Genomic DNA, 143,158 nt, shown 5'->3' on the forward strand with positions numbered 1-143,158 from the left:
ATGTGGTCAATATTTGTCTTTAAAGTATCATTATTATTTAGATGGTAAATTGAAATTGGCAGTTATGAAATCATTGGAGAAATATATGGTACTTGATGGTAATTACTTGTTGCATTGAAGAATCATCTATTGGCAAGGATACCTCTTGTATAGAAAACGTTGCAAGTTATTTTTAATCGTTAATTTTATTGCTTTATTTCTATTAAAATAAATGTAATGCTAATCAGCCATTTATTTGTTTTCTTTAGAGTAATATTAGCTGTCTTTTAATTTATTAGGGTCCTTTGAATTTATTAGACCAAGAGCTCTATAAATTGTACTCATTTCATAAAATAAAGGATAAGTTGAATTTTATAGAATTTTACACATATGTGTGTTGAGAGCTTTGTCTATTGCGGTTCTCGATTGAATCATCCTTGATTTTATCAAAAAAGCCTTTTCTTGTGGCGATCCTCATCCATCAGCTTATCGTTCTTTCTTGGATTAGAAAGAGTGTGACGCCCCTGTCTATCCATTCCATTTCTTCATTGTTTGAGTCTTTTCACTTTTTCCACCAACAGCATTCCTAATTTGCTTACGACGGTTCCGCAACACTCATCAAATAACTTTTGTGATCTATATGAAGTGTAACCGCATCATACCATGCAAGAGACAATATGGGGATACATAGGTTCCTACACAAGGCCCACATGATTTTTATTCACAAAATAATGTGCTTTTTTTTTCCTCTGCACATGACCCCTAGAATATGAAAACGCACATAAGGATCGAAATCTGTTTTAAATTTGTGTCCTCCTATTAGAATATAATTATATTATGTTCATTTTTTTTCTCTCTTTCATATGCTTACTTCAGAAGCACTCAAAACACGCTACTTCAAAAACAGATACTTATAGAAACACTCATCTCTATAGGCACCCATTTCTCTAATGACACAATGAGGGTGAAGACCCTCTCCCCCCGTAATTGATGGTCTTAGAGAACAGTGTTGAAAAACCCTAGAAGGAAATGAAGTTAGTCAAACCACTCATACTTGTTCTCTCACCCCATGTCTCTCAAACTCTAAAAGATACACCGGTTTTGATCATCGCCAAATATAAATATATGCTAGCTATAATTGTATATCTATGATTTGGCTAATTTGTTAAAAATTCATCAATTGATATCAAAGGCTGATAGATACGTCCTCGTGAGCTTAGCTCAGTTGGTATGGACAATGCATAAAATATGCAAGGTCTGGGGTTCAATCCCAGGCCACCACCAAAAAAAAGGCTGATAGATACATGTTATAGCTATTGTTTTGATAAATAAACGCTATATGAGAGACTGTATAATATTTTGATCGTGTTGTTTGCCATTTGGAGTGATTGAACATAAATCACAATTTTTTTCATGTAAGGACGAAAATGATCCCCGGCCACCACAAAAAAAAAGGCTGATAGATACATGTTATAGCTATTGTTTTGATAAATAAACGCTATATGAGAGACTGTATAATATTTTGATCGTGTTGTTTGCCATTTGGAGTGATTGAACATAAATCACAAATTTTTTTCATGTACGGACGAAAATGAGATTTGGCTAAGGCTTATGTATCGTACAAAGTTTGATTTATTATTATTTTGTATAAGAAATAAGAATTGAACCAACATTATTCCATTCCTCTCGTATCCTTTGTTAACCTAAGTTAAAAAAAATGGGTCAAAAACAAAACCTAAGATAAAAAATCTCATTTTTCTAGTATGATATATATTCCTATAATCATTCTTCAGAAAAAAAAAAATATTCCTATAATCAATTGATAGCTATTGTTCTATATATACATGCAGACATGCAGTCAAAATGCTAGAACTTCTGGCTTTGATTTCTCGTCGTTACGAACATTTTAATATCAATAATAAATCTTTAAAATACTTTTGAAAAGTTTACTGAAAAGATTCCAAAATCAGGATATACCATAACCAGAGATAGTTTGAAGTGTAAAGACAAAAATTACTACAGCATTTGCATGTACAAGACCCGACAATTTTCACTTCTTACCCTTTTTTCCTCCCTTATTTTTTCTTGGACTTGTTTTTCTTCCCCTTGTTATTTTCCTTGGCCTTTCCATGTCCTGAATTAACTGCACCTTGAGAATTATTGGACATGTTACCTATTGATTCCTTCAAAATATCTTCCTCGGGGTCATCATCGCTTAGTGTTGTGCTGGCTTGTGATGAATCGGACTCAACATCGGTATTCCTTTGAACCAAATTCAGTTGATGCAAGATGTGCGCTAATTTTGATTGTCTTGAAAGAATTCTCTTTGAAAGCACAATTACAGATTCCACGGTGTCCTCCTTGATCATCGAATTGCTGGATAAGAGAACAAAAAGATAACGAGTAAGTAAAGCAACAACAGAAAACCATATTGAAAATGTCTTAAAAGTGCTGATTAGTATTGGACAGCAACCTAAAAACTTGTATACTTATATAATAACACAATGCTTTTGGTAACTGCTACGCTGATGAGGCTCTTGAACTTTGAAATTTGAAAGGGATTCTAGCATATGAACAATGTTATCCTTCCAACATGTCCAACAATTAAACAACATCTCCACGGGAAATTGATTCTTCATAATCATGCCTTCCACAGAAACATCAAACAAGCTGTCTTGCCAGACATACTTAAGAGTTAGAGGAGTTTAGCCGAAAATGAGAATCTAGCAGTTTCCACAAACATAATATTTCCCTTCTGATACTTCTATAAATGCTAGAAGATTTCAATTGATTCATTATTTCAAAAATGTTATCATGCTTATTTGATAGTATTTCAACGTCTGTGGATGCAAGCTCATAAAAGCTGCTTGACACTTCCTTTGCAAATGTCAACGCTCTTCCTGTGTAAACTGCTTGAAGGGCCATGCTTTGCTTCCTCCAGACCAAAGAGATTTTGCAAGTACATAGAAAAACATTAGTACATAGAAGCTCATATGCTTTGCTCTTCCTTCGCGAAGAATATCACCCATCAGCTTAGCAATGTTCAAAGCCTCCATAAAGTTGCCTGATTCCTCTTCCAATTCAAGAAGCTCATCAAGTAAGCTTAATGATAGTAAGAACCCACGCTTTGAATCCATCGAGTGAAAAGCTCGAACAAATTTCATCATGGATTTGATATCTTTTATCTCAATAATTGTGGGCACAATTTTCCATAAATTTTTGTTCAATTGCGTTCAGATCATGGCTATTAGCCCAACCAGGGTCAGCAATCTCATTTTGTTTCCAGCACTCAATGTAATGTAATCCAATGTCAAACAATCCACCTTTTGCATAAACATTCAAACAATCTGAGAAGAAACTTCCTCTAGCATACACTTGAGCAGCCATTTCGTGACAACGTGCTAAGTAAAAGCAATCCCCTGCCCTTTTCAAATCAGGCTCTTCACATTTTTCCAAGTAAAGTTTCCGTTAGCAGAAAACGATTAATTTTGAAGAGTAAAAGTTCACAATGCAAAAAATAGCCTAAACATAAAATCAATTTAAATGTGCAAGCTTAGGTGATCTCATTAGAGGATTAAAAATGATGTTTACCAAATTAAATTTGCTTCTACAACAAAATGAGTCAAATGCTTAACTCAAATCAAACGGATTCATCAACAACAAATAAACTACCAACACTCACATAATATGAAGTCAATTAAATATTATCAGTAACTACAATGAAAGTTAGGTATAGACGAAAGTTCTGAATAGTCATATAAAATCTTTGTCCGAGTGAAATATGCAAGTCTTTATAAAAAAGCTAAATTTAGATGAAAGGTGTAATTTTTATACGAATCTGCATAAACCTTTTATATCTTGCAGTACTTATAAAAGCAGTTTTAGTCCAGAATATATTTTTGGTTGATTGAATTTCATTTGCAAACATAAAAGGAAAATTAATTTTAATCAAAGCAAGCGATATATAATTCCTTTTTGTAAATGATTTTATGGATAACTATGACAACTCAAATATCCAAGTAAGTTGGCTTCTGTACTTTCTTGTTATTGTAATTGAAATATTACTGCTTTATGGTAATATTTATGAAGTGAACAACACTAAAAACTATAAACATAGATGCCAAAGCTAAAGATTTTACCAGCTCTTTCATAATCCCCCAAATCAGAAAAACACTGGGCAGCAGACTCAACTATGCCAAGGCCTTCAAAAATTTCAGCAGCTTCCCTAAGGATTGCATTTGCATCCTCGGGATTCAAGTCATGTAAACGGATTGCAGTAGCCCTAAGACTAGCAGCCTTAGACTTTTTTTCAAAACAAACTGTTGCCATCTCATAGTTATTTTGATAATATAACCGCAAAGGAACAGTCAAAATAATATATCATTTAGAGCAAAAAGAATACTAGACAAAAGAGGAACATCTAAAAGCATTGCTCTATACATTACACAGTAATAAAAGTATAAAACTACCCGTGATATAGCATAATATCACCGTGAGGTAGTTAGGTATAGGGATAATTCAATAAAATAAAAAATAAGACATTAATAAAATCTAATATTATGAAATTAAAATCCCAATGAATATAACAGTCAGCTACAAAAACAACCATTTTACCACGTGAGTTCCATTCTTCGGGACTGCTTGCAACTTTCATTGTCTGAGCAAGTGAATCATCCAGTTCTTTGAATTGTAATCAAACATAGGTATACAATACTCCTCTGTATTCTCTCATATCCACAATCTTTGTCTTGTACGAGTTATAGCCACATATAGCTGTTTTAGCTCAGAACACAAAATGTTGTGTTTGGAATCATTGAAACTTGGAAAAGAGTTTGATTCTGTAAGTTCCACAATATCTTGTTTATTCATATACTCATAAATCACTCTCCATCGATTTTTCAAAGGTGAAGTGCCAAAAAAGTTGTAATACAATACATCCTACAATAGAACACAAATGATAATTAAAATTAATAAACATAACATTCCAAACACAAATGAATCATATAAGATAACTTTTAAACAGTCGTCGTGAGCTTAGCTCAGCTGGTATGGACAATGCATAAAATATGCAAGGTCCGGGGTTCAAACCCCGACCACCACCAAAAAAGATAACTTTTAAACAACCTGAAACTCGAGCCCTTTGCACTCCAAAATAGTTAAAACAAGAGCTTGTTTCCCAACAGTCTAAAATTTCCTTCCGAGCGTCATCATCACGTACCAAAATAACTTGCTCTGCTCCAAAACCAACATTTTTCTGCTTCTACATTCAAGAACAACCGGAGCTTCCCCGTATAACAAACTAGTCTCAGGCTTCAAAACATCAATAGAATGAGGGAAAAAATGGAAAAGAAGCTCAATGATGCTCTGAGACAATTTCAACACTCCAGCATGAGTCCGAAAGTTCTGATTCAACAAAAAAATTACTGAAACTTTCATTTTATCCTTTCCTTGGTTATAGGCACTTCTCTTTGATTCTAGCACAAACTTCTTGTAAAAGAGAGATTTGATATCCTGGAACTTAAAATCAATTCCCCTTGCGATGGTCTGTGCAGTATCCCCGCAAAAAACGAAACCCTCTTCTACATTTTGACACACATACTTAAATAAAGTAATTTGACTCATGGTTAGATCCTGCACTTCGTCAATATATACAAAGTGCATTTCATTACCCTCATATTTATGAATTCTGAATCGGCAGTGAAGGTCAGCAACAATATCAGCCAAATCAAAATCCCCCTTATCCATTTTCATTTTTTCATAACTTTGATAAATATCATATATGATCTCCCTTTTCTGCTTGCTTAAACTTGACGCCCGGTTTTCAGACAAGAAAAGATAATCTTGACGGCTTAACTTCCCTTCACTATTTCTTCTTCAGTCGAACAACTTTTGGAGGAAATATCAGCACCACATATAAACCTGTATGCAGAACATAAATAATATTAGATCCCAATTAAATACCGCATAGAAAACTCTTAAATAAATGAAATTTAACTGAACTCAACGAACAAAAACGAGGACCAAATTATTTCAAAAGACTTGCCCATGTGATGCTGATGACATGCTGTCATTACGTAATTTTTAGGACTAAATTTGACATTTTGATAGAGTTCTAAGCAATATAAAGTATCCAGGAGGTGTTAAAACAAGAAAATTGGAACAACTGCAAGCTGCCAATCGTATTGCGATTTTCACCATCGCAATACGATTTCTTGAAGTCAGAACGCATGTTTTTGAAGGAGCTTCATCGCAGTACGATCCAACCAATCGTGATACGATTGCAAGAAGGGCTTGGAAGGTAATTAGGGTTTAATGAAGCAATCGTGGTACGATTTATGTCATCGTGGTACGATTTTGGGCGAGCAGAATTGCCTATTTAAGCTGAAGTCAGTCTCAAACAAAGAGGGTTACGATTTTGGAGAGCTAAAGTGCGATTTTAACACCCAGAAGGCAGCAGAGGAGAGGATTTCATCATCTCTAACCCAGTTTATGTATGTTTTAATTCTTCCATTGATTATGGTATTTGTAAACTCAATTATGAGTAGCTAAATCTCTCAGAGATTAGGTCAGAGATGAATCTATGTAACCCTAATTGATATATGTTGCTGTGAAACTCTATTAGGTATTAATGATATTCTAGTGTTTATTCAATTCAATTGTTCTTAATGCTTTTTATATCCTGATCAAATATAAAAATGATTTAGTGAGAACGAATGACTACTGACCATAGCTTTCGACTTAGACCTAATTGAATTGTTCTAATAAACATGGTTAGTCTAGGAATGGATAATCGTTTGTTAGTGATATTAGGTTAACGTTCATAAAACCTTCAAAGATTATTAGATCACCTAAGGAATTAGGGGTTGTAGTTTATGAAGAGGGTCTTAACTCAAGGGATTGATTAGGGCTAATTTGTTAACTATCGTGAAACTAGAGAATCATTAGTAATAATAGGTACAGTAACCAATTAGGGGAACCATAGAGGATTCGACAGATCTGATCTCATCTCTCTCCATATTTTCTTAATCAAACTTTACTTTCTGTTACTTGATTTCATAAAATCAAACCAAATCTACTGCCTAGTGGCAAAACAAAATAACCTTTACACATCCTATTTCTATGACGCGATTGAATTATTGAAGTTAAAAACAGTCCTCGTGGGATCGATATTTTTTACTACTTCGATAGTATTTGGTGCACTTGCCAATCGTCTATCAAGTTTTTGGCGCCGTTACCGGGGACTGTTGAGTCATTTTAATTTGGCAATTTTGTTTTTTTTATTTAGGATTTCTGTCATTTATATTTTTGTTTATATATTGAAAAAAAAACTTTAAAAAAAAATTATGCTCTTTATTTTCTTCTCATTTTACTGTGCTACTAAAAAGTTTATCCAAGTTGTGCAACTATGATAGACAGGTTAGCAGACAGGTTACGCCTCTATGACACTAAAGAGATTGTTACGTTGCAGTATGAAAAATATATGCTATCTTTGAAGATAAAATATTTGGACAATATAATCTCGCTATTAAATGAGAGATGTGGTCGTTATGAGGCAAATCAACCAGGTAGTAATTGTGAAGGGAAGAAAGAGGTGATCAACATCGATTACAATACTAAACTTTAAAATATTTTAGACGATATCTTGGTGTCAAATCAAGTTTCATTTGAGAAGTTTGATCTTCAGTGTGGTGATCTTGTTGAGAAATCACATGAGTCTCAGAGGAAGTTGGTTCAGATGGAGAGTGAGTGTCACGAGGTTGTGGTGGAAGAAAATCCCAAAGTGAGGAGTGTTGATATTTTCCCGAAGTCTGGACCAACTGGGGTTAAGGAAATCACTCGTGTGCAGATGGGTGCATGTCTTTCTCTAAGGTGGGAGAGTTCAAATTCCAAAGGATTAACAGTGAGTGCATGGGAGTATCTGATTCGTTATGCCAAGTTCATGGAATTCCTGCCAAACAAGAGGAAGAAGAAGGATGATATATTTTTTCTATCATTTTTGCCACCGTAACAGTGGTTGAAGCGTCAAGCTCAATGACGTAAAAGAAAGCGCTTGGTGGGAGGCAACCCATCCTTTTTTTTTTAATGTTTTTTATTTTGCAGGTATTTCTATTCAGTAAAAAAAACAAAAACAAACAAAAAAATGAAGAAAAAAATGTGAAAAGATGGACAAGAAAAAAAAAGAGAAAAAAGAATCAAAGTCCACATCAATTTCTTTTTCAATAACTTGTCAGATGTCAGTTTGATTCCCTTTTTCAAGAACTTTAATTGTTTGCTTGTTTATTATTAATGAATTTTCTTGTTTATTGACTTTTTCCAGTTTAGTAACAATTGTCTGATCAAAGTGATATTCCAAAAGTTCAAAAGGAGGAGTGACTTGGTATTTCAAAGGCGAAGTGTACGGCAGTTCAAGATAGGTAGTTACAACTCCCATAAATCTCAGCCATAAGGTTCATTGCCAAATTTTGTTTTTCAATTTACTTATATTAGAATATTCCATGCATTTACATTTCTAGAACTTGCAATTTTTCTCTACTGTTGATTGGTCATTGTCATTAGCACACTGAGGCAAAAGTGCTTGGTCCTTTGAGCCTTTTGAAGCCTACCCTGATTTTAATTGTTATATTTTATCCTTTTCTTAACCAATTTGAGCCGGTAGGATTATAACTTTTTGTTCGGTGACAAACCACATTACAAGCTTAGAGACTTTTAGGTTTTATCCCTTATTGTCTTTCTGAGTTAGGCATTGTAGTATGTTGCTAAAGATTAAGTTTGGGGTTGCTATTGGAATTTGCAACCAATTAAGTTTGGGGTGGGGGTACTAGAGAATAAGAATAAGAGAACAAATGAAAGAAAAAAAAAAGAAAAGAAATTGTCATGCAAAATATACACAAAAATGGTGTATGAAAAAAAAATGACGAAAATGAATGATGAAAAAGGGACAAAACATTGAAAATCCGAGTAACTTCAAACTCGATTGTCGCTGATGTTATAAATATTCTCTAGTACCTTTACATTAATTGTTGTTCCACAAGGTGAATGAATGATGGATTAAATGTTGTGCTTTAACTTCCGTAGGAATGCCTAACTCAAATTTTGTGTAGCCTACTTATCCAAATATTATCCCACCTTCACCTAAGCCCCGTTATAACCCTTAAAGACATCAAAGTGTGCATTGACATTGATTTTGATTGACGTTTAGAAACTTTTCAAGCGTATGGTAATATGTAAATTGCATGTCAACTGTGAACCCTATTCAAATTGTTGCGTGGAGTTGTGAATTGGTGGATGCGAACAAGTCAAACTAGCTCATCTTTAGCTAGTAAGGTGTTGAACTTTTTGGTGGTATCACTTGATCAGGTATTTGTTATTTTACTGTCGACTGTCAATGTTGCAAATGAATTCCTTGAGGACAAGGAATGGTTTAAGTTTGGGGTTGTGATGACATGCTATCATTACATAATTTTTAGGACTAAATTTGACATTTTGATAGAGTTCTAAGCAATATAAAGTATCCAGGAGGTGTTAAAAGCAAGAAAATTGGAACAACTGCAAGCTGCCAATCGTATTGCGATTTTCACCATCGCAATACGATTTCTTGAAGTCAGAACGCATGTTTTTGAAGGAGCTTCATCGCAGTACGATCCAACCAATCGTGATACGATTGCAAGAAGGGCTTGGAAGGTAATTAGGGTTTAATGAAGCAATCGTGGTACGATTTATGTCATCGTGGTACGATTTTGGGCGAGCAGAATTGCCTATTTAAGCTGAAGTCAGTCTCAAACAAAGGGGGTTACGATTTTGGAGAGCTAAGTGCGATTTTAACACCCAGAAGGCTGCAGAGGAGAGGATTTCATCATCTCTAACCCAGTTTATGTATGTTTTAATTCTTCCATTAATTATGGTATTTGTAAACTCAATTATGAGTAGCTAAATCTCTCAGAGATTAGGTCAGAGATGAATCTATGTAACCCTAATTGATATATGTTGCTGTGAAACTCTATTAGTTATTAATGATATTCTAGTGTTTATTCAATTCAATTGTTCTTAATGCTTTTTATATCCTGATCAAATATAAACATGATTTAGTGAGAACAAATGACTACTGACCATAGCTTTCGACTTAGACCTAATTGAATTGTTCTAATAAACATGGTTAGTCTAGGAATGGATAATCGTTTGTTAGTGATATTAGGTTAACGTTCATAAAACCTTCAAAGATTATTAGATCACCTAAGGAATTAGGGGTTGTAGTTTAAGAAGAGGGTCCTAACTCAAGGGATTGATTAGGGCTAATTTGTTAACTATCGTGAAACTAGAGAATCATTAGTAATAATAGGTGCAGTAACCAATTAGGGGAACCATATAGGATTCGACAGATCTGATCTCATCTCTCTCCATATTTTCTTAATCAAACTTTACTTTCTGTTACTTGATTTCATAAAATCAAACCAAATCTACTGCCTAGTGGCAAAACAAAATAACATTTACACATCCTATTTCTATGGCGCGATTGAATTATTGAAGTTAAAAACAGTCCTCGTGGGATCGATATTTTTTACTACTTCGATAGTATTTGGTGCACTTGCCAATCGTCTATCAGATGCTACAATGGTTACTAAAATATAGGAGTTAAAAAGTGTTTCTTTAACCCCATTACCTAATTTCTTAAGTAGAAAGCAAAGTTAAAAATTGTAATCTCAGAAGAAATTTACTATATACACGATCGCAGACCAAAAACTTACTATTACGGGGGACAATTAACAATAAGAGAAGGAAGGCTAATAGTCGAAAGATGCCAAACTAAAGATTGACCATATAAAAGACATTAAGGTGGCGGTGAAATAGTACAAAGTTCAGGGGACCTCCATTTGCATGTGTACACATACACCTTATCATGCAGTTCAGTGGACATGATGCTGTTTCACTGAAGTAAAAATTCCATACCTTTTCATTCTAACAACCTGTTTTTTCACTACTTGACAAAGTTTAGGACTCACTGTTACAAATAATTCGGGTAGGGTAGGCCTATTATTCAAGGTAGAACTGTCTTTATACTCTTTCTCGTAACTCAAACAAGGAACTTCAACGCTCTTAATTCCATATGCGTGTTCAAGAGCCACATGGTGCAATTCCTCCTTTTTAAATAGCTTCATGGCCAAAACAGTGGTTTTCCCGGTACCAGAGCGACCCAATACAAATGTACTTCTAGAAAAGAGTATAATGTCATGTTTTTCATCTGATACTTCAAATGGAAGTTCCAGTTCATTACTATTACGATCAGAAAGCAAGTGGCTAACCACAACAGATGATAAAGAATAGAATTTCATCAATAAAAAACTCTCCTCAACCTTTGAGTTCTCAATATAAATCCTTTGATCGCGGCAACTTGATTCTGCTTCATTTCCAGTATTAACAAGATTCTGAATTTTCATGATTTCTGTTGATTTTTCCCAACTCATTGGAACCTCCATCTTCCTAGAAAAGAAGCAAAACACAGTTATCAGTTAGCTAAAGTAACTTAGGTGTAATAAAATATAAATCAAAACGTTGCTCACTGCAGCGACTTATAAAATCATCAGTATAGCTTTCAAAAATACTATCTAGATGCTTCAGTACTTAAGGAATATCCTCCGGAGGCAGTATATCCCATATCCTTAAAACTTGAGTGAAAATCACTTCTTTTACAATGTCCTTCGAACAAACAACAAAGAGACCTTCAACTTTATATTGCTTTAACATCTGGGATGAATTTCCACAAAGCAAATCCACTTTTATCCTTTTTGGTCTCCATCCACTGGAAAGTTTAAGAGGCTAATGACCCACTTTTTTATCCGCTTTGTTGGAAGATTTTTAAATGACTTAAGGAAGTTATCACTAAAAAGAACCTGCACAATCGTTGGAGGAATATATGAACTAAAGGTCAAGCACATGATCACAATAAAGTAATATTAGAATGTCGGAAATCCAAATATCTTCCACCTAGAGTTTCTAAAAATGACACTATCTGAGTTAAGAAAATCGTCAAGTTGATCCAGCTCTTTCTTGGCATCCCAGATACCTTTCGCTAAGTCCTCGTCCTCATCCGCATTAAAGAAGCATTGACGTTTTTTAGCATCAAGCGCCAATACTTTCCATACATTATCCTGACTCACTAGGGTTCTTTCATTTCCCAATATCCATAGACAATGCCTGTTGAATATAAAATCAATAGCATTCATGTGTTATACCCTAATTTTGGACCTAAAAATACTAACTCAATTCTTCTTCTCTTGCATTTCAAGTTATGTGAACTATCTCTGATCAATTGCATCTTTCTCTGCATGTTGTTTCAATGTTATTTGCAAAATTCACATACAAGGGTATTTTAGTCATTTTCTATGTCAAACTTCTCTCAGTCTTTCAAAATTTTGTTTGAGTCCTTCCAAATAGTTTGAATAAGTCTTTGTTTCATTCTATGTCAAAACCCATGTCAAAAATTGCATTTGAAGTCATTTTGAGTCAATTTTGCCCCTAAGGGCATTTTAGTCATTTCAAGTGTCAAGACTCTGTTCAAATATTAAAAATTGTCTCTGAGTCTTTTAATTTTGCTTGTATGAGTCTTTGCTTCAATTTCTTGTAAAAAATCCATTTTCAAAAGTTTGCATCTGAGTCATTTTCAGTCGTTTTAGCCTCAGGGGCATTTTGGTCATTTCACACGAAATTTTGGCAGAGAGAGGTTACTTTAAAGTACCTCATTTAGGCCATTGGTTCGTTTTAGTCCGTTTTGTCAAATTTTAGACGTTTCACTTTACGTTTAGTCAAATTACCATTTTTATTCCAATTTTATTTTTAGTTTTTTTTCTAAGTCCTGAAGTTCCTAAAATTGCACTTTGGTCCTTCATGTTATTTTTATCTTATTTTAAGACTCTTTTTTATTTTAGGTCAAATTTCGTTTAAGTCTTTTTTGGTCAAATTGCACTTTAGTCCCAAAGTTCCAAATATTGCAAGATAGTCCTTTTTTTGTCCAGGTCATCTCTTTTTAAGTTTTTATTTTGCAGGTCAGTCCTTTTAATTCTCAAAATTGCAAGATGGTCCTTTGTCAAAAATCCAGCCAAGGCCGAGCCATTTCAAGCCCAAATCCAGGTGTCACAAGGCTACTGGTCCAGAATATTACACTTGGCCTATAAATAGAGGCCACATCACCAATTACAGGGGGGGATCAATCATTCAACGCCAACTCATCAAAGTCATAGAAACAGAATTACATTTTCTCTCTCTAAACCGTTACGATCAAAACACAAACAATTCTCCAGAAAAGTTCATCCCCAATCTCAAACCCTAGAATACCAGCATCACAAATTCAGCACAATTACAACAAATTTATTGCAATTCTCAGAGATTCGAGTTCGAATCTTCATCATCGAATTGAAAAAGCTGCAATTCAAGCACAAATCTGAAGAAATTGTGCGATCACAGCATTAAGAGTAAGAAGAAGAGAGGATCAAAGCGAGTTTGGAACCAGTGAAGCAGAAAGAGAAAGAATAACTGATTTATTTTCAGTTCAAGACTTACCAGAAGCTTCACAGGATCTAATTGTTCGAATCTCCAAACAAAATCAGGTAAACATACAAATCCTTCTCGTTTTTTGCTTCAAATCATCATCGAAGGTTTAAAAGTGAAAGTAAACGGTGAATCGAAGTGAAAACTTCGAAAAGATTCAAAAAAATTGAAACCAAACCCTAATTTCAAAAATCATGAAGATTCACCGTTTATTCTTCGAAATAAAGCATAGATTCATCATCAGCATGTAAAATAGGTCAAGATAGGGCTTAGTTCCGAAAAGATTGAAGAGAATTTTTCGAAACCCTAAAACGTAGAGACAAGTGTAGATCTGTTCGAATCCGTGCCTTATTTTGAAAAACGAGTGCAAGAATCGTAAAGAGGAGACTCAAATGAACACGATGGTGCAAAAAGTTTCAAAAAAAATGTCCAGGTGTGGTGGCGCCGCCGGCGAACCACCACACCTCCGCCGTCATGTTCATCGGAGAAGATGAAGAGAGATTGCAGAGCATCTCTCTCTAGAACTTTGTAGTGAGAGAAGGGGAAGGAAGAAATGAATTGGACCGGTTTCATTGTGCTTATATAGGCACGTGAACCGGTCTGGTTCAATTCGGTTCATTTCATCTCCCAATCTCCTTCGTTAGATCCATGGTTCTCCACGTGTACGATCCTGATGTCTTGTTTCTGTGCGTCTGCATGTTATTACGGTGTGCTGCGTGTTTACGAGCGTTGGATCTAGGGTTTGGGGATCCTGGATCAATCTAACGTCCCTGGCACGTTTGGATAGTCCAGGATCCATATTCCCTTGGGCCTGGGCTTGTTTGTAGCGCAGATTGTCCTCTGGTTTGCTTTTTCTTGCTATTTCACACGTGGATTCTGCTTCTTGTACCCCTTTCAACTCAAAATCTTTTGTAAAAACATCTAAAAATTTCTTGAGTGATTTGATGTGTTTCTTGATACTTTTATGAGTGTTTTACATATTAAAATTGGTAAAAATTTATATGTGATGTATCTTGTAGATAGTTTGTACTCTTGTTAAATCCTTGCAAGTTTTTTACTATGTTTTGGTGTGATTTCTTTGTCCAATTAGTGCATAGGCTTATTGTGTGATCTTAGGATGTGTTGGTAACCAATTTGCATCTTTTCATTTACTGTTTGTGAATAGAAATTGTCAATTTCTTGTCTTGCAAGTAATGTTAGCGTAAAATAGGTCTAAGTTCACCTTGAAGTGTGAGGCTCACTATGACTCTTAGATTCTCATTTCTTTTAAGTCTTGAATTTCACATCTAAAAATGTGATGAAACATGGGAATTATAGGTCATGGTTAAGCCTTGCCTTGATGAGGAATTTTAGGTCTATTTTACACTACTTTTTGCTTATTTTATATTCCTCCATTTGGTTATAATAGCTTTACTTGCTTATGTCTCTTCCTTTTATGCCTCATATTACTAACCAGTTCCTCCATTGTGTTTCATACATCATGAGTATCTCTCTCCCCATCTCACTTCTTCATTCTTTTATTTTTTTTTTCTACCCTTTATAATTCATGCCAAGTTTAGAATGTTAATACTTAGGAGTTTTTGTATTGTACTTTTATGCAATTTCAATTTCTTGGCAAAGAGGCCATAGAATGTATCTAGGGTATGATGTAATAAGGACAATGGACTCTAATGATGTACACCGACACAAGCACCGACACATACACACACATCACTATAGTATATAGTTAGAATATGCATGTTTAGATGTATGTTTAGGATTGTATGTTTAGATGAATGTTTAGGCTTTATACTTAGAAAAAATCAATTTTCCAAAAAATGTGAACAACATCACTCAAAATCATTTTCATAATAAACCTTGGGGTCAAAACCTCATTGAATTTTCCTTTTATTTTCTTAATCAAATTTCAACAAATTTTAATCATGCTTTGACTTGTTTTTGCAAATGACTAATTCAACCTCACAATTTCCCAATCTCATGCCCTTGAGGCCTCTTTCTATTCTTCAAAATCCTATTTTCAAACTTAAAATCAACCAACAAAAACAAAAACATTTTTGAGAGAGAACTACGGTGGATTTGATCCCTTAATCGGGTACGTAGGCAAGGAACAAAATTCCTTCAATTCAACTAAAATAAAAATCCAAAAACATTCTTCTCCCTCCAATTCTTCATTTAGCAAATTTTAGGTGTAAATAACATTTCAAAATAGCATTTAAAAATAAAGCGCGCGCGTAGAAATTAAAGACGGTTCCTATAGGATACTATAGTCGTTATGGGTGCCTAACACCTTCCCGTAGCGAAAACAACTCCCGGACCTCGATTCTCAAGGGTTTTGCTTACTTTTTTCCCTTCCCAAGAAAAAAATAAGATATCACCGGTTTAAAAGGTTCAAACGTAATCAATGTTTGACACCCGAAAACCAAGATAAAACAGCTGGCGACTTCACTGGGGAGATTCGAGAGTTACGCCTAGTCTTTATTTCCACGCTTGCGCTTGTATTTTTACTTGCTTCTTTTACTTGCTTTCCTATGTGAATAAATGTTTAAATTCTTGCAAACGTGTGGGGTGAGAATATCAAAAGTCCTGCACCCGGGCTGAGTGAACTTAGGATTTAGGAGGGATATAATCGACAATTCATTCCGGGGGTTGCCTCGTGTTTTGGATTATGCGATCAATCCCACATAGCTGAGGCATTTTGGGGGTGATGTTGTCGGCGCGTGTTGTCGCGTTTAGGCACTTTACTTCTAATTGTTCTATGACGCTATGAACCGTAGATAACCGAACCCATCCATGGCCATTTTCTAGGATGTAGTGCGGAGGCTAAACCGAGTGTTGTCTCGAGTTTTAGTCGTCACGCGATACTACACTCAAGTTAGACCTTCCACGTATAATCATGGAGCGAGTGTTGTCTCGTGGCACCATGAGATACGTCGGAGAGGTTGCAACTTGGGAACCTTTTTAGAACCCGGTTACTTTTTCCTAAAGCCCTAGTTTCACCGGACGCCGTGTCCACCCATGACTCCTCGACTTTGAACTTCAACCCACCATGTTTTCTCCGAATTTGAACATAATCATGCATTCATGCATACACGCATACATGCATAAACTTTTTCCCATGCATTTATCGGAGGACTTAGACAAGTCATCTTTTGAACATCACGGATGTGAACACCAAGTGATACCATTTCAACTAAACTTTTAGTTTTGCTCAAGATTTTCAAATAAAACCGTGTTTCTCCGTGATGTTCACAACCACTTTGACAAAGTCCTCTGACAAAAAAGAGTCTTTTCGCATTTGCATATCATGCATCATATGCATCATTCATCGGTCACAAATGGCTTCCCGTGCTCATTGTCTCCTGGTTCTTCTGCCGCAGTCTGAAAAGTGGCTCGTGCTCACAAGATTCACCAACCAGATAGAGTTTATCAGACAAGATTGTACAAGAGAAGAAACATGGCTAGCCTTGAGGAAGAGAATGCCAGCCCCTCAGGCCAGCCCATTAAAGAGTCTAATCTAGACGAGATTCTGAGGCTTATCAAAAAGAGCGATTATAAGATCGTGGACCAGCTGCTGCAAACCCCGTCAAAGATATCCATCCTGTCTCTGCTCATGAGCTCAGAGGCTCACAGGAAGGTGTTGATGAAGATACTGGAGCAAGCCTATGTTGACCACGAAGTCTCTGTGGATCAGTTTGATGGGATAGTGAGTAATATTACTGCCTGCAACAACTTGGGGTTTGGTGACGATGAACTCCCCGAAGCAGGGAAACACCACAACTTGGCTCTGCATATCTCAGTACATTGTGGATCTGACATGATATCCAATGTGTTGGTGGACACTGGATCGTCTCTGAATGTAATGCCTGAACCCACACTAAGGCAATTGAGCCATCATGGAATTTCTCTGAGGGGTAGTAGCTATCTGGTTAAGGCTTTCGATGGATCTCGCAAGGATGTTCTTGGGGAAGTAGACTTGCCAATAACCATTGGTCCTGAGACATTCCAAATCACTTTCCAAGTCATGGACATCAATGCTTCGTACAGCTGTCTCCTCGGAAGACCGTGGATTCATGACGCTGGGGCGGTAACTTCTACTTTGCATCAAAAGCTCAAGTTCATGAGGAACGGTAAGATTGTCACTGTACATGGTGAAGAAGCATATCTGGTTAGCCAAGTGTCATCTTTCTCTTGTGTTGAAGCAGGGTCCGCTGAAGGGACGTCGTTTCAAGGCTTGACCGTTGAGGGTGCAGAACCCCGAAGGGCTGGTACTAGCATGGCTTCATTGAAAGATGCCCAGAAGGCTGTTCGGGAAGGGCAAGCTGCCGGCTGGGGCAAAGTAATTCAGATTCTGGAAAACAAGCGTAAAGAGGGCCTTGGATTCTCTCCAACTTCTGGTGTTTCAAAGGGAACCTTCTACAGTGCTGGGTTCATCAATGCTATTGCTGAAGATGCTGCTGAAAGAGGTCATGTGCCTACATTTGTTGTACCAGGAGGCACTGTGAGAAATTGGGAGGCCATTGATGTTCCCTTAGTCATGCATGCTTCCATGTAATGTGTCTTGTTGCTCATGTTTTCTTGTTTTCAAAATAACAATCCTTTCGCTCTGCCCAAGGCGAAAGTGATATCATTGTAAGGGCATGTTTGTTTCGGCATTGCCGTTATCAATAAAAGTTGTCGTTTTTCTCACGACTCTTTGTTTTTTACTTTTTAGTGCCTTTTTCTTGGAAATAATGGTAATGCCAGAAAAAACCAAAACATCTGTATTTTTCTTATTAATTTCAAAAATCTGCATGAAAAACTTTTTCTAAAATCATCCCAATCATATTATGCAGATTGAACCATAATAAACCCGTTGAACACAGTGACCCTATGGTTCCTCCAAATTTTGAATTCTCGGTATATGAAGCTGAAGATGAGGATGATGATGATGAAGAGATACCATATGAGATCACTCGACTACTTGAACAAGAAAGAAGAGCCATTCAGCCTCACCAGGAAGAGATTGAACTCATCAACCTGGGTACTGAAGAGAACAAGCGAGAGATCAAGATTGGTGCTGCACTTGAGCCAGAGGTGAAAAGGAAGATTATTCAGCTTCTCCATGATTATCCAGATGTCTTTGCATGGTCCTATGAAGATATGCCAGGTCTAGATCCCAAGATTGTGGAACATCGGATTCCGACAAGACCTGAATGTCCTCCTGTCAAACAGAAATTGAGAAGGTCTCGTCTAGACATGGCTCTTAAGATCAAGGCTGAAGTGCAGAAGCAGATTGATGCGGGTTTCCTCATGACAGCTGAATACCCTGAGTGGATTGCCAATATCGTACCAGTACCAAAGAAAGATGGGAAAGTTCGAATGTGTGTTGATTACAGAGATCTGAATAAAGCCAGTCCAAAAGATAACTTCCCATTACCTCATATTGATGTTCTTGTTGACAGTACTGCTCAATCCAAAGTGTTCTCCTTTATGGATGGTTTCTCTGGTTATAATCAAATACGAATGTCTCCTGAAGATAGAGAAAAGACGTCCTTCATCACTCCGTGGGGAACGTTCTGTTACAAAGTGATGCCGTTCGGCTTGATAAACGCTGGTGCTACCTATCAAAGAGGTATGACAACTCTGTTTCATGATATGATTCACAAAGAGATTGAAGTATATGTTGATGACATGATTGTGAAGTCAAGTGATGAAGAGCAGCATGTTGTATATTTGAAAAAGATGTTTGAAAGACTGAGAAAGTACAAGCTGCGTTTGAATCCTAACAAGTGCACATTTGGTGTAAGATCTGGAAAGTTGCTAGGCTTCATTGTCAGCCAGAGAGGCATTGAAGTTGATCCCGACAAAGTCCGAGCCATCAGAGAGATGCCGGCCCCTCAAACTGAAAAGCAAGTCAGAGGTTTCCTCGGACGTCTGAATTACATTTCAAGATTCATATCTCACATGACTACTACTTGTGGTCCAATTTTCAAATTGCTCAGAAAGAATCAGCCTGTTGTATGGAATGATGAATGCCAGGAAGCTTTTGATAGCATTAAAGAATACCTGTTAGAGCCACCTATCCTTGTCCCACCAGTGGAAGGAAGGCCTTTGATTATGTATCTGTCAGTGTTAGATGATTCAGTGGGCTGTGTTCTCGGTCAGCAAGATGAGACTGGTAAGAAAGAGCATGCCATCTACTATCTGAGCAAGAAGTTCACCGACTGTGAGACTCGGTATACAATGCTTGAAAAGACTTGTTGTGCTTTAGCTTGGGCTGCCAAACGCCTGCGTCATTATATGGTGAATCATACAACTTGGTTGATATCCCGAATGGATCCAATCAAGTACATCTTTGAAAAGCCTGCTGTTACTGGAAAGATTGCGCGTTGGCAGATGTTATTGTCTGAATATGATATTGTGTACAAAGCTCAGAAAGCAATCAAAGGAAGTGTCCTTGCTGAACATCTTGCTTGTCAACCTCTTGATGATTACCAGCCAAGTAAATTCGATTTCCCCGATGAAGAGATTATGTATCTGAAAGCAAAAGACTGTGAAGAACCATTGATCAATGAAGGGCCGGACCCCAATAGCAAATGGGGATTGGTGTTTGATGGTGCTGTTAATGCTTATGGTAAAGGAATTGGAGCCATCATTGTAACTCCACAGGGGCACCACATTCCTTTCACTGCTCAAATAACTTTTGAATGCACAAACAACATAGCTGAATATGAAGCATGCATCTTGGGCATCGAAGAAGCCCTTGACCTGAGAATTAAGCACCTTGACATCTATGGAGATTCTGCACTTGTTATTAACCAGATAAAGGGTGAATGGGAGACTCATCATGAGAAGCTGATCCCATACCGTGACTATGCAAGACGTCTGTTGACATACTTTACAAAGGTTGAACTGCACCACATCCCTCGGGATGAAAACCAGATGGCTGATGCTCTCGCTACTTTGTCTTCCATGTTTCGTGTGAATCACTGGAATGATGTGCCTGTGATCAAGGTGCAGCGTCTTGATAGACCCGCTCATGTGTTTACTATTGAAAATATGCCAGATCAAGCTGATAGGGTTGTGAATGATAAAAAGCCTTGGTATTACAACATCAAACAATTCTTGCAGAATCGTGAATATCCACCTGGTGCTTCCAACAGGGATAAAAAGACCTTGAGACGGTGGGCTAGCAAATTCCTTCTGGACGGAGAAATCCTATACAAGAGGAACTATGACCTGGTTTTATTGAGATGTGTTGATAAACAAGAAGCTGAGAAATTGATGCACGATGTACATGATGGCACTTTTGGGACCCATGCTTTGAGCCACGCTATGTCGAGGAAATTGTTAAGAGCCGGCTATTACTGGATAACTATGGAGCGTGATTGCCACAAACATGCTAAGAGATGTCACAAATGTCAAATTTATGCTGACAAGATTCATGTGCCTCCACACGCTCTCAATGTTATATCTTCCCCGTGGCCTTTCTCTATGTGGGGCATTGACATGATCGGAAGAATTGAACCAAAAGCTTCCAACGGACATCGTTTCATTCTAGTGGCAATTGACTACTTCACCAAGTGGGTTTAAGCTGCCTCCTATGCCAATGTGACCAAACAAGTGGTTGTCAAGTTTATCAAGAATAACATCATCTGTCGATATGGTGTTCCCAACAAAATCATCACTGACAATGGTTCCAATCTGAACAATAGTATGATGCAAGCTTTATGTGAAGAATTCAAAATTGAACATCACAACTCTTCTCCTTATAGACCTCAGATGAATGGTGCAGTTGAGGCCGCTAACAAGAACATCAAGAAAATTGTTCAGAAGATGGTCACCACTTACAAAGACTGGCATGAAATGCTACCGTTTGCCTTGCATGGTTACCATACTACAGTGCGTAGTTCAACCGGGGCAACTCCTTTCTCTTTGGTATATGGTATGGAAGCAGTTCTCCCTCTGGAAGTGGAGATTCCATCTCTTCGAGTAATCATGGAAGCAAAACTAACTGAGGCTGAATGGTGTCAAAGTCGGTATGACCAATTGAATTTGATTGAAGAGAAACGTATGGATGCTATGGCTCATGGACAGTTGTACCAAGTGCGAATGAAGAATGCTTTTGACAAGAAAGTCCGACCTCGAGAATTCAAGGAAGGCGAACTTGTTTTGAAAAGAAGGATAAGTCAGCAACCCGACCCAAGGGGCAAGTGGACACCTAACTATGAAGGACCTTATGTTGTCAAGAAGGCTTTCTCTGGTGGTGCTTTGATTCTTACACACATGGATGGTGTTGAACTCCCAAATCCTGTTAATGCCGATATAGTCAAGAAATACTTTGTCTAGAAAGAAAAGAACAGCGTGGTAGGTCGAAAACCCGAAAGGGCGGCCTAGGCAAAAATGCGCTTCCCGGTGGATCGAAAACCCGAAAGGGCGATCCAGGCAAAAGTTAGGGACAAAAAAAAATGAATATGAAAGAGCTCGCTGAGATTGTACGCAACTCAGGCAAAAATGAGCGCCTCGATGAGCCGAAAACCCGAAAGGGCGGTTCATGCAAAAATGAGGTTGACAATAAAGACAAGTAACTATATCTGGCAAATCACTATCACCCCTTGGGGCATCTGCAACTGTCAATGATCGTCTTCATCAGAAGCTTCTGTACTTGTGAATTCAAAATTTCTATGAAATGTAGCGGTCATCGTGTTCAATGTATCACCAACCAATAAAATTACCATTTTCCAAGCTTTGTAAATCCGTGGAGTCATGCCTTTGGCTGACTCTCACTCTTCTACATCAATTTGAGCCTTTCTATTGTTTGAAACTCTATGTTTTTCTTTCTATTTTCAATGCTATATACAAAACATTTTCTTTCTATTTTGACAATGTTAATGTCTGAAACAAACATTTTTGAAAATTAAAAATCTTTTTCTGTCTATTTTTGAAAGCAAACCTGAGCAACAGGGTACATTTCAATGAAACATGCATGAATGAATGAATGTCAATGTCTATTTCGATACATGTTACAAGCAGGTTACTCCCCAGGATGATCTGTGGTCAATGGCAAGAATGAAAAACAGAATGAAAATGAAAAAAATGAAAAATGAAAATAAAAAGCTCGCTAAGTTGAAAACCCGAAAGGGCGGCTTAGGCAAAAATGAGCACCCCGCTGATTGACAACCTATGAAGGCAATTCAGGCAAAAATGGGGCAATGAAAAGAACTTTACTCCCCGGTGAATCGAAAACCCGAAAGGGCGGTTCAGGCAAAAGTGGGATTTGAAAATGAAAAATGAAAAGAATATTGAAAAGCATTGACCACAGATGCGAACATCCAATGTTTACCCAGCACTGACACGCCTAGCAACGGCGACCTGTATCCAAGAACTTTCCAAGGGTCCTCCTCTACAAGTTTACTGCCCGCAGCCATGGTTTCGATACGTCTCGCAACGACGGTCTCCCCAAAGAGGTTCTCCCCTGTGAATATGTCGCAGCACGAGCCACTACGTGCCCAATCTTCCAATGTTTTGTCTATCTCTGTGAAACTTCCTTGTCAAACTGCCAACCAATCATGCATTTCGAGCATTCATACATGCATAATCATGCATTTTATGTGCTCATACATCCAATAATCTTGCTATACCATACATGCATGTTGCATATCCAACTCTCAACTGTCAAAATTCAATCCAAATTTCAACTGTCAAACTCAATTTCAATTCCAACTGTCAATTCCAAATGTCAAACTCAATTTCAATTTCAAATTCCAATTGTCAATTTCAATTTCAATTTCAACTGTCAAATTCGATGCAATCTCAACTCTCAATTTCAAATCATGTCAAAACTCAAATTCGAAGCAATTTCCAATCTCCAATTTCAATGACAATCTCCAATTTCAATGACAATCTCCAATGTCAATGTCAATGTCAAAGTCAATTTCAATTCCAATTTCAATGACAATCTCCAATGTCAATGTCAATGTCAATATCCAATGTCAACGTCAATGTCAATGTCAATTCCAATTCCAATGACAATATCCAATGTCAATGTCAATTTTCAATTCAATTTCAATCCAATCTCAATGTCAATTGCAACTCTCAATCCAATGTCTATGTCTATGTCTCTGCTCAGTCTCAATTTTCTATCTCTCTTTCAATGTCAATTTTCAACTCAAATCAACGTCAATTTACCCTCAATTTGCTTTTGGGCCAACAAAAATGGTCATGTCTATTTTCAAATCAAGTCAATGACAATTTACCCTCAATTGGTATCTTGTTAAACCAGACTTTCAATTTGTACCTCGTTACTGGTCAAGTGCCAGGTTCGATCCAAAAGGAACCACTTGTACCTGCTTATATGCCTATGCTTCCGGACAAACGACAAGTTCGATTTAAAAAGAACAGTTTGTACCCAGCTCATGCTTTGTTATCAGTCAGATGGCAAGTTCAATCTGAAGAACAGTTTGTACCCAGCTTATGCTTTGTTATCGGTCAAACGACAAGTTCGATCTAAGAGAACAGTCTGCACTCTCCCACGTGATGTGGTGATAATCCAACAAGCAAGTTCGATCCAAAGAAACAGCTTGTATCAACCCTTTTGTCTATGTCTCCAGCCAAACGGCCAGTTCAATCCAAAGAACAGTTTGTGTCTGCCTATCTGTTTGTATTTTCAATCAAGTGTCAAGTTCGATCCAAAGAACAGCTCGTATCTGCCTATATGTCTATGTTTCCGGTCAAGTACCAAGTTCGATCCCAAGAACACTTTGTACCTATCTCTTGTTTTGTATTCATTGGTCAAGTGGCTAGTTCGACCCAAAGAACAACTTGCACCTTATTTTCTGCTCCCTGGTTTGTCTACCCTGTCAATGTCCACCTGAATCCCCAGTGACATGACAGGTTCCGTAGACTCCAGTTGTTTGTCTTGCATTCATAATCAACATATTGCATAACATTCATGTTTTTCAACTCTGAAAACGTATTTTTATGTCCAAAAGTAGTGCAAATGTTAACATTTAAGTATCTTCGTCCCGTCAACTCTAAGACTTCGTCTCTTGACTCTCCGGACAAAGAAACTTAAATAGGGGCAGCTGTTATACCCTAATTTTGGACCTAAAAATACTAACTCAATTCTTCTTCTCTTGCATTTCAAGTTATGTGAACTATCTCTGATCAATTGCATCTTTCTCTGCATGTTGTTTCAATGTTATTTGCAAAATTCACATACAAGGGTATTTTAGTCATTTTCTATGTCAAACTTCTCTCAGTCTTTCAAAATTTTGTTTGAGTCCTTCCAAATAGTTTGAATAAGTCTTTGTTTCATTCTATGTCAAAACCCATGTCAAAAATTGCATTTGAAGTCATTTTGAGTCAATTTTGCCCCTAAGGGCATTTTAGTCATTTCAAGTGTCAAGACTCTGTTCAAATATTAAAAATTGTCTCTGAGTCTTTTAATTTTGCTTGTATGAGTCTTTGCTTCAATTTCTTGTAAAAAATCCATTTTCAAAAGTTTGCATCTGAGTCATTTTCAGTCGTTTTAGCCTCAGGGGCATTTTGGTCATTTCACACGAAATTTTGGCAGAGAGAGGTTACTTTAAAGTACCTCATTTAGGCCATTGGTTCGTTTTAGTCCGTTTTGTCAAATTTTAGACGTTTCACTTTACGTTTAGTCAAATTACCATTTTTATTCCAATTTTATTTTTAGTTTTTTTTCTAAGTCCTGAAGTTCCTAAAATTGCACTTTGGTCCTTCATGTTATTTTTATCTTATTTTAAGACTCTTTTTTATTTTAGGTCAAATTTCGTTTAAGTCTTTTTTGGTCAAATTGCACTTTAGTCCCAAAGTTCCAAATATTGCAAGATAGTCCTTTTTTTGTCCAGGTCATCTCTTTTTAAGTTTTTATTTTGCAGGTCAGTCCTTTTAATTCTCAAAATTGCAAGATGGTCCTTTGTCAAAAATCCAGCCAAGGCCGAGCCATTTCAAGCCCAAATCCAGGTGTCACAAGGCTACTGGTCCAGAATATTACACTTGGCCTATAAATAGAGGCCACATCACCAATTACAGGGGGGAATCAATCATTCAACGCCAACTCATCAAAGTCATAGAAACAGAATTACATTTTCTCTCTCTAAACGGTTACGATCAAAACACAAACAATTCTCCAGAAAAGTTCATCCCCAATCTCAAACCCTAGAATACCAGCATCACAAATTCAGCACAATTACAACAAATTTATTGCAATTCTCAGAGATTCGAGTTCGAATCTTCATCATCGAATTGAAAAAGCTGCAATTCAAGCACAAATCTGAAGAAATTGTGCGATCACAGCATTAAGAGTAAGAAGAAGAGAGGATCAAAGCGAGTTTGGAACCAGTGAAGCAGAAAGAGAAAGAATAACTGATTTATTTTCAGTTCAAGACTTACCAGAAGCTTCGCAGGATCTAATTGTTCGAATCTCCAAACAAAATCAGGTAAACATACAAATCCTTCTCGTTTTTTGCTTCAAATCATCATCGAAGGTTTAAAAGTGAAAGTAAACGGTGAATCGAAGTGAAAACTTCGAAAAGATTCAAAAAAATTGAAACCAAACCCTAATTTCAAAAATCATGAAGATTCACCGTTTATTCTTCGAAATAAAGCATAGATTCATCATCAGCATGTAAAATAGGTCAAGATAGGGCTTAGTTCCGAAAAGATTGAAGAGAATTTTTCGAAACCCTAAAACGTAGAAACAAGTGTAGATCTGTTCGAATCCGTGCCTTATTTTGAAAAACGAGTGCAAGAATCGTAAAGAGGAGACTCAAATGAACACGATGGTGCAAAAAGTTTCAAAAAAAATGTCCAGGTGTGGTGGCGCCGCCGGCGAACCACCACACCTCCGCCGTCATGTTCATCGGAGAAGATGAAGAGAGATTGCAGAGCATCTCTCTCTAGAACTTTGTAGTGAGAGAAGGGGAAGGAAGAAATGAATTGGACCGGTTTCATTGTGCTTATATAGGCACGTGAACCGGTCTGGTTCAATTCGGTTCATTTCATCTCCCAATCTCCTTCGTTAGATCCATGGTTCTCCACGTGTACGATCCTGATGTCTTGTTTCTGTGCGTCTGCATGTTATTACGGTGTGCTGCGTGTTTACGAGCGTTGGATCTAGGGTTTGGGGATCCTGGATCAATCTAACGTCCCTGGCACGTTTGGATAGTCCAGGATCCATATTCCCTTGGGCCTGGGCTTGTTTGTAGCGCAGATTGTCCTCTGGTTTGCTTTTTCTTGCTATTTCACACGTGGATTCTGCTTCTTGTACCCCTTTCAACTCAAAATCTTTTGTAAAAACATCTAAAAATTTCTTGAGTGATTTGATGTGTTTCTTGATACTTTTATGAGTGTTTTACATATTAAAATTGGTAAAAATTTATATGTGATGTATCTTGTAGATAGTTTGTACTCTTGTTAAATCCTTGCAAGTTTTTTACTATGTTTTGGTGTGATTTCTTTGTCCAATTAGTGCATAGGCTTATTGTGTGATCTTAGGATGTGTTGGTAACCAATTTGCATCTTTTCATTTACTGTTTGTGAATAGAAATTGTCAATTTCTTGTCTTGCAAGTAATGTTAGCGTAAAATAGGTCTAAGTTCACCTTGAAGTGTGAGGCTCACTATGACTCTTAGATTCTCATTTCTTTTAAGTCTTGAATTTCACATCTAAAAATGTGATGAAACATGGGAATTATAGGTCATGGTTAAGCCTTGCCTTGATGAGGAATTTTAGGTCTATTTTACACTACTTTTTGCTTATTTTATATTCCTCCTTTTGGTTATAATAGCTTTACTTGCTTATGTCTCTTCCTTTTATGCCTCATATTACTAACCAGTTCCTCCATTGTGTTTCATACATCATGAGTATCTCTCTCCCCATCTCACTTCTTCATTCTTTTATTTTTTTTTTCTACCCTTTATAATTCATGCCAAGTTTAGAATGTAAATACTTAGGAGTTTTTGTATTGTACTTTTATGCAATTTCAATTTCTTGGCAAAGAGGCCATAGAATGTATCTAGGGTATGATGTAATAAGGACAATGGACTCTAATGATGTACACCGACACAAGCACCGACACATACACACACATCACTATAGTATATAGTTAGAATATGCATGTTTAGATGTATGTTTAGGATTGTATGTTTAGATGAATGTTTAGGCTTTATACTTAGAAAAAATCAATTTTCCAAAAAATGTGAACAACATCACTCAAAATCATTTTCATAATAAACCTTGGGGTCAAAACCTCATTGAATTTTCCTTTTATTTTCTTAATCAAATTTCAACAAATTTTAATCATGCTTTGACTTGTTTTTGCAAATGACTAATTCAACCTCACAATTTCCCAATCTCATGCCCTTGAGGCCTCTTTCTATTCTTCAAAATCCTATTTTCAAACTTAAAATCAACCAACAAAAACAAAAACATTTTTGAGAGAGAACTACGGTGGATTTGATCCCTTAATCGGGTACGTAGGCAAGGAACAAAATTCCTTCAATTCAACTAAAATAAAAATCCAAAAACATTCTTCTCCCTCCAATTCTTCATTTAGCAAATTTTAGGTGTAAATAACATTTCAAAATAGCATTTAAAAATAAAGCGCGCGCGTAGAAATTAAAGACGGTTCCTATAGGATACTATAGTCGTTATGGGTGCCTAACACCTTCCCGTAGCGAAAACAACTCCCGGACCTCGATTCTCAAGGGTTTTGCTTACTTTTTTCCCTTCCCAAGAAAAAAATAAGATATCACCGGTTTAAGAGGTTCAAACGTAATCAATGTTTGACACCCGAAAACCAAGATAAAACATCATGCAAACATTCTTTTTGGAAAAAATCAAATGCAATTGTAACGGCACATAGTAGGTTTTACGGTTTTACCTAGCCCTGGTGAGAGCAACATTAGTCCTCTGATCAAGTGAAGTACTGCAATCAGTTCTGACGGTTGAAAAGATAATAATGTCCTGCTCTCCACCCTGGAAACCATCTATTGTTTTCACCTTCACATTGAAACCTTCGTGTTTATCATATTTCTGTCCAAGCATATCCTGAATTGCAACAACTTGAGCAGCATAAGGAGACACTACACCTATGTTTTATCTTGGTTTTCGGGTGTCAAACATTGATTACGTTTGAACCTTTCTAACCGGTGATATCTCATTTTTTCTTGGGAAGGGAAAAAGTAAGCAAAACCCTTGAGAATCGAGGTCCGGGAGTTGTTTTCGCTACGGGAAGGTGTTAGGCACCCATAACGACTATAGTAACCTATAGGAACCGTCTTTAATTTCTACGCGCGCGCTTTATTTTTAAATGCTATTTTGAAGTGTTATTTACACCTAAAGTTTGCTAAATGAAGAATTGGAGGGAGAAGAATGTTTTTGGATTTTTATTTTATTTGAATTGAAGGAATTTTGTTCCTTGCCTACGTACCCGTTTAAGGGATCAAATCCACCGTAGTTCTCTTCCAAAATGTTTTTTTTGTTTTTGTTGGTTGATTTTAAGTTTGAAAATGGGATTTTGAAGAATGAGAAAGAGGCCTTAAGGGCATGAGATTAGGAAATTGTGAGGTTGAATTAGTCATTTGCAAAATATGGTCTAAACATGATTATTTTCATTGAAATTTGATTAAGAAAATGAAAAAGGAAAATACAATGGGATTTTGATCCCAAGGTTTATTTAGAAAATAGTTTGAGTGATGTTGTTCACATTTTTTTGGAAAATTGATTTTTCTAAGTATAAGTCCTAGGCATTCATCTAAACATACAATCCTAAACATACATCTAAACATGCATATTCTAACTATATAGTGATGTGTGTGCATGTGTCGGTGCTTGTGTCAGTGTACATCATTAGAGTCCATTGTCCTTTACATCATATCCTAGATACATTCTATGGCCTCTTTGCCAAGAAAATTAAAATTGCATGAAAGTAAAATACAAGAATTTCCTAAGTATTACATTCTAATTTTTGCATGAAATTGAAACTTAAAATGCAAGAAATAAAAGTGGAGAAAGAGATGAGATATGGAATGAAATGGGAATGCTTATGAATGAAGGAAACATGAGAAGAAAGTGTTAGTGAAGATGAGGCATAATAGGATAGTGACTATAAGCAAGCAAAATAACACCTAGCAAAATGACACAAAAACTTAGCAAAACAAGTATCTAAATATACCTAAAAAATTCATCACAATAACGAGGCAAACACATGACCTATAACTCTCCCCTTTTGACACTCCCCAAAGTATTTCAATCCAGTCCTAATATAAGGATTATGAAGCAATGCCATGCCAATCCTCATAGCACACTTTAAGCACATTTTGTATTTCAATTTCACAAGAAAACCCCTCATTACTTGCAAAACAAGGTACCCCTAATTGGACTCACAAAACTGTAAAAAACAAGCACATATCCAGAGATGAACACATTATGAAGCAACATATCAAGTATCAATATCACACAACAAGGTATCATGGTCAAAACATAGCAAGATTTCACAAAAATTAACAAGAAAAGTGAACAAGTGACAAGAATTAATCCACCTATTTTTTTTGTCAAATTCTATCATGTAAAATGCCATAAAACACTAGGGAAAATACCAAGAAATCCATGGGAATTTATTTTGGAATTTTTTGCACAAAAAAAAGACACACAGGAGGTGCAGTAAGCAAAATCCAGGGGTGTAACTAGCAAGAAACCCACAACCAACGAAGACCATAAGCCCAACCCATCCCTACATGGATCCTGGATCCTCAGGGGGTTCAGGGACCGTTGGATTGATCCAGATGGATCAACCCTAGATCCAACGGTCTAGGGAGCGAACCAGTTGAACCAGACCGGTCCAAAGGCTTATATAAAGGCCTGGTGACCGGTCCAGTTCATTTGCCACCTCCCTTTCTCTCTCTACGTCCCAAGTTCTCTCCCTTCTCTCTAGACTTCTGGTCATCTTCTCCGGCGGGTTTCACCGCCGCCGGTGAAGATTCCGGCACCGGAAACCTAACTAACACACCAAAACCCTTCGATCTAAAGCTTTTCACCGTTTATTTTTCAATCTAAACACGAATCAAGCATCAGAAATTGCAAATGAAACCTAGATCTATGTAGATCTAAACTCAAACTTTACGGTTCTCAAATTTTTCAAATCTCTTCACACTTTTTGAAACGAGGCTTTAATCTGTGTTATTCTTTCTGCTGATGATGAATTTGAACTCGATTTTGTGAAATGAACGGTGAATTTTTGCAGATCTTAAATTTAGGGTTTGATTTCGAAGCTTTTTGAAAGTTTTTTGGATATGTTGAAACGAAACCCTAAACTGAAGTATTTTATTCACTTATGATGATTATAAGCCTCGTTTCAAGAAATAAACGGTGAATCTTTGAAGATTCACATCTTTAGGGTTTCGTTCGAAATCCTTTGAACCTTTTTCAAAATTTCTCTTCAATTCACCATTTATTTGTGTTCGTTGAGCTTCGTTGAGCTTCTTGCAATGATAAACGAAGAGATTTTCGGTGAATACCTGAATTAAAATGGAGATTCGAACAAAGATCCTTGTGAAAGCTTTCTGGTGAGTTGGAAACCGAAAATAAATCGGTATTCTCTTCTTCTTCTTCTTCACTGATTCGAAGCTTACTTCGATTCCTCTTCTTCTTGCCTCGCAAAATCCTTCGTGATCGCACATTGTGCTTGAATTGCGAAGGTACGAATTCAATGATGAAGATTCGTGATGAATCTCTGAGAATTCGTATCAATTTGAACTGATTTCGCACAATGATTGCTGAATTACACCTTGTATTGATGAAACTGCTGTGAATCTTGATGAATTTTGAAGTTCTGGAATCGGTTAGGGTTTACGTGTTCTTCATGTTCTTGGTAACTTCTGGAGTTAGTTAGGATTTTGATCCTTGAGAGAAGAAAGAGAATAAGGGAAATGTGTTTATTGAGTTGGCACTTTTGATTGCTCCCTCTGACACATTGCAGTAAATGCTCCTTTTATAGGGAGCCATGTGGCTTTTGACCCTATGAGTGGCTGACACGTGGTATTGGACTGAATTGGACTGGATTCTGGACTTGTTGTTTGAGGGACTAATCTGCAATTTGCGAAAAAAGGAGGACTGGACTGTAAAAATGAAAAGGACCACTCTGCAAAACTTTGGACAAAAAGGACTTAAAAAAAATGACTTAAAAGGACTAAAAAATGACTAAAAAAAGAATTCGAAAATAATAAAAAAAGACTTAAAAGTAAAATTTAAAACTTAGGAGGAGGACTTGAATGCAAATTTTGGAAATTTTGGACTTAAAATGAAAAAATAATAAAATTGAATTAAAAAACGTAATTTGAAATAAACGTAAAGTGAAACGACTAAAATTTGACAAAACGGACTAAAACGAACAAATGGTCTAAATGAGGTACTTTAAAGTAACCTCTCTCTGCCGAAATTTCGTGTGAAAAGACTAAAATGCCCCTGGGGCTGAAACGACTAAAGATGGCTCAGATGCAAATTTAAAATGGATTTTTAACAAGAAATTAAAGCAAAGACTCATATAAGCAAAGTTAAAAGACTCAGAGACAAATTTTTAGGACTTAAACAGGACCTTAACACATGAAAAGACTAAAATGCCCCTAGGGGCAAAACTGGCTTAAAAATGACTGCACATGCAAATTTTGAAATGGATTTTGGCATAGAATGAAACAAAGACTTATTCAACCTACTTGAAAGGACTCAAACAAAATTTTAAAAGATTGAAAGAAATCTTGACAAAGGAAATGACTAAAATGCCCTTTCTATGTGAATTTTGCAAATAAAATTGAAATAACATGCAGAGAAAGATGCAATTGATCAGAGACATATCAAATGACTTAAGATGCAAGGTAAGAAGAATTGAGTTGGTATTTTTAGGTCCAAAATTAGGGTATAACAGCTGCCCCTATTTAAGTTTCTTTGTCCGGAGAGTCAAGAGACGAAGTCTTTGATTTGACGGGACGAAGATACTTAAATATTAACATTTGCACTGCTTTTGGACATAAAAATACGTTTTCAGATTTTCAAAAATATGAATGTCTTGCAATACTTTGATTATGAATGCAAGACAAACAACTGGAGTCTATGGAACCTATCATGTCACTGGGGATTCAGATAGACACTGTCAGGGTAGACAAACCAGGGATAGGAAGTAAGGTACAAGCTGCTCTTTGGGTCGAACTAGTCACTTGACCAAGGAATACAAAACAAGAGATAGGTGCAAGCTGTTCTTGGGATTGAACTTGACACTTGACCGGAAACATAGACATATAGGCAGATACAAGCTGTTCTTTGGATCGAACTCGACACTTGATTGAAGACACAAACAGATAGGCAGACACAAACTGTTCTTTGGATTGAACTGGCCGTTTGGCTGGAGACATAGACAAAAGGGTTGATACAAGTTGTTTCTTTGGATCGAACTTGCTTGTTGGATTACCACCACGTCATGTGGGAGAGTGCAGACTGTTCTCTTAGATCGAACTTGTCGTTTGACCGATAACAAAGCATAAGCTGGGTACAAACTGTTCTTCAGATTGAACTTGCTGTCTGACCGATAACAAAGCATAAGCTGGGTACAAACTGTTCTTTTAGATCGAACTTGTCGTTTGTCCGGAAGCATGGGTATAAGCAGGTACAAGTGGTTCTTTTTGGATTGAACCTGGCACTTGACCCGTAACAAGATACATTGGAAGTCTGGTTTAACAAGATACCTATTGAGGGTAAATTGTCATTGACTTGACTTGGAAATAGACATGACCATTTTTGTTGGCCCAAAAGCAAATTGAAAGTGAATTGACATCGATTTGAATTGAAAGTTGACATTGAAAGAGAGATTGTAGGTTGAGAATTGAGATTGAGCATAGACATAGACATAGACATTGGATTGAGAGTTGAAATTGACATTGAAATTGGATTGAAATTGGATTGAAGATTGACATTGACATTGGATATTGTCATTGGAATTGGAATTGACATTGACATTGACATTGATATTGACATTGGATATTGACATTGAATATTGACATTGACATTGGCATTGAAGATTGTCATTGAGATTGGAATTGAAATTGGAATTGAAATTGGAGATTGGAAATTGCTTCGAATTGAAATTGAAATTGAGATTGCTTCGAATTTGACAGTTGACATGATTGGATTTGACAGTGGAATTGGAATTGAAATTGAAATTGAAATTGAATTTGACAGTTGACAGTTGGATATGCAACACGTATGTATGGTATAGCAAGATTATTGGATGTATGAGCACATAAAATGCATGATTATGCATGTATGAATGCTTGGAATGCATGATTGATTGGCAGTTGGACAGAGAAGCTTCACAAAGGCAGACGAAACATTGGAAGATTGGGCACGTAGTGGCTCGTGCTGCAACATATTCACAGGGGAAAACCTCTTTGGAAAAGACCGTCGTTGAGAGACGTATCGAAACCATGGCTGAGGGCAATAAAACTTGTAGAGGAGGGACCTTTGGAAGGTTCTTGGATACAGGTCGCCGTTGCTAGGCGTGTCAGTGCTGGGTAAACTTTGAATGTTCGCATCTGTGGTCAATGCTTTTTTCAATATTTCATTCTTTCATTTTTCATTTTCAAACCCATTTTTGCCTGAACCGCCCTTTCGGGTTTTCGATTCACCGGGGAATAAGATTCTTTTCATTGCCCCATTTTTGCCTGAATTGCCTTCATAGGTTGTCAATCAGCGGGGTGCTCATTTTTGCCTAAGCCGCCCTTTCGGGTTTTCAACTTAGCGAGCTTTTTATTTTCATTTTTTATTTTTCATTTTCATTCTGATTTTTCATTCTTGCCATTGACCACAGATCATCCTGGGGAGTAACCTGCTTGTAACATGTATTGGAATAGACATTGACATTCATTTATTCATGCATGTTTCATTGAAATGTACCCTATTGCTCAGGTTTGCTTTCAAAATAAACAGAAAAAGATTTTTCAATTTTCAAAAATGTTTGTTTCAGACATTAACATTATCAAGTGGAAAGGAAATATTCTGTATAAAGCATCGAAAGTAGAAAGACAATAGAATTTCAAACAATAGAAAGGCTCAAATTGATGCAGAAGAGTGAGAGTCAGCCAAAAGCATGACTTCACGGATGTACAAAGCTTGGAAAATGGTAATTTTATTGGTTGGTGATACATTGAACACGGTGACCGCTACATTTCATAGAAATTTTGAATTCACAAGTACAGAAGTCTCTGATGAAGACGATCATTGACAGTTGCAGATGCCCCAAAGGGTGATGGTGATTTGCCAGATATAGTTACTTATCTTTTATTGTCAACCTCATTTTTGCATGAACCGCCCTTTCGGGTTTTCGGCTCATCGAGGCGCTCATTCTTGCCTGAGTTGCGTACAATCTCAGCGAGCTCTTCCATATTCTTTTTTTTTTGTCCCTAACTTTTGCCTGGATCGCCCTTTCGGGTTTTCGATCCACCGGGAAGCGCATTTTTGCCTAGGCCGCCCTTTCGGGTTTTCGACCTACCACGCTGTTCTTTTCTTTCTAGACAAAGTATTTCTTGACTATATCGGCATTAACAGGATTTGGGAGTTCGACACCATCCATGTGTGTAAGAATCAAGGCACCACCAGAGAAAGCCTTCTTGACAACATAAGGTCCTTCATAGTTAGGTGTCCACTTGCCCCTTGGGTCGGGTTGCTGACTTATCCTTCTTTTCAATACAAGTTCGCCTTCCTTGAATTCTCGAGGTCGGACTTTCTTGTCAAAAGCATTCTTCATTCGCACTTGATACAACTGTCCATGAGCCATAGCATCCATACGTCTCTCTTCAATCAGATTCAATTGATCATACCTACTTTGACACCATTCAGCCTCAGTTAATTTTGCTTCCATGATCACTCGAAGAGAGGGAATCTCCACTTCCAGAGGGAGAACTGCTTCCATACCATACACAAGAGAGAAAGGAGTTGCCCCGGTTGAGCTGCGCACTGTAGTACGGTAACCATGCAGGGCGAAAGGTAACATTTCATGCCAGTCTTTGTAAGTAGTGACCATCTTCTGAACAATCTTCTTGATGTTCTTGTTAGCGGCCTCAACTGCACCATTCATCTGAGGTCTATAAGGAGAAGAGTTGTGATGTTCAATTTTGAATTCTTCACATAAAGCTTGCATCATGCTATTGTTCAGATTGGAGCCATTGTCAGTGATGATCTTGTTGGGAACACCATAACGACAGATGATGTTATTCTTGATAAACTTGACAACCACTTGCTTGGTCACGTTAGCATAGGAAGCAGCTTCAACCCACTTGGTGAAATAATCAATTGCCACTAGAATGAAACGATGTCCATTGGAAGCCTTCGGTTCAATTCTTCCGATCATGTCAATGCCCCACATAGAGAAAGGCCATGGGGAAGAGATAACATTGAGTGCGTGTGGAGGCACATGAATCTTGTCAGCATAAATTTGACACTTGTGACATCTCTTAGCATGTTTGTGGCAGTCACGCTCCATAGTTATCCAGTAATAGCCGGCTCTTAACAATTTTCTTGACATGGTATGACCCGAAGCGTGGGTCCCGAAGGTACCGTCATGTACATCATGCATCAATTTCTCAGCTTCTTGTTTGTCAACACATCTCAACAAGACCATGTCATAGTTCCTCTTGTATAGGATTTCTCCGTCCAGAAAGAATTTGCTAGCCCATCTTCTCAAAGTCTTTTTATCCCTGTTGGAAGCACCAGGTGGATATTCACGATTCTGCAAGAATTGCTTGATGTTGTAATACCAAGACTTTTTATCATTCACAACCTCATCAGCTTGATCTGGCGTATTTTCAATAGTAAACACATGAGCGGGTCTATCAAGACGCTGTACTTTGATCACAGGCACGTCATTCCAGTGATTCACACGAAACATGGAAGACAAAGTAGCGAGAGCATCAGCCATCTGATTCTCATCCCGAGGGATATGGTGCAGCTCAACCTTGGTAAAGTATGTCAACAGACGTCTTGCATAGTCACGGTATAGGATTAGCTTCTCATGATGAGTCTCCCATTCACCCTTTATCTGATTAATAACAAGTGCAGAATCTCCATAGATGTCAAGGTGCTTAATTCTCAAATCAAGGGCTTCTTCAATGCCCAAGATGCATGCTTCATATTCAGCAATATTGTTCGTGCATTCAAAAGTTATTCGAGCGGTGAAAGGAATGTGGTGCCCCTGTGGAGTTACAATGATGGCCCCAATTCCTTTACCATAAGCATTAACAGCACCATCAAACACCAATCCCCATTTGCTATTGGGATCCGGCCCTTCATTGATCAGGGGTTCTTCACAGTCTTTTGCTTTCAGATACATGATCTCTTCATCAGGGAAATCAAACTTAATTGGCTGGTAATCATCAAGAGGTTGACAAGCAAGATGCTCAGCAAGGACACTTCCTTTGATTGCTTTCTGAGCTTTGTACACAATATCATATTCAGACAACAACATTTGCCAACGTGCAATCTTTCCAGTAACAGCAGGCTTTTCAAAGATGTACTTGATTGGATCCATTCGGGATACCAACCAAGTTGTATGATTCACCATGTAATGACGCAGGCGTTTGGCAGCCCAGGCTAAAGCACAACAAGTCTTTTCAAGCATTGTATACCGAGTCTCACAGTCGGTGAACTTCTTGCTCAGATAGTAGATAGCATGCTCTTTCTTACCAGTCTCGTCTTGTTGACCGAGAACACAACCCACTGAATCATCTAACACTGACAGATACATAATCAATGGCCTTCCTTCCACTGGCGGGACAAGGATAGGTGGTTCCAACAGGTATTCTTTAATGCTATCAAAAGCTTCCTGACATTCATCATTTCATACAACAGGTTGATTCTTTCTGAGCAGTTTGAAGATTGGTCCACAAGTAGTGGTCATGTGAGATATGAATCTTGAAATGTAGTTTAGACGTCCGAGAAAACCTCTGACTTGCTTTTCAGTTTGAGGGGCCGGCATCTCTCTGATGGCTCGGACTTTGTCAGGATCAACTTCAATGCCTCTCTGGCTGACAATGAAGCCTAGCAACTTCCCAGATCGTACACCGAATGTGCATTTGTTAGGATTCAACCGCAGCTTGTACTTTCTTAATCTTTCAAACATCTTTTTCAAATACACAACATGCTGCTCTTCATCACTTGACTTCACAATCATGTCATCAACATATACTTTAATCTCTTTGTGAATCATATCATGAAACAGAGTGGTCATACCCCTTTGATAGGTAGCACCAGCATTTATCAAGCCAAACGGCATCACTTTATAACAGAACGTTCCCCACGGAGTGATGAAGGACGTCTTTTCTCTATCGTCCGGAGACATTCGTATTTGATTATAACCAGAGAAACCATCCATAAAGGAGAACACTTTGGATTGAGCAGTACTGTCAACAAGAACATCAATATGAGGCAATGGGAAGTTATCTTTTGGACTGGCTTTATTCAAATCTCTGTAATCAACACACATTCGAACTTTCCCATCTTTCTTTGGTACTGGCACGATGTTGGCAATCCACTCAGGATATTCAGCTGTCATGAGGAAACCCGCATCAATTTGCTTCTGTACTTCAGCCTTGACCTTAAGAGCCATGTCTGGACGAGACCTTCTCAATTTCTGTTTGACAGGAGGACATTCAGGTCTTGTCGGTATCCGATGTTCCACAATCTTGGGATCTAGACCCGGCATATCTTCATAGGACCATGCAAAGACATCTGGATAATCATGGAGAAGCTGAGTAATCTTCCTTTTCACTTCTGACTCAAGTGCAGCACCAATCTTGATCTCTCGCTTGTTCTCTTCAGTACCCAGGTTGATGAGTTCAATCTCTTCCTGATGAGGCTGAATGGCTCTTCTTTCTTGCTCGAGCAGTCGAGTGATCTCATACGGTATTCCTTCATCATCATCATCCTCATCTTCAGCTTCATATACAGGGAATTCAAAATTTGGAGGAACCATAGGGTCACTGTGTTCAATGGGTTTATTATGGTTCAATCTGCATAATATGATTGGGATGATTTTTAGAAAAAATGTTTTTTCATGCAGATTTTTGAAATTAATAAGAAAATACAGATGTTTTGGTTTTTTCTGGCATTACCATTATTTCCAAGAAAAAAGCACTAAAAAGTAAAAGAAACAAAGAGTCGTGAGAAAAACGACAACTTTTATTGATAACGGCAATGCTGAAACAAACACGCCCTTACAATGATATCACTTTCGCCTTGGGCAGAGCGAAAGGATTGTTATTTTGAAAACAAAAAAACATGAGCAACAAAACACATTACATGGAGACATGCATGACTAAAGGAACATCAATGGCTTCCCAATTTCTCACGGTGCCTCCTGGTATAACAAATGTAGGCACGTGACTTCCCTCAGCAGCATCTTCAGTAATAGCATTGATGAACCCAGCACTGTAAAAGGTTCCCTTTGAAACAGCAGATGTCGGGGAGAAACCAAGGCCCTCTTTACGTTTGTTTTCCAAGATCTGAATCACTTTGCCCCAGCCAGCAGCTTGCCCTGCTTGAACAGCCTTCTGGGCGTCCTTCAGTGAAGCCATGCTAGCACCAGCCCTCCGGGGCTCTGCACCCTCAACAGTCAAGCCTTGAAACGACGTCCCTTCAGCGGACCCTGCTTCAACACAAGAGAACGATGATACCTGGCTAACTAGATATGCTTCCTCACCATGCACAGTGACAATCTTACCATTCCTCATGAACTTGAGCTTCTGATGCAAAGTGGAAGTTACCGCTCCAGCGTCATGGATCCATGGTCTTCCGAGGAGACAACTGTAGGAAGCATTGATGTCCATAACTTGGAAAGTAACTTGGAATGTCTCTGGACCAATGGTAATTGGCAAGTCTACCTCCCCGAGAACATCCTTGCGTGATCCGTCGAAAGCCTTAACCAGATAGCTACTCCCCTCAAGGAGATTCCATGATGGCTCAGTTGTCTTAATGTGGACTCAGGCATTACATTCAACGATGATCCAGTGTCCACCAAAACGTTAGATATCATATCAGACCCACAGTGCACCGAGATGTGTAGAGCCAAGTTGTGGTGCTTCCCTGCTTCGGGGAGCTCATCGTCACCAAACCCCAAGTTGTTGCAGGCAGTAATATTACTCACTATCCCATCAAATTGGTCCACAGAGACTTCGTGGTCAACATAAGCTTGCTCCAGTATCTTCATTAACACCTTCCTGTGAGCTTCTGAGCTCATAAGTAGAGACAAGATGGATATCTTTGATGGGGTTTGTAGCAGCTGGTCAACAATCTTATAGTCACTTTTCTTGATAAGCCTCAGGATTTCGTCCAGATTGGACTCTTCAATAGATTGGCCTGCTGGGCCGGTGTTCTTGTCAACAGGAGGAGCAACTGGTGGTGCTATCGTGGCAATAGGTGTAACCACCTTCTTTTGAAACAAGGGTGGACGGATCTTTCCACTTCTCAAAGTTGTAATTTCACCGGCAACATTGTCAACTGTAGCTGGGGATACCAGAGGCACCTCCACTCCGTTCTCAATCATGGTTGCATTGTACTTGTAGGGAATTGCTTTGGTAGAGGTATAAGATACCGGCCCAGGTAGCCTGATCACCAAAGGCTCAACATTCTTTGCCTGAGATACACTTTCAACAGGAGAGTCATGGAACACTGGCACAATCACACATACATCACTGGCAATCAAGTACTCGTCATCCATCAGGCTCTGGATATCATTTTGCACCACACAACAGCCCATAGGATTCTGCAGACATTCTGAACAAGAATCATGATCATGTTTGAACAGAGAAGCCTGGCAAAGTTTGACATGTAATGGCACCAAGGGAGTAACGACATTGCGGACATCCAACATGGGATCCTCTTGAGGGATGGGAACCCCTTCAAAGGCCTCAATCATATTAACAGCAGCATGGTTCGGAAGCGGATTGTCAAGGACATGAGGAACACTGTTCTCAAAAGTCAAACGTCCTTTTTCTATCAGATCTTTCACAATATATTTCAGAGCAAAGCAACCTTCGACATCATGGCCTTGAGCACCCTGATGGAATTCACATGTTAGGTCCTGACGGAACCTGGGAGGCAATGGATTAGGCGGAGGCTTGCCTGGTCTGGTGACGCAGTGTCCCTTAGCAAGTAGAGTTGGGAGCAGTTCACCATACCGCATTGGTATTGGTGGAAAAGAAGGTTTGGGACGGGGACCCTGTTGTTGCTGTCGTTGCTGTTGAGCAGGAGGCTGTTGTTGCACTTGCTGAGGGATGGCATTGACGGGTATTGGTGGTTGGCCCGGTGGCAGAGGATATTGCTGGTAGAATGGCAGGAAGAAAGGATGCTGAGAGTACTGCATGTAATGGTAAGGCATAGGTAATTGTGTGGCAGCTGCAGATGGGTTACCAGACACCATTCCCACATCAGATTCTTTCTTCTTATGATGACCATTACCATACTTCTTTGGCGCACTGTTTGAAGATTCACCTTTCTCAAGGACAATAATACCATCTCGGACAGCCTCTTCTAGGCGAGTTCCCATTGTAACCATATCAGAGAAGTTGTTCGGAGCAGAGACTATCATTCTCTCCTTATATTCCTTCTTCAGAGTCTTCAGGAATGTCTGTGTTAGTTCTTCCTCATCAAGTCGAGGAGAAACACGGGCAGCTGCCCCTCTCCATCTTTGAGCGTACTCACGGAAGGTTTCATCTGATTTCTGAGATAGGGCTTTAAGAGAGTCCCTATTTGGCTTCAGACGGGTGTTGAATTCATATTGACCTTCAAAAGCAGCAGCGAGTTCCTCAAAAGTATGGATGTTGTCTTTGCTCAGACTAGTGTACCAATCTGCTGCATCATCTGTCAAGCTACCCTGGAAGCAATGGATCATCAGCGCATCATTATCGGCGTAATTAGCCATCTTTCGGACATACCGGATAACATGGTTGTGTGGGCAAGAAGTCCCATTGTACTTGTCAAATTCTGGCTCTTTGAATTTCTTAGGAACCTCAAATCGGGACACCAAGCATAGATCACGAGCTTTAGCAGGAGCACCATTGTTTCCTCGGCTAGCCTTGACCTCACGGAGTTCTCCAGCCAACTCCCTTAACTGTCTCTTCATAGCTTCCATCGCGGGATCTTGTCCACGCGGAGTGTCAACATCAATCACCTGTTGCACAGTGTGCACAATAGGGTCGGTAACAACAGTAGTCACTTGAGGCATAGCAGTAGACACGGGAATCTGTCCTTGACCAGCAACACCAGAGACACCAGCAGCAGTATTAGGAGAATAGTAAGCTGAGAGGCCATAAGGACGGCCATTGGGCATAACAAAACGAGCATCAGTAGCCACAGTAGATAGTGGGATAGAGGGAACCACCTCAGTAGTAACTGGAATAGAAGTGGCTGGCTGTTCTTGTGCAGCCATCATAGCAGACATAGCGTCATGTGCCTTGGCCAAATCTTCTTTCATAGCAGCCAATTCGGCACGGAGCTGAGCATTTTCCTCTTCAAAGTTAGCCATCATTCTTCTCTTGTGAAATCTTGTTTGATGAATTCTGTCTGGTTGGTAGACTTTGCGAACACGTGCCACTTTTCAGACTGCGGCGGACAAAACCAGGAGGTAATGAGCACGAGAGAAGTTTTTTGTGACCAATGGATGCATATGATGCATGAAATGTGTTAATGCATATGCAAAAAAGACTCTTTTTATGTGTTATCGAAGGGTTTTTAGACAAATTAAAAACTTGTAAACATTACTAAACAACAATTAACATAAACAGGAATCAAACAACCAACATATAGTTTTACAAGACAAATCCAACATGAACAAAGGGAAATAACAACAGGAAATGGAGGTCCTCAAGCATAGGAAGTGGAAGCATCATCCTCAGACTCAGACTCATAGTCGCAGTATCGTGCATAGAAGTCATGGGCCCCCTAGCTCTCTTGGAGTCCCTCATAAGCAGTCTATCTTTCTCCTCAATCTCTCTCTTAGCCTTGGCTAACTCTTTCTTCAGTGTCAAGACCTCATGAGTCTTCTGCTCACCCTTTCCATCCAGAGTCATGATCAAGTTCTCAGCCTCATAGTATCTAGCTCTCCACCGATGCTTCTCCCGACTCTCCATAGCTAGATGCTCCTGATACATCTCCTGGGTAGGTGGGAGTAGAGGCAAAGGCATGGTAGGAACAGTTGCAGACACATATCTCATAAAGGGGTAAGGCATACCAATCTCCTCATCTTGGTTTATCACCCACTGTGCATAGGCCTCATGAGCGATACCGGACCTCACACCCATATGCTTTACCTCTTTCTTCCGAAGCTTGGTCCAAGCTTCCATGAAATCTTCTCTAATTCCGGTGGGAGCATTGGAGTAGTGAAAGAAATAAGGAGCCGTAGCAAGATTGATGGGCTTATCTTTCATCGGGAAACCAAATTGTCGCAAAGCAAGCTCCGGGTTATAGTTGATTCCACCCCGGGTACCAAGAAGAGGTACATTAAGAAACTTTCCACCACCAAAGATAACTTCCTTGACTCTAGAAGCTGGAGTGAGCCAAACCACTTCATTAGGAGTGAGAGCCATAATCCTCTGTGAAATAGACCAATTCCTCGGATTGTCGTGGAAAGACTGCGGAAGGTGCGAAATAAACCACCTATAGAGGAGAGGCACACAACAAAGAATGTATCCACGACCCTTGCCGGATCGATCATGAATAGCATGGTACGTGTCAGCTAGCAAAGTAGGAACCGGATTCTTGTAGTGGAAGATCATGATAGCATTCATGTCCACGAAGCCATCAAGATTCGGAAAGAGAATAAGCCCATAGATGAGAAGTGCAAGAATAGCTTCAAGAGTGTCCTGACAAGTGGTATTGAGGTTGGCTTTCCCAAAAAGATACTCTGAAGTGAACCCTCGGATGCGTGCTTTAGTGACAAGATTCTTGGAAATATCGGTGGTCCTGAGATAGAGATCCTTAGCAATAACCAATGGAGTAAGAGGAGGCTCAAGTCCTGAGAAAGGTATCCCCTTAGCAATAGACAGATCCATCAAAGAAGAATAAGCCTCTAGAGTAGGCACCAACTGAAAGTCGGGGAAAGTAAAGCACCGATACTTCGGATCATAGAATTGCACTAGAGTGTGCACAAGCTTCTCATCCACATTAGTATGGAGAATAGGAAGTAAAGCCCCATAACGGTGTCGGAAACCGGTCGGATCCTCAATCTTGAGTGCCAAATCTCTCAAACTAGCCAAATCCACTTCCTTGAACTTGTAGGACTTAGTCATCTTCATTCCTACAATGTTTACAAATTCAACTTGTCTAAGCCCTTCGATAACAATGCATGACAAAAGGTTTATGCATGAATGCATGTATGCATGAATGCATGATTATGTTCAAGTTCGGAGAAAACATGGTGGGTGAAGTTCAAAGTCGAGGAGTCATGGGTGGACACGGCGTCCGGTGAATCTAGGGCTTTAGGATAATAGTAACCGGGTTCTAAAAAGGTTCCCAAGCTGCAACCTTTCCGACGTATATCATGGTGTCACGAGACAACACTCGCTCCAAGATTACCCGCGGAAGGTCTAACTTGAGTGTAGTATCGCGTGACGACTAAAACTCGAGACAACACTCGGTTTAGCCTCCGCACTACGTCCTAGAAAATGGCCATGGATGGGTTTGGTTATCTACGGTTCATAGCGTCATAGAACAATTAGAAGTAAAGTGCCTAAACGCGACAACACGCGCCGACAACATCACCCCCAAAATGCCTCAGCTATGTGGGATTGATCGCATAATCCAAAACACGAGGCAACCCCCGGAATGAATTGTCGATTATATCCCTCCTAAATCCTAAGTTCACTCAGCCCGGGTGCAGGACTTTTGATATTCTCACCCCACACGTTTGCAAGAATTTAAACATTTATTCACATAGGAAAGCAAGTAAAAGAAGCAAGTAAAAATACAAGCGCAAGCGTGGAAATAAAGACTAGGCGTAACTCTCGGTTTTCCCCAGTGAAGTCGCCAGCTGTTTTATCTTGGTTTTCGGGTGTCAAACATTGATTACGTTTGAACCTTTCTAACCGGTGATATCTCATTTTTTCTTGGGAAGGGAAAAAGTAAGCAAAACCCTTGAGAATCGAGGTCCGGGAGTTGTTTTCGCTACGGGAAGGTGTTAGGCACCCATAACGACTATAGTAACCTATAGGAACCGTCTTTAATTTCTACGCGCGCGCTTTATTTTTAAATGCTATTTTGAAGTGTTATTTACACCTAAAGTTTGCTAAATGAAGAATTGGAGGGAGAAGAATGTTTTTGGATTTTTATTTTATTTGAATTGAAGGAATTTTGTTCCTTGCCTACGTACCCGTTTAAGGGATCAAATCCACCGTAGTTCTCTTCCAAAATGTTTTTTTTGTTTTTGTTGGTTGATTTTAAGTTTGAAAATGGGATTTTGAAGAATGAGAAAGAGGCCTCAAGGGCATGAGATTAGGAAATTGTGAGGTTGAATTAGTCATTTGCAAAATATGGTCTAAACATGATTATTTTCATTGAAATTTGATTAAGAAAATGAAAAAGGAAAATACAATGGGATTTTGATCCCAAGGTTTATTTAGAAAATAGTTTGAGTGATGTTGTTCACATTTTTTTGGAAAATTGATTTTTCTAAGTATAAGTCCTAGGCATTCATCTAAACATACAATCCTAAACATACATCTAAACATGCATATTCTAACTATATAGTGATGTGTGTGCATGTGTCGGTGCTTGTGTCAGTGTACATCATTAGAGTCCATTGTCCTTTACATCATATCCTAGATACATTCTATGGCCTCTTTGCCAAGAAAATTAAAATTGCATGAAAGTAAAATACAAGAATTTCCTAAGTATTACATTCTAATTTTTGCATGAAATTGAAACTTAAAATGCAAGAAATAAAAGTGGAGAAAGAGATGAGATATGGAATGAAATGGGAATGCTTATGAATGAAGGAAACATGAGAAGAAAGTGTTAGTGAAGATGAGGCATAATAGGATAGTGACTATAAGCAAGCAAAATAACACCTAGCAAAATGACACAAAAACTTAGCAAAACAAGTATCTAAATATACCTAAAAAATTCATCACAATAACGAGGCAAACACATGACCTATAACTCTCCCCTTTTGACACTCCCCAAAGTATTTCAATCCAGTCCTAATATAAGGATTATGAAGCAATGCCATGCCAATCCTCATAGCACACTTTAAGCACATTTTGTATTTCAATTTCACAAGAAAACCCCTCATTACTTGCAAAACAAGGTACCCCTAATTGGACTCACAAAACTGTAAAAAACAAGCACATATCCAGAGATGAACACATTATGAAGCAACATATCAAGTATCAATATCACACAACAAGGTATCATGGTCAAAACATAGCAAGATTTCACAAAAATTAACAAGAAAAGTGAACAAGTGACAAGAATTAATCCACCTATTTTTTTTGTCAAATTCTATCATGTAAAATGCCATAAAACACTAGGGAAAATACCAAGAAATCCATGGGAATTTATTTTGGAATTTTTTGCACAAAAAAAAGACACACAGGAGGTGCAGTAAGCAAAATCCAGGGGTGTAACTAGCAAGAAACCCACAACCAACGAAGACCATAAGCCCAACCCATCCCTACATGGATCCTGGATCCTCAGGGGGTTCAGGGACCGTTGGATTGATCCAGATGGATCAACCCTAGATCCAACGGTCTAGGGAGCGAACCAGTTGAACCAGACCGGTCCAAAGGCTTATATAAAGGCCTGGTGACCGGTCCAGTTCATTTGCCACCTCCCTTTCTCTCTCTACGTCCCAAGTTCTCTCCCTTCTCTCTAGACTTCTGGTCATCTTCTCCGGCGGGTTTCACCGCCGCCGGTGAAGATTCCGGCACCGGAAACCTAACTAACACACCAAAACCCTTCGATCTAAAGCTTTTCACCGTTTATTTTTCAATCTAAACACGAATCAAGCATCAGAAATTGCAAATGAAACCTAGATCTATGTAGATCTAAACTCAAACTTTACGGTTCTCAAATTTTTCAAATCTCTTCACACTTTTTGAAACGAGGCTTTAATCTGTGTTATTCTTTCTGCTGATGATGAATTTGAACTCGATTTTGTGAAATGAACGGTGAATTTTTGCAGATCTTAAATTTAGGGTTTGATTTCGAAGCTTTTTGAAAGTTTTTTGGATATGTTGAAACGAAACCCTAAACTGAAGTATTTTATTCACTTATGATGATTATAAGCCTCGTTTCAAGAAATAAACGGTGAATCTTTGAAGATTCACATCTTTAGGGTTTCGTTCGAAATCCTTTGAACCTTTTTCAAAATTTCTCTTCAATTCACCATTTATTTGTGTTCGTTGAGCTTCGTTGAGCTTCTTGCAATGATAAACGAAGAGATTTTCGGTGAATACCTGAATTAAAATGGAGATTCGAACAAAGATCCTTGTGAAAGCTTTCTGGTGAGTTGGAAACCGAAAATAAATCGGTATTCTCTTCTTCTTCTTCACTGATTCGAAGCTTACTTCGATTCCTCTTCTTCTTGCCTCGCAAAATCCTTCGTGATCGCACGTTGTGCTTGAATTGCGAAGGTACGAATTCAATGATGAAGATTCGTGATGAATCTCTGAGAATTCGTATCAATTTGAACTGATTTCGCACAATGATTGCTGAATTACACCTTGTATTGATGAAACTGCTGTGAATCTTGATGAATTTTGAAGTTCTGGAATCGGTTAGGGTTTACGTGTTCTTCATGTTCTTGGTAACTTCTGGAGTTAGTTAGGATTTTGATCCTTGAGAGAAGAAAGAGAATAAGGGAAATGTGTTTATTGAGTTGGCACTTTTGATTGCTCCCTCTGACACATTGCAGTAAATGCTCCTTTTATAGGGAGCCATGTGGCTTTTGACCCTATGAGTGGCTGACACGTGGTATTGGACTGAATTGGACTGGATTCTGGACTTGTTGTTTGAGGGACTAATCTGCAATTTGCGAAAAAAGGAGGACTGGACTGTAAAAATGAAAAGGACCACTCTGCAAAACTTTGGACAAAAAGGACTTAAAAAAAATGACTTAAAAGGACTAAAAAATGACTAAAAAAAGAATTCGAAAATAATAAAAAAAGACTTAAAAGTAAAATTTAAAACTTAGGAGGAGGACTTGAATGCAAATTTTGGAAATTTTGGACTTAAAATGAAAAAATAATAAAATTGAATTAAAAAACGTAATTTGAAATAAACGTAAAGTGAAACGACTAAAATTTGACAAAACGGACTAAAACGAACAAATGGTCTAAATGAGGTACTTTAAAGTAACCTCTCTCTGCCGAAATTTCGTGTGAAAAGACTAAAATGCCCCTGGGGCTGAAACGACTAAAGATGGCTCAGATGCAAATTTAAAATGGATTTTTAACAAGAAATTAAAGCAAAGACTCATATAAGCAAAGTTAAAAGACTCAGAGACAAATTTTTAGGACTTAAACAGGACCTTAACACATGAAAAGACTAAAATGCCCCTAGGGGCAAAACTGGCTTAAAAATGACTGCACATGCAAATTTTGAAATGGATTTTGGCATAGAATGAAACAAAGACTTATTCAACCTACTTGAAAGGACTCAAACAAAATTTTAAAAGATTGAAAGAAATCTTGACAAAGGAAATGACTAAAATGCCCTTTCTATGTGAATTTTGCAAATAAAATTGAAATAACATGCAGAGAAAGATGCAATTGATCAGAGACATATCAAATGACTTGAGATGCAAGGTAAGAAGAATTGAGTTGGTATTTTTAGGTCCAAAATTAGGGTATAACAACCTATACTGAGGTTCTCGTTTGAGCCATTCCATGCTGCATCATTCCATGCAAATTTTTCTATTAGAAAATATGTACACACTAATAAAGTATTAAAAAACTTCGTTTACCCGACAAAGTTCATGACATTATAAATACTATTATAGTTTGAGCAATTTGCAACCATGCAGTTTAAAAACTATAGCATACTCTGAAAGGAAAAAGAAAACACAATAACATGATACAGGACTGTTAATACATTAATGCTTGAAATGTTACCTAAAAACAAACACAGTCTCAATAAATATTTTCTCTAATTTGTATACTCCTATGCGGGAATAAGAAAATTCTAACATGATAAATCACAACTGAGGGTTCATATACATACATACAAATATTATACACACACGCACAAACCTCTGAAACAATTTCTTATTATTTTCCTCACAACCGCCACTTCAACCATATTTTTCCGGCTTCGTCCAGTATCATCAAACTCTTCGGTGCCACCAATTATATTTATAAAGGAATATCGACCAAACATTTGCCCGGGGAGATATTGCTTCATGTAGTTCTTTGCGATAACCTTTGGAGCATCAAGAATTTGGTTCAAATAGAAGCATGAATTTGGAAAGGAACTTATTGCTGGATGCATCCTGTATTGTATATTGAGAAGGTGATTTGGATGATCCAGTTTGCTCAGTCTCGCAAATAAACTTCTTCCGAAACCGACTTCAAAAGAAACCTGAGACACATGAAGGATGAGCATTTGTATTTTTTGTCAATGAAAAACTTTCTAACGTTAGTAAAAATGTACATTACTGGGGTACTGAATTAATTATACAGGGCATTTTAAGAATACATACACTACTTTCAACCATCCCTGGAAGCTGGCGCTCATCTCCAACAAGAATGGCATGGTTTATTTCCGGAAGTAGTAGAGGTATGATTGACTCACATTCCTTCAACTGTGAAGCTTCATCAATCACTAAAACATCTAGCGGTTCCATGACAACAAAATGCAGCATAAAGGAACTAGAGGCAGTTGAAAATATTAATGACGCTGTTCGTAAACAGAATTCTCTGATTGACTCTTCAGTCACAGCATCTGGCAGGTTGAGGTAACCAAGTGAAACTTTAAGGGTTTTCAATAGCGAAAGGCATTCAGTTCTGCTCTGCTGCAATGAGTATTCAGACCCTACCACCAACTCAAAACAACTTTGATGACTTTCAGGAGAGAAAAGCTTTTCCAGTAGTTCACAGACAATATTATTTTCAAATAGCAAAGCTTGAAATGAACTGAGAGAGTAAATAAGATGGGCCAAATCTTTCAAGTTATGTTCCATGATACAACTCCTGGCTATATGAGTACATAAGATGGAAATGCAGTTTTTGAGTGGCGATGCTATAGCGAGAAACCTCTCTCTGACAAACTCAACAAAAAATTTACGCATCCCCACACCAAAATCTGAAGGATTGTCATCTTTTACCCAATTAGAGTTATTATCATCAGTTTGATCTTGTTCCTTTCTCATCTGGTTCTCAATGAATATTTGATAATGGGAAACACAATTTTCAAGAAGATCAATCATTGAAACAAAACAATATTTCCAACCATTAGGTGGGGTAAAACACAGTATGAGCTGCTTGACGCGATAGTTCAAATATATCTCTTCAATTTCTGCACCAACTTTGAGCCACTCATGATTCCCAAATAACAGCGTGTCTCCTAAATTACAAAACAAAGCATCGGAATTTCTATCAAATGATTCTCTCACCATGCTCAGGACATACGATGCCACTTCCTTAATGGCAACATTGGTTGGAGCACAAACAAGAGTCCTGAAGTTCATTTTGAATAGAGCAAAAAGCAGTGTGCCCAAAGTTTTTGTTTTGCCAGTTCCGGGTGGACCACAAATAAGATCCACAGTAGACTTATGATTGCAATGGAAGGCAGAAAGGCAAGCATAAATCGCCTTGTTTTGAGACTCATTCAACTCAGATGACAACCTTTGATATGTGACGTCATCCCTAAGAGCATCGGTCTTTGGAGAACAGTGATCAAAGCTTTCCTCAACCTGCTACCCAGCATACATCCATTAGTTGCGGTATAAACTAAATGTCAAAATATGTTCTACTTGGAAATAGCCAGAGTTTCCATTTCCATAACAATAAAGTAGAAAACGTCATTCAGAAATTTGTAAACAATTAAGCAATACAACTTCCAACTACATACTTTCTTTCAACAACAGTTCTACAAATAACTATAACAAACAATGAATATCAAAATAACATGAACTTACCACATCACTAGCACATAAAATCTTCTGAATGAGCTTTGAATCTCCATCCATATGCAGTGCGTTCCATATTCTTCTATTAGGGGTTATATTCGTCAAGAATATAATAAACAAAGATTTTTGCCCCATTCCATCAATATCAATGTCTTGAGAAGCAATGACTTTAAAAGTAGACATAAGTTTAGTCTCATCATCATCATCATCAAGAATCCCGGCCGACAACACAAACCTCCAAGTCCTTCTAGACCTTTGCAAATCATTAACCGTCTCAAGTTTAAAATCAGCCAAAATAAAAACATCTCCCGGCAATATTGTTTTGTATAGCTCTTTCCCATAACGAGAGAAGCAAGTATTGATTTGAGCAAAAGGCGAAGTTGACAAAGTCTCCATACAAGAGCATAGTTGAGCTCGAGTTTAATCCAACAATGGATACACAAATGACTTCAAATATTGTACAACGGAATTGAACGATAAACTGATATAATCCACCTACAATAGAAAGAAAAAAATCGATTAAAATGTAATGCCAAAAAAAATAAAAAAATAATGTGATAGAGTAAGAAAAGAAAGATGAATACATGGTTGCTGTAAAGATCATGGTTGAAAATTTCTTGAAGAGACCAAGAAAATATAGTGCTGATGAAGTTTTTTTTTTTTGAAGAAGCTAAAATGAAGTGCTGATGAAGTTATGATCCTCATAACTTCCATTCTTCTTCTTCTTCTTCCTTGAAGTTGAAGCATTCATGGTTTTTCTTCTTGCTCGAGAATTTCAACTTGTGTTAACTCATACACTCATTCAACACTTTAGAGAGAGAAAGTGATATGATAGATTTGTGGTTTGATAGGAAGAGAGAGAAAATGAGGTGTTGGATGAGTGTATCTTTATACAATGGGTCTCTTTCTTTCTTATCAAACAAGAATGGAACGAAAATTTGTACTATGCTCACTCTAGCTTTTGTTTTTTTCTTCATGAAATTTAAATGAAGCTCCATGATGCCGTTTTATATTTTCGTTGTTTTCTCCCAACTGTATTTTTTTTCTATACGTATGAAACAAGAATCAAACCTCTAACCACAATACCACATGTTTAAGAAGTCTAAATCATTTGGACCAACTTTTGAAGGATCTTTATAAAATTAGTTGTTTATCATTAAAGATGTCAAGAGAGAATACAAGAGATTATTTCGTTGTCTCTTTCATTTTTTTCTTCATATCTACTCTACTATACCTTCTCTTATTTTGGTTGATTTCATAACATCTATGTTACTTTTTAGATAAAACTAGTAAAATATACGTGCGTTCTTGTAAATAGTTGATCATATTTTAAGTTGAAAATATAATTACATAATAACCATATTTTAATTTTGGGTTAATAGGCTTTTACCCCCCTGTAATATAGGTCACTTTTGGTTTTGCCCCCTAGGAAATTTTTTTGTTAGATTCCGTCCTTGTAAAATTGAGATTCTTTGGTTTTGCCCCTTGAGCCAGTTGAGTCAGCAGAATCTCCTATGTGGCACGCTGCGTCAGCAGATTCTGCTGACGTGGCGCGCTGACTGTATATTTATTTTTATTTTTTATTTTTTTATTGGGGTACACGTGGCATTTTTTATTTTTTTTAAAAAAAATATTTAAAAATTTGAAAAATTAATAAAAAAATTAAAAAATTCTGGAAAAATGAAAAATTAAAAAAAAATTGAAAAAAAATATTAAAAAATTCTGGAAAATTGAAAAATTAATAAAAAAATTGAAAAAAATATTAAAAAATTCTGGAAAATTGAAAAATTAATAAAAAAATTAAAATTCTTGAAAATCGAAAAATTAATAAAAAATCTGGAAAAAATATTAAAAAATGAAAAATAATGAAAAAATTCTGGAAAATAAAAAAATTTTGGAAAAAATTATTGAAAATATTTAAAAAAATTCGAAATTTTCAAAAAAAATTAAAAAGATTAATCATTTTTAAAAAAATGAAATTTTTGAATTTTTCATTCGTATTTTTCGAAATTTTGTTTTCAACAATGTCTACTACATTCGTTGATTCATGTGTTCTATTATCGCCCATTATTTCCCCTTTTCTCGACCATTTAAAAATTACAACTAATTAGTATTTCCTGGAATTTTGCCGGTTGTTCTTCTATCGGGTGCAATATCGAACTCTATTAATCTAGCTTTCTCATTCACTAATGTTATGACATGTTGGTTCGTTTTATTTCAATTGCATGTCTTCAAATTTAAACTGGACCTAATACAACCATACAAAACTAAATTTTAAAGTGATGAATGCATATATACTAATCAAAATTTCGAAAAATACGAATGAAAATTTCAAAATTTCATTTTTTTAAAAATGATTAATCTTTTTAATTTTTTTGAAAATTTCAATTTTTTTTAAATATTTTCCAGAAATTTTTTATTTTCCAAAATTTTTTAATTATTTTTCATTTTATTAGATTATTTTATTTTTTTAATCATTTTTTATTATTATTAATTTTTCCAGAATTTTTAAATTTTTTCAGATACTTTTTTATTTTGATTAATTTTTCCAGATTTCTTTAATTTCTTTAAAAAAAAATTCCAGAATTTTTTAATATTTTTTACAGTTTTTTTATTAATTTTTCATTTTTCCAGATTTTTTATTAATTTTTCGATTTTCAAGAATTTTTTATTTTTTTTAATTTTTTTATTAATTTTTCAATTTTCCAGAATTTTTTAATATTTTTTTCAATTTTTTTATTAATTTTTCAATTTTCCAGAATTTTTTATTATTTTTTTTCAATTTTTTCTATTAATTTTTCATTTTTCCAGAATTTTTTAATTAATTTTTCGATTTTCCAGAATTTTTTTATATTTTTTTTCAATTTTTTTATTAATTTTTAATTTTTCCAGAATTTTTAAATTTTTTTTAAATTTTTTTATTAATTTTTCAATTTTCCAGAATTTTTTATTTTTTTTTAATATTTTTTTTAAAAAAAATAAAAATGCCACGTGTACCCCAATAAAAAAAATAAAAAATAAAAATAATTATACAGTCAGCGCGCCACGTCAGCAGAATCTGCTGACGTCACGTGCCAAGTAGGAGATTCTGCTGAGTCATTGGGGTCAGGGGGCAAAACCAAAGAATCTTCATTTTACGAGGACGGAATCTAAAAAAAAATTTTCCTAGAGTGCAAAACCAAAAGTCACCTATATTACAGGGGGGTAAAAGTCTATTAACCCTTTAATTTTCTACTTTAAGTTGAAAATGTAATTACATAGTAACCATATTCTAATTTTATAAATCTTGTAAAATATATCGTAACTAGTAAGATATTTTAACCTTAATTAAACACAACATTCCTTTCCTCCGATCCTCACCACACAGAATCCCACTTTCCACATCAATCAAACGGGCCACATTTAATCTGCTCCATATTCAGATCTAACGGCTGATAAGACACAAAGTGCAAGAGTAAAAATAGAATAAACTTTCATTCACAACCTTTTTCTAAAACCCTAGCAAAACCCTTTCTCTATTCTCTTCTAAAACCCAACCAAAAATGGCGTTCAATTCAATTCTTCGTTCCAAGTCAAGCACTTTCGTTAGAGCTTTTTCTTCTGCGACTCAGTTGATCAGAAAAACTCAACCGGGTCATCGTGCCGTGCTTTCCGTCGCCGTCAACCGCTACAAGGGTTCATTTGTTCCTAAGTTTCACTTTTCTTCTGTAGCTGTCAAAAACGAACCCAACTCCGATGAGAGTGAGACTCTTCTCCATTTAATTGAATCGAAAATCACTTGTGCTCAGGAAACCGATGAGTTCCGCGCTGTAAACTTCGTCTTCTTTAATTTATTAGACTCATGATTGTAGTAATAGAAACACTGTTTTTCTTTTTAATTTCATTAACTAGACACATTTTTGAACTTATAGCTTATAAGCTGGTATGATTAAAAAAGACCCATTTCGTAATGGTATGAAAATTTGAATTTGGTTGTTAATTATGATTATTATTATTATTATTATTATTATTATTATTATTATTATTATGTTGTGAAATGTTGAAAATTTGATTTTGGTTGATATAGGGTGAGGATGTTCCGAGCAATTTCCCATTTAAGATAGTTCATGATCCTAATCTGTTCATCATAACACTTAAAAGGACTTATCAAGGTGAAGAAATTCAGGTTGAGGCTGCGATTTTTGATTTGGTTCCTGGTGAAGAACATGATAAGCATCAAAAGGATGATAAGGATGATGAGAGCGAGAGAGCAACTCAATCAAGCATTCCACTTTCAGTCAGTGTTTCTAAGAAGAATGGGCTCTCTTTGGAGTTCAATTGTGTTGCTTACCCAGATGAGATGGTTATCCGCAGCTTGTTTATTAAGAATCGTGATGAACAAATTCGTTATTATGACAGGCTAGATTTTCAGTATGTACTTCTTTCTGATTATTTTATTCTGTTTATAAATATGTGCATTCAATATGTGAAACCGGGGTTACATCAGTGACCATATCATAGCAGCTATAGTGGTGCGCTATAGCACTTTTGCATAGCGGAGTTTGAACAAACTACTATTTTCCGTGATTTGGAATTGAGATTGGGTGGTGTTGCTAACCTGCACTGCTTGGTTGTAGAGACATGAAAATTATTGATGTTGCAGTTCAGATTGTTGTTTTGGAGCTTTTTTGTAAGACCCTGTTTGTATTACTTTCAATTAATGTTGTAGCTAATACATTTTTTCCAGGGATTTGGATGAGGCGTTGCAAAAGTCATTCCACAAGTACTTAGAAATAAGAGGAATCAAACCAAGCACAACAAATTTCTTGCAAGAGTACATGATCAACTGGAAAAGTAGAGAATACTTGGTGTGGTTGAATAAGCTCAAGAATTTCATTGAAGCATGAGCATTGACATTGCCTGATGAAATCACAGAGGATACTCAATTTGTCCCATAATTTGCATACACATTTGAATGGAAAGACTAATAATATATGATGATCATTGTGGTTTCATTCTTAGGAGGAAAATAATCAGATGTTGTGTCACTGTGGTTTAGTGGTAGTTTCGAGTTTCGACTTCCTTTTTTAAAGGCAAACTGGTTGAAAGTGTTGACATTTATATCCTTAATAAGGCTTCATTACATCATCTTTGTATAACTTTAAGTCATTTTGGAATTAGTTTTTGCATCTATATACTTTTGTGAATTATTTTACATTAGATGGTATTTTTCAAAATTGAGACTTATTTTAGAATATTTTGTTAATATATTTGAATTATTCCCTTATTTTCCATTATAACAAGGTAAAATAGTTATTTTTTGGGTAAGTTTCATCATTACATATTTCCAATCTAATGTGAAGTTTCTCAATTCTCAGACACAACATAGAGAGTTCTGTGACTATTTTCACTGCCTAAATAAAGAGGATGAAATCCCTAGTCACTACAAAGCCGAGCGTTGTGAAAATGATGTAAAAACGAGGAGCGTTGAACGGAACATTGTTAACAATTTCATCGATGCACAATGACTATAAGTAGAAGAAATACAAAAACAAAATGCGACATGTATGGAATTTGTCGAATCACATAAAAGTACGAGAAAACAACTATCATTTCTTTGAAAATTGAGAAATTGAGTTATACAATGTACAAAAGAGCTTTATATACCATTGTATCTAGTTGAAACTAACATAATTGTATTAGCTTGTAACTAACTTATAACATCTTCCGTTGTTACAAATAATATTGAATGTGAATATTGATTTTTCATAGGTTTTCTATATCCTTAACTTATATGGTACTTCATGTGCTTTTAACATACAAGCTTTATTCCTTAAAAAAAAAAAAAAAAAATTTCCTCTCGCCGCTGTGATGTTTTTCTGGTGCTGATTCTATAATTTTGTACTATTAGTGGAGGGCTGTGATGTGGGAGTATTCTTGTGTTGACCTTTATGTTGCATTGGTTTTGGTTAGTGGTCTTTTGCATATCTTGGCATCATGCTTTAGTATATATGCTAGTCTCTTGTTTATGGGGTTCCTTTGGTTTGTGTTTTATTTTCTCCGGTGTTCTGCCTATATACGACACCGTGTGTTTGTTGCCTTATTGGCTTATCCGCGAATGTCTTTTGTGCGCCTTGTACTCATTCGACGTGAATATATGACATTAACTGTTTTAAAAAATAAAATAAATTATAAGTCATGTAAAATATATTTTAACTAGTAAAATATTTTAACCTTAATCGAACACAACTCCCCTTTCCTTTGATCCTCACCACACCGAATCCCACCTTCCACCTCAATCACCTCAATCAAACGGCCCACATTTCATCTGCTTCGTATTCAAATCTAACGGCTGATAAGACGCAAAGTGCAAGAGTAGAAATAGAAGAAACTTGTACCAAAAAAAAAAAAAAAAAGAAATAGAAGAAACTTTTCATTCACAATCATTTCTAAAACCCTAGCAAAACCCTTTATCTCTTCTCTTCTTCAACCCAACCAAAAATGGCGTTCAATTCAATCCTTCGCACCAAGTCAAGCACTTTCGTTAGGGCTTTTTCTTCTGCGACTCAATTGATCAGAAAAACCCAACCGGGTCATTGCGCCGTGCTTTCCGCTGCAGTCAACCGCTACGAGGGTTCGTTTGTTCCTACATTTCACTTTTCTTCTGTAGCTGTTATTAACGAACCCACCTCCGATGAGACTTTTCTCCGTTTAATTGAATCGAAAATCACTTGTGCTCAGGAAACCGATGAGTTCCGCGCTGTAAACTTTGTCTTCCTTAATTTATTAAACTCATGATTGTAGTAATAGAAACAGTATTTTTCTTTTTAATTTCATTAGCTAGACACATTTTTGAACTTATAGCTTATAAGCTGGTATGATTAAAAAAGACCCATTTCGTGAATTTGGTTGTTATTTATGATAATTATTATTATTATGTTGTGAAATGTTGAATATTTGATTTTGGTTGATATTGTAGGGTCCAGCTACGTGAAGCAAGTGGACATGCCAGCCCAAAAGGAAAAGGCAATTGCAAATTGCCAAATTTGTTTACTCTATAAACAATAGCTTTCGGTGCAATGTTTGAAAAAAAACAATTCCCAACAGTGCATCAATTCCTACTATAAATAGAGGCATCGGCAATGAAAGAAATCACAACAACAACAAGAAATCCTCAACACACAGAGTGTTGAGAGAAAGAGAGAAAAATCCTCACTCATAGAGTTGAGAGAAAAATAGAGAGTTCCTCATAAGAGTGTGAGAGAAAAATATAGTGAGCCAATTTGTGAGAGTTGTATCTACAAATTGAGATACATAGTTAGGTCCACCTGAGGGTGAAGATTTGTATTCCCATTATTATTATAGTGGAGATTTAAGAGGCCTAACGGGTCCTGTGGTTTTTCCTTAATCACATTGAGAAGGTTTTCCACGCTAAAAATTTGTTGTGTGTCATTTTACGTTTCCGCTAAAGTGCCTATTTTGAGTTCACGGAGGAGGGAAATTATGCAGGCATTTCCCAACAGTGGTATCAGAGCACTCGTTGCTCTGGGACTCTGAGGTGTTGTATCTGCAAGATAATTCTTAGTATGCTCTGTGGCTGCAACATTGTTTGATCTTCCACATTAGAAAAGAAATTTCTTGTCGCTAGATATAAAGTGAGGTAGTGATATATTGCATGTCTAGGAAAGTTCTGGCAAGGAAAGACTTGGTATTTAAGTGTGTCTATTGACCCACCTCTCTTACCTGGGAATTTTTCTGGTGCACTATTCACAAACTCATTTTTTCTAGTATACGATACTAGTGACACTGGTTAAAGAAATTATTTCCTGTGTAACTCAAGATGGATGGCTCAATCAGCCATGATGGTGATATGTTCAAGCTAACGGCTGACAACTATACATATTGGAAGCCAATGATGGAAGACCACTTGTATTGCAAAGACTTCCATGAGCCAATCACACAAAAAGATAAACCCGAGAAGAAGACCTCTACGGAATGGGAGACGGAGAATCGGAAGACAGTGGCTATGATCCGAAAATACATTGATCGAAGCTTGTTCGAGCATGTATCAACTTATACCAATGCGTATGAGTTATGGACGAAGCTTGAATCGTTGATTCAAAAGAAGACGCCCAGAAACAAAGCACACCTTGTTAGAAGACTGGTGAAGTTAGAATACTCAGACGGTCAAAACATGATCGAGCATCTAAATACCTTCAAAGGTATTGTAAATCAACTGACAAAAACAGAAATGAAGATAGATGACGAGTTGTAAACACTTCTACTTCTCAGTTCCTTACCTGAAAGTTGGGACACCCTAGTTGTCACTCTCAGCAATTCTGCTCCAGATGGAAAACTTAGCATGGATTCAGTCACTGACTGCTTGTTAAATGAAGAGTCAAGACGAAGGGAAAGAGGCTTGAACAATCAGTTCGAAGCCAACGTCGTTGACAATAGAGGAAGGAGCAAGAACCGTCAAAAAGGTGGCCGTGAAAAATCACGAGGCAGATCAAAGACTCACACTAAACTAAGTTGTTATTACTGTGGCAAACCGGGCCATAAAAAGTTTGAGTGCAGATTCTTCAAGAGAGATCAACAGGCTGGAACGATCCATCCTGATATAATCGATCCAAAGAAGAAAGAAGATGGAACCACGACAGCAGTCGTAGCAACTAACGAGAATTTCTTTCTCGTTGAAGATGAAAATTATCTAAATGTAGCGTCTAATGACTGCATTTGGATAATTGACTCAGGAGCATCCTTTCATGTAACCCCTCATGAAGAATTCTTCTCATTATATCAAAAAGGAGACTTTGGTATGGTAAAGATGGGCAATGATGTCACAAGCAAGATTGTTGGCATTGGCGAGGTGATTCTGGTTACAGATAATGGCTCTAAGCTCGTGTTGAAGGAGGTTAGACATGTTCCAGACATGCGTCTAAACCTTATCTCAACAGGAAAGTTAGATGATATTGGTATGATAAACCAATTTGGAGCTGGTAGATGGAAGCTCAGTAAAGGAAGCATGATCATTGCTCGTGGTAAAAAGGAAGGCTCTCTGTATGTTATGCAGGGAAAGATAAACAAGGGAGATATCAATGTATCTCAAGACATGAGCAAAGAACTGTGGCACAAACGACTTGGCCACATGAGCGAGAAAAGTTTGGAGATTCTTGCTAAGAATCATCTTCCAAACATCAAGGGTCAACCACTGGAATCTTGTGAAGATTGTCTAGCAGGCAAACAACACAAAGTATCTTTTCAAAGATCGGATGATGCAAGAAGAAGAAAACATATCCTAGATCTTGTTCATTCAGATGTTTGCTCTACATCTGAAAGGTCCCTTGGTGGCTCACAATACTTTGTTACCTTCATTGACGACCACTCTAGAAAAGTGTGGGTGTATCCATTGAAGACGAAAGATCAAGTTCTTCAGGTTTTCAAAGAATTTCATGCCTCTGTAGAATGGGCATCTGGAAGAAAACTGAAATGTTTAAGAACAGACAACGATGGAGAGTATATAGGCTCATTTGCAGCCTACTGTAAATCTCATGGAATAAGACATGAGAGAGTACCTCCCAAGACTCCTCAGATGAATGGAGTAGCCGAAAGGATGAACCGGACGATTGCAGAGAAAGTCAGAAGCATGCTTTCTCAAGCAAAACTTCCCAAATCATTTTGGGGTGAAGCAGTGAGAACTGCAGTTGATTTGATAAATTTGTCTCCTTCAAGACCTTTAAATGGAGAGATACCAGATGAAGTATGGTATGGAAAGAAAGCCTCATATGGTCATTTGAGAGTCTTTGGATGCAGGGCATTTGTGCATGTTCCAAAAGATGAAAGAGCAAAGCTAGATGCTAAGACGAAGGAGTGCATATACCTTGGTTCACCAAAAGATGAACTTGGCTTTAGATTATGGGATCCTGCTACCAAGAAGATGGTTCGAAGCAGAGACGTGATATTCTATGAAGATCAGACAATCCACGACATTCGATCTAAAAAGCCAAAGACTATTGTGGTAAACAATTCAGGGGGAGAGACTCCTCAAATGAATTATGATCGTGATCAGCTAACAGAACCCAATCAAATGGAGGAGCCTGATCAGAGAGACCAAAATCAACCAATGCATGAAGAACAGATGGCAGATGATGATGCTGATGATAATGATGATGTTGAGATGGGACAAGAACCTCAATTGAGAAGATCGACCAGATCTAGACAACCATCAAAAAGATACTTCTCAGGTGAATATGTAAACATCACTGACGAAGGGGAACCTCAAAGCTTCATGGAAGCCATAGAGACAACCAATAAGGAAAAATGGTTGCGGTCCATGGAAGAAGAGATGCAATCTTTAAAGGAGAATGAGACGTATGACCTGGTAAAATTACCAGATGGAAAAAGAGCATTGAAAAATAAGTGGGTGTTCAAGCTCAAGTCTGAAGAGAACAACCCAAACCCCAGATACAAAGCACGAATTGTCGTGAAGGGGTGCCATCAAAAGAAAGGCATTGATTTTGAAGAAATATTCTCACCGGTGGTGAAGATGACATCCATTAGAGCAATCCTTGGTCTAGCTGCAAAACTAGACTTAGAACAACTTGATGTTAAAACAGCATTCTTGCATGGAGACCTAGAGGAAGAAATCTATATGGAGCAACCTGAAGGTTTCGTTGAACCAGGCAAAGAACATCTTGTGTGTCGCTTGAAGAAAAGTCTATACGGCTTAAAGCAGGCTCCAAGACAATGGTACAAGAAGTTTGATCTCTTCATGACCCAACACAACTTCACAAAGACGTCAGTAGACCATTGCGTGTTTGTGAAGAACTATGAAAATGGAGAATCCATCATACTTTTGTTGTATGTTGATGATATGCTTATCGTTGGAAAAGATAAGGCAAAGATAAATGCTCTCAAGAAAGCATTGAGCAAGTCTTTTGTTATGAAGGATTTGGGTGCAGTGAAGAAGATTCTTGGAATGAAGATCGTTAGAGATCGTTCAAAAGGAATGTTGTGGATGTCACAAGAAGATTATCTCAAGAAAGTTCTTGAAAGGTTCAACATGCATAATGCAAAACCTGTGCATGTTCCGCTACCTGGTCATTTGAAACTCAGTAAGACACAATGTCCAAAGAATGACCAAGAGAAAGAAGAAATGAGCAAGGTGCCCTATTCTTCAGCTGTGGGTAGCCTTATGTACGCCATGGTCTGCACGAGGCCAGACATCGGTTATGCTGTAGGAGTCGTGAGTAGATTCCTATCAAACCCAGGAAAAGAACACTGGAGTGCTGTGAAATGGATACTGAGGTATCTAAAAGGAACTGCCAAAAAGTGCTTATGTTTTGGCAATGGAAATCAAATGCTCGTTGGATATGTAGATGCTGATATGGCCGGAGATGTAGATTCAAGAAAATCCACATCCGGATATTTGATTACTTTTGCAGGGGGAGCTGTCTCATGGCAATCGCGACTACAAAAGTGCGTTGCTTTAAGTACCACAGAAGCAGAGTACATCGCAATCACTGAAGGTTGTAAGGAGATCCTGTGGATGAAGAAGTTCCTGCAAGAGTTAGGCCAGAATCAAGAAAGTTATGTTCTCTATTGTGATAGCCAAAGTGCAATTCACCTCAGCAAGAATTCGACATACCATTCAAGGTCGAAACACATCGATGTGAGGTATCATTGGATACGTGATGTGTTGGAGAGTAAACTGCTGCAAATAGAGAAAATCCACACCAATGACAACGGAGCAGATATGATGACAAAAGCTCTACCAAAAGAGAAGATAGAGTTTTGTAAAGAAGCTGCAGGCTTGGCAGCAACCCCAAACTAATCGAAGGATAGTTTCCCTTTGGCTGGAGGGGGAGAATTGTAGGGTCCAGCCACGTGAAGCAAGTGGACATGCCAGCCCAAAAGGAAAAGGCAATTGCAAATTGCCAAATTTGTTTACTCTATAAACAATAGCTTTCGGTGCAATGTTTGAAAAAAAACAATTCCCAACAGTGCATCAATTCCTACTATAAATAGAGGCATCGGCAATGAAAGAAATCACAACAACAACAAGAAATCCTCAACACACAGAGTGTTGAGAGAAAGAGAGAAAAATCCTCACTCATAGAGTTGAGAGAAAAATAGAGAGTTCCTCATAAGAGTGTGAGAGAAAAATATAGTGAGCCAATTTGTGAGAGTTGTATCTACAAATTGAGATACATAGTTAGGTCCACCTGAGGGTGAAGATTTGTATTCCCATTATTATTATAGTGGAGATTTAAGAGGCCTACGGGTCCCGTGGTTTTTCCTTAATCACATTGAGAAGGTTTTCCACGCTAAAAATTTGTTGTGTGTCATTTTACGTTTCCGCTAAAGTGCCTATTTTGAGTTCACGGAGGAGGGAAATTATGCAGGCATTTCCCAACAGATATAGGGTGAGGAAGTTCCGAGCAATTTCCCATTTAAGATAGTTGATGATTATCTTGATGATCTGTTCATCATAACACTTAAAAGGACTTATCAAGGTGAAGAAATTCAGGTTGATGTTATGATTTTTGATTTGGTTCCTGGTGAAGAACATGATAATCATCAAAAGGATGATAAGGATGATGAGAGTGAGAGAGCAACTCAATCAAGCATTCCACTTTCAGTCTATGTTTCTAAGGAGTATGGGTTCTCTTTGGAGTTCAATTGTGTTGCTTACCCAGATGAGATGGTTATCCGCAGCTTGTTTATTAAGAATCGTGATGAACAAATTCGTTATTATGACAGGCTAGATTTTCAGTATGTACTTCTTTCTGTTTATTTTATTCTGTTTATAAATATGTGCATTCAATATGTGAAACCGGGGTTACATCAGTGACCATATCATAGCAGCTATAGTGGTGCGCTATAGCACTTTTGCATAGCGGAGTTTGAACAAACTACTATTTTCCGTGATTTGGAATTGAGATTGGGTGGTGTTACTAACCTGTACTGCTTGGTTGTAGAGACATGAAATTTATTGATGTTGCAGTTCAGATCGTTGTTTTGGAGCTTTTTTTTGTAAAACCGTGTTTGTATTACTTTCAATTAATGTTGTAGCTAATACATTGTTTGATTGAGATTCTGCCATTTTTTTACAGGGATTTGGATGAGGCATTGCAAAAGTCATTCCACAAGTACTTAGAAATAAGAGGAATCAAACCAAGCACAACAAATTTCTTGCAAGAGTACATGATCAATAGGAAAAGTAGAGAATACTTGGTGTGGTTGAATAAGCTCAAGAATTTCATTGAAGCATGAGCATTGACATGGTCTGATGAAATCACAAAGGATACTCAATTTGTCCCATAATTTGCATACACTTTTGAATGGAAAGACTAATTGTATATGATGATCACTGTGGTTGCATTCCTAGGAGGAAAATAATCAGATGCTGTGTCACTGTGGTTTAGTGGTAGTTTCGAGTTTCGACTTCCTTTTTTAAAGGCAAACTGGTTGAAAGTGTTGGCATTTATATCCTTAATAAGGCTTGATTACATCATCTTTGTATAACTTTAAGTCATTTTGGAATTAGATTTTGCATCTATATACTTTTGTGAATTATTTTACATTAGATGGTATTTTTCAAAATTGAGACTTATTTTAGAATATTTTGTAAAAATATTTGAATTATTCCCTTATTTTCCATTATAACAAGGTAAAATAGTTATTTTTTGGGTAAGTTTCATCATTACATATTTCCAATCTAATGTGAAGTTTTTCAGACACAACATAGAGAGTTTTGTGACTATTTTCACTGCCTAAAGAAAGAGGGATGAAATCCCTAGTTTGAACATAACATTGTTAACAATTTAATCGATGCACAATGACTATCAGTAAAAGAAATCCAAAAACAAAATGCAACATGTATTGAATTTGTCGAATCACAGAAAAGTACGAGAAAACAACTATCATTTCTTTGAAAATTGAGGCATTGAGTTATACAACACAAAAGATTGTATTTAGGGGTGTAACGGTTCGGTTTGGATTGGTTTTCAGTCATAAAAATGTCCGAACCGATGAAACCTTCATCGGTTTGGATTGGTTCGGTTTTCACTGTTTTTCAAAAAAGAAACCAAACCAAACTAATCGGTTTGGTTCGGTTTGGATTGGTTCGGTTGATCGGTTTGTTTAAAAATACAATTAAAAACAAATCATATTCTCACAAAATATTTCATAGAACTTTGTATAATCGTATTTCATATTTTGTTTTTTCATGTTCTCTATTATTCAAATAACTTTTTATAACTAACCTTACTCAATATTTCATACATATGATCCAAGATTCATTTATCAATCATTCTACAAAAACAACTTCATCAAACTCAAATATTTCAATTATCCATGATCCATACATGCATTATTCATCAACAAACAAAAAAATTCCAAAAAGAACATGGAAAACGTGTATAAATCAATGACATAGAAAATGAACATGGAAAACAATGAAATATAATGAGTATAAATCAATGCCATAAACATGATAAAACTAACCAAGAGATGGAACGATCTCAACGGTGACCGGTAGCGATGAACAATGAGTTTGGTGTGGTTGACAGCTAGGGTTTATTTTTTAGTAGAAATGAAAGAGTTGAGATGAGATGATGATGATGATGATGATGATGATGAGATAAAGTGAATGGATTAAAAAGTATTTTATGTTTGACTTTAATTTTGGGCCTAAACCATAAGTTTGTGTGAGGTAGGATAATATTAGTAAAATAAGGAGTGTGGTTATCATCGGATTGATTTATCGGTTTCACGGATCTCGAAATGAAAAACCATGAACCAAACCAAACTAGATCGGTTTCGATTGGTTCGGATCGGTTTCAAACCGAACCAAACAAAGTCGGATATTTTTTCGGTTTGGTTCGGTTTGGACTTTCGGTTTCGTTGGTTTTGTCCGAACCACTTACACCCCTAATTGTATTAGCTTGTAACTAACTTATAACACCTTCCATTGTTACAAATAATATTGAATGTGTCCTCAGCTTAACTCGGTTGATATAGACAATGCATAATATATGCAAGGTCCGGGGTTCAAACCCCGGCCACCAAAAAAAAATATGGAATATGAATATTGATTTTTCATAGGTTTTCTATATCTTTAACTTACATGGTACTTCACGTGCTTTTAACATACAAGATTCATTCCTTAAAAAAAAACATATTTTAATTTTATAAGTCATGTAAAATATATTGTAACTAGTAAAATATTTTAACCTTAATCGAACACAACATTGAAGGTGAGAAAAACACACTAAGGGGTTTGAATTGATAAAAAAAACCATATTTTAATTTTATAAGTCATGTAAAATATATTGTAACTAGTAAAATATTTTAACCTTAATCGAACACAACATTGAAGGTGAGAAAAACACACTAAGGGGGTTTGAATTGTGTTGCCTTTTTCTTCTTTTTTTTTAAACTAAGTTAAAAGTTCAGAGTCTGGTAGAGTTCAGAGTCTGGAGCTATGTTCAGAGTCTAATGCAGCGGATAAAGTAGAGAGAGAGAGAGAGAGAGAGAGAGAGAGAGAGAGAGAGAAGAGAAATACACAAAGCAATTATCCTAGTTCCTTCCACAATCCGGAAGTTGTCTAATCCCCCTTGCACATCCAAGGAGATTCTGATTACAAATGCTCAAGCACACAAGCAAAAGACTTCAAATACTCAAGCACACAAACAAGAGATTTCATATGCTCAAGGACAAAAGCAAGAGACTTCTAAACAAACAAATTATTGGTTGAACACTTGATATCCAATCAGTGGTGTTCACAATACAAATCAAATCAGACTCTTAAGACTCTAGAATTTCTAAGATATGAAAGTTTATAAGAAATTTTAAGTGATTGATGCACAATAATTTCAGCAGAGTTTTGGCACAGTTAAAACGTTGTAGAGTCTCTCTTTAATCTTCAAGTCTTCATTCCTTTATATAGATGTATGAAAGAGACGTTGTAGAGGTGTCATCTCATCAAAGAGTGGTTACTGAAGCTTGATCAAATGCCAATGATATGTTGCTTGATTTGGTTAATGTCCTAGGAGGGAATAATTTGAAATCCATTCATTGTATGCAGAATTAACCAGTAGAGACATAGTTGTAGCAGTACTATGTACTATTGTCCTTTCTCTTAGCTCCTTTAGTGGATAAGCATCCAATGTCTTCTAATTCCTCTGAAATAGTCGTCGCTCTAGACTTCAATTCCTTCTGCAAACTTGTGTCTTCAAAATAATCCATTTTGCTAACTCCAGGTTCTTCACTTCAAACTTAAGGTGAGCAAAATACAAGGGGGTTGTGTTTTCTTTTTCTTCTCCTAAAACTGAAATCACTGTTCAGAACCTGATAGAGTTCAACTTCTGAAGTAGTGTTCAGAGTTTAGTTGCAGCGGATATATAAAGAGATAGAGAAAGAAGAAAGACACAAAGCAATTTATAGTGGTTGCTACCACAATCCGGAAGTAGTCCACTCCTCCTTGCACTTCCAAGGAGAGTTCACTAAAATCAATATCTAATTACAATTACTCAAGGACTAAAGCAAGAGACTTCAAACTAACTCAAGACACAAAGCAATTATACAGGTTCCTTCCACAAACTGGAAGTAATCCTGTCCCCCTTGCACTTCCAAGGAGAGTTCACTAAAATGTAATATCTGATTACAATTGCTCACTGCTACAACTACCAAGAGACTTCAAACTGCTCAAGCACACAAGCAAGAGACTTCCTATGCTTCTGAACACAATCAAGAGACTTCTAATGCTCAAGCACAACTGCAAGAGACTTCTATTCAAACAGAATTACTAAAACAATTGTTTGAGGTTGAACACTTGATATACAATCAGTGGTGTTCACAATACAAATCAGATTCAGATACAGATTCTTAATACTCTAGAATTTCTAAGATATGAAAGTTGTTAAGAAATTCTAAGTGAACTTTGATGTGAAACAATTTCAGCAGAGGTTTGGCACTTGTAAAATTGTTGTGAGTCTATTAGAAATCTTCAAGTCTTCACTCCTTTATATAGAGGTGTGAGAGGAACGTTGTAGATTGCCAGCACATCAAAAAGAGTCGTTATTGGAGCTTGATCAAAACACCAATGATCTGTTGCTTGATTTGGTTATTGTCCTATGAAGGAACAATTTCAAATCCATTCCAAGAATAGAGTGACACCAACATTGATATAGCTGTTATGTTGTACTATTGCAGACATGAAGAGTGGAGTAATGGAGTAGTGGTTGTACAATTGTACTATTGTCCTTTTCTGCGCTCTTCAGTGGATAAACACGCCTTCAAATTCCTCTGAATTAGTCGTTGCTCCAGGCTTCCATTCCTTCTGCAAACACATGCATGGGAATAACAACTTTTAACAAACTCTGAAGCTTCCAGTCTTTTAGCTCCTGATGAACTTCAGCTTTTGATGACGTCAGCTTCTGGTAACAGCTTCTGAAAAGCTGCTTCTGATGAGGTGTTTCGAAAGTCTTCAGATGTTGTCTTCTTTCAACTCTATCTTGTAACACAAGCTCCCTTTTTGTAGAACCCATTGTTCTAATTTGTTCTTCGAGAACCTATGCTTGATATATAAAGACATTAAATTTTTGTCTATTGTCATGCACACTTGAACAAATATTAACATATCCAATTGATATTCTTAATACCTTGTTATCATCAAAACTCAAAAGGGTAATGTTAACACACATTTTGTTCCAACATAGACTCTGACTTGCAATTAAGTTTCCCTTGAAAAAAATTTTGCTCTCAATTGTTCTTTCAGAACCAAAACTTGATTTAAGACTTATAGAATTTTAGTCTATGGTTCTGCACATTTGAACAAATATTAACATATCCAATTAAATTTTTAATATTTGTTATCATCAAAACTTAAGGTGACATTGTTAAACAAATTTTGTTCCAACAAACACCACTTTCCTCTGATCCTCGTAATTCCACCTTCCAGCTCAATCAAATGGCCCACATTTCATCTGCTTCGTATTTAGATCTAACGGCTGATAAGAGCAAAGTGCAAGAGTAGAAATACAAGAAACTTTCATTCACAATCTTTTCTAAAACCCTAGCAAAACCCTTTCTCTATTCTCTTCTTCAACCCAAAGCAAAAATGGCGTTCAATTCAATCCTTCGTTCCAAGTCAAGCACTTTCGTTAGGGCTTTTACTTCTGCGACTCAATTGATCAGAAAAACCCAACCGGGTCATCGCGCCGTGCTTTCCGCCGCCGTCAATCGATACCAGGGTTCATTTGTTCCTACGTTTCACTTTTCTTCTGTATCTGTCAAAAACAAACCCACCTCCGACGATATTCTTCTCCGTTTCATCGAATCGGAAATCACTTGTGCTCAGGAAACCGATGATTTCGGCGCTGTAAGTTTCATCTTCCTTAATTCATTAGACTCATGATTGTAGTAATAGAAACACTGTTTTTCTTTTTTAATTTCATTTATATATAGGGTCTGTTTGGCTAGACACATTTTTGAACTTATAGCTTATAAGCTGGTATGATATGATTAAAAAAGACCTGTTTCGTAACAATCATTCTCTCACCAGCTTATAACTTATTTTTACTATGTTATAGCATCTTTTGATAAGCTAATTCAAGTAGCTTATAGCTTAAAACTTTTAGCTTACCATGGTCTCTCAATTTTACCCTGTAATCTTAGGCTCTGGTTGGTAAGACATAAATTTGGTTTGTGGTGTATAGCTTATAGCTTATAAGCTGGTATTATAATAAAAGACCTGTTTGGTAACTGTTAATTTTACACTAGCTTATAGCTTATTTCTATGAGCTTATAGCGGTTTATAATAAGCTAATTCAAGTAGTTTATAGCGGTTTACAATAAGCTAATTCAAGTAGCTTATAGCTTATCACTTTTTATCTCAATTTTACCCCTTGCAATCTCAATTGAAAAAATAAATATTAATTTAATGCACACTTTTTTATGTCATTTCATATTTATAAGCTACAATAACCTCTAATTTTACCAAACATTACAAATAAGCTAGCTTATACTCTATCAGCTATAAGCTAGCTTATAGGTCATTTGCTACAAGCTCATTTATAAGTTAGCTTATCAGCTATCCGCTGTGTTTTACCAAACAGAAAAATTAAATTTTAATTAATATATCCTTTGTATGTCATTCATATTTATAAGCTATTCTATTTGCTAAGTTTACCATAAACTAAAAATTCAATCACTAGCTTATATGCTTGCTTATAGCTATCCTCCAAGCTAGTTTATCAGTTATTCTCTATTTTTTAACCAAACAAAGCCATAATTTTTTTTTAACCTTAACAATGATTATCTTGTTGTTATTTATGATAATTATTATTATTATTTATTATTTATGAAGAAAGAATTTGGCGGGAGATGGGGGAAATCCGAGTAACTCTGTCAAAGAGTCGTTTTTGGTCTTGAGCACCGATGGTAATGAGGTGTAGATTAAGTAGGGCTGTGGATTTATGGGCACTCATTAATTGCGTTAAATATGATTATCTTAGTTTGGAGGATGTTTTAGAACAAGCTACCAACTAAAGATTATCTTTCGTGAGAGGGGTTGGTTTTAATTTTCAGGGTTTTGTGTTAGGAGGATGTGGTACTTTGGAAAATGTAAATAATTTATTCTTCAATTGTCTAATTTTTTCCGGTGGTTTGGAGTGAGACTTTGAAATGTCTTGGGGTTTCGTTCGCCTTCCAATTTGGAGATTTCGAACTCCTTGTCTATTTTAAAAATCTTGTGAAGAGTAGAAAATTTAGTGAGAAACTGGGTGTGATTATTTGGTTTTCTAATGTTTGTGTAGTTTGGAAACTTAGGAACGGTGTGATTTTTTCTCAAAAAGGATTCGAATGGGAAAAGGTTTTAAAAGAGCCAAAAAAATTATCTTGGAAAATCCTTAAAATTAGTCAAGTGGGTTCTTTTACTCTATTAATTAATGGCTTGTAAATCCCTTGACCTGTTCTGTTGAGAGTTAACTTTCTGTTTGAAGTTGGGGTGTGCTCAGTTCTATGTACTTGTTGAGGGGGGTGGTGTTGCTTCAGTTGCACTCTGGAGTTTTTCAAGGGGTGCTTGTGGTTGTTCTGCATTGTTTGATCTGTTCTGCTGTTTTTTTTTCTTTCTCCTGCTGCAGTAGTGAGGTCTGAGTCTGACTGCTTGGTACTAGTTGAGTTCATCTAGTTTCAGGGTTACTTCGTCAAGGCTTTCTCTTTCATCTTGTCTGGAAGCCTTTTGTTCCTATACCTTAATAATAAGTTTCATTTCATTGATATCAAGTTTCTATTGGTGGCGTGGCGGGCAAACTTTTGCTGCAAGTTTGGTTGTAGCAGCTAGTTAGTCTCAGGTTTGGTATTTTTACCTCGAGAGTTTTTTCGGGGTAGAATTCCGGAAGAAGATAGGATATTTAACAGGTTGTACAATCTGGTTTGGGTGGTGTGTCAGTTTTGAGCTTGGCATGGTTAGGTGCTTTCTTATTTCTTATCTCCTTTTGTTTTGTAGTCTTTTGTTAGCTTCAAACTTTGTGATTTCTTTGTTTAGTTTTGCACGCCTTGTGCCTGATTCTGAGCATATTAATACACTTTTCCTTTTCAATTTTTTGTTTTTTTTTGTGTGAAATGTTGAAAATTTGAATTTGGTTGTTATTCATGATAACTATTATTATGTTGTGAAATGTTGAAAAAATGATTTTGGTTGATATAGGGTGAGGAAGTTCCGAGCAATTTCCCATTTAAGATAGTTGATAATCCAGGAAATCAGACAATAACACTTAAAAGGACTTATCAAGGTGAAGAAATTCAGGTTGAGGTTCACATGCCTGATTTGGTTACTGGTGATGAACATGATCATCAAGATGATGATAAGGATGATGAGAGTGAGAGAGCAACTCAATCAAGCATTCCACTTTCAGTCAGTGTTTCTAAGAAGGATGGGCCCTCTTTGGAGTTCAGTTGTGTTGCTTACCCAGATGAGATTGTTATCGACAGCTTGTCTGTAAAGAATCCTGATTTTTCTGATGAACAGATTCCTTATGACGGGCCAGATTTTCAGTATGTACTTCTTTCTGATTATTTTATTTTGTTTATAAATATGTGCATTCAATGTTTTAATCCAGGGTTACATCAGTGTTGTTAAATAAAGGCTACAGCGGTACTATAGCATAGCAGAATTTTGAATAAATTGTTACTGTTCTGTGATATGCTGTTTTCTACAAAATGTTTTAAAAAGCAGCTATAGTGGTGATATAGCACTTTGTGTAGCGGAGTTTGAACAAACTACGATTTTCCGCGATCTGAAATTTAGATTGGGTTGTGTTGCTAACCTGTACTGCTTGGTCCTAGAGACATGAAAAATATTGATGTTGCAGTTCAGATTGTGGTTTTGGAGCTTTTTATAAAACCCTGTTTGTATACTTTCAATTAATGTTGCCATTGTTTGAATGAGATTCTGCCATTTTTACAGGGATTTGGATGAGGCATTGCAAAAGTCATTCCACAAGTACTTAGAAATAAGGGGAATCAAACCAAGCACAACAAATTTCTTGCATGAGTACATGATCAACAAGGATAGTAGAGAATACTTGGTGTGGTTGAATAAGCTCAAGAATTTCATTAAAGCATGAGCATTGACATGGTCTGAAGTAATCACAGAGGAATTTCTCCCATATTATCACTGTGGAAGGTTTCATTCTTAGGAGGAAAATAATCAAATATTGTATTATTGTGTCATTGTGGTTTAGTGGTAGTTTCTACTTCCTGTTTTAAAGGCACACTGGTTGAAAATGTTAGCACTTATATCCTTAGTAAGGGATTTATTACATCATATTTGTATAACTTTTTAAGTCATTTTGGATCAGTTTTTGCATTTATATAGTAGTTTGTTCATTCTAGAAAATTTTTTCAAATTGAGACTCATTTTAGAATATTTTTTAAAAATATTTGAATTATTCCCTTATTTTCCATTATAACAGGGTAAAATAGTTTTTGTTTTTTTGGGGGGAAAGTTTCAGCATTACATATTTCCTATCTAATGTAAAGTTTATCAGACACAGCATAGAGTTCTGTGACTATTTTCACTGCCTAAACAAAGAGGATTGGAATCACTACAAAGCCGAGAGTTGTGAAAAACAAGGAGCGTCGAACTCGAATGGAACATTGTTAACAATTTCATCGATGCACAATAGAACAAGATACTGTTTTTCTAGAATCTCTTTGTCCACAATGACTCCGTAGAAATCCAAAAAAAAAAAATATGCGACATGCATTGAATTTGTCGAATCAAAGAGAAAATTGCGAGAAAACAACTATCATTTCATTGAAAACTGAAGAATTGAGTTATACAATGTACAAAAGAGCTTTATACACCACTTTATACACCACTATTAGTTGAAACTAACATAATGGTATTAGCTTGTAATTGAAAGTTTCAAGATCTTAGATAATCTTCACAATAGAATTTGCCAAGGTGGAGCAAAAGTTTCAAGAATTTAAATGAAAAAATGAGAGTGAGTTTGCAATGATGAATTTGAAGTTAGGAAAGGAATTGATAAATAAACTCAAATCACCAAAGAAATATGATAGATGAGAAAATGCAACAGACAAACAAAGAAAAAGGTGAAGAAAATGAAAATTGGAAGAAAAGACCGTGAAATTGCAAGAACTACAAAAAAAACATAAGATGCAAAAGAATGAATGGATGAATTTGAGGAAGTAACGAATGAATCAAGAACAATAAATTGACCAGGTTCAAGGGAAACAAAATTAATTTGTAACCGAAGAAAAAGAAAAACATGCAAAAAATTGGAATAAAAATTCAAAGAGCATGTCATGACTCTACTACCATGTTAAGAATCTTTATAAAGGCCATGAAAGAGGGAAAATTCTCGAATTGAAAATAAATTTGTATGGATTGAATGGAAAGAATGATTATATGCATCAAATGATATATACAATGAGACTTATACATTTCTAAAGTGGGTCATTATCCTAAAAAGTGGTTTCCAACAAATTTTTTCAATTCATGCTAAATCTAAATTTGTTTAATTAACCATAAACTTTTAAATTTTTGAATGATTTTTTAGACATGTTTAAAATTTTATACAAAAATTCAACATAAAAAGTAAGCTGAAAATATGATTTTTAGGTCTAAATTATTTTCCTTACTCGTTTAAAAAATCATATTTAACTAATTTCATGTTAAAAGATTCTAATTTTTGTAAAATCACTTTTTATACGGTTTTAAACAAGTCTAGCCATTCAAAAATTGAAAAGTTTAAGGATAACAAACAAATTTAAATTTGATAGGACTAAAACTTCATGCTAAATTATTTTAGAGACATAAACATGGAATTTTTTTTCTGAGTACTCAAAACAAAATTTGATAATTTATAAGGACCAAGAACTTTTTTTTTTTAGACAAATAAAGACCAAAAACTTATTTAACTCTGATTTCAAAATTGGAATTGCACGTTTTCCTCCTCAAACAAATATTTCAATCACAACCACTAGGTATCGTATGTGCCAAACAATATAAATATCATTGTATTATTTGATGCATATAATCAAATGAGGTAGGGAGCAGAAAAGCGCTCATATAGTAAGTAGGTATAGATTGAGCAATTGACTTTAGGAGCACTTCCTTACCTGCACGCGAAAGAGATCGAGCATTTTAATTTTGGGTATTTTTCCAGATACGTTCTTTGATAAAAGTGAATATTGATTTTTTTTTAACTGGTAATATATTTTCATATCTAGGCTCATCATTTTTTAAGTAAGTGGCATACTCCTAAAAAAAAGAGTAAGTGACATGTACAATATCAATTGATTTACATCAACTTGATCAAAAAAAAAAAATTTGATTTACATCAATTTTGGTTTTTAATTTTTTTAATTGGTGATTTTTTTGTTCATGTCAAAGGAATATCATAATTTTGTTCATGTCAAAGGAATATCATAATTTGGAAAAAAGTCAAGTATGTAAATTGAATGCAATTAATATTTTGTTATTAGACCTCTTTTTTATTTAATTTTTAGTATTATGATTGTAATTACCATGAGTTGACACATGTCAGTTCTCATTAGAATTTCAATTAGATATGCCAAGTGTACTTTATTCTCAAATATTTCATTTTGATATGTCAAGTGTACTTTATTCTCAAATGTATGTATATATAGGAGATAGGAGATTTTATAAAAAAAATCAACATAAAAAGTAAGCTGAAAATATGATTTTTAGGTCTAAATTATTTTCTTACTCATTTAAAAAATCATATTTAAATAATTTCATGTTAAAAGATTCTATTTTTTGTAAAATCACTTTTTATACGGTTTTAAACAAGTTTAGCCATTCAAAAATTGAAAAGTTTAAGGATAACAAACAAATTTAAATTTAATAGGACTAAAACTTCATGCTAAATTATTTTAGACATAAACATGCAATTTTTTTTATGAGTACTCAAAACAAAATTTGATAATTTATAAGGACCAAGAACTTTTTTTTTTAGACAAATAAAGATCAAAAACTTATTTAACTCTGATTTCAAAATTGGAATTGCACGTTTTCCTCCTCAAACAAATATTTCAATCACAACCCCTAGGTATCGTATGTGCCAAACAATAGAAATATCATTGTATTATCATAGCATCTGATCAAACCATACTGAAAGTTCTTAATTAGTTCTCATAAGTTATGACAAGCCTATTTTGTTTGGTCCTCAACGGTTCATTAGTTTATACATTTAAATTTTTTAGTTAACCACCTTAAAGAAACAAACGATAGATATTTACATTAGTTTTTATTTTTGTAAAGATATTTTGATTCAAGTCTTGGTGTAGTTCATATGTATCATTCGAAACACATGAAATGGTATTGGTAAAATGATATTTGTGGTAAAAAAAAAGAGTATTATGCACTGTAATAAAAAAAATCATGTTACTACTATATTTGTTTTACCATATTCTGTATATTACTGCTAGTAACATACTATATTTCAGTATTTCGAAAAGTTTCATCACTTACCTTTTTTTCGTTTTCTTAAGAGGATCATTTACCTAGTCTTTACTAAGATAATTATTATGAATATAATGCTAACACTATCAAAATATTTATTGTAGAATATCAAAAATTGAATTGATACCATTCAAATGTAATTGCATCGAATGGAAATTACTCCACCATTAACCAAATTCCATTGAAAATCTGATCTTATCAAATCCCACCAACTCAAAATCAGTACTAGTATAATAATAATAAAGAAGCATAAATATTTTACCGTTTTCTTTTTTTTCCATTATGAATGATGAATGAATAATCACAAATTTTCAGGCTCCATTCTTATGTAAGTCTCATAGTCACAAGTCTATAAAAAGGTTGTATTGTAACAAAGAAAGTCGTACCAAAATTTGTGATAGCAACAATGAACACACTTTCCCTTCTTACTCTTTCTTTCTTTTCCCTTTGTTTCATTGCTTCTTTTTCTCATGCTCTAAGCAATGGTTTTAGTGTTGAACTTATCCACCGTGACTCCCCAAAATCACCATACTACAAACCTACCGAAAATAAATACCAACACTTTGTCGATGCAGCACGTCGTTCCATCAATCGTGCCAATCATTTCTTTAAGGATTCTGACTCAGGTACACCTGAATCAACTGTAATCCCTGATAGGGGTGGTTATGTCATGACGTATTCAGTTGGTACCCCTCCAACTAAGATATACGGTATTGCTGATACAGGTAGTGACATTGTTTGGCTTCAATGTGAGCCTTGTGAACAATGTTACAACCAAACCACTCCCATTTTTAATCCATCAAAATCAACTAGTTACAAAAACATTCCTTGTGCGTCTAAGCTATGTCATTCTGTGAGAGACACCTCTTGCAGTGACCAAAATTCTTGTCAATATAAAATTAGTTATGGAGATTATTCACATTCACGAGGAGATCTTAGTGTTGACACTCTTGCATTGGAGTCCACCTCCGGAAGTCCTGTTTCATTTCCTAAAACAGTGATAGGATGTGGAACTGATAATGCGGGGACGTTTGGAGGCGCAAGCTCTGGTATAGTTGGCCTTGGAGGTGGGCCGGTGTCTCTCATAACACAATTGGGATCGTCAATTGGTGGTAAATTCTCTTATTGTTTGGTGCCATTGTTGAACAAGGAGTCAAACGCGACAAGTATACTCAGTTTTGGAGATGCCGCTGTGGTTTCGGGTGACGGTACTGTGTCAACTCCTCTAGTAAAAAAAGACTCTCCAGTTTTCTACTTTTTGACATTAGAAGCATTTAGTGTTGGAAACAAAAGAGTAGAATTTGGAGGCTCTTCAGAAGGTGGTGAAGAAGGTAACATCATAATTGATTCAGGTACAACATTGACACTTTTACCATCCGACGTCTATACTAACTTGGAAACAGCTGTGGCGGATTCGGTGAAACTAGAGCGTGTTGATGATCCTAATCAACAATTCGGCCTATGCTATAGTTTGACATCAAATGAATATGATTTTCCTATAATCACCGCACATTTTAAAGGTGCCGATGTTGAGTTGCATTCTATTAGTACCTTTGTTCCAATTGCTGAGGGTATTGTTTGCTTTGCTTTCCAACCATCATCTGCTCGACTTGGTTCCATCTTTGGGAACTTGGCTCAACAAAATTTGTTGGTTGGTTATGATCTTCAAAAAGAAACAGTGTCGTTTAAACCTACTGATTGTACCAAAGCGTAACGAGTGTTGAAGTCTATGTCTGTTTGTTGTTGGTTACATTACATGTTTGCTTTGATCCTTGAATTTATAATAAAATAATTTCCATTTTATTTCGTATCTTTTTTATATCAAGTATAATTCACATTTGGTTTCTGTCCGAATATTCAATATCGTCACTGTTGCATTTGTTTTAGTATCATATATAACTCTCACACCCAATTGCGAGGTCTTGAGTTCGAGCCTATATAAGTCATAAGGTGTATGTTGAAGCTATCTTACAAACAAATATCGGTTTTATTTATTCATAGAAAGGTTGAAATTGAACTTATTTTCATTTAACCAATCAAGATACAAAATCTTCTACCTATTGTGATTATGATTTTCAAATGTTTGACGATCATATCATTAATAGTTAATGTTATTAATGACTTGCATTTTTACTATTCAAGGTTGACTAAGATGGAGTAATTACTTGACATGTTATGATTGTCTGGGACTAATATGCGTCCCATGATATTTCTAAGGGGTCAAATTATTTAGAACACACCAGAGTTTTGATACTAAAGAGAAGAAATACAGAGAATGTTGTTCTTTCAAATGATGTTCAAACATATGATGGACAAATTTGCCCACTTCAATTTTGGTAAAAATACCACATAATCACTTAACTATTGTGAGATATGAAAAATGAGATTTCACTTAAAGGATAAAATTGTGTACGTAGTTGCATTGTTCAAAAAGATTGGCACATTTAGATAAAAAAAATATCCTAAAATATTTTGCTTGCATGACTCTAAATTCAGTACCATATACTTTTCATTTATGGTAATACTAGTCAATATAGGATAAAGTCAACATCCTCAGTTAATAACAAACAAAGGCCTTCTAATTACACTTGTCGGTTACCGAAATTTAAGGAAATAATTTATAAGGGTCGTGAAGAATTTGGGAAACATTATTTTATTTTATTTTTTTAAAAAAATGATATTCATTCATTCAAATTGAAAGAGTACATCGATACAATGCAAATTCGCTAAAAACAAAAAGGATGAATCTGCGAAAAACTCACAAAATCCATGTTAATAGCATAAAACGGCAAAATAGAAAAGAATACACATATGACTATATTCAAGTCTCCAAAATACTGATGTCTCCGGATCTGCAACGTTGACAACGCCAAAGTCATTGATTGGATCTGCACTGGATCTAAGCTTATCTGACAATCTGAACCGAACAAATACTTGAACAAAACAAGACAGACAAACAACGCCGCACAAAGACGACGAACAACACAACGTCACACTAAGACGACGAAATCACGAAAGAAAAAACGAAATAAATGTGAAAATCACTTATTTCAATAAAAGAGAAAGAGAAAAACGAGTTAGAGGGATGATTTTGGGTCAAAAATTGACCCTAAATCGGATGAGGGAAAAACCACTAGGGTTTTGATGACGGCTCACAAGAGAGAAGAAGAAGAGACCTTTTTTTTTTTAATTCGGGAAACTTGTTGTCGCTATAACAAGCATTTCCCATAACAAATTATTTGAGAGAATCCGATTTCAAATCTTAATTAAATTAATCATTGGTCGTACCAAAATTGAATTATAATAAAATAATTTCCATTTTATTTCGTATGTTTTTTATATCAAGTATAATTCACATTTGGTTTCTGTCAAATATTCAATATCATCACTGTTGCATTTGTTTAGTACAATATATAACTCTTACACATTTGTGAGGTCTCAAGTTCGAGCCTAGATAAGTCATAAGGTATGTTCAAGCTATCTTACAAACAAATATCGGTTTTATTTTTATTTTTTTGGTAAAAAAAGAGGGCAGAGCCCAATATCGGTTATATTTATTCATATAAAGGTTGAAATTGAACTTATTTTCATTTAACCAATCAAGATACAAAATCTTCTAACTATTGTGATTATGATTTTCAAACGTTTGACGATCATATCATTAATGTTATTTATTATTTGCATCTTTACTATTCAAGGTTGACTAAGATGGAGTAATTAATTGACATTTTATGATTTTGTCTGGGACTAATATGCGTCAAATTGTTTAGAACACACCAGAGTTTTGATACTAAAAGAAGAAAGACAGAATGTTGTTCACTCTTTCAAATGTTGTTCAAACATATGATGGACAAATTTGCCCCTTTCAATTTTGGTTAAAATACCACATAATCACTTAACTATTGTGAGATATGAAAATGAGATTTCACTTAAAGGATAAAACTGTGTACGTAGTTGCATTGGTCCACAAGATTGACACATTTTGATAAAAATAAAAATAAAAAAATATCGTAAAATATTTTTCATGCAAATTTCGTCTCTATTGCTAAGTTAGGTAGTACTAATAATAGCATTGTGAATTTCACATCTCAATCTTGTGAAATTTTATAGAATTGTACCAAGGCAATGATTAGTATAACTAATCTTCAACGTGGATTATATGTCATAGACACAAAAATTCTTTTCTTTTATGGCATCTAAGATTAGGCCACTTTTCTTATGTTGATTTGCAAAATGTTTCCAAACAATTTCCCTTTGTATCTAATAATAATGATATGCCACCTTGTAATTTCCTCTCATTTTGCTAAACATAGAAATTACCTTTTCCACGTAGTGTATCCAAATCTATTGCTTCTTTTGATATCATGCATGCTAATTTGTGGTGCCCTTATTCTATTATTTCAATTTTAGGATACAAATATTTCCCTACACATGTTGATGATTCCTAGGTTCACTTTAGTTATCTTTCTTAAATCTAAAGACGAAGGTAAAAGAGTGACATACACTTTGTTGCTTTTATAGAAAAATCAGTTTCATACTACCTTAAAGTCTTAGGTTTAACAATGGCACTGAATTTTCCACAGGTGATTTTCTTGCATCAAAGAGACTCATTCACTAGAAAAATCACCAACATATATCCTCAATGTGGCTAGGTCTTTTTCATCATTTGACTCCCACATTCCTTTTACCATGTGGAACCGCAGTGGCCAACATGTTATACACATCATTAATAGACTCCATAGTCCTCTCCTTAAATTTAAATTCCCCTAGGAACATCTTTTCCAGGGGCGTCCCTGAGGGGGTGCAAACAGCTCAAACGAGCTGGGCCTCCCTCAAGGATGGGCCTCAATTTTTTTTATACCCAGTAGTAATAGTATCTCCAATAAAAAATAGTATTGCTTTTTAGGCCCCCTTAATATCTCCATTCCAGCAACTTCCATTCCAATCATAGATGGCTGGAAAAGGACTTATAGGCAACGGAACCTCTCAGCCCCAATTATGATAACTTGTCCATTAGGAAGTTCATAGTTTTTCTACTCTAGAAGCATTAGTTTTGCCACATTATCTACTCTAGATAATTATCACCAAATTGATCTCTTAATAATCTTACATGTCTAACCTCACCAAATATACAATACGAAGAGTTGATTGATGAATTTGCTTCAGTAAATACACGTAGGAAGTCTCGTTCTGGTGCGAATGAAGACTCTTTTTGAAGGTTTTCGCCTAAACTCGTTTTATATTATCTATTGCTCTTTTAAAAAAAAATACGTTTTGATTTTATCACTGACCTCTTTTCATTCCCTGAGCCGAGCCTCCGAATTCTCAGGGACGGCCCTGATCTTTTCCAACCACCTCCCAATATTATACATCATAAATTTTCAGGTGCTTGATCTATGCAACTTCCTTGAAATCTCACAAAGTTGGTTTATTCCCAATCATTTTTATCTATTATAGATGATCCTATCTCCATTCCTAACCCTAAATTTCCACCTTCTGACCGTAAATTGGAATAGTTTGCGGATTTCTAACAACTAAAATGGTTGAAATTAATAAGATAGCAATTACAACCCAAGAGTAACAAGTACTTGAGCATGCACTTGAAAATCATATATTTGCTAATAGGAATGTTGCCTTACTTGCACAGCAGAAATATCATAGAATCTGAACTACACTCCTAACCCAATTAGTCAGTTTGCGAGGTTTTTTAAAACCATCGATGAGATACACGCGAAATACGTGCAAGATCCTTTAGAATTTAGATACTAATACCAGTTTACCTTAGTCTATCCTGGATGAATATGATAGTTCACAGGTTCATATCTTTCCCCTACACAATCTAAACTATCTACTCCTTGGCCCTAACTTTTTATTTGAGAAAATCGACAAGGATAATTAAGAGGCCTAGTTTTCTTGAAACCTTTCAATGTAATAATAATGTGTCCAATGATAACTCTTCACCTACTATTGCATATATGTTACTTCTTCTCACAATTGAAGTCTTGCATATAAATCTTTTTGTCTCTCTATTTCTGCAAACATTGATCCCCAAAATTTTAGTCAAGCCTCTAAGTTTGATTGTTGAAAGTAGGACATGGATGTTGAGATATTAGCTCTTGATAAAAAATCCAAACATGGACAATAGTTTATCTTCCTATAGGTAAAACTCCGGTTAGTTTTAAGTGGATTCACAAGATAAAATACCATGCCAATGGTTCTATTGATAGACACATTTCCATATTAGCTGCAAAAGGAAACACATAAATCGAGGGGGGCCTCCATCAAAATTACCATAGAGTCTTCTTAGCACTGGCCTCCATCAAAGGATGGTATCTTGAGCAATATTAGATATAAACAATGCCATCCTTCATGGTGATTTAAGGAAGTTTAAATGTCATTAACCCTGGTTATCCTACTAGTGATGATTCTACAAAGGTGTGTAGGCAATGGTACTCTATCATCTGCTTTAATCTCCTAGGGTTATGCACAATCTCAATATAATGATTCCTAATATATAAATTTGAATTGTGCTTATTTTATTGCTCGACTTTTGTATGTTGATGATATAATCTTATATGGTGACTCTCATCAACACGAAATCAACTTAATCAAGAGTTTTTTGGATCAACAATTTTGCATCAAGGACCTTGGTAGCTAGAGGTTTTTCTTAATTTGAAATTGCACGATCAAATAGTGGTATTTGAACAAAAGAAAATACACTATTGATATGTTGGAGGATACATCTTTCTTGGCTGCTAAGCCATTTAATATTCATTTTAACATTGTCTCTAGATCCTTAACGGAATCTGAGTATATAGAATTTTAACTTCCTTAACACGTGAAGTTCAATCACTGCGTAAGAGTCTAATTCATCAACATACAAAGAAAATATTTTAGCTTCCCTAACATTTTCTTGGTTGCATTTAATTGGATACATGTTCCTTTAACTGAATTTATTGGGTCTATGTTCTAACCATAGTCCAATTTGAGAGGAGCTATTACTGTAAATATTAAAATGTTATGATATGAGACAGGGACGGACCGAGAAATTTTAAGTAGTGTGGGCCATACATATATAACATTTCATTTCTAAAAGCATCATAAATATACATTATAATTGTTCTATACGTTTTTTTTCTTCATATGCTTCAAACATTGAATGATTTTCTCATCTGCAATGTTAATAAAAACATCATTCAGTAAAAGTAATCGGACAATTTTCTCATTTTATCAGTAATCTCTCTTGCGATTTCACATCAAATTCTTGATAATATTCACAACAGAAAAAAAAAATTCAATTGTTGCAGTTGTGGCAGTTAATATACCAACAGAAAAATAAGCACAACAAAACTAATTATATAAATTCACTCAAATAACCACAACTCATACTCAACTAAGCACTACCAAAATAATTATATATATTTTGTGATATTAATTTTTTTAAAATAAATAGCATCTCTACCCCATACTTCTCTTATCTCTGTCGTGCCTTTTGTATATTATACATGAACTTATTTTAAGGCAAGAAAGTTACAGTCTGAAGCTACACAGACACGCAAAAGCTAATAACAAAAAAACTATATCTACCACCAACACAATGGGTACTAGTTTTCATATTTATTTTTGAAATGTAGTGAGGGCCTGCCCACAGAGTGGTCTACCTGGATCCGTCCCTGATATGAGATCAGAACGTTCTTATCTTGCACTTAGATATTGATCTAGATTTAGTTACCCAAATTCTTAGTTAGTTATTTGTAACTTGCTTATATAGTTAGTGGCATTTACCATTTTTCATTCATCATCAATAATGAAAACTTGCTTTCCTTTATCTCAAGGTTGAGATCAACACATTTTTTTTAGCATCGAAATCTTCATTTTTATATATTTAGTTTTTTTTTTGACAAAATATACCTTAAAAATTTAACTTCGTTGGTGATACTTTTTTCAGCATTATTTTTGTAAGAATTTATGTGATGGCCTCAACGACATAAAACTTCCATTTAATAATATAATATGACAATTACTGTATTTTACAGAATAGTAAAACGTGTTGCTATTTGTTAATTCCTTTGTCTCATCATAAGTGTATCATTTGTAATATTTTATTGTTTTAAATTAATTATCACTTTAAGATATCAATCAACATTATTTATTTGTTCACTAATATATCTTTATTTTTTTTATCTTAACCCACCGAGCTATATTAATAAGGATATTTTAGAAAATCATATTTATTTATTATTAAAATTAAATAAAATAATCATATTATTGAATACCGCGCACAACTCAAATGAGATATTTTCAATGAGATAAATAAAACTTATTTTTATTAGATTAATTAATTATTACATTGACTAAATGAAATAATATTCATATTAATGATTATATTTTTTTTGTTCTAAAATGTTTATTAACTTTAAAGAAAACTCGTTTGATTAAGTTTTTGAAAAGATTATTGTCTCTTTAATATTGTCAATAGCCATTTCCACAAGCCAATAGATTCATTAAAAAAATAAATCACAAAAAATACTACACCTCTTTTCACCTCTAATTTTTCTATATAAACATGTATGGAATGTACAATATATTATTACATTGCAAATACAAATAGCAAAACAAAAACAAAAAAATAAGAAGAGAAATATGGGCTTCACCGAGAAACAAGAGGCTTTAGTGAATAGCTCATTTGAATCATTTAAACAAAATCCTGGTTATAGTGTTTTGTTCTACACTATGTAAGTTTGATATCTTTTGAGTGTTTATGTTTGTATTTTCTCTTTTTGTTAATTATTGGTTTAAAAGAGAAGACATAAATTAACAATAATATTGTATAAAAAAATTAACAATAATATTTTTGGTTGCTTTATTTAAAATAGTATATTGGAGAAAGCACCTGCAGCAAAGGGTATGTTCTCTTTTCTTAAGGACTCAGCTGGAGTACAAGATAGTCCTAAACTTCAAGCCCATGCAGAAAAAGTTTTTGGAATGGTGAGTGTAATTAAACATCGATTAAATTTTTTCCTTCTTTTATTTATTCTTCATTCAACGACGATTTTACTCTTAAAATAATAACTATGAAATATTATTTTAAATAACTATACTTCCTATTTGTGTTTTATTGTAACTGCATATCCTTATTATTTTGTGCTTCGTATTCCACTTTTATAAAGTTTTGAATCCCCGTGTTTCAGTAGTCTAAATTAGATATTCCACAATTCTTAATTGTTACTCCCTCTGGTCACATTTATAAGCAAAAAAGAACTTTTAGATTCATTCAATACTTAATGTATTTGGTCAATATATAGACCAAATACATTATGTATTCAATGAACTTAAAAAGTACATTTTTACTTATAAATGTGACCGGAGGGAGTATATCAAAACCTTTATTACTGTTCAATATTTAACTCCAAGATCCTACATATATTCAATAGAAGTTGGCACTAACTCATACCAGATTCAAAAGCTAATATAGTCGATGAAGACCCTTCAAGCATGATACTTGCTTGCCCTATAAATCTTTTCATCACGTCACCATGATACTTCCTTGGTCGTGTTAGCTTATCATGCTATAACTTAAGTCAACATAAATTTAGACTCATTTTGGCTTTTAGCATTAAAAATTACTCTAATATGATTAATGGATGGAGAAAAAGATGATATTGACAATTGTGATATCTAGGAGACATCATCCACACAATTGAAATACATGAAATCAAAATTTCACAACGGCGGGAGATTGAAAACGCAATAAAGCATCTATTTAATCAAGTCTAATTTTATTTTTTACTAGTTGGAAAGATTGTTCGATTAAAAATAGAAAATGAATTAATATTTTTCTTCTTAAGAATATATAATTACATTATATTAATAGGAATAATAACAAATTCTATTTGTACTTTTTTTTAATAGTTTTCACTAACACGAAAATTATTGATCTTAAGATATTTATACCTTTTGAATTATAGGTACGCGATTCAGCTGCTCAACTCCGAGCCACAGGGGGAGTAGTATTGGGAGATGCTACCTTGGGTGCTATCCACATTCAGAATGGAGTTGTTGATCCTCATTTTGTGGTATGATAAAATCATACAATATTTCAATAGATTCATTCTTAGTTTTTTTTACTGCCTAATGGCCATTTATTCTTTAATTCAATATTACAACAATAAATAAAATCCACCATTTCATGCCACTTTTTCATATTATAATATAAATATTGAAAATAAATTATTAAAGAAATTTATGTAAACTATGTTTATAAAGATAAAATTAACAATCTTATGATAAAATAAGATTTGGCTTGTCTAAATTGGGTAGTAAGTAAAGTGACAAATAAATGGTTGATATTATAACAAATCATAAGCGGTTCTTCAATAAAATAATGTGTTGATATTTTAACCACTCATGATTTGGTATTCAGTTCTTTAAAAATTATTGAGTTGTTATTCAATAAAATAAATAATTTTTCAAAAAATATTTGCCATTTTTGTTAACATGCTTTTTTCAAGTGGTAAATTGTTAATCCAAAATTAATGCTTTTGGCACCTTACAGGTGGTTAAAGAAGCTTTGTTGAAAACAATAAAGGAATCATCAGGAGATAAATGGAGCGGAGAATTGAGCACTGCTTGGGAAGTAGCTTATGATGCATTGGCAACTGCAATTAAGAAGGCAATGGGTTAAACTTGGGATGATATATAGTTACAACTCAATTTATAATAAATAAAAGTTGTATTACTAAAACTTGTTTAACAAGTTGCTATAATAAATATTATTGAAATGACTATTAAATAGTTATTATATTTATGCTAGTGCATTTCTTGGTAAAAAAATCCCATCAATATTCAAACAACTATTAAATAGTTATTATATTTGTGCTATGTGCCTTTTCTTTAATCCCTTTATTATCAAAAGGATGATTACACCCCAACTGATATACAAAATGATGATTGTGCCTTTAGATGTACAATAGAAGGTTACAATGTCAAATATAGAAAATAAAAAGGTAGTATTGTCTTTCTTTAACAACTAAACCATTCTCGTGATACATATGATTTTGAAAGTGTATTTTAGATTAAAAAAAAAAAAAACTGTTTTGTCAAGAAGTGCACATCTAAACGTAAAATATGAAATGTGCACTTCCAAAACGATTTTAGGGTGCAAAATTTGTTTTCTAAGTCAATGGAAAATAAAATATTGTGAATTTGGAAATTCTAAAGAGCCCATTAACGGTAAGACTCGGTAAATCATAAGGACTGATATTTCAGTTGGACTCACGATTGGTCATAGGTCCTTTAAATTACTTAAATTTAAAAAATAAAGCATCGAAAGTTAGAACCTGACCGACTTTTTAAAATAAAAAATATCCATAAAAAATTACAATTCGATGAGATGAGCAATTCAAAAGGGCCTATTGAGCAACCATAGAAAAATAGTTGCCTCAAGTTGGACTCATTTAAGTGTTGAGCTATAGTAACATTATGTAGACAGCACAATCCAATTTGGGTAAGCAAATTTATGTTTATTTTTATTTACAATGTTAGAAAATTATGTGCATTTCGATATATAGTTTGTAAAAATAAGTTACGTTAAAATTACCAATTTTACGATCATCCAATGATCCGCTACTTTACTATACAATTTTTAACTATTTAATTGACCTATTGATCCAATCTATTTACTTGATCATGGGACCTAATCATTAAACCTAATAATTTCCTTACTGTAGGTACAATTCTAATTAAGACATTTTGTTTGAATAATAGGGGTCTTGCAGGGTTAGCCGTGGATCTTGATAAAAATTTGTATTTTTTAACCTTATAGTTCCTAGAGCAAATGAACCTTATTAATTTGGAGTTTGATCGGAAGGCAAGTAAAATTTTATGGTAAGTAAAACCTAATTAATAATTGTTTCATCCAAAATCGAACTCGGTTCGTTCATGTGATTCATCCTTTGAGAACTCATTAACAACTTAAGTTTTTTTTTTTTAAGGGATTAACAACTTGAGTTTAATCACTTAGTTAAAATCTAATCTTATTTTCCTTGGTGTTTATTTTCAAACACGTTATTCAATGTCATCTGCAATTTATTTTTTCAAACGGCAAAATATTATTAAGCGAGGCTAGCACAAAGAGCACTATGCCCGCATAGGTCATATGCAAATATCTAAAAACACATTTTCCACTATAACAGTCAAATACCGAGTCCGGATATTCCCCATTTAGAGTCTTGGATGAATGATGTGGTAAAAAAGGATTGAATGGTTCAGATTAAAAATAAACAAAACATCTGTTTTTTTATTTTAAAAAAAGAAAGAAAGAAGATGAAACACGTGCTTCCTCTTTCAATTAGGTTTTAATATTTTATACTGTGTTTTGGCATCAAAGTTGAGAAGTATGGGTGATTCCGACGATGCTTATATGAAAACAAAACTGCATATGAGTTTCTAAAGTTATCAAATATTAAAATTATAAAGAATGAAAAAAGCCATGGCCGTCAATTAAAATGTTAATTGGTTTTAATTAATTTGCAGCTTTGCCAATGACATAATAAACCCTCACAGTGTGGCAAAAGTGAAAACTTCATTAAACATGAAAACTCCATTAGATCTGGTAACGGCGGCGGTGGAAATTACAAAGCTGGTTTACTAAAATAAAGAAACTAGGGTGTAAATCCAATTTTAATCTGAACCATTGAATCTTTTTGAACACATGTCATTCATCCAAGACCATAAATGGGATAAATGGAGCATATGGTAAATGGAGCATACCCGAACTCTCAAATACCATATCCCATTATTTTTCAATTGTCGTTTTAAAGTAATTTATGTCCTTGTATATATTAGTTGATAGGAACATCTCATTATATATAGAAGTTGAAGTTCAAACCCTGGATTCACCACTTATTCATTTATGGGTGAATTTCTAATCACTAAACTACTGAAAATTATTTTTTATATAAAAATAGCCACTAAACTACATAAAAGTAATTTTTACATAACAATTTTTTTTTAACAAATCAAAATGGAATATTATATATAACCAAAAGTGATTCACCCCGCACAAGGCGTGCATATGGACTGGGTTCCCCTACAATCAATATTCTCTCATATTCGAAACATCAATGATCATCTGATCAAGATTAGACGATGTAAACTAAAGTTTGGTATTTTTAATTATACAATCATAATTAAAACTGGTATTTTTTATGTTCCAAAAACACAAATGCATGCAGGATCCCCTAAGTTGGTGGATTATGAATTTCTACGTATTCGCAAGATAAAAGTTTTTTTACACTCTTTGTCGCAAAATGGTTGACATAGTTTGAATATGGATTATTCACATAATCTACTTTAATCATATTTTCTACTAATATATAAAGACAAACGATAATATGTAAAATATTATATTTGTGTCAATGAATATTATCAAAGTATCATTTTTTATATAATTTTAATAGTAGATAACCAAAAATAATAAAGATCAAAATTATGCATTGACATTTTAAAACAATCAGCTAAGTCAATTATTTTGAAATATAGTGTTTCTCAATTCTCAAGAACGCCCAAAATTCCACCACAAAAGTATTAGTTTTCTTTTCTTTTCGTTTTGACAATAAAAATGTTTTTTTTTTTGACAGAAACAATAAAAATGTTGTTTTAGTGTATTAATTCCCGCCTTTTATAATATTATTATTTTATTAGATCATGTGTTAAAGTTTAAAACAAACACATTATGACTGGCTAGTTTTTAAATTACACTCGGTATAGAAATATTAAGATGTGTATTTACATTTAAAGTGATATTTTAAACTTTTAGAATATATTTTTTTTGAAAGGAGTGTTATAAATATATTATTAGCAACGTGTCGTTCACAAAATGTCCTGATCAAACAAAGGTGCAAGTTTTGTGAGGAATCTTAAAGGAATAAAATTGCAGGGAAATTAAAGGCACGAATGTAAATGATTGAAAATAACTCGACAATGAACTTAAATGGACTTGAATCTTAAAAACATAAGATATGACAGAAAATAAACAGCATGAAATGTAAAGTTTGCTGAAAAATAAAGGACTCAAATATAAAAACGATTGAAAGTTAAAGATTGGTTCAAATTGTTAGATCGGACACGGTGATTAGGGTTCAAATCCTAGCTCCACCATTTACGAATTTAAGTTTTCAATGACTATTATAATTTTGTCTATATAAAAAAAATACTTGGAATTAAATTTTTTGAAAGTAAGATTGAAAAGAAACACAAAAGTTTTGACATGAAACATAAATTACAATATTAGAAAAATCAAAGGATATTAAAGACAATAAAAGACATTCTTAGATCTTGAAAGCTTGATGCCTGTTTAGAAGTAGACATCAAAATTTAAGTATCCAACCTTATTTACATGTAGTTGGAACTAGTAGAGCCTAATATTTATGTTTATTTATTTATTTATTTATTTTTTACAGATGATTCAAAGATTAATTCAAATATGTCAAATTTCCTTAGACTTCCTTTCATAGCTCATGTTAATCATTGTGAGTCATCCTTTGATTTGGTGCATTGTGATGTTTGGGGTCCTTTCCAACATGCTACATTTGATGGAATGCGTTACTTTCCTACTATGGTTGATGACTGCACTAGATATACTTGGACTCATTTGATGAAACAATTGAAACCACACAACTGATTAAATGTTCCTTTCAATTTGTGAAGACACAATTCAGAAAAACAATCAAAGAACTTCAAGTAATTGATTATTTGAAGGATGCATGTGTTACTCACCAATTTTCATGTCTCTATACCTATGACATTCAAGCATTTCTGAATACAATAATCTTATGCATTGTTATCAAATAGAATAAACTATAAAATGTTTGGCAGTACGATGTTATGCTTGACATTTCACAATACATCTAACATTGTAAAATTAAATTGTGTACGAGACAATGGCTGGTGTGTTCAACATGTAGCGGTGTCCGTCGAACATGTCATTAGTGAACGTAACCGTGTAAGTGTCGTGTCTATTCTAGTGCTTCATAGGTGAATTTCAGTATTTCACAACTCTATTATCTTTGGTTTCTGACGGTATTTGAGTAAGTTTACATGAACATTGACAAAAAAAGACAAGAATTTACAAACCTCGTCATCAAAATACTTGACGTGCACCACATCGTAAAAATTAAGGCCGTAATTCTTGATATGATGAGGAGCTAACATGTATTGAAGTATAATTAAAAGGAAAATGTTATTTCTCTAGAAAACTAGTATCAAGAATTTTTCAAGACACAGCTGACAAGTTTTAATAGCATGATTTATTTGTTCACTTCCTATTTTTCAGCCACACCTCCTCCTTGAATTGTGGCAAGTAATGCATTGTGATTGACTGCTCTTTATTCTTGAAGAATTCTTGATGTTATTTTTCTAGAGATATAACATTGCTCATATCTTTTTTGTTTTTGAACAAGAATTATCTCTATATCTTGGAAGGAAAAAAAAATTACAAATCCAAAAAGCATAGGAATGAATATTAGAGATTGCAAAGTAAACCTGCATTTCTAGGTCAATGATGCATATTAGATTGGAATGAATAATATACAAAATTATTTTAAAACATAGTTTTATGTTGTTTTTTTTTTTGAAAGAATAGTTTTATGTTGTTTTTTTAGTGCTTTTTGATCAAAAAAATTATTTTCGTATGGAGAAGGAGATGTAGGTGCGGCGGTTATGGTTGGTGTCTTGAAAATTTAATTTAGATACAAGGACATATTAGTCATTTTGACGTGTTTAAATTTTTTTTTTTTTATCAGGCTAGTAAAATAAAAGAAAACTAGGAGAGGCCTGAACCTTTTTACATGAGAGAAACCCGAAAGTAAAGAAGACCAAGACTATCCTGAGACAAAAAAGAAACAATGAAAGAACAGAGGCAAACACTGCCGAAACAAAGCTAGAACATTGGCTGCTACACAGACTTCTCTAAGAATATGAGTACAATTAAATTCTATACAAGCAAGAGTTAAATTCCAATCAATTTGAGAGTTAAGATTCCCAAGGTCCCTTTTGTTCCAAAACAACATAATCAATGTGAAGGTTTGTTGGAGGTACCCTTCTTTGAAAGGGTGATGATTTCCTCCTCAGGTGAAGTGATATAATTTCTTTTAGGTTGTTGATTTTTCTTCTTTTGGTGTTTCAAGGTAGGACAAGCTTCCTTTGAGGCAGTGGGTATATCCTCACTAGTAACCTCAAGGCTACAATCTTCACCCTCTTCCACCTCATCTCCCCAATATTTGGAAAGGATTTTCATACTTTTTAGGGTTGCAGCAGATGGGAGAGAGGTGGAAGATGCAGGTGTCAAAACATGGCTAAAAGGGAGTTTATCACTTGTCAAAGCATCATGGTAAGTAGTGATTGGTTAAGGCAAAGGGCCGAGGCTCGGTTGATATGGTAGGTGCGGCCGCCGAGCATGTCAACACAGGGCAATACAGAAGATTCATCAAAAGCAGGGCCCTTAGCCAAACCAGGTGACACCTGCACTAGAGATGAAGGTGAGCTTATGGGGAGCTTCCCATTAGCAGCACCTATTATAGGTTGGTTTGAAGCACAAACCACATTCTGAGAGGGCCCACTCTTCAATTTTCCAGGAGCCTCAGAGTCTGTGATGTGCAAAAAACTAGCCTTCTCTATGGAAACAACTACCTCATTATCACTGCTCAAATCATCCTCAGTAATGAGTGGGAGTTTCCCATCAGCTTTCCTAGCCTCCCCTGCAATATTATCCTCACCAACTTCCAGTAATTCAAAAGAGTTATTAAGTGTTAATTCCAAGTTTAAAGGGTTACTAGTAGCAATGTGTTTTGCCTGGTTAAGTGGATCAGCATTCCTATCACTCTTACCCTTTAAAACAGGTGAGACTTCTCCCTCCTCTAGCTCAACGGTGGTGTCAAGATTCTTCTTATGAATATCAGCATTAAAGAATTTGACCCTCTTGTCAATCTGATTGCTAGAGCCACTCACAACTTTCTTTCCAGGTACACCAAGCTTGGTAAATTTAGTATGGGGTTTTTGTGTAGGGGCCTTTGATGGGTTAGGAGCATTTAGTTTGGAGCAAGTTTGAAGAGTGTGCCCTATCATCTTGCAACGAGCACAAAAAGTGGGGTGTTTTTCATATTGAATTGAAATAGATAATGCATGATCTTCCATTTCAACTACAACAGATTCAAACAAATTTTCAGAGAGGTCAACATCAATTAGAACACGTGCAAAGATACCAAAGCGTCTGTTTTGTGTGGAGTCATCAATGGATAGAGGGGTGCCCAAACCTGATGCTATTTCAAACAATGTCTGCTTTTCCCAATATTCTTGAGGCAAATTCATGAATCTTACCTAGATTTGTGCGTGTGTTTGAGTTTGTGCTTGAGGAACGAAATCCTTGGACCAACAATAAAACCACATCAACCCAGGCTTGAGATTAACCGTGCCAAGGGACCAAATCCTTCGCATTTCTTCAATAGAGCTGAAATTGAATTCTAAAAAACCTTTGCCAAGTGGGGTTAAACTCCAATTTTGCAGATGAGGCCATTGATTGCTAAGTTTCACCTTCAGAGCTTGAGTAGTTAATGGCGCATCCCCTTTGTGTAGGGTTAACTATAACGCCCTATTTCTATTAAAGCGATAAAACACGCGAATAAAGCATATTCAAGAAATAGACGCTATGTCTCAACAAAAACCAAAATAACAACATGCATGAATAAAATCTCAACAGTCGCAGCGGATACAAATCATACATCTCCAAAATATACATGTCATGATATCAAGATACATCATCATATAAATCTTCCAAATCCCGACAAATGGGTAAATCTCCAACATGAATAAATCCAAAACAGATAATCTAAAGTAATCATAAACAAACACCTAGATCAGAGCCTATCCTAGACTCTACAGACACGATAGCGGAGATAGCTCCCACTATCCAAGCAACCACCGAGCAACTCACCAAAGCGACTAATCATGCACAACGTCTACCCATCCATACAGACAGGTAGGCGGTCGAAACCACTGGGGGTAAGCTTTACATCAATCATAATCAACCTATGAAACATAAGCATTCAAGGAATCATACATATCACATATACATAACCATCCCTCCTAGAATACTAGCAACACATGATTATTATCCCCCGTTACTTGCACCTCAAGCTATCACATTATTATCATAACATAACAGACATATTTAATCTTTAATCAAGTCATCGACAAGAATTCATCATTTATCAAGATCAATCAATAAAAATATTACTCACCTCATTACTCATCTAGCATGCTTAACTCAACAAGTACAATTTATCATTTTAAAGTTATAAGTAAGCAATCATCATCATCAAAAAATCACCACATCATATATATATATATATATATATACACACACACACACACACACACACATATACATACATATACAAATCTCACCTCATCATTATTATTAAAATAATTATCGTCAAATAGGTTCACCAAGTGTATAAGCACAAAAAGTAAGACATGCAATTATAGCATAATTCAATTATTCACAACCATCAACAAAATCCACCAATGTACATATACACCAATCCACACAATCACAACATTCACCAAATTTCACCAATACACAAGTGCATCGAGTCACATATTCAATTATGACACAACCCATCAACCATTCAATTCCAAATATCACAAGTATGTATTCATCACACACTTATCATCAACAATCACCATTCACATACAACACTTAAGACTCATCTCAATATGATATGCGCCTATACACGACACATATATGCATGTGGTACCATACTCCTCCAAGGTCGTCACCTCATGATGCAACAAAAACATCATTATCAACGGCTATAGTCAACGGCAATATGGATACAAGTATCCGGTCAACGACAATATGGATATAACATCCGACATGACATATGATGCATGAACATATGACTGAATCAACCATGCATATGTTCACAACAATTCAACGACTATAATCAACGACATGACATATGATGCATTTTTAAAGTATACTTAATGAACCTAAAAAGTAACAAAAGATAACAAAAATTAAGTGTGCTAATTAATGATGTATGTGGTTAAATGAAGATACCAAAAGTATGCTTTAGGTTAAATTGGTATCTTTGATTTTGTATGTTCATTCTAACCTATTTAACCTAAAGTATACAAAATCAAAGATACCAATTAAGTGTGCTAATTTAATGATGTATGTGATCTATACAAAATCAAAGATACCAATTTAACCTAAAGTATACTTATGTATGTGGTAATTTAATGATGTATGTGGTTAGAAAGTAACAAAAGTAAATTAGCAAAATTTACTTTTTAGGTTCATTCATTAAGCAATTCAATCGGGAGACTATAGTACTAAAATAAAATAACAAAAGATACCAAAAATTGCAGTCTCTTGATCCATCATTCTTCCTTTATTGGCTTCAGCAACTGCATTCCCTTATCCACCTTCAGCATTTTCATTCACTTGTCTTCCAACCATCTCTGAAATGAACAACACTGTCATGTTAAAAAGCCAAGAATGGATGGTAGGGTCTTGAGGTGGAGGAGGATGTGGGGGAGTGGAAATGATTGGAGTAAGAGGTGGTTTGTGTTCTCTGTTGAGTGATGGAAAGTTTTCTTTCATTGGAAATGAAATTGAAGAGGGGGTGGATGGGGTTCTTAGTTGAGGTGGAACTGGAGGGTTGCGTCGGGGGGGGGGGGGGGGGGGACATCATCGAAATCGGAATGCGGTCCGACATTGAAGAAGGAAAGAACGTTGTTGCAAATGAAAAAGAAGGTAGTTTGTTGTGTTATATAGTTTGTGTTATATAGATGGCAAAAACAATTGAATAAAACAATGATGTTATATTCAGCGAAAATCATCCTCACGAAATCATAGCGAACCATTAACAACCGTTGGATCCTTTTTGCTCTTTCATTTACGGAAAAAATGGGCGGGGTGAAAATGAGAAAGGGCCCCACTGCAATTACAAATGCACTCTCGTGATGTTGGTCATTTCCAAAATAATGGAATCAGTTTAGAACCAAAAGTTGTAACTCTTCATGGGAACCATTCATATACATTGGAACATTATTATTTATTATAGATAATGAACATTTACATTGGTTCAAATGTATATGATTATAACCTTTGGCAAAGGGGTGTACTTAATGAACCTTAGCATTGATTCAAGTGTGTATGATCATAATCTTTGGCAAAAGAGTGCTTAATGAACCATAACATTGATTCAAGTCAAATGGGTGCTTTCTCTCATGTGAAGTGTCATATAATGCACTATAAATGCTTGACATTTGGGCATTAGTTTGACAGAGCAAAAACAACACACAACTTTGGACAGAATTTTGTTGCATTAACAACATAATTCTCCCTCATTCTCTTACTCTAAATCATCCATCAATTCTCTAATGCATGAGTGAATTGCTGGAACCATAAATCTGTAAAATACTGTTAGGAGATACGCTTGGTGTGGTTGTGCAATACACGTCAAGGAACTCATAGTATCCTGAAGGGGATTCGCCGGTCATTCCTTATTGCATCCAATATATAGTTATTGGTGGGGGTGAATCGAACCTAAAGGTTAATATGGCAACCCCATACGCTTTGAGTTTACATGCATAACTATTAAACTTTTCAGGTTTCAAGTGCAGCAGCCTCATCCCAACAATCAAGATATACAACAATCTTTGGAATTTATGTGCACACTTCATCGTATTCATCTTCATCATCTTGGTCAAGTTATTGCAGCAGACCCCCAACACAAGTTTCAACAATCTTTAGGTTCGATTTATGATTTACTTGTGATTAATGGCTGCAATTTTTGGGAGAGATGAAATCTTACATATTCATCCATGACTACGGTGAACGGTAAACAAATTCCTTTTATGAACATATGTTGTGGAAATTTATGGATAAATATTTCATATGTGATGTGTTTATGTTAAATTTACATGTGGTTGTAGATAATATATGCATGGTAAATTTTGATATGTATGAAGAAGGAAAGAACGTTGTTGCAAATGAAGAAGAAGGTAGTTTGTTGTGTTATATAGTTTGTGTTATATAGATGGTAAAAACAATTGAATAAAACAGTAATGTTATATTCAGCGAAAATCATATATATATATATATATATATATATATATATACATGATTTAGTAATTGTTCAAGTATATGAATTTTGATGAGTATAGTAACATGTTAAGAATTTTTAAACACTATTTTATTTATGAAAGTAGTGTAGATAAATTGTCAAAATATCAAGTGGTTGCTTTAATTATATTATTTACTTTGTGTAAGAAATTATTATCATTAATATCGTGTTGATATTATATGTACATGATAATATGAAAAGTAATTGTTAATTTCTTGTTTATCATGATATTAAAATAATTTGGGTATGTTTTGAATTATTGTAAGTTGATATACGTTTATGGAAGAAAGTCATAGAGAATATTAATGATTTTGGTTCATCGTTTATTTTCTTATGTGATTGTTTATTGATATTTAACATTGAACATATTTAAACATAAACTTGATTTTAACACAATGAATTTATGATATTAGTTATATGATAACTAAAATCAAAATGTTTGTGTTATATTTAATTTTATGCGGAGTATATGACTTACATGTTTAATCCCATCTTATGAAGTTTGATTATGACATTCTTTTATGATCAAGTTTTATTTTGCTATGTATGTTTAATGCATTCAATGTATGATATATCTTGGCTAGATATGAAAGAAAAGTTGAAGTTCAAATTGAAATGCATGTTAAACAAGCTAAGAATGAGATTTAAGCAAAACAAGCTAAGTACTATAGAGAGTTTGAAAGCAGAACTTCAAATACTCAAGATTCAAGTTACAGATTATGGTCCTATATATATGGATAAGCAATTCAATCGGGAGCCTTTAGTACTAAAAAAAATCACAAAAGATACCAAAAATCACCAAATTGAAGCGTGAACTCATACGCATAAAACAACTATACTAAGTTTTTCATTCTCTTCCAGCAATATCCAAGATGGCCATTACAGTCATGTTGAACATTACAGTCATGTTAAACCTCCGACCTTCAGCATTTTCATTCTCTTGTCTTCCCAAAATCTCCAAAATGAACATTACTGTCATGTCAAAAAACAAAGGATTGATGATAGGGTCATCTTGAGGTGGAGGAGGAGGTGGAGGAGTGGAAACAATTGGAGTTAGAGCTGGTTTGTGATTTGTGTTGAGTGATGGAAAGTTTGTTTTCTTTGGAAATGAAATTGAAGAAGGGTTGGATGAGATTTTTAGTCGAGGTGGAAGTGAAGGGTTGTGTCGGGGGGGGACATCATCGGAATGTGGTCATGCATTGTTTTTGGAAAAAAGAATAAGATGAAGAAGGTTTGTGTTTGGAAAAGAACATTGCAACTGAAGAAGAAGAAGGTGGTTTGTGTTATATAGATTGTCTCCCATGAGTGTTTTCTCAAGTTTCCTCTCGTTAACCAATTTCAACCCTCCATTTATATTTTAATGAGCAATCAATGGTTACTAAAAACAATTAAAACTAGAGAGATTGTACACGCTAGCTAGTGAGTAGGTTTGTTATGTCTGCTGTAGCATGTTTGTGTTTTTTGTCCTTCCTCTCCATTGTGCATAAGACCAAAACATTTCCCCAAATCTCATACATTTTTAGCAAGTACTACATCAAAATGCATATTTTGTCATGACTTTGTTAGTAAAACTTGACTCATTTTGAATGCCATGACTTTGTAGACATAAACGTTGCAACTTTCCTAGTAATTTTTATTAGTGCAATAAAGACAAACCATGTTGTTATTGGCTCCTTTGTAGCAATCTTAATTATGTGTGTAGCATCTTAATATTCAATGAGTAATGCTTAATATTGCGACAAAATCCATCACGATTAATTATGGCAGTTACAATATTTTACATAAGGGAAATGTTAACGAGTGTCCCTGGGCACTCTTTAAGCGTCTAAAGTGATAAGATTTTATGAAATTTTGTGCATTTATTACATAGAAATTTGAAGTCATTACTTTTTTTAAAAAAATAATTTCTTTGTTTAAAATGCTTAAAGAGTGCCCTGGGGACACTCGTTAACAATACCCTTTACATAATAGTAAAACATGTTGCTATTCGTTAATTCAGTTGTCTCATTATAAGTGTATCATTTGTAATGATTTTATTGTTTTAAATTAATTATCACTTTAAGATATCAATCAACATTAATTATTCTTTCACTAATATATCTTTATTTTTTGTATCTTAACCCACCGAACTATAATTAATAAGGATATTTTAAAAAATCAAACTTATTTATCATTAAAATTAAATAAAATAATCATATTATTGAATACCGCTCACAACTCAAATGAGATATTTACAATGAGACAAATAAAACTTATTTTTATTAGATTAATTAATTATTACAATGACTAAATGAAATAATATTCATATTAATGATTATATTTTGTTTTTTTAAGAAACTGATTATATTTTTTTTCCTAAAATGTTTATTAACTTTAAAGAAAACTCGTTTGATTAAGTTTTTGAAAAGATTATTGCCTCTTTAATATTGTCAATAGCCATTTCCACAAGCCAATAGATTCATTAAAACAATAAATCACAAAAAATACTACACCTCTTTTCACCTCTAATTTTTCTATATAAACATGTATGGAATGTACAATATATTATTACATTGCAAATACAAATAGCAAAACAAAAACAAGAAAATAAGAAGAGAAATATGGGTTTCACCGAGAAACAAGAGGCTTTAGTGAATAGCTCATTTGAATCATTTAAACAAAATCCTGGTTATAGTGTTTTGTTCTACACTATGTAAGTTTGATATCTTTTGAGTGTTTACGTTTGTATTTTCTCTTTTTGTTAATTATTGGTTTAAAAGAGAAGACATAAATTAACAATAATATTGTTTAAAAAAATTAACAATAATATTTTTGGTTGCTTTATTTAAAATAGTATATTGGAGAAAGCACCTGCAGCAAAGGGTATGTTCTCTTTTCTTAAGGACTCAGCTGGAGTACAAGATAGTCCTAAACTTCAAGCCCATGCTGAAAAAGTTTTTGGAATGGTGAGTGTAATTAAACATAGATTAAATTTTTTCCTTCTTTTATTTATTTATTTTTCATTCAACGACGATTTTACTCTTGAAATAATAACTATGAAATATTATTTTAAATAACTATACTTCCTATTTGTGTTTTATTGTAACTGCATATCCTTATTTTTTTTATAAATATATCATTTTATATTTTGTGCTTCATATTCCACTTTTATAAAGTTTTGAATCCCCGTGTTTCAGTAGTCTAAATTAGATATTCCACAATTCTTAATTTTTATATCAAAACCTTTATTAATTACTATCTAATATTTAACTCCAAGATCCTACATATATTCAATAGAAGTTGGCACTAACTCATACCAGATTCAAAAGCTAATATAGTCAATGAAGACCCTTCAAGCATGATACTTGCTTGCCCTATAAACCTTTTCATCACGTCACCATGATACTTCCTTGGTCGTGTTAGCTTATCATGCTATAACTTAAGTCAACATAAATTTAGACTCATTTTGGCTTTTAGCATTAAAAATTACTCCAATATGATTAATGGATGGAGAAAAAGATGATATTGACAATTGTGATATCTAGGAAACATCATCCACACAATTGAAATACATGAAATCAAAATTTCACAACGACGGGAGATTGAAAACGCAATAAAGCATCTATTTAATCAAGTCTAATTTTATTTTTTACTAGTTGGAAAGATTGTTCGATTAAAAATAGAAAATGAATTAATATTTTTCTACTTAAGAATATATAATCACATTATATTAATAGGAATAATAGCAAATTCTATTTGTACTTTTTTAATAGTTTTCACTAACACACATTATTGATCTTAAGATATTTATACCTTTTAAATTATAGGTACGCGATTCAGCTGCACAACTCCGAGCCACAGGGGGGGTAGTATTGGGAGATGCTACCTTGGGTGCTATCCATATTCAGAATGGAGTTGTTGATCCTCATTTCGTGGTATGATAATATCATACGATATTTCAATATAATCATTCTTAATTTTTTTTACTGCCTAATGGCCATTTATTCTTTAATTCAATATTACAGCAATAAATAAAATCCACCATTTCATGCCACTTTTTCATATTATAATATAAATATTGAAAAAAAAATTATTAAAGAAATTTATGTAAACTATATTTTTAAAGATAAAACAATATTATACTAAATAAGATTTGGCTCGTCTAAATTGGATAGTAAGTAAAGTGACAAATAAATGGTTGATATTATAACAAATCATAAGTGGTTCTTCAATAAAATAATGTGTTGATATTTTAACCACTCATGATTTGTTATTCAATTCTTTAAAAAATTATTGAGTTGTTATTCAATAAAGTAAATTATTTTTCAAAAAATATCCATTTTTGTTAACATACTTGTTTTCTAAGTGGTAAATTGTTAATAAAAAATTAATGTTTTTGGCGCCTCGCAGGTAGTTAAAGAAGCTTTGCTGAAAACAATAAAGGAATCATCCGGAGATAAATGGAGCGAAGAATTGAGCACTGCTTGGGAAGTAGCTTATGATGCATTGGCAACTGCAATTAAGAAGGCAATGGGTTAAATTTGGGATGATATATAGTTATAACTCAAATTAATAAATAAAAGTTGTATTGCTAAAACTTGTTTAACAAGTTTCTATAATAAATATTATTGAAATGACTATTAAATAATTATTATATTTATGCTAGTGCATTTCTTGGTAAAAAGAAAATCCCCTCAATATTCAAACACTATTAAATAGTTATTATATTTGTGCTATGTGCCTTTTCTTTAATCCACCACCAAGAGTGAATCTTCAATTGATAGAAATCCCCCTTAACATGTACCCAAAGAAAAAAGAGAGAAGAAATCCCCCTCAACATTGATCCCTTTATTATCAAAAGGATGATTACACCATTTAACAATGTACAATAAACACCTAAGCATTGCAAAGTTTCCATCCAATCTTCATGACATAAGACACAAAAAAAAGAGATAAAGTCTTTTCAACTCCACACCCATTAATGCAAAGTTGAGAATCTTGATGTAAAATCTCACGTATGTACAAATCATCCTTTGCTAAGAGATTAAATAAAAATCTCCAAACAAAAATGACACTTTGTTCCAAATAAAAACATTTGGCCTTAAAAGCTCAGAATTAATCTCTTGATTATGATTTGATAATTGATAATCTCCTTTCATAGTGTATTCGTCGTTGTTATCAAACTTTCAAGTCCAGTTGTTATTCACACTAGGTTATAGCAAAAAACAACACTCAAATATTGAACGCTCTTCCCAAACAAACGTCTCTTCCAACTTCATCCATCACCACTTATCCACGCATGACGCATCTTTGCCACAAAAACAATATGATCTATTGGTAAGTCAAATAGTGCCTCTTTGTATGGTTTATAAAAGAAAAATAGATGAAATAAAGTGAAAATAAAGGAAATGATAAGAAGAGAATCTCAAGTGAATCCCACCCAAAATGCTTCTTTATGTCTAGTTTCAATACTATGCAAAACGAGGAAAGCATTATATATATATATATATATATATATATATATATATATATATATATATATATATATATATATATATATATGGGTTTTGCTAGAAAACACATTTTATGAAGGTGTCTTTTAGCAAAGTTATAACTAAACAGTGGAAATCACACCTTGAGGTGCGGCTTACTAAAAGACACCTTCATGAGTGGCTTCTAGCAAAACCCTATATTTGTGTGTGTGTCTTCATTTCTGCCTCAACTATTTCTCTTCGTTTCCTATGTTTCAAACATAGGCTACGTGTATTCTGTTTAAGGTTAGTCTGATATATTTAATGGTTGCATCTCACGTTTGATGTTGCATAAACCACATTATTATTTCATAAATTAATAGAACTAACAACTTTATCAATTCCTTCTATTTCATAAAAATCACATATAGTTTTTTATAAGAAAAATAATTATAGAGGTACAACGGGTACCCCAACTAATATACAAAATGATGTTGTGCCTTTACATGCACATTAGAAGGTTACAATGCCAAATAGAAAATAAGAAGGTAGTATTATTATTTTTTGAAAGAATAAAAAAGGTAGTATTGTCTTTCTTTTACAACTAAACCATTCTCGTGGTACATATGATTTTGAAAGTGTATTTTAGATTTTTTTTTTTTTTAAAAAAAAAACTGTTTTTGTCAAGAAGTACACATCTAAACGTAAAACATGAAATGTGCCCTTCCAAAACGATTTTAGGGTGCAAAATTACTCAAATTTAGGAAAACAAAACATTGGAAGTTAGAACATGATCGACTTTTTAAGATAAAAATATCCATTAGAAGTTACAATTCGATGAGATGAGCAACAATTCAAAAGGGCCTATTGAGCAACCATAGAAAAAGTTGCCTCAAGTTGGACTCATTTAAGTGTTGAGCTATAGTAACATTATGTAGTCAGCACAATCCAATTTGGGTAAGCAAAGTTATGTTTATTTTTATTTACTAATGTTAGAAAATTATGTGCATTTCGATATATAGTTTGTAAAAATAAGTTACGTTAAATTTTACCAATTTTACGATCAGCCAATGATCCACTACTTAACTATGCAACTTTTAACTATTCAATTGACCTATTCATCCAATCTATTTACTTGATCACGGGACCTAATCATTAAACCTAATCATTTCCTTCCTGTAGGTACAGTTCTAATTAAGACATTTTTGTTTGAATAAAGTTCCTGCAGGGTTAGCCGTGGATCTTGATAAAATTTGTTTTTTTAACCTTATGATTCCTAGAGCAAGAGAACTTTAGTAATTCGGAGTTTAATCGGAAGGTAAATAAAATTTGATAGGTAAGTAAAATCGAACTCGGAGTTTAATCGAACTTTAGTAATTTGTTTTTTCCTTGGTGTTCATTTTCAAACACATTATTGAATGTCATTGGCAAATATCTAAAAACACATTTTCCACTATAACAACCAAATACCATATCCCATTATTTTTCAATTGTCGTTTTAAAGTAATTTATATAGTCCTTGTATATCTCTCACCTTAGTTTTTTTTTTCACAACAAAAGTATTACTTAGTTTTCTTTTTCGTTTTGACAATAAAAATGTTATTTTAGTGTATTAATTCCCGCCTTTTATAATATTATTATTTTATTAGATCATGTGTTAAAGTTCAAAACAAACACGTTATGACTGGCTAGCTAGTTTTTAAAATACACTCGGTAGAGAAATATTAAGATGTGTATTTACATTTAAAGTGATATTTTAAACTTTTAGCGTTATAAATATTTGTTTTGAAAGGAGTGTTATAAATATATTATTAGCAACAAAAAAAAAGTTATATATATAACACTCTATTTTAGTGTTATGACCACCCTTGGTCCCTAGTTATCCATCAGCATCGACATGCATGTATGCATGCAATCAGACAATTTGTTTGAATAATAGGGCTGTTTACTGTAATTTTTGTTTAATTAATTATGAAATTTGTCAAACCTACCACAAAGGAGTGTTTGATCAGTGTGACATAGGAGTTTGAATGACCTTAGGTGTGTGTGAATGTGTCGTTCACAAAATGTCTTGATCAAACAAAGGTGCCAGTTTTGTGAAGTATCTTAAAGGAATGAAATTGCAGGGAAATTAAAGACACGAATGTAAATGATTGAAAATAACTCGACAATGAACTTAAATGGACTTGAATCTTAAAAACATAAGATATGACAGAAAATAAACAGCATGAAATGTAAAGTTTGCTGAACAATAAAGGTCTCAAATATAAAAACGCTTGAAAGTTAAAGATTTGGTCCAAATTGTTAAATCAAACACGGTGATCAGAGTTCAAATCCTAGCTCTATCATTGTGTTTAAGTTTTCAACGACTATTGTAATTTTGTCTATGTAAAAAGAAATACATGGAATTAAATTTCTTGAAAGTAGATTGAAAAAGAAACATAAATTACAATATTAGAAAAATTAAAGGATGTCATCGTGAGCTTAACTCAGTTGATAGGGACAATACATAATATCTATAAGGTTTAGAGTTCAATTCAAACCCGACCATCATAAAAAAAAATAAAATAAAGGTTATTTAAAGACAGTAAAAGACATTCTTAGATAAAAGCTTGATACCTGTTTAGAAGTAGACATTAAAATTTAAGTATCCAACCTTATTTACATATAGTTGGAACTAGTAGAGCCTAATATTTGTAGGGGAAAGTGTAATCAGATAAATATATGCCTACTGCATGGGGAGTCCACCTATGCATGCATGTTAAAATTTTGTCTTTAATAAGGGTCTTATGCAGTTGAACATGAATATTTTCCTTTCTGTGAGAAAGAGTGCGTCGAGGACTGGAGGGTATTCACTCCAATCATAAAGACCATTTGCTATGTCAGAGTTGAGACGAATGACCTGGTGGGATAATTATATAGGGTAAATCTCACGTCAAAAGTTTTTACCACAAAAGTTAAAGGAGAATAGAAAGGACCACTATGTATAACTTTATAAGGATACAAAATAAAAATCTTTTAAAAGATAAAAGACTAAATGTATTTTGAGTGAAAGATAACAAATAGAAATAATATACATTTTAACCTCAAATTAATGGACCTAAAAAAAACCCACAAATTAATGATGTTCTTCTCATTTTTAACAGCCCATTCATATGTAAGATACTTGCATATATCTATTGGGTTTAAGGTTTTTATTTTTTTTATAAGGTTGAAACTACACTAAATTGTTGATACCCAATTTATTAATCAAAATTGTTGATACCCAATTTATTAATCAAAAAAGACACAAATTGTTTATCTGATTTGAGGGATTAATCTCTTTAATTACTCCTGAGGATATATAGTTTACGCCAACATAGACGAATGACAAAATCCAATTCATTTGTGCTATTTTCATGATCAAATCCAGGCTGATGAAGAATAACCATCTATTACTTGATGTAAACAGTGTTGAAGTTGATTGGAATGAAATATCTTAAAACAAGTTCCACATAGCCTAGTGTGGTAAAAAATAAACAAGAGGGAGCTTAAGTCTAAATATACTGATTCAATTTCTTTGTACAAAATACACACGATATATACTCCCTCCGTCCCGGATTAACTGAGCGTTCATTTCACACTTATTAAGACAAATGTATAAATGAAGGAGAGAGAAAAATGGTTTTAAGTGTTATTGTTAAGTATTGGTGCATTCTCCATTATCATAAATGCAAAGTGAAATATATTGAATTGGGAGTGATGAAAATAGTATTAATTAGAGCTATAAAGGGAAAAAAAATAATTAATATTGTATTGAAAAGTGAAATAGTTCAATTATTTTGGGACGTTTTTTTATTGCAAATGACTCAATTATTATGAAACGGAATGAGTACAATTTAAACTAATGATTTTCCTATCCTCTCTTGTACTAGTATTTCTTTAGAGTGCGGGTGTATAGGGATAATTAATAGTGGGGTTTTTGAGAAAAGTCAATGTGTTGTCAAAATTTCACATATTGTTATTATTTGGTTGTCATTGAACAACATTTTTTATTTTTCTTTGGTTTTAGTGTTTTACGTTAGATTCTTGTGCTATGATTGAGTTTTTTTCGTGATTGTAGCATTGTTTAATAGGGGATACTTTAAAACTGTCGTTTTGGAAAGGTTCTAGCAAAAAAAGATTTACGTATATACATTTGTTTGTTCTCAAATTTTGACCAATCGATCAATTTTCTCTCTGAATTAATCAAAATAGCTAGAAGGTTCTTCAATATTATAATTCTCAATCAATTTAGTCTTTTTGTCGGGTTGTTAATAGTATTAACTTGTGAAGTTAACCTTTTTTTTTACAAGACGTGTGACGTAACATGTGACGTGGAGTTCCAAATCAGCTTCCATTCCACGTATACAAGGACGAATTTGATAAAAAAAAATTGGAAAGTGAATTTTTTTCACAAAGACCGTTTTAATAAAAAATTGTCATTGAATGAAGCAAATTGTCCTTGAATTATATAACTTACTATCACGTTGATCATTGCAGAATCTAGATTAATATCAAACCAATCCTTTGGAATGGCCTTAAATGAGTCATCATGGATAGAAATAATTATAAATCCACAAATAAAAACGCATAGATCTATTAATGTCATTGAACAAAACCCATGGTAGTCTATATTTACGTCCTCCTCAATATCTTTCTTCCACTCCTTATCCACAATAGCTCCTACCCCATTTTTCGATCTAACTTTGCGAGTGTACCAAAACTTAAATCCTGACCTATCTAATTCTTTCGCTTTTTCACCCACCCATTTGGTTTCATGTAGGCACATAAAATTGTTCTTTCACCTAGCCATAGTGTCCAATATTTCCATAAATTTTCGTGTAAGATTGCATATATTCCATCAATTAATAATTGATTCTCTTTAATAGTCGGTAAAGAAGCTAGCTCATGAGAGTAGGATTCTTTTTGGAACATGAAATACATACACTCTTATAAATGGTTCACGAAGATGTGGGAATTCTTACTTATTTTTCACTGCATCCAGACGGCTATGTAAATTCAAAAATAATAATTGTTTTGTCCATATTACACTTTATTATTTATTTCAAAGAGAGAAATAGATAGAATGTGATAACAATTTAACATGAGTTTTATAAGAAAAAAGATTAAAAAAAATCAATTAAAAGGAATAAAATTTATTGGTTTCCTTGCTGTGAGTAAAAAGCTCCAAAATGAAAACTAAAAAAGAATAGAAGGAGCATTACCTTTATTTGATTTTTTTTTTTTTAAGAGGTAGGGGGCAAAGCCCCCACCGTATTTGATTAAATTTTGTTGTATATTAAGTTTTAAAAAGATTCTGGTCTCTTCATAATTTCAATGGCCATTTTCACAAGCCAATAGATTCTTTGAAAAAATAATTACAATGAACTAACTGCATCTCTTTACACCTACAAGTTGTCTATATAAACAAGTATTGAATGCAAAATTATTACATTGTCAATTCGAATAACAAAACAAAACTAAAAAGAATTAGAGAAATATGGGTTTCACAGCGGATCAAGAAGCTTTAGTGAATAGCTCATGGGAATCATTCAAACAAAACCTTCCTGGCTATAGTGTTTTCTTCTACACTACGTAAGTTTTTATTTATCATGAGTCTTTTTTGTTTGTGTTTTCTCATTTTGTTAATTTCCTGTTTAAAGGAAATAGTGTAAATTAAATAACAAGAATATGTTTGGTTGCTTTAATTAAAATAGTATATTAGAGAAAGCACCTGCAGCAAAGGGTATGTTCTCTTTTCTTAAGGACTCAGCTGGAGTACAAGATAGTCCTCAACTCCAAGCTCACGCTGAAAAAGTTTTTGGAATGGTGAGTGTAATACACATCAATTAATTTTCTTTCCTTTTTTTATTCTTCATTCAATGTTATTGATTCTCTTTAAACTACTAACTATGAAATCTATTAATTTTCTTTTCTTTTTATTAGTCTTCACGAGTTTGAAACCCTAATTATGGATTTCATCCCATATTAAATGCACAATTTTCAGTTTTCCTAAAAGAAAATTCACGCTAGCTATGAAACATTGGTGTCACATCAATAAACAATACCACCTCAGTGTAAATTTGGGATTATTTTTTTTTTTTGGATACAACTACGTTAAAAGGGAAAAATAACATGAGTGCATGTCTCCTAAAGAACACGAGGGGAAAAAATCACACAATCACAATGCTTGAGAATCAAAAGTACTTTTAAGCCAAAGAATAATACCAAATTCCATCATTATATTTTTGTAATAGTTCTTAACATGCATGGAGACCGATCTTAATATATTTATACTTTTTGAATTATAGGTGCGTGACTCGGCAGTTCAACTTCGAGCAACAGGAGAAGTAGTTTTAGGAGATGCTACATTGGGTTCTATCCACATTCAGAAAGGAGTTGTTGATCCACATTTTGTGGTATGATAGTATAGTAAAATAAAATATTGTATGCATGCATTCCTAATTTGTTTATTGCCTAGTTACTTATTCCTTGATTCAATAATACACCAATAAAAAAGCATCTTCCATTCCATTCTTGTATGTTTTAAGTCGCTAACGGTTTTGGCACCTTGCAGGTGGTTAAAGAAGCTTTGCTAAAAACAATTAAGGAAGCCGTGGGAGACAAGTGGAGTGAAGAACTTAGCACATCTTGGGAAGTTGCTTATGATGGATTGGCAAGTGCAATTAAGAAAGCAATGAGTTAAAGTTGAGATAATAAATAAAACTTGTATTGCTAAAAATTGTAAACAAGTAAACAACTTTTTATAATAAATATTGCTGAAAGTAATTATATATGTAATATTGTTATTGTTTAAATTACTCTTAAGATTTAACCGTAAAAGATCAATGCTAAGATTAATGCTATTGTTATTGTTTAAACTCGTAAAATATTGTTATTGTTATGGTAAGATTAACGCTATTTGTCCCAAGTTAAAATACTCTAAATTTTAAATTAAATTATAATTGTCACCCAAAACCCTTATATTCATCAAACCCTTTCACTATCTTAATCGAACCCACCAGGGCACCATTGTATTCATCAAACCACTATTTGCATGCACCCAAACCTTCTCTCATAAATGTACATAAACGACATTTGCCATCACAGAAACTACATTTAGAAGATAATTCGTACGTCATTTGGTTTCACTTGTTGAATTAGTTAACGTGTTATACAATTGAGAGTATAAAAGAACATGTGATTCAATGTTTTTTGAGAGAGAGGAGGAAAAAAAATGTAATAATTTATATGAACAAGAACAATTTTGATATTATAATTATATTTTAATTAAATTTGGGTGTTACCAGGTATATTTTCGGTGTGATTAGAAAAAAATCCTCTGAATACTTGAATTTCAACTAAAAAAAAGAAATTTACTTGAAATGGTATATTTACACAGATATGCAAGAAGCTCAGACATTTAGACTTAAATTTTACACTCAATGATTGTTTTCTTTTCCCTTCAAAATAATGGTCTTCACAAAGCAACATGCCAAAATGATACGAACACAGACCAAGCTGATACAGAAATCACATTACTCTGCAACTCTCTCCAATTCCATTCTAGTAAATCCACAAAAACAAACCAAATTTGATGCAGAGACTCCATTCACGTCTTGAACAAAGGTAGCCGATGGAGCGAGCTATCAATTGTATGTTTGGGACTAATTCTTGACTATTGCTATGCATTTTTCTATGCAAAGAACCAAACCTTGATGAAGACTGCCAGACCTATTTGCAAGAAAAATGCGGCCATGATCGCCACTGAAATGTCATTGCTTTCTATGTAAGACCTCAAGTTTAAGGCAACAAAGCTGGCCGACGCAACACCAGTAATGAGTGTTATGATCCACCGCAGAATCTCAACTGGAATTATCAACAAAAACTGAAAGTATCCCAAGTAATATAAATTAGATAGCAACACAAAAGACTACACAAAATTAAAGCATAATTACCTAGCAAATGATGCAATTTCTTATGACAACTAATATAAATAAAGTCTAAACTTCTAAAATACATGATGTTTTATGATAAAACAAAAATACATCAAAAAGAAGTCAGTAGATAAGATGAAGTAGAAACAAAATTCATCCCAGTTGTTGGGCTTAGGAAGAAGTAGAAACTTACTGAAGAGATGATGAAATTGGAGAGGGAATATCCCCACATGCACCAAAACCTTATAAGGTTAGCATTTGAACCCATGTACTGAAGGAAGAAGTAGTATGCCATTGGGACCACTATTGCATAACCATAGATAGACCATGCAGCCGTATTCATATAGCTAACATCAAAGCTCCATGAGGTACCGCTATCTGCATGTTGTTGCATAAGGAATGTGGCAAGATTTCCAAGCGAGGCAAGTACAAAGACCAATGTCGTTGAGATCCATATAAGCCCGTATCTACAATAACATAAAAAAGAACCACACAGTTAGTAATAAATAGTCATCAACATGCACAATCAATGAATTTTGGGAAATGATCCTTAAAACCCCGGATAAGTTCAGTAAATGTATCCCATGACTTAATACATGTATCCATAAAAAATAAGTGGACAAGGAAAATGACAAGCAATTTCCTACAAAATGCTAAAGTAAGTTCGATCAAACTTAAAAAATCCCCCCATTAAGATTTGCAACTCTATTTTGAATATTGAAAGTATAGAAGCACAGGTCAAATAAAAATAAAAAAAATATAAAAAAAAAAAGAAACAGAACGCACAAATCAGGGTTAGCATCTATCTTGCTGAAGAAGTCTCCGCCAACTGGATTGAAGGAACTTATCAATCTGGTCATAACAGCATCTGTATCTACATCGAAATACTGCGAGTAAGATGAGACACTAAAGAACCCCCTCCAGTTGTTTGTTGGCTGTTGTTCAAATGCTTCTGCATGGATGAACAAACCAGAAATTAGTGAATGACATTAATATATTATCAAATGACTAAAAATACAAATGGCAGCTATTTTCAGGTCTGATAACAGAATCAAATCAACAACCTCGGTAAAAAATGAGAGTATAGTCAAGATCATTCAAAATCAAAAAAACAATTAGATTAACTGGTAGAGTCTTGACACTTGAGATATGCATTACTAGTGGAATAAAGCGACAAGTAGAGTTTCAATGTAATTCACAAAGTAGGCTTGCATTAAATAAATGCCAGTGAACATAATAACAGTAAAATAAAAAAACTATATAACAGTTTATATTGCAGGTATATGTAAACCTTGAAGATGGCACACAGTTGCACACTTTATTGATTTGAAAAATGAAATCAAAGTGCATACAATATATGATAAAATTTATTAAAATAGATCAAAAACTTGTACATGTTAGTTTGTTTTACCGAGGGGCAGCTGATGATTGAGATATGATATGAAGAAATACAATTAATAATAAGTCATATTGGAAAACATAAGAAAATAAAATAAAGAAAACTGATATAAATATACGTTAGTCAGTTAATCAGTAATAATTCCTATTATTGAGAAGAGGCAGCTTCAATGCAAATGTGCACAGAAAATTACAGTTTATTTGATTAAGAGACTGCACAAAGATTTTCTCTTCAATGAAAAGGAAAAAGGGTAAAAAATAACCCAGCTCCTTTGTTATAAATTGCGGAGTTTGGAAAATAGGGGTTATTGAAATTTTGCAATGCAACAGCGTTATAGTGCCGCTGTAGCCACTATTGCACAATATATAATACTAAATAGCGTATCGCAGAACAATATCGATTTACTCAACTTCCACTATGCAATAGCGCTATAGTGCCGCTATCTAACTACACTCTGGCTCAGTACACTATTAGGTTTGAGGAATGAAGTAAATAAACTATACAAATGGAACATTCTGAGACGGCCATAATCAAGCAGTTCTACTTCAAACTGGCTCCTAAACCCCAAATAACAAGGGGAAAGAGGAAGGAACTCTCAGCAAGAACAAATATTAGTGTGAAAATAGCTAGTAAAACATTTACAAGGCTACAAGAGAAACATATTAAAGATATTACATAATATGCTTACTATCTCCCTCAACCAATAGTAGAGTAATGACCCAGATCGCATCATAATTGGTTTCTTTATTCTACAATTTTTAACAAGTAAAGATTGAAAAGTAAATGGGAACTAATTCAGATGATATAGTACATGAAAAATCGTAGGTGATCTCATGCAATGAGAAAATGTATCCAGTATCCACTCGAAATCTTTAATTAAATGGATCATTTCTCCACACCGGTCATCAATTCATTACAAAGTAATGAAGTATATACAATTTAAAGGCTTTCATGAGGAAAAAAGCCATGGAAATACAACAAATATATTGTCAAATAAAAAACAGCGACCTAGATAACATACCAGTAGGAGTGCCAACAGTTTGATATCCTCCCCGTCCTCTGTCTCCTCCGTTGGTGGCGGGAGGGAATATTTGCATATTTGCTTCAGGGTCTACATTTATGTTTACAAGCAATGTGTTTCAAGAGAACTGAAAACCCATAAAAGTAAGAAATAATAATAAATTTCTTTGTTAAGAAGCAAAAATTCAATGCCATAACTCCGTACCCACATGTTTCGTAGTCTTTTCTCCTTCAACTATGACAGCCTGAACACCAAACAGAAAATACACAAAACCAACAGAATTAAACAAATTAGTCCTTATTTATACGCTCTTTCTATAACAAAAGATAAGATAAAGTCAAACTACTTTCAGATAGCTATAAGTTTTCTCATAAGCCATCTTGGAGAGCTTATGGAAATAAGTTGATAACAACTTATGGATATGCCACAAGTTGTGTTTATAAGCTCTTCTAAACAATCAAACAATGCTGATAGATGAACTCAAATAAGTCAATCCAACCTATGAAGCATTGACACATTCACGGCCACCAGACACAACACTAACACGTCAACACCGGTAACCTATGGTTATTCTAATGTGTCCGTGTCCATGTCGTGTCACACACACATTTTCGGTCAAAAGTGTTGGTGCTACATAAATTCCAAACGTGGCAAAACATAACTCATAATTCATCATTAACAAGAAAAAAGCCACAATGGCAACTCAGATGATACTAAATTTAACTACAGAAAATAACCATAGACCAATTCAGTGTCATAATTAACCTACCTCAATTTAATGTTAAAAAATTAATTAAAATCAAAATCACATTTAACTTAAAACCAAAAAAAAACTCAAGTTCTACTACTACTTAATTCAGAAACAAATTACCTAATCTTCAATTTCACAATTACAAATTCCTCTTTCCAGTTTCATTTCCATTTCAACAATTTAATTTCAATTTTTTTTCCAAACTCAATTACTCAAACAAAACACGAGATCGAATTTCTGAAGTACATAATCGAACATGCAATGAATAAACTAAAGCAATAAAAAAAAATTTAAAAAAAAAAAAAAACTTACGGGAACTGAACCGAGCAAGTGGCTAGTAGGAAGACCAGTGTAAGAAGAAGATTCTTCCATTGGAAACGATGCAATGCGGTGAAAAATTGAGTAGTTCAATGAAGCATTTGAAGATTCTGAATCGGAGAAATTGAAACCTAGAAAGAAGAAGAAGACGAAGAAGAAAGTGTAGCTTTTTCGTAGTTAAGAAGGAACGTGAAGAAAGGGTTGTAAAGAATAATAATAAAATGGTTTTTGATTCAGGTGATTGGAGCCCACACCTTCGTTTTCAATTCTACTCCACGGGGAGCACACGCACGCGACAGTCGACACACCTATTCAACTTTTTCTTTTTCTTCTAGTATTTATTAAAAATATTTTAATTGGATTCTTTATTTTATTTTTTAGTTTTGACTTGTCAATTTAATTTTAATATTTTAATTGAGCTTATTGTATTATTTTTGAAGTCATCTTTTTATTTTGTAAATAAATGTTCCTGAACTATGATTCTCTTTTTTGTGTTGGAATTATCTCATATTTACAAAATTAAAGATTATATTAATTCATAAATTTTTTTTTTAAAACAAGTCTAAATAAAATATATTAATATGCAAGAAGCATTCTGAGTAGCATAAGGTGTGCTAAATTAGATCACCAAGAGTTCAGACAATGGATACAAACCTACTTAAACGAACAAGGAGGCAAGGACTAGGTAAAATTACAAGTCATAGCCTAAGCAAACTAAAGGAGTAAGCCACCAATTGTGAAAATCAAAAGCAAAAGTAATGGTGTTTGCCTTCGCTCACCAAAAAGAGAGGAGCCTAATTTTATCCAAGAGTTGTTGTAACCATTCATCCTTATTATCAAAGATCAGATTGTTTCTTTCTTTACAGATCACCCAAACACAAGCAAACCAAATTAAATACAAAGCAGATCGAAGGGATTTAGCGTTACCGCATATATCCAAACGAAATAAAATGATCAGGCAAAAGTGTGAATCTGTTGAGGAGATACCAATCCAATTTCTAATAAGATGCAAAACAGAACTGAACAAAGGACATTCCAAGAAGAGATGATCCGCTAATTCGACCATACCACACCCAACCACACATAATTGGCAGTTATGTTGAAGAATACCACGCTGAAATATATTGACTTTTGTTGGAATCCTGTTACGAAGGAGGCACCAAGTAAATATTGTAACTTTCAAAGGAACTTGCTTATCTCACAAATTGTCTAAGAATGTGGAGTGAATAGGTTGGTCTACCTTTGATAATAAATTATAGAAACCTCTGACAATGTAACCTTTGTTAAGTTCTAAGTGTCATTGTCACCCATTTACCGAATCAACCTGCAAAGAAACATCACGAAGCATATCATAACACCCCCCCCCCCCCCCCCCCCCCCCCGAGATACCCTCGTCCCAAGCAAACAACCTTCTCCTCCACTTCCAAGCCTCCCCTCTCTCGCCTCACCCAACCCTATATATATCGACAACTAACATATAAGGGTTGTCAGTTAACTAAATAACCTACCAAATCTAACACTAAGAGGAATATCACCCATTAATCCAGAAATATTAGATTGACTTTGTAACATCAACCTACAAATTTCGAATCCTACACGAGATTTTTTTGTTGTTGTACATGAGATAGTTATTATTTGGCTATAGCCACTATTATTAATAAAAAATTTCTCCTTTCTCAATTACTTTTTTGAAAGTAGATTTACTTAGTCTTCAATGATTTGTCGCCAAAACTGTAGAAGAGTAAAGTGCTAATTCGCACTTCATCAATGATTCCATTGTGACTTATCATGTGTATGCAATTGATCCCCTTGTAACTTATCATGTGTATGCAATTTTAATCCAAAACATTAAAGACCTCATCTCTCAAAACAACGTCTCTATCACTTATACTCTAAGAGAAGGAAATTTTAGTGCATGGATTTTCTGAACAAGCTTGGAGCCTCTTTAAATTCTAGTTTACTAATTCATAAATCTTCTGCTTTAAGAATGATGCATTGGAAACTTATTTTCTTATGAAATAGTTTTATAAATAGTTTTACCTTTCTTGTTCTTTTCCTTTGTGTTGTTTAATTAGCCTCGTAAAAAAATGGAAAATATCACATCACTAAAAAAAAAAGCAAGATAAATAAATATTTTGTAGGAGATAAAAAATCCAACTAAAAATGGTACAAGTAAACCAAAACTCTCTCAGCAAAATTCTATACGTGTCACGCTTTCCAACGAGGTACACGTGATGATGGTCCCACTCTGCCAAAAATTTGAACAGGAAAAGAATGTCTTAGCCCGGGTTCAAACCGAGGACCTCTAGTGTGTGAGACTAGCGTGATAACCAACTACACCACCCAGACAAGTTGTTTGTTTCGTTGGCCATGAAATTTGGTTTTAGGCATGCTGCATTTAAATCTTGGCAAGCATAAATCAATCGCAAAATGCCGGGAGAGATACATTACATGAAAAAAAGTTACATGAAAAAAAATGTATTATGTGCATTTTTAAAACAACTTGTACAAAAAGTTACATGAAAGAAAAAAAAATGTCGAGGATGATCATAAAGGCATTCTTAGTGAGGAGAGTGTCATGACACTCCTCAAAATTTTATTCCTTTTAATAATAAAACATATTTCTTTTCCTGTATTCAAATAATTTTGCATTTTGATGTTCATATACATAAGCAATTAAATAATATCCTGTCAAAAAAAATAAGCAATTAAATAATAATTCACACCCTCCTTTAAAAAGTTCATGATGACCTTGAACGAAGTTTACTATAGTAAAGTTGATGTTTGTCAAAGATCAAGATCATTTTATGTGTAGTACATGGATTCTTGGAGGTTAGTATGCTGAGAAGGGATTTAGCTTCAATAACGTTAAAAATTCTTTTATACTCTTCCATGTTATATACCGTAACGTTTCTCCCGTTTCATTAACTTTTTCAGCTCTTTTTTCGTCCTTAAGGAATCCTAACTTGGAATCACAACTTTCTGTTCATGCATTCTTGTTTGGGTTTGTTTTTGATCTATATGTTGGTAACACTCCTATTGATATGCATGAGAAGGAAATTTTACCCAACAAATTATACTCCTACCCTATCACTAAAGATCATAAAAAATATCAATTTTAACCATTTCTAAAATTTCACACCGTCTACCCTACTAATTTATTCCTAAGAATAAAATTCATTCGAACATGAAGATGAGAATTTTATTCTAAGGTATTTAGAAAAAAGTTGTTTGATTAATATTATAATATTCCTAGAAACCATAAAAATAGGGATTATAATAATATGTAGTTACACATGAATTTATTTCCATCTTCATGGGAATTTTATTTACACCATTTTCTTTGTAAAAAAAATTTCTATTCCCAAATTTTTTTTTATACCCGTAAATAAAATTTATTAAACGTGAAACAAACACATGCATGTATATTTCTATCATTTTTCTCCATAAATCTATGAATATAGCTTGAAACACGAACTCATATATAAAATATTTACTATATCAATTGATCAAACATCCAAAATATTAACTTTTTTAGGGGACTAAATATATGACGTTGAGTGATCCCTCCAAACAAAAAGTAGTATAAGAGACACATTATATATAATTTATTAACCAATCTTATTAATGTAATTATTAGGTATGAGATAGACTTTTCTCAAATACAAAATGGATTGGTATAAAAGTAATACAAAATAAGCAAGTTTAGGGCTTCATATCACTGGATGGAGGTCGGTCACGACAACATGGGGGATGCCTACAAACAATTGGGTCACATGGTTGACTTTCTATGCAACAAGGTGGTAAATCTTGTATGTTTCCACCTAGAGCACCTGTGATAGCCACAAGAAGCAACACAAATTTCAAGAACATATTCAACAAAGATTTCATTATAACCAAGTTTTGTTTTCAAAGAAAAAGAAAGAAGTGGATATCTTACGGTGAGTTGTATGTTAGAGCTGTTTGTTCTTATTTATAGGCAAAGTGATAATCCTCTCAAACTTCTTAATTAAAAATATTATATGCATAATATTTTCAATTATAATATTTTCGAGAACAGGTGAATTGACTATTTTAATTCCAACCGACCATGCATTCATGTAAATAGGACAACTATATTATTATTTTTTTATTAAAAAATAATTTTAATTACAAGCATGCCGTGTATTCCGCAAGTGGGGGTGATGTGTTGTTACCTCTCCAGATCAAAGTGCCACAATTAAACACGTTGGTAGTTTTTCGCACGCAAGGATTCACACTATATAGCACTACACTTCTATCATTTACCTATATAAATAAGTACACATTGCTCTAACATACCATTCACAATAAGATATTCTCTTTGTTTTTGTTTATAAATAAGTACACATTTTTTTAGCATACCACTCACTATAAAATATCCACTTTGCTTTTCATTGCATAACAAGCTTTGTTATAATGGAAAATATGTTGAAGATGTTTTTGAAGTTTATGTTATTACTTATCGCTATAGTAGGAGCTCAAGCTGGAAATGTACAAGGTCTACCACCTTGTTGCGTACCAGGCACCATATGTGACCCACCTATCTGTCATCATTATCCATGTTGTCAGCCTTCATCTAGTGATGCGAAGAGCTAAAAGTTCATAACCTTTGTTACTTTTACACCAATCATTTTAGATTAGAGACAATATTATCTTAAATGTAATAAAACTTGCACAAATAAGATTGGTTCTTATACTCTATTATTGTTTGCATTTAATTTTTTTTTTTTAAATATATATAGACACACACGACCAAACACAATGATACAAAAATATATTTAGCTTGAGATCTACTTAGTTATAAAAGTATATCCTATGATACTTCTTTATCATGATTACTATTCAACTGCAGCTTATGGTAAATAGTTTCAGTTAGACCAAACTTACTAATTAAGCATACCTTTTTTTATGAAATTAACTAAGCTTATCCATGATGAAACATCATATATCATTTTTTATGGTACAAAATATCATATCATATATATATATATAGAGGGCATATCAAGTGAGAGGACATCTTATAATGAGAGATGAGAGGGTTAAATCACAACCCTTGGATCAATCTTTGCTGTGATATGCAATTTTTATAACCGTAGAGGAATTCCAGCATCTTTCTCTTCTTACCCGTCTTCGCTCTTCTCTCAAACTTCTCCAATTCCTCAAACTTCAAACCCAGTAACTCATCATCCTTCAACAATCGAATCCTTCTTCTACTCCCAAAACCTCAAATCGTTCCTGTTTCAAATGATTAGATCTAAGGATTGAGTGAGCGATTTGAAAAATTAGGCGATTTATGTTCTTTGTCTCTCTTTGATGATGCCTCGTTTTGGAGTTTATGGGTTGTTCATTAATTTTTCTTTTGATTAAAATTTAGTTCACTCAAATGAGAAATAAGGAGATTAGTATTATAGTAGTAGAACTCGTTTTGGAGGACAAAATAGTAGTAGAACCGCAAATCCCTAATATTAATTTTTCAAATCCCTAATTCTTGAATCTGAGTTCTATGAACAATAAAAAGAAATCAAAGTTGGTCCACCGATTTCCAAATGGGCACAACGAAATCAACCATGAGCTTATTATATATTTGATTGAAAATCTGTGAAATAATTGAGAGGAAACAATCTATGAATGAACAAATACGATGATTTGGATGTGTACTTTGAGCAATGAATGAATATCTGAGAAGAAGACATGGAGATGGAGAGGCAACAGTAGCGCATTATAAGGAAAATTTAATCTGAGCCGTCTATTTACATCCTATGGTTGTGATTTAACCCTCTCATCTCTCATTATAAGATGTCCTCTCACTTGACATCCTATGGCATGTTTATATGAGAATGATAAGAATGTTTTTCAGCCTTTAGATTAAAATAGATGGCTGAGATTATAAGCCCATAAGTTAGACACACATCCTTTTCCACTCACAATAGAATTTTTACGCCTTTCTTCTCCTGACTCCAATTCCAACACCGCCGATTTTAACCACCACCACCACCACCAATAGCGTTAATGGCCAGATCTCTAATTATGATTATTGACAGAAACAGAGTTTTAATTATTGAAAACCAAAATCTATTATATTCACATAACTGTTAATTCCTTCAATTACCATGAGAAACTGGTCATAATAAAAAGTAAAACTAGAAGGGGAGAATGGAAGAAGAAGAAAGAGGATGTAATTTTAATCCAAGACATTAAAGACCTCATCTCTCAAAACAACGTCTCTATCACTTATACTCTAAAAGAAGGAAATTAGTGCATGGATTTTCTGAATAAGCTTGGAGCCTCTTTAAATTCTAGTTTACTAATTCATAAATCATCTGCTTTAAGAATGATGCGTTGGAAACTTATTTTCTTATGAAATAGTTTTACCTTTCTTGTTCTTTTCCTTTGTGTTTTTTAATTAGCCTCGTAAAAAAATGGAAAATATCACATCACTAAAAAAAAAAAAGCAAGATAAATAAATATTTTGTTAGGAGATAAAAAATCCAACTAAAAATGGTACAAGTAAAGTAGTAAACCAAAACTCTCTCAGCAAAATTCTATACGGGTTACGCTTTCCAACGAGGTACACGTGATGATGGTCCCACTCTGCCAAAAATTTGAACAGGAAAAGAAAAGTATTATGTACATTTTTGAAACAACTTGTACAAAAAGTTACATGAAAGAAAAAAAAAATGTCGAGGATGATCATAAAGGCATTCTTAGTGAGGAGAGTGTCATGACACTCCTCAAAATTTTATTCCTTTTAATAATAAAACATATTTTCTTTTCGTGTATTCAAATAATTTTGCATTTTGATGTTCATATACATAAGCAATTAAATAATATCCTGTCAAAAAAAAATAAGCAATTAAATAATAATTCACACCCTCCTTTAAAAAGTTCATGATGACCTTGAACAAAGTTTACTATAGTAAAGTTGATGTTTGTCAAAGATCAAGATCATTTTATGTGTAGTACATGGATTCTTGGAGGTTAGTATGCTGAGAAGGGATTTAGCTTCAATAACGTTAAAAATTCTTTTATACTCTTCCATGTTATACCGTAACGTTTCTCCCGTTTCATTAACTTTTTCAGCTCTTTTTTCGTCCTTATAAAGGAACCCTAACTTGGAATCACAACTTTCTGTTCATGCATTCTTGTTTGGGTTTGTTTCTGATCTGTATGTTGGTAATACCCCTATTGATATGTATGTGAAGGAAATTTTACCCAACAAATTATATACTCTACCCTATCCCTAAAGATCATAAAAAATATCAATTTTAACCATTTCTAAAATTTCGCACCTTCCACCCCTACTAATTTATTCCTAAGAATAAAATTCCTTGGAACATAAAGATGATAATTTTATTTTAAGGTATTTAGAAAAAAGGTGTTTGGTTAATATTATAATATTCCTAAGAACCATAAAAATAGGGATTATAATTAGGGATGTTCGCGGTGTGGTTTGGTTCGGTTTTGAGACTAAAAGTCATCTGAACCGCAAGATAAAAAAGCATGCGGTTTGGTTTGGTTCGGTTGACTTTTAAAATACAATCCGAACCAAACCAAACCAAATCAATGCGGTTTGGATCGGATCGGTTGGTGCGGTTTTTTTGAGACAATAATTTTTTTTTTGTTTCTGTAACACCCTACTTCTAGTAAGCGGTAAAACGCGCGAATATACAAATATATTCTAGAAATAAATGCTACGTCATCAAAACAAAACATACATGCATAAATTATCAAGTTTCATAACATAGCAGCGGAACATATATATAAACCATATGAATAACATCTTCAAATCTCATGATAAAAATACATCCCCCGATCTCAGATACAATCAATATCTCAACTCCAAAACTACATAATCAAAACAGAATCCAGCATGCAAGTACTACCCTAGATCAGAGCCCTAATCTAGACACTTGCACATAAAAAGAGGAACTCCGCTCCTCGGCAACATCAAGCATACAGTCTAAGCACACTGCACTCCATCTACCCGTACATACGGAAAGGTAGGTGGTAAACCACTGAGGGTTAGTATTACATCATCATAATCCATAGTAAAATTAATAAGAACATTGGGAATGAAAGATATATTCAAGAACGACGAGTAACGAATCATACATGTACGCACAAGTATTCACAACATTCATATCATTTCAAGATCATTCAATGTCATCATCCCAAGTTCACATCAACAAGTGTATCATACACACATCACACTTTCAACCATGTCAATTATCAATTAACAAATTCAATCTTCATGCACAACTCAATTGCATTTCAATTCACCAACAATGTATGCAATGTCTCTAGACTCATCTAGATGCATGTGGTACGAAGTCTCCTCCAAGGTCGTCACCCATGATGCAACAAAAACATCATAATCACCTCAATTGGATATAAAATCTGTCACCATCAGTCATGAATGCATGAACATATGACGCGACTCAATGCATATGTTCATACAACAATTCTCCAGGCCATACATACACAATTACGCAATCATCACCAAACCATGCATATACAATTATGTAATCATCACCAATACCATTCAATCAAGTATGCACACACCAACAATTGCACATACGTTCAACATACATATATTCATCATCAATGATCATGTATACAGTCAACAATATCATCTTCTTCACATAGTTCACCATGAACAACCAATACTTCCTATAGTTCGGTAAGGAAGACAAATACACGAGAATATGATATATATATATATATATATATATATATATATATATATATAACATTATCATCATTCAACATCCACGCACTAGTCTATCATTAATCATAGAAATCCATTTACAAAAGGGTTTATCAATCAAAGGAACTTTAAAACAAGTTTGCACAAGTTCGTCTCACATTTCACAACTTTGAAAATATTGGAGGTTATGAACCAAAACCAATTTAACAAGCTCAATTGCCTATGCCATGTATTCTCAAAAGTCACATATGCGTGCAGTAGAGATTACATAAGCATTTCATCGGCCACATATGAAGAATTCACAAAAATTCCGAAGTTTGCCTCACTTTGCTGCTTTTCCAAAATTATAAGTTTCCAAACAAAACAAGTAATTAATCCATGGAACCAGTTATAATCATCATTAAAAATCATATAAACATTATTCAAGTATAATCCCACTTGGTTTTCTTGAAAAGAATCAAGTTCCAGAAAGTCCGTGTTCTTGACAATTTTCAAGTTTCAAGTTCAAATTCAATCCAATTCGATTCAAATGTTGTTCTAGTAGGATTATAGATGCAAACAGTGTTTATAGAGGTGAAAAGAAGTGTTAGGAAATGCTCGTACAAGTCACAAAGGTCACAAATGAAAAGTCAAAAATGGCTGAACAGAGCCCAGCACGCTTAAGCGTCCAGACGCACGCTTGAGCGTCCTCAAAGCAGTAAGTCTGTGTTCTGCACGCTTGCCACACGCTTACCGCACGCTTAAGCGTGCAGTCTGATTTCCAGAATTTCAGCTTTCGGGTTTCAACCTATTTTTCACCCAAAAATCCCCATTTTGAACATTTTAAAACCCCAAACTAAATCCCAGAGATGTTTATAGGTCATACATGTTACAAAGCACTCAAACATACATCAAACTTGGAATTGTAACATCAAATGCACATAATTCATCAAATTATCATCACTTCCTCAACTTTCAACAACAACATAAAATCTCTTCATCAATTCATCAATCTTGATATCCAAAGCATCAATTCAACAACAACATGTTCCAAATCAATAACAACAACTAATGAACATGAATTCTTACATAATTCAACAACAACAACTTCATTATTCACCATATTTGCTCAAGAACACAATATACTAACAATTATGCATTTCAACATGTTAATTCTCATACAATCACACAATTATCATGTAATTCATGTTCTCAAACATAACAACAACATTCATGCACGAATTCACAACAACTAGATTCAATTTAACAATTTCGCAAAAATGGGTAAAGAGTAAAAATTATGAAATTATGAGTGAAGCCTAACCCTCTTACTTCTAACACCAAGAATCTCTAACCAAGGCTTCAATTTAGCTCCCAAAGCTTGAATCTCTAGCTCCCTCTAGCCTCCTCTAGATCTCCTCTTCAAACCCTTATCTTTTCTCTATCTCTATCTCTTCCCAATTGTGAAAAATGTTGGTAAAAACCTTATTCTCTCTACCAACTAGAGTTTATATAGGTTCTATCTAATTGGGCTCAACTCACAACACCTTATTGGGCCTAACCCATTTCTATTCTAACTCAAAATGTTACTTCTCACTTAACGGTAAAAATGTAATACTAACGGCCACTTATCGATAAATTAAAATAAATTACTACAACTCCCCAGCACTTAGTAAATTAACAACTCACACTAAGCACTAAAAATAATCCTTAACAAAATTACAAAACTACCCTTACTCACAAAATGACCAAAATACCCCTAAGTCCAAAATGACTAAAATACCATTCTAACACCGAATTCTACAAATCCCAACCAAAAATACACACACAGGAAAGTAACCACATAAGGGCATATATAACATACATAAATAAATAATAAAATAAATCTAACGAAAATAATCGGGCTGTTACAGTTTCTAACAATAAAATCGAGTGAAAAAGGTAGAACACAACATATTTTCGGCAAATAACATAAACCAAATTAAAAACGCGGACAAAAATTAATTCTATTTTGTAAGAATTGTAAAATACTAAGATTTTATCATTCTTTAAAAGTTTAAGTAGCACATAAATACATTTTTGAAATAAAAAGTAAAGAAGAAACTTAACAAGAGAAAAAATATGTCATTTCATAAAAAAAATCATTGAGTTTCTATGAGTATTGGTCTAGGTGACATAGATTCTAATTAATGTTTTTATTATGTTGCGGTTTGGTTTGGTTTGGTTTGGTTGGTAAAATGAAAACCGCAAACCAAACCAAACCATGCGGTTGAGTAAAAAAGTGAGCCAAATACATCCAAACCAAATGCGGTTTTTTGCAGTTTTGGTTTGGGTTGGTTCGGTTTGCGGTTTTTCTATTGGATTGGTTCGATTTTGAACACCCCTAATTATAATAATATGTAGTTACACATGAATTCATGGAAATTTTATTTACACCCTTTTCTTTGTAAATTTTTTTTCTATTCCCAAATTTCTTTTATACCCGTAAATAAAATTTATTAAACGTGTAACAAACACATGCATGTATATTTCTATCATTTTTCTCCAGAAATCTATGAATATAACTTGAAACAGACGAACTGGTATATAAAATATTTACTATATTAATTGATCAAACATCCAAAATGTTAACTTTTTTACGGGACTAAATATATGACTTTGATTGATCCCTCCAAACAAAAAGTAGTATAAGAGACGCATTATATATAATTTATTAACCAATCTTATTAATGCAAATATTAGATATGAGATAGACTTTTCTGAAATACAAAAATGATTGGTGTAAAAGAAATACAATAAGCAAAGTTTAGGACTTCATATCACTAGATGGAGGTCGATGACGACAACATGGGGGATGCCTACAAACAGGTGGGTCACATGGTTGACTTTCTATGCAACAAGGTGGTAAATCTTGTATGTTTCCACCTAGAGCACCTGTGATAGCCACAAGAAGCACAACAACTTTCAAGAACATGTTCAACAAAGATTTCATTATAACCAAGTTTTATTTTCAAAGAAAAAGAAAGAAGTGGATATCTTACGGTGAGTTGTATGTTAGAGCTGTTTGTTCTTCTTATTTATAGGCAAAGTGACAATCCTCTCAAACTTCTTAATTAAAAATATTATATGCTAATCACGTGCAAGCCTTTATTTTATATTTTAATCTTGTTAGGCATTATTTTCTGTATTATTATTTTTATTTATGTTGACCGACATACATTTTTATTTTATTAGGCTCTACTTTTAAATGATATTTTTTAGAATAATTTATTATTTATAATATAGTATTCTAAGTATTGAAATTATAACTATAAAAAATGTAAAATATGAAGTCTTTTTTAAGATATATATATAGTCAAATTTTTATCTAGTCAAATATTAGTAAGATATTTAACATAAATAAGATGTATTTTTACTCAAGCATAAAAGAGACGATGACCATTATGGCTTAAATGTACTTTTGATCCTCCTTTTTTGATAAATGTTAACTTTTAATACTCCTATTTCTAAAACCAACTTTTTGGTCCTCTATTAAGAAACTCTTGGGATTTTTTTGTTCCCCCTCTATTTTTGATGATGTGTCCAACTCATTTATGACGTGGCGTCGAGGTGGTTGTAGTGAGGTGGAGTAAATATTTTCCACATCATCATTTTGATTAAAATTAAATAATTTATTTTGTATAACTTATATTCTTCAATTAATTTAATTAATAGTCAAAATTTTAAGAATAAGTTCATGTTCATCATCATCAACAACAACACAACCATCACACCATCATCACACTTGTATCATCATCAACAACAATAACATCAAAACATCATCATTCAGTTTCATGGTTAAAACACATATATAACACAAAATGCATTGATATCCAAAAATAAGACGAGAAGGACCTGAGAGTGAGATTTTGATTTTTTATTTTTAGGGAAAAACTTGCAAGCTTAGGGTTTTAATTTAGGGAAAATAAAAATCATTTTTCAAATTATTATTATGACTATTATTTGAAGGAATTACTATTATTTAAAATTAATTTTAAATAATTTAATTAAAAAATGACATGAACTCGTTTAAATCCATCTCACTATGACTATCTTAACGCCACCTCATAAATGAGTTAGACATATCATCAAAAATGGAGGGGGACCAAAAAATTTCTAAAAGTTTCTTAATAAAAATGGAGGGGGACCAAAAAATTCCTAAAAGTTTCTTTATAGGGAGACCAAAAAGTTGGTTTTAGAAATATGTGGATTAAAAGTTTTTTTTTTTTTTTTATCAAAATAGAGGGATCAAAAATGCATTCAACATCGCATATAGTGGGATTGGACAATGGCATTTTACTCATGATCCCTGCTCTTAACACCGTAGGCCACAATGTTTGTCTACTAAGCGATAGTTCTACTATATATACTTTGTTTATTCAATGTAATTAACAAATTCAATCAATCAAACAAGGTTATTTTTGCAATTTATTCATTTATTTTTATGATTTTGTTTATGCATTTCCTAAGAGCATAAATATTTTATGTGCATGAACATGGAAGTGAAATCGGTGGTTCCATTTTCGGATGAGAGGTAAACTTTTTTGAGATTTTTATCATTCAATGAGGTTTACCAATTTACTACAAATAGCGAAGTGTCTTCCTTGAGGACAAGTAAAAATTCAAATTTGGTGTTGTTATGATATCATGTCATAACCATTTATTAGTGTCTTTTATGAGTGATTTTGCAGACTTTTAAGGGAATTTTTATATGTTTGAGTGGTTATGTAATCAATAAATTGAAGAAATGATCGTTAAAAGAGAAAAGTAAAAAGAAGACCTTGAAATCAGCTCAAATTCACCCTAACCAAAACAGCCTTGTGGTTATGCTATGCTTTTTACAAGATGTGTCAAGTGAATTCATGGGGAATAATATTAATCACTATGTACGTTACTCTAAAGAGAAATAGACAAGGTCTGAAGAAAATCCTATGAACCTGCCATTGTTGTATGTGTGTTATGTATGAAAAGCCTACTCATCGCACAATCAGATACACGCCATTGTTGTATGTGTGTTATGTATGAAAAGTCGTGGAAACATGCTTATTAATAATATATTTTAAACAAACCTGTCAAAATAAAAAATTATATGCTTATTAATATTTTTGATCTATGTCCCTCCAATCTTGTTTTTATTTATATATTTGGGTATGTTCCTAGTGATTATTAAGGGTCTCCCCTTCCTATATAACATTAATGCACTTTTTTATTTGGATTGGATGAATATCTATCCTTGAATTATCTTTTGGTCAGGTAGACAAGTGATTGAACTCATCTGGGGTTCAACCCCGAACTCCTGCATTTTGTTTTTTTTTGAAGAAGTTAAATTAAACCTCCCAAATTGGTACTAGAAAAAAATAAATGGTTCGAACCTGATACATTGAGGAGGAGTACATTTTAGCCCCTGCATATTAATATCTTTGCAACTACCAACTTAGTTGTAGTTGAAGTTTTAATAATGGATGGATTGGACTAGATTTTCTTTAAAAAAAATTAGTGGATGTTAATGAATTAATTTGATCCATTTATTACTATCCAAATCCATATAATCCATCCATTTGCCAGTTCTAGGTGAGTTGGCTACAATGAACCTTTCCTCTATATGATGTTAGCTTTCTAGTTTTGTTTGATTGACTTGAATTTCATGTATCTTGATAATAAACATTTTTTGATTATAGAAAAACGAAAAATTAAACTTTACTTCATATAAATTAATTCATTAATTTTTTTTCTTAAGAGAAATCTCAAAACACCCTTATTTGAAAATTTGTGTAAACAAATTTAATGCAATAATTTATCAAAATTCAAAAATCCATATCTTTTTTTTTGGGGACTAAATATATGAAGTTGAATGATAATCTAAAACAAGAAGTAATATAAGAGATACTTCAGATATAATTTAAGAACCAATCTTATTAATGCAAATATTATATATGAGATGGATTTTTCTCAAATACAAAATGATAAGATCAACAAAGTTTTAGGGCTTCATATCATTGGATGGAGGGTGGCCTGGGCGGCAACACGGACCTCTCTGACATACAGATGGATCACATGGTTCACTTTCATGGCAGCATGGTGGTAAATCTTGTACATTGCTAGATAGAACACATGTAATAGCAACGAGAAGCACCACAAACTTCAAAAACATCTTCAACAAAGCTTCCATTGTAACCAAGTTTTGTTTTCAAAGAAAACAAATGAATATCTTATAGTGAGTGGTATGTTAGAGAAATGCACACATATTTATAGGAAAAAGAGATTTCTTTTAAAAATCATAATTGAAAATATTTAGACGTTAATAATGTTTAATCCTTAATTTATTTATCATATTATGTATTTTTTTATACATTGACCGACTACTTTTTTTTAGGAACGTTGACCGACTACTATACTTTTCTATTTTTTTTTGAATAATTATACTTTTCTATTTTATTAGGATCTACTTTTTAATGATACTTATTTTGAATAATTTATTATTTATCTATGCCAATTAATATATAGTATTACAAGTATTCAAGATATTTTGATATTTTTTCTCTACACTCCTCTTTCTCGCTGTTGCATCTTTTCTACATCATTTGAGGATTTAGGATTATCAAGTTGCCGACGAAACCTCCTGCTCTAGTCATTTACGTTTTGCGGATACAGTTGGGATGAGTCATCAGGATTATTATTTTGTACTTTTCTTTTTAGGGCTTCGGCCCTTTTTTATTCCAAAAAAATAATTAATAATTGAACTTCTGCTGATGGCTTTAGTTCCAAGCAAGCCACAAAAGTAAAAAGAACTTACCTTCCCTTTTATACCAGCCACATGGATAATCTTCATATTTGAAATCTGTTCCTCCAAATCTAGCATCTATAACAATTATATTTCAATTATTAACAATAAGAGATTAATTAGAATACTCTGACAGTGTAAAATCACTTTACACTGTCAACCAATTAAAATCACTTTTAAGACATATTAGCTAAGTATTAAAATAGAAAAAGTCAAATAAAATCTAGAGTAATAATTGTCATCAGTCCACCTTTAATCTTTTACGTTTTTGATACAATTCTTAGAATGTTTTAGATCAATATGAATCATCATTAAGAAAAAAAAACTGAGCTTGGTCAACATGAAGAAACCAGAAAAAACAAAACAGGAGGTTATGGCACAAAATTGCATCATCAACTCAAAAACTTCCCAATCAAAATTACTTGTTTGATGCTTTCACACTCTTATTAATGCTCCCTATCTACCGATTTTACAATGATCCAACAAAATTACAGAAGAAAGCAACCATTTGTCGTGAATCCAATTGAGAAGCTCGCTGTGTGTATCCACCATGAAAGCTTGGTATGAAAGGTGAAAGGATTAAGTAGCATTCTGAGTATCTAAATGAGATTGAATTAAAATTGTAAAAAAATTAAATGTGGAGTGATGACCATTAGTACTCAGATTGTATTTGATTATTTCTATTTTTAACATTTAACTGACGTGTCTTAATAGATGGTTTTAATTAGTTGATAGTGTAAAGTGGTTTTACACTGTCAGAGTATTCTAATTAATCTCTAACAATAATCATCCTAACTAGGTCACCAAATACTCAAATCTCAATTGAACAATTTACATGTAGCACCTACATGCCAGTGTATTTGCCATTTGGTCAGGTGTCCGATACACGATGGTGGAGTCGGAAATTTTAGATTGTGGGGACAATTTATTTTCATATATTGTAATATTAAAAATACTATTTTACCAAAAAAAATATATGATATTTGAGATTTTCTAAAGCGAAAGTAAAGTAACACCTTATAATAATATATTTATGAAAATAATATATTTATGAAAGAGAAATAATAACACTTTTACAAAATTACTCTTATCAAGTACTGATATTTTTATAATATAAATCAAAAATTATTGACCTGAATAATGCAATTATTATTGTACAATCAGAAAAAGTACTCATTCCGTCCTAAAATAATTGAACATGTATGATATATACACTACATTATGGCGGCATTTGATCCATGTAGCCGACCCCACTTAGTGGGATAAGGCGTTGTTGTTGTTGTTGTTGTATGTATGTATGATATATACACTATTTACCTAACATAATTTGACTCTATTTTTCTACTAATACATAAAGATGAATGGTAACGTATAAGATGTTGGATTTGTCTCAATAAGTATTTTTAAAATATCATTTTTTTTATTTTTTTTCTAATAGATAATCAAAAATATTAAAGGTCATAATTGTCCATTTGACATATCACATATGTGAAACATTCAACTAGGTCAAACACTTTATGACAGAGAGGGTAATTAAGATTGCATTGAAAATTGAAACGATCATTCAATTAAAAACAAAATTTTATTACAGATGAATCATTCATTATAAGACGAATTATGATTAATTGATCAATTTACCAATAAATGAGATATCAAGTAATTGGAGTAGTTTTACTTTGGTGCAATTAGCATTTTTTTTTACTCAAATAATGTGGGCATTTAGTTGGCATAATAGCATTAACACTAAAATGATTTTTTTTTTTTTTAGTGCAGGCAGATGCCTTCATAGTATTTGTTGTAGCTCCACCACTGCTGATACATGTCGGTGTCCAAAACCAACATTATACTTATTTATACACATGGTTATATTCAATTACTTCCATTTTCTTAAATTATTATTAGCGTCTATGTCATATGTAGCACCGACACTTTGAACATGTCTGGTGTCCACACATGTCAATGTTTGACACACACACACACACACACACACACACACAATATACTGACGTACGTGGTTATATTGAAGTAATTACATTTTCTATTATTATCAGTGTATATGCGTCAGTGACGATGTATCATATGGAAAATCACAAAATTTTACCTTTAAATACTCAAATAGAACATCAAATTGATCACCAAAATTGGTACCATGCGTCTAATAATCAAAGATGGAGATTTCGGTGACCCATTACCTCCTTCTGCAAAAATGAAAACACTCCACAAAATAAAATAGTGTAAAAATTATAAAGATCAATTGGTGGGTTCGGTTGCTTTTAAGGTGAACCATCAAATAAAGTGGTTCACCGGTGTTTCACTTTTGTTATATACCGTCATAAGTATTTAAAGGTCTAGATGAGTTAAAAAAAGAGAGAACAACATATAAATGTTTTGTTTAGACAATTCCAGAATTCATCGTCTATTCCATTCCACTTCCTAAGCAAAACATTTATGCATTGTTCTCTAAACCCTTTTTAGGTGTTTTTTAATCTAATGATCACAATTAGTGTGGTACATGGATGAAGGATTTAATTGAGCACTTATCTTTGAATCTCTAAAATAATTTATTTGTGATTGACTCTATGTAAGATTAGATTGTGTTTTATCATAGAAATTACAAAAAACATGAGTGTAGACAATTAGACATCATGTGTGAGTGTATGAGAGAAAGTTGAATAGTGCTCACACTCATGGAAGGACATCAACATTCAATTAAAAACAATTTCCAATTCATTATTTGAGAATCATAGTTGAACATCACCATTTTTTCATACTCATTCAACATTATTTTACGTTTATTTCTCTCTTCTTATTACATCAACAATTTATCATATTTATCATATCACTCTATTTTTCTCTTTATTTGAAAATATATACATCCATCTGAGGTGTACACTACACATTTTCCTTATTAATTTTTGGATTGATAGATCGATCTTTATATCACATTTAAAATTTGAAGAGTGTTTTTTTGAACTTCGAAGGCGCGCATGAGATTTGTTTGTGGGGTGGGGATGTATCTATGGAATAAACTATTCGGAAGACATGTGGGGGTCATTTGGTGCTTCATTTTGAGAGAAGTTGATTGAGAGTTGGTAGCAATTGTGATTGCGTAGTAGACACACATTGAATTGAAGCACACATATTGTGATAGTTGTTAGAAAATGACACTGTGCCTCATACGAAAACAATTTTTTTTTTTTTTTTTAAATAAAGCGAGAAAAATTTAATTGCAAAACAGGACGAGGCCTCAACCTTAATACAACAAAGAGACCCTTATAAAAGGAGGAGGTGGTGTTTGCCACCAAAGAGAAGAATCATCAAGCCAACTAAGACCATTGGCTCCTAAAACAAAACTCTGCTATGTATATAATATAGTTAAGTATCCAATTTGATTTTTTTTATATGCTAAGTTTCACATATCTTTTCAATAAACTTACCATTATATCCAAATAAAAACTTAATTTTTTATATCCAAATAAAAACATTTTTTTTTCTTCATATAAATGTTTTAATATTTTTGTGTTCTTGAAATAATGTTTAAAACACTTTCTTTTTTAAAAAAATTATATAGGCAAGTATTTGAATTTATAGAGTATTTAATATAGGTTCATGGTAACAGGTGCCCTTGGGCATTAGTTAAGGATGTCAAAAAAAGTAATTATTACCATAAAAGAAAACATTTTTGATTTTTTAAGTATTAATAACAAAGTTTTCAATGCAATAACTACTATATAATTTCCTTTTTTTAACATCCTTAACTAGTATCGCGGGGACACCGGTTAGCATTCCTTTTTAATATATCAAACTTTCAAAAAACCATACTATTTTCTCGGGAATAAACATATGAAATTGAATGATCATCCCAAACAAACAATATAATTATCTAACCAATCTTATTAATGCAATTATTAGATATGAGATTAACTTTTCTCGAATACAACATGATTAGTATAAAAGTAATATAAGATAAGCAAAGTTTAGGGTTTCATATCACTAGTTGAAGGTCGGCAACATGATTGTTAGAACCAGCCATTTCAATAGCTATTTCAAACCCTTTGCGATGAGGTACCGCTTCATAGATTCACTGGCACCCCGCACATATACAGCTTCTTTGTTAAACCTCTCGATGTAATCTCGGAAAGGCTCACTCTTTCCTTGAACTATGGCCTCAAGGAACGCCACTATTTTGGGATGGGTCGTTGAGGCCCTAAAATGTGCAGTGAATTCATGGCACATGTCGTCCCATGAATCAATAGAGTTCCTCCTTAACTTTTTGAACTAGGTTACAGCTCCTCGCCGGAGGGTGGGGACGAAGAGCTTGCATTTGATGGCGCTTCGCACCGATCGGTAGGTGAGAACAGCTTCAATGTTCTTAATGTGCTCGTCCGGATCCGTGGTTCTGTCGAACGAGTCCATCTGGGGAGGCTTTTCCAATCCGTGAGGGATTTGAGCTTCACGGGTGTGTCGCGTGAAGGTAATCATTACGATCGCTGAGCATCGTGATCGTCTTCAGAACTAGAGGAGAACCAAGAGCGTCTATTGCATCTTGGTGGTGATCTCCTTGGAGGAGATCGTCTGGGGGATCTCCTTCTGGGTGACCGTCGGTCTCGACTGGGAGATCTCACGCTGACGGAATGTCTGGGAGATCTGGATCTGAACGGGTGAGATCCCTTTCCCCCTCTGATAGGTGGTGGGGAAGGAGTGTTGCGAAGAGCGACCATCTGCTTCTTTGATTGCTCAATCTCAGAAATGCGTCGACTTTTCTCCTTGGTTATCGACATTTGTCGTTTAACCGTGCGGAGTAAGTAGCTGATCAACGTGTTCGTAAAATTGTCTGCCATCTCGTCGGGTCGTGGAGGACCCAAGATAGGATGGTCCTTCAATTGAGCTGCTGGATGGGAACTCGTTGGTGTGGTCCCCGTCCGTGGGCTGGTTGCAAGAGTTGGAGAGGTCGTTTGTCCGTCGTAGTTGGGGAGTTGGACTTGGCTCTGGAGGCGCAAGCTGGAACCGTTGGCAGTCATGGTCTTTAGTATGAAAGCTTTGGTTTTTTGTAGGTAAAAACAGGGATAGCTTGTTACTTCCCACAGACGGCGCCACTGATCGTACCTGACTAGAAGGTGACCGCCGATGCTCCTTTAATGCAGTGGTTGAAGTTGGTGGAAATGCGTCAGTTGAATACTGGAACGGCGAGGGGTGTGCATCTGCAGACACTCCGACGCTCAAGTCAATAGAGGTCAGAAATGGGGGTTTAGAAGTGAGAGAGATTCTACATTGGGTATTGCGAGGAGTCCCCTTTATGTATAGGTGGGTGAATGCAGAGCTGATGTAATGACATACGTGTGTCCGACGGTTACAAAAAAATTAACTAATAGTTTGATTCGAACTTGGGTACCTTAATTGTGGGTTTATTTGAACTTTTCCCCCTTTCCCTTGGAAAAAATTAAAGCTCGGTGGTGAATCTAAAAATTGTGAGTCAATGCTAACTAATAGTTTGATCTCCGAAAATCACCGCGACATATATATATATATATATATATATAGAGAGAGAGAGAGAGAGAGAGAGAGAGAGAGAGAGAGAAAGAGAGAGAGAGAGAGAGAGAGAGAGAGAGAGAGAGAGAGAGAGAACATATACTATGAGAATGACATTTTTATATGAGAATAGTGAGAATGAATAAGAGCCATGAGATTAAAAAGCATTGGTTGAGATTAAAACATTCCTAAATGAGTCATTTGTCATTAACATCATGATATAATTGTGATTTTTATTGTATCAATAATATTCTTTTTTAAAAAAGGATGTATTATTATTCATTTATTTCGGTCATCATCTCTCTCCATGGTCTTCATCTACTCCATTGAAAAATTCCTAATTTTCATTTCAAGATATCAATGCTTGATTGGTTTCCTTTAGAATTTGGTTCTTATCACACCATAGAAATACACATTCATCCCTTTCTTTGATTTCAATTTTTTTTTCCTTCTAAATTGTTGTCTTTTGCAACCATTTTTTTATTCTATTTTGTCGTGATCCAGTTTGATCCATGTGGAAGAAGCTTGATACTCATTTCACTGTTCGAAGTTTTTTTTTTTTTTTTTTATAAAAAATATGTTCTAAGAAGCGTTTTTTTTATGCAAATGTTCTATGAAGTTTGATTAATGAGGATTCAGAATTATATTTTAGGAATGTTTAAAAAAGGAATACTAATGACACAACATAATTATATAATGATATCAATGACAAATGACTCATTTAGGAATGTTTTAATCTCAACCAATGCTTTTTAATGTCATGGCTCTTATTCATTCTCACTATTCTCATATAAGAATGTCATTATCATAATATATGTTATATATATATATATATATATATATATATATATATATATATATATATAATGATATGTTTGTACCATAAAAAATGATATATGATGTTTCGTCATGGATAAGGTTAGTTAATTTCATAAAAAAAGGTATGCTTAGTAAGTTTGGTCTAACTGAAACTATTTACCATAAGTTGCAGTTGAATAGTAATCATGATAAAGAAGTATCATAGGATATATTTTTATAACTAAGTAGATCTCAAGCTAAATATATTTTTGTATCATTGTGTTTGGTCATGTGTGTCTATATATATTTAAAAAAAAAAAAATTAAAGGCAAACAATAATAGAGTATAAGAACCAATCTTATTTGTGCAATTTTTATTACATTTAAGATAATATTGTCTCTAATCTAAAATGATTGGTGTAAAAGTAACAAAGGTCATGAAGTTTTAACTCTTCGCATCACTAGATGAAGGCTGGCAACATGGGTAATGATGACAGATAGGTGGGTCGCATATGGTGCCTGGTACGCAACAAGGTGGTAGACCTTGTACATTTCCAGCTTGAGCTCCTACTATAGCGATAAGTAATAACATAAACTTCAAAAACATCTTCAACATATTTTCCATTATAACAAAGCTTGCTATGCAATGAAAAACAAAGTGGATATTTTATAGTGAGTGGTATGTTAAAAAAATGTGTACTTATTTATAAAAAACAGAGAGAATATCTTATTGTGAATGGTATGTTAGAGGCTCTCTGTTTTTTTATAAATAAGTACACATTTTTTTAACATAGAGCAATGTGTACTTATTTATACGTAAATGATAGAAGTGTAGTGCTATATAGTGCGAATCCTTGCGTGCGAAAAACTACCAACGTGTTTAATCGTGGCACTTTGATCTGGAGAGGTAACAACACATCACCCCCACTTGCGGAATACACGGCATGCTTGTAATTAAAATTATTTTTTAATAAAAAAATAATAATATAGTTGTCCTATTTACATGAATGCATGGTTGGTTGGAATTAAAATAGTCAATTCACCTGTTCTCGAAAATATTATAATTGAAAATATTATAATCGAATATATTTCCCATTTTATTAATGTGAAAACTTTAATTTGTCTTTTTATCATATTAAGTTTTTTTTTTAATATATGTTTGACTAACTTCTAATACTTTATTATTTTATTATGCTCTAATTTGGGATAATATATAAGAATAATTATTTTTAGTCAAAAAATAATAATAAACTTTAATTTTTATTTGTTATCATATTAAGTATTTTTACATATGAACAGTCGCACCAACTGCCGCAAAAGGTACTGCGACAGTTCCCAACAGTCGCAAATGTAGAGCTTTCACATGGTTTTGAAGGGACTTGCAACCCATCACAACTGTCCCAAAGTAGGCACTTTAATTTAATTTAAATGGGCTTGCGACCCCTCACAACAGTCGCAAATGTTTATTTTTTTCAAGAAAATTTAATGGTGCAATTTTTGTTGACGATTTAAATAAGGGTTAATATAGGTCACTTTTGGTTTTCCCCCTGTAAATTTTTTTTGTTAGATTTCGTCCTTGTAAAAAAAAATTTGTTTTAGAATACACCCCTAGGCTAGCTGACTGTGCATTTTCGCTGAGGTGGCGTGCTGAGTCACTTTTTTTCCTGATGACGTGGCACGCCGACTGTATAATTATTTTTATTTTTTATTAGGTACACATGGCATTTGTGTTTTTTTATAATAAAAAATCTTAAAATATTTTAAAAAAAGAAAAATAATCTTAAAAAAATTATAAAAATTTTGGAAAAATTAATAAAATAAAAAAATGAAAAAATCTGGTAAAATGAAAAATAGTTAAAAAATTAATAAAAATAAAAAAATAATAAAAAGATCTGGAAATATTTAAAAAAAATTGTGGAAAAGATTCATATATATTGAAATTTTCGAAATTTTTTTTCCAGAATATCATATTTAAAAAATTAAAAAGATTAATCATTTTTAAAAAAGATTAATCATATTTACAAAAACTGAATTTTCGAAATTTTTTTTGGAAAAGATTAAAATAAAACTTCTTACTTTTGAAAAAAAAGATATGAATTTTTTCCATTTTTCTGTTATTGAAAAAATTCTGGATATATGATTTTTTTTCTAAACATATTAATTTTTCTGTTATTTTTTTTGCTAAATATTAACTTTTCCGGATTTTATTTTTATTAATTTTTCCAGAATTTTTTCATTTAACCAGATTCTTTTCTTTTTTTAATCATTTTTTATTTTTATTAATTTTGCAGAATTTTTTCATTATTTTTCATTTTATAGATTATTTTATTTTTTAATCATTTTTTATTTTTATTAATTTTTCCAGAATTTTTAAATTTTTTCCGTATTTTTTAAGAATTTTTTTTATTTTTAATTAAAAAAAATACAAATGCACGTGTACCCCAATAAAAAAATAATAAAATTAATTATACAGTCAGCGTGACACGTCATCAGAAAAAGGTGACGCAGTATGCCACATCAGCAAAAATGCACAGTCAGCTGGCGTAGTGGGGTATTCTAAAAAAAAATAAAATTACAAGGACGAAAAATTTTACAGGGGGTATTTTGACAAAAAAAAATTTACAGGGGAGAAAAGCAAAAGTGACCTATATTACAGGGGGTAAAGGTCTATTAACCTTTTAAATAAATATATTAATGAATACTTAAAATACATAAATATATAGCTAAAAATATCTAAATCTCATTCATATGAATCCACAAAAATGTTACAAAATCAAACAAGGAAATCATAAGAGTTTATGAAACAGACTCTCATCTTTAAGATCTTCATCAGTTGAGTATCCTAACTTCGGGAGAGTTTCTGCCACACACACTGCTACATGAACCTTATTTGCAAACTAGTAGCAGAATAGACTAATACTCAATCGTTGTAACCCACCAATATAACCTACAAAAAAAAAACACGTTAATTTTTTTTTTTGGAAACAAAGAGGGCCTAAGCCCGAAAGAAACAACTACACGGCAACACTACGGGAATGTAATATCCCAACAGAATTAGCAAAAAGAAGCGAACTAATATGAGCTGGTGCTTGCTCATAAATAATCATCTTGGAACCACTGCTACAACCCATCGCTGCTAAGGCATCCGCACAAAAGTTAGCTTCGCGGTACGTGTGACACACCTTAACCTCCCAATCTAATTCCAACAATTGACGAATTTTTTGAACTAACCGGAACCCTGCAGCTCCGACATCACCATCACTAGATAAGTCCTTCACAACCACTTTAGAATCCACATGCACCTCTACCTTGCTAAATGCATATCTCCAGGCCAATCTCAAACTCTCCAAAACACCCCACAACTCTGCAACATATGCACTACATTTCTAATCAAACCACCACACCCTGCTCACAAGCCACCTTGACACGCTCCATCTGAGTTGATTTTAACCCAACCTGACAGTGGTAAAGTCCAACTAACCATAATTTGTTGCTTTGTATTCACCTCATCATGATTAACATAACTCGCTGCCATGTATCTCATAGCATAATTTATAACTTGCTTCCACGGTTGTTGTGGTCTCTCAAAGCCCGTACAATGCTCCTCTTTATTCCTCCACATCCAAAGAGAGTGACACGTTATAGACCAAAGCTCCGGCCACTTCCCCGCGTTCACACTTCCAGCAAAATTCAGATTTAGGTGCAGCCAATCATCAAAATTAACATTAAAAAATTGATTTCTAAAATCCAGATCAACAATACGAACCCAAATCATCATCGCCATAGGACAATCACAAAGAACATGCATGGTAGTCTCAATAGTATCTCCACAATGTCGACAATAAGCATTACCAAGATGCATTTTATGCTTCCTGTAGTTAGTTAGTAGACAATATGAAATTCCAATCAACTGATATGAAACACACTGAACATATTGCCTAAAGACATAGAACTCTTAGTAATCCATGAGTATTTTACATCTATTTTTATTTCTATTGTTTGCTTCTAAACACAGAAGTAGCACAGACCCAAAAAATAAAGCAAAATACAGCCATCCTAAACAGAACCCATTATAGCCCTGCAATCCGGATTAACACCTCTAGATTGCGCCACTGTAATTACGCCTATTGATCACCCCACAACCTGCTGGACCTATGACAGCCCCCACGCAACAAAGAAAAAGCCGCACTGCACATCAAGGAAAAATGCAGCCAGCGAACCCACAAAAACCCGCAAAACCTCTAACACAACAGGCAACAACCGTAGTGCAACACAATACAACACCTAACACAGTCCTCTAGTTCGTGTTCCATTCGAAAGAAAAAAAGATAAGACAAGAATCTAATTCACAAAACAGAACCTACCTTTGATTCCAAGTTGCAATGTAATAAGCTTTTCTTTTTGACTTGTTTTTGACTATGTTAAATCAGATAGGTTTATAAGGTCTATGGTACCTTGTAACAGAGTTAAGCTCAGATAAACTATGTCAACTTAAAGTGATAAACTATGTCAACTCAAAGTGCTACTTAAGGACTACTGAAACCCGATAACCTCGGCTTATGTTTTCTCAACAAAAAATATACCCCCTGGCAAAATGTGGAAAAAAGAGGACACAACTAGATCAATTCAACACTACTACTCTTATATCAATATAAAGATCAACTGTGTCACGTAACAATAATTAATACTCAACATATATATTATGTAATCAAACAACACCAAAATCAAAACAAGTTGTCAAAAATAACCAAAATGAAATAACCATTAGCTATTTATTACAGAGAAGTTCACAAGACCACTTAATTGCATTCGATGTGAAACAAATAAATCATTACCCTTTCCTTCTTAACTCCTTACTAGATATCTAAATTGGCAATAAGATTAATTCTCTTTGGAGTCTTGGATAATATGTTTAGTTGAACTAATGTATGCTTTTGATAGTAATTAATTCTTTTAAATTAGGATAAGCTCGATACATTTGTATGTTGTCATGGTGGAAGGCCAAATTTTAGCCAGACTCCTGACATGCGTGCATTTAAATCACAACTCTGAAATTTCTCAAACATATCTAATTTTGTAAGGAAAAACAAAGGAAGCTCAATCTAACAGTTAATCATTTGACATTAATAATATAACTAAGTAAATATTTTTGATGAAGTCGATCTCAAATACTCTCAAAATCTAGAACAAAAGGTTCAAGTGACATACCTAGAGCCTTATTGTTAGAGACTTGGCTACTTGCCTACTAGTTTTTGAGGTTCATCATTTGGAATAGGTACATTCTTAACCTGTAACATGTACATACCACAATGGTTAAGCTTTTTCCAAAACACACTATCTCTTTGTTTAATATGTATCTCTGTTTACCTTCATTAAAGCCATCTTGGGTCTTTTATGAGTTCATGAACTTTCATTGTGTTTTGTTCATTGCTGCAACTTAGAAGAACAAGCCAAGGCATTCACTCCTCATATCTAGTGTTTCCAAGACCTTGTACTCCTCATCTTTATTCATAAAAGGGGTGAGCATTTTTACAAATTAGTCTGTCAAACACACACACATGTGAACCTAGTTAATCTCAAAAGGGCTTAGATAGTTACACACAAACACATTCACATCACAGTTACACACTTGTGCAAAACATTTATAAATCTTCATAAAAATAATATTCATCTCCAAAAGAGCTTACATAACTACATCATGCTTCACTCATCAAATATCCAACAACTTGTTCCTTCAAAAACAAAGGCAATGATAATTAATATTTACGTCATTAAGCAACTAGTTGGTATATGAAAATAATGAATGTTCAATCATATAACAATTAGGTAGCTAAGGTCACCTTGGAAAACAAGCGTACCTTATGGAATGGTCACAATAAAGTAGTAGGTGGGGTACCATATACCACTTTTAAACGTACATTTTTGATAGATAACTCGCTCTTAACTACATCCACACTCGATGGAAGTTGCGCACGCAACAAATGAAAGAACGGAATGAATCATGTAATTAGATTATTAACTTAAATTATGTTTACGGTTTAGTCCTAAATCCTAAAGAACTCAGATATTTTATTTAGGACCAGTTCTGATTTAGATCTAAATGAATGTTGATGGAAAAAGTTATATTTCACATAGAGAATTTTTCCATGCTTAGCACATTGTCACATAAAGAATTTTTCCATTCTTAGTACACCAGTATGACTAGAAATCATCATTGAATTAATTTATAGAATTATATGTTACTGAGTTAATTCATAGTATCTAGTAGTTCATCAACACTCGATATTATGTGTAGAAGTCGGATGATGTCATAGTCTAAAATTAGGATCTCTTATATCTCAAACCGTATAAGTTTAAATTGCAGATAGTAAGCAATTTATATACTTCCAAGGTGTTTAACTGAAATCATCACGATATCAATGTTTTTCCAATGTAAGAAATGACGTTTCTTTAAATTTTGTAAGTATGAAATTTTGGTGTAATATATGGGATGACACCTCACAATCAATATATGGATGCAAAACAAAATATGTAGGATTTTGTGGGTGAGTGCAAATTAATAGTGTGAGTGGCTTGAAAGTATCACCTTTGAACGCCCTCAAATTTATTTGGGTACCTCCAAATTGAGAAATGATGTCATTTCACTTTAGATCTTAGCTAAGTGGTAAGATCTTATCCGTCTAAATATGGTTTTAGTCCCTGCAAATATGTCTCGTTTTGATTTTAGTCCTTGTAAAAAAATTTGTTGTTTTTGGTCTCTGCAAAATATTTTGTTTTTGAAAATAGGTTCAGCCATCATGTGCCACGTATGCAAATCATCACAAAAGTAATATTTTAGCCATGATTAATAATATTCCTCCCATCTCCAATATTTTTTTTAGATGGGAAGTCATCTCGACAAAAGATAATTTGAGAAAATATTTATAATTTATATATATATATATATATATAGACACACACATACATGATACGTTTGTACCATAAAAAATGATATATGATATTTCATCATCCATAAGGTTAGTTAATTTCATAAAAAAAAGGTATGGTTAGTAAGTTTGGTCTAACTGAAACTATTTACCATAAGCTGCAATTGAATAGTAATCATGATAAAGAATATAGGATATATTTTTATAATTAAGCAAATCTCAAGCTAAATATATTTTTGTATCATTGTGTTTGGTCGTGTGTGTCTATATATATTTAAAAAAATAAAATTAAAGGCAAACAATAATAGAGTATAAGAACCAATCTTATTTGTGCCATTTTTATTACATTTAAGATAATATTGTCTCTAATATAAAATGATTGGTGTAAAAGTAACAAAGGTTATGAAGTTTTAGGGCTTTGCATCACTAGAGGGAGGATGGCAACATGGGTAATGATGACAGATAGGTGGATCGCATATGGTGCCTGGTACGCAACAAGGTGGTAGACCTTGTACATTTCCAGCTTGAGCTCCTACTATAGCGATAAGTAATAGCATAAACTTTAAAAACATTTTCAACATATTTTCCATTATATCAAAGCTTGCTAT

General features: G+C 34.1%; 8 protein-coding genes, 1 non-coding gene and 1 pseudogene across 11 annotated transcripts; 7 read left to right on the forward strand and 3 right to left on the reverse strand.

Moving 5' to 3' along the window:
* Nucleotides 1-1,910: 1,910 nt before the first annotated feature.
* Nucleotides 1,911-51,434, reverse strand: LOC146923951 (uncharacterized; annotated as a pseudogene). The gene is made up of 14 exons (XR_015009930.1): nt 51,378-51,434; nt 51,268-51,336; nt 50,693-51,178; nt 49,256-50,467; nt 48,807-49,134; nt 48,414-48,446; nt 28,406-28,613; nt 11,954-12,168; nt 11,498-11,866; nt 10,924-11,454; nt 5,104-5,898; nt 4,590-4,917; nt 4,119-4,336; nt 1,911-3,446 (listed from the first exon to the last, which is right to left on the reverse strand). The product of XR_015009930.1 is annotated as an uncharacterized LOC146923951 (transcript).
* A 2,780-nt stretch (nt 51,435-54,214) lies between these two features.
* Nucleotides 54,215-55,855, forward strand: LOC146923952 (uncharacterized protein At2g39795, mitochondrial-like). Its single transcript, XM_085710920.1, has 3 exons — nt 54,215-54,492; nt 54,750-55,093; nt 55,410-55,855. The coding sequence occupies exons 1-3, from the start codon at nt 54,226-54,228 to the stop codon at nt 55,567-55,569; spliced, it is 771 nt and encodes a 256-aa protein (XP_085567046.1). The 5' UTR covers nt 54,215-54,225; the 3' UTR covers nt 55,570-55,855.
* Nucleotides 55,856-57,099: 1,244 nt separating this feature from the next.
* On the forward strand, nt 57,100-63,937 carry LOC146923953 (uncharacterized protein At2g39795, mitochondrial-like). The gene is made up of 3 exons (XM_085711797.1): nt 57,100-57,424; nt 63,087-63,436; nt 63,778-63,937. Exons 1-3 carry the CDS (start codon nt 57,164-57,166, stop codon nt 63,935-63,937), a joined length of 771 nt encoding a protein of 256 aa, XP_085567923.1. The 5' UTR covers nt 57,100-57,163.
* Nucleotides 63,938-68,638: 4,701 nt separating this feature from the next.
* LOC146923954 (uncharacterized protein At2g39795, mitochondrial-like) lies at nt 68,639-72,566 on the forward strand. Its single transcript, XM_085709029.1, has 3 exons — nt 68,639-69,047; nt 71,376-71,722; nt 72,135-72,566. The coding sequence occupies exons 1-3, from the start codon at nt 68,787-68,789 to the stop codon at nt 72,292-72,294; spliced, it is 768 nt and encodes a 255-aa protein (XP_085565155.1). The 5' UTR covers nt 68,639-68,786; the 3' UTR covers nt 72,295-72,566.
* Nucleotides 72,567-76,067: 3,501 nt separating this feature from the next.
* Nucleotides 76,068-77,483, forward strand: LOC146923955 (aspartic proteinase CDR1-like). Its single transcript, XM_085709030.1, has one exon. The coding sequence runs from the start codon at nt 76,087-76,089 to the stop codon at nt 77,392-77,394; it is 1,308 nt and encodes a 435-aa protein (XP_085565156.1). The 5' UTR covers nt 76,068-76,086; the 3' UTR covers nt 77,395-77,483.
* Nucleotides 77,484-84,254: 6,771 nt separating this feature from the next.
* LOC146923956 (leghemoglobin-3-like) lies at nt 84,255-86,492 on the forward strand. Its single transcript, XM_085709032.1, has 4 exons — nt 84,255-84,415; nt 84,557-84,668; nt 85,649-85,756; nt 86,236-86,492. Exons 1-4 carry the CDS (start codon nt 84,324-84,326, stop codon nt 86,362-86,364), a joined length of 441 nt encoding a protein of 146 aa, XP_085565158.1. The 5' UTR covers nt 84,255-84,323; the 3' UTR covers nt 86,365-86,492.
* Nucleotides 86,493-99,405: 12,913 nt separating this feature from the next.
* Nucleotides 99,406-101,518, forward strand: LOC146923957 (leghemoglobin-3-like). Its single transcript, XM_085709031.1, has 4 exons — nt 99,406-99,566; nt 99,708-99,819; nt 100,681-100,788; nt 101,264-101,518. Exons 1-4 carry the CDS (start codon nt 99,475-99,477, stop codon nt 101,390-101,392), a joined length of 441 nt encoding a protein of 146 aa, XP_085565157.1. The 5' UTR covers nt 99,406-99,474; the 3' UTR covers nt 101,393-101,518.
* A 6,280-nt stretch (nt 101,519-107,798) lies between these two features.
* On the forward strand, nt 107,799-109,226 carry LOC146923958 (leghemoglobin). Its single transcript, XM_085709036.1, has 4 exons — nt 107,799-107,940; nt 108,063-108,174; nt 108,657-108,764; nt 108,923-109,226. Exons 1-4 carry the CDS (start codon nt 107,846-107,848, stop codon nt 109,049-109,051), a joined length of 444 nt encoding a protein of 147 aa, XP_085565162.1. The 5' UTR covers nt 107,799-107,845; the 3' UTR covers nt 109,052-109,226.
* Nucleotides 109,227-109,700: 474 nt separating this feature from the next.
* Nucleotides 109,701-113,950, reverse strand: LOC146923959 (uncharacterized). 2 transcript variants are annotated; one of them, XM_085709035.1, is made up of 6 exons: nt 113,766-113,950; nt 112,911-112,946; nt 112,703-112,829; nt 111,069-111,234; nt 110,476-110,749; nt 109,701-110,233 (listed from the first exon to the last, which is right to left on the reverse strand). In XM_085709035.1, the coding sequence occupies exons 3-6, from the start codon at nt 112,776-112,778 to the stop codon at nt 110,042-110,044; spliced, it is 708 nt and encodes a 235-aa protein (XP_085565161.1). In that variant the 5' UTR covers nt 112,779-112,829; nt 112,911-112,946; nt 113,766-113,950; the 3' UTR covers nt 109,701-110,041. The 2 variants fall into 2 exon arrangements, with proteins under 2 accessions (XP_085565161.1, XP_085565160.1); XM_085709034.1 differs by having other exon boundaries at nt 112,703-112,792; nt 112,907-112,946.
* Nucleotides 113,951-116,046: 2,096 nt separating this feature from the next.
* On the reverse strand, nt 116,047-116,120 carry TRNAV-CAC (transfer RNA valine (anticodon CAC)). The gene has a single exon. It is a non-coding gene; the product is annotated as a tRNA-Val (tRNA).
* Nucleotides 116,121-143,158: the final 27,038 nt, after the last annotated feature.

The sequence above is a fragment of the Medicago sativa genome, chromosome 5 (assembly GCF_051527215.1).
Source record: "Medicago sativa cultivar Bolivia chromosome 5, Bolivia_mono, whole genome shotgun sequence".
Classification (NCBI taxonomy): domain Eukaryota; kingdom Viridiplantae; phylum Streptophyta; class Magnoliopsida; order Fabales; family Fabaceae; genus Medicago; species Medicago sativa.

What these genes read in the sequence shown, in the direction of transcription:
- LOC146923952 (XM_085710920.1), top strand. Translation starts at nt 54,226, where the DNA reads ATGGCGTTCAATTCAATTCTTCGTTCCAAGTCAAGCACTTTCGTTAGA. An exon ending in AAACCGATGAGTTCCGCGCT is followed by an intron (nt 54,493 to 54,749) that starts GTAAACTTCGTC and finishes TGGTTGATATAG; the next exon opens with GGTGAGGATGTTCCGAGCAA. An exon ending in TATGACAGGCTAGATTTTCA is followed by an intron (nt 55,094 to 55,409) that starts GTATGTACTTCT and finishes CATTTTTTCCAG; the next exon opens with GGATTTGGATGAGGCGTTGC.
- LOC146923953 (XM_085711797.1), top strand. Translation starts at nt 57,164, where the DNA reads ATGGCGTTCAATTCAATCCTTCGCACCAAGTCAAGCACTTTCGTTAGG. An exon ending in AAACCGATGAGTTCCGCGCT is followed by an intron (nt 57,425 to 63,086) that starts GTAAACTTTGTC and finishes CAACAGATATAG; the next exon opens with GGTGAGGAAGTTCCGAGCAA. An exon ending in TATGACAGGCTAGATTTTCA is followed by an intron (nt 63,437 to 63,777) that starts GTATGTACTTCT and finishes ATTTTTTTACAG; the next exon opens with GGATTTGGATGAGGCATTGC.
- LOC146923954 (XM_085709029.1), top strand. Translation starts at nt 68,787, where the DNA reads ATGGCGTTCAATTCAATCCTTCGTTCCAAGTCAAGCACTTTCGTTAGG. An exon ending in AAACCGATGATTTCGGCGCT is followed by an intron (nt 69,048 to 71,375) that starts GTAAGTTTCATC and finishes TGGTTGATATAG; the next exon opens with GGTGAGGAAGTTCCGAGCAA. An exon ending in TATGACGGGCCAGATTTTCA is followed by an intron (nt 71,723 to 72,134) that starts GTATGTACTTCT and finishes CCATTTTTACAG; the next exon opens with GGATTTGGATGAGGCATTGC.
- LOC146923955 (XM_085709030.1), top strand. Translation starts at nt 76,087, where the DNA reads ATGAACACACTTTCCCTTCTTACTCTTTCTTTCTTTTCCCTTTGTTTC.
- LOC146923956 (XM_085709032.1), top strand. Translation starts at nt 84,324, where the DNA reads ATGGGCTTCACCGAGAAACAAGAGGCTTTAGTGAATAGCTCATTTGAA. An exon ending in CAGAAAAAGTTTTTGGAATG is followed by an intron (nt 84,669 to 85,648) that starts GTGAGTGTAATT and finishes TTTGAATTATAG; the next exon opens with GTACGCGATTCAGCTGCTCA. An exon ending in TTGTTGATCCTCATTTTGTG is followed by an intron (nt 85,757 to 86,235) that starts GTATGATAAAAT and finishes GGCACCTTACAG; the next exon opens with GTGGTTAAAGAAGCTTTGTT.
- LOC146923957 (XM_085709031.1), top strand. Translation starts at nt 99,475, where the DNA reads ATGGGTTTCACCGAGAAACAAGAGGCTTTAGTGAATAGCTCATTTGAA. An exon ending in AGTGTTTTGTTCTACACTAT is followed by an intron (nt 99,567 to 99,707) that starts GTAAGTTTGATA and finishes TATTTAAAATAG; the next exon opens with TATATTGGAGAAAGCACCTG. An exon ending in TTGTTGATCCTCATTTCGTG is followed by an intron (nt 100,789 to 101,263) that starts GTATGATAATAT and finishes GGCGCCTCGCAG; the next exon opens with GTAGTTAAAGAAGCTTTGCT.
- LOC146923958 (XM_085709036.1), top strand. Translation starts at nt 107,846, where the DNA reads ATGGGTTTCACAGCGGATCAAGAAGCTTTAGTGAATAGCTCATGGGAA. An exon ending in AGTGTTTTCTTCTACACTAC is followed by an intron (nt 107,941 to 108,062) that starts GTAAGTTTTTAT and finishes TAATTAAAATAG; the next exon opens with TATATTAGAGAAAGCACCTG. An exon ending in TTGTTGATCCACATTTTGTG is followed by an intron (nt 108,765 to 108,922) that starts GTATGATAGTAT and finishes GGCACCTTGCAG; the next exon opens with GTGGTTAAAGAAGCTTTGCT.
- LOC146923959 (XM_085709034.1), bottom strand. Translation starts at nt 113,825, where the DNA reads ATGGAAGAATCTTCTTCTTACACTGGTCTTCCTACTAGCCACTTGCTC. An exon ending in AACTGTTGGCACTCCTACTG is followed by an intron (nt 111,235 to 112,702) that starts GTATGTTATCTA and finishes TCATCCATGCAG; the next exon opens with AAGCATTTGAACAACAGCCA. An exon ending in ATAGATGCTAACCCTGATTT is followed by an intron (nt 110,750 to 111,068) that starts GTGCGTTCTGTT and finishes ATGTTATTGTAG; the next exon opens with ATACGGGCTTATATGGATCT.